Genomic DNA, 144,179 nt, shown 5'->3' with positions numbered 1-144,179 from the left:
GGATCTTGGAATCTTTCTTTTGATTCTAACTCCCATCGCTAATATCTTGCCTGTGGCGTTCATTTCTGGTGTTTATTCATGCAAGAGGTGAGAAAAGAAAGCACTTACCAGATCCTCCAAATCCCAAGAGCTGAAAAGGTTTTTAGACATTTCTTCTGTAATCCATTACTTATTTTACCGTAAATAGACAAATTCTCACAGAGTTTAAATGCCTATCTCTCTCTTTATGAAACAAACCACAAGTACTGCTGACTCTATAATGTTAATAATACATAAAAACTAGATGGACATCTACCATGAGAGAGGAAGATATCACTCTCTGCTTTGGAGGGCATTTTCATTGTCAAAATATGCATAATGAAACTCATAAGGAGCAAAGAAAATGAGGAACATCCCTTTAAAATGGCTAAGCTACTGCTGTCTAGCTATGGACATACTAAACATCTTGAAAATATAACAGAAAGTGGTATTGTGAAAGTGTGGTTTTTTTTTTTCTTATATTTGTCAACACTGTGAGAGACACAAAGAAGACTGAAGACAGGCTTCTGGAGTTCTGGAGGATTTTCACTGTCCCAGAGTGAGTCTCCTAGTGCACAGATGTCTTTTAAACACAGAATGAAATAACAGTGTGGTTAGGAAGGGATAGAGATGTTGAGGAGATGGGTTAGCTTCTCGTTGTAGTTAGAGTGAAGACATAGCCTTTAGTTAGCTATTGAGACACATCTTCCAAATGTAAAGAAGTGCTTTGTCCTTAGAGGAAACTGTTTTCCATGTGGAACAATATCTTGGCTTTTGAGCTACTATGTGGCTCTCAAACTCAAGGTAGCTTCCTCCTGGGAGCTATAATATTGTGAGATAGGTGAAAGATTGTAGATGCAATGAGCCTCTAGCTATTTCAGTGTTAATAGTGGTGCACTGTATGAGAGCAGATGCCTATCCTTTCATCTGTAAAGGAAAACTGGGTGAATACTCTTGTCTTCCACATTATTATCTCATTCACACTACCCAGGTTTCGAATGTATTAGATGTTTCTTTCCATGGATGATCACATAAAGATTTTGACACTCCAATCATACAACCAGAAATACTACTCACCTTTTAAATAGCTAATACTAGGGGAGTTGATCCATAAGTGTATGATTCTTTATCTCAGAAGACAGGATGCTCTCTCCTAGTCATTCTTGTTATATGATTAAGTGGGATGATACTTCATCCTCTGTTCCTTTGAGATGTTCTGTCTCAAACAGACCTTTAAAATCATAAATTAATCCAACAACTTTGAATCTTAGAGTAAAACAGTGAAGAATTTCTTCCGGTTCAGCAACTATGATATTATCTGAAATTCAAATTCATTTTTTTAAAAAGGGGGGAGGGAAGGAAAAGAACAGTGTATGTGCTTTGTGCCTCAAGGCCTGTGCAGACTTTCCATGATCTCTACTGTGTTTTCCTCAAGTTTTTTCTCTGCCTGGATGGAGCTCATTCTTTTGTTTCTGCATTTATTTGTTTCTTTCCTTCCCATACATATACATACACACAAGAACTAACAGCACTGAAAAATGTGAACGCTGCTGAAAAAGATGAAAGGTGAAAACAGAAGCAATGTACACTGGGTGGCTATACAAACCATTACTTCCTAAGGATACTGTAGTCTCACAGTATATAAAACATGAAGTCTGTATATGCAGTACTAACTCTTTGCACCTATAAATACCCATTGAAACCCAGAGCAAATCTTTCAAGCAATAAAACTGTCTAGGAAATGGCAGACATAACTTACATCAGCACCATTCCATTCATTGTCTTCACTAGCAGTGGAATATCCTCCATAGTGAAGAAAAGTCAGTGGATCAGTTTTGCTTCCTCTCCTCCATTCCTGCCTAAAATGTTTGCGTATGGAACAACACTTATTATTTTTGTCTGTGGAGTACTCTGCAACACAGGAGATTATCATAGAACATACATTACTTTCACAGTTTTGGCAACAAGAAGAAACTAGATTTCTGTGTTTTGAGTAAGTTCTCTTCAAAAAAAATCCACAAAACCATGAAAATAATGAACACATTGCTAAAACTTGCAGAATATTTCATTTGACATTTACAAATTGAGATACATTATTGTAATGTAGCTTGGCCATTACTTGGAGTTTGATTTATCTTCGCATATATTAAATATTGACTTTTATTTGCTTAGTATTGACAAAAGAGTCCAATTCAAAATACTTAACCTTTTATACCCATCTAGAACCACTATTTGATTCCATTAAATAATTCTGTGAAGTCTCTCCTTGTCTTCCTGTGCATGTCATTAAGCACACTAATAACCAAATGTACTTCTGGGCTATCACTGAATACCACAAAGTGTCCTACAGATACTCTGCAGTGTTCTAATAGGGTCAGTAAGTTCCCCCATTTCTCCATTGTCAATAGAGATGAATCAGGTTTCTTACTTCAAAGTTCCCTACAGAGAACATTATCGATTATCTCTGGTACCTGGCACGTCATGATATAAAAACTACAGCTTTCATTAGAACAAGAATACGGTTGGTAAACAGCATCAGAAATTTACTTAGAGGGACTTCTGTCTTCAGGGACTCATCCTTTGGTTGAAGACTAAGTGATTTAGAAATAAAGAATCATAGAATGGACAGTATGACTTGTTCCTTATTTGTGATATATGTATATAAGAATATATATAAAGTCTTTTTCCTTACCTCTAAAAAGACTGCCATGTTAAATTGTAGTGCAATTGCCATACAAACTAGATCTTAGATTGTCTGCTGTAACACAGTAATTTATATATTTACATACTGTTTTATAATAAGCAGAGTGCAAGCTCTTGTGGGAGAGGGCAGAATACACGAAGCAACCTCAAGGTACCTTGTGAAGACTGTGAATTTAAACACTGCCTGCAGGCAGGCACTCACTGGCAAAAAAGAATCCAAACAAACTTTTTTTTTTTGGCTCAGCACCTCAGCACCATATGACTTCCACTGTAGTGTAAGAGTGAGTTGGCGTTCATTCAGCACCTTTTTTTTTTTCCTCATTGTTAGATCAGCCACTGCATAAGGAAGTAAATTTGCTTAAAAATCTCATTTGCCACATTTTCCTTCACCTTCCTCCCACAGAAAGCATACTATCCCCTATGTGTCCTATCACTCTAAACCTACCATTGAGTTTGTTCGTCTTTGACCATCCCTGATTCAGGTCCCCACTGAAGGTTTCTCTCACATCTGAAGCAAAAGGAGAGGGTGGACTGGTCTGTATCATCTGCTGCTATGCCCACTTCATTGTCTTGTGACCTGCAATTTGCTACACCTCCTTTAGACCATTTCATTGATAGTAAAGTGGTCAGAAGAGTGTTCGTATGTCCAAAAATCTAAATGGTCCCTAAGAGCAACCTACCACTAACTGAGTTAGTTGAACTGGAAATTATCACATCAGTGTGAGCTTGTAATGGACACATGAAAACATTTGCAAGTTTAAGAAAGGCTTGGTAGAACAGTAATTATACGGTCAATTGAATGTACTGAAGGAAAAATGGCTTGGAAAACTCTTGGTGCATAATGGAAGTGACATTTAGTTTATCATTCATTCTTCTGATGAGTGAGACAGTCAGTGCGACAATCTCTTAAAGGAAGCATCAGTATTTGTCAAGTAGTATACAGCAAGCTCATGCTTACAGAAAAGTTTTATCCTGTTTGTGCAACTAAATGGAAATTTATTAACTCTAAAACGCCTACTTGCTTTGTATCCACTAAAAAAATAGAATCTAGATTTCTTTGCTTATCACTGTATAAGAAGATCAGGAGTTGGATTCAATGATTGTTATGGGACCCTTCCAACTCAAGAAGTTCCATGATTCTATGATTCTGTTTGCTCCTTTTAAACTAAGATATTAAAACACCAAACAGTGCAGAAAAATATCTTGTCTCGGCATGTCCTTGCCCTGCCTAAATGGGAGAAAATACTCAGCAACCCTCTGGAGACCATCTTTGAATTAATTTGAAACTCTAAAAAACCCTCATGTATTCTAAAATAAATCTTCCATCTTGAATGTTCACTGCCCTGAAATCAAACAACTGTTTTCATACATGCTTAATTATATCATTTCATCTTTGCTCTTTCTGTTCCCCCTTTGCAGAATGTTTTTCCCATTAAAATAGGAGCAAACAACTCAACCTGCTTTGCTACTTCAATATAAGTAGTCACAGTTATCTCAGTGTACCAACGTATTTTAGTTCTGCAGTATTTATGCTTGATAATATATACTGAAGTGCCAAGTTTCCCCTGCGTACCCATATTGCCAGTGATCAATACTGTCATCTGCTCTTCCTTCATACCACAACAAAGACTGCCAAGTGCAGGTCCCTCAAGATCAGGAAACTGGTCTCAGCCAGATCAGTACTCCTACACTCAGGGCAGGAGTGACAGCTTCAAATGAAATAGTCTGAAATGTCAGAGCAATTATTAATGTTGCACACTACAAGCAAAAGCTCTTTCTTCTAAACAATATTTGCATAAATGCCATGGTTATGAATATCAGTATTGTCAGATAAATTATTTATCAGCAGAAATCTATTTTACTTACCTGCTTGCAGTCTTGCTGGCTTCTTTGCTGAAAGCAACTATTCAGTAAATAATAAAGCTTTTCAAAATCTTTGTTCAGAAACAAACAGAATATGCAAATATTGCCCATGCATTTATGTGGATTGTATCTCACTCTCCCCATGAGCACTTAAAGATTCTACAGCAGTTGTGGGGAAACATATTAAATATGAACTTTGCTTCAGAAAAAATACTGAAATACGTCTTAATTTATAGAACAGATTCTTTATAAAATACTGTGCTGTACAGGTGACACATAAAATAGTTTTATGGAATGTCTTCTTCAACAAATAAAAACAGCCAGCATCTACAACCTTCCACTATAAGCATCTGCTTTGTACAGGAGCTGATTTGCTCTCTGCTTGGTCTACTGCAGAGCTCAGGTCTGAAATGTGTTCAGTGACCAAGTAGAAACAGCCAGTTGAGACAATCTCTTTTTTTTCCCCCCATTATAGTGGGGGTAGTTAAACCCCTACTTAGACTAACAGAGGCATTGAATTTTCAATATCCCTAACTGAAAATTGGTTTCCACAAGCTGTGTTACTGATTTACTATCACTGAATTCTACAATAATAAATTATTTTAAATAGGATGAAGATAGTCATTTTACAGTGCTATAAATTCTCACTGGGAATTCAATAACAATTATTTGGAGTTATTTTCTTATACGTATATTCTTATATTTTGCAGGACTTTTTTATTTCAAGGATCTAGAACAAGGCAAGAAGAATGCAACATCATCTCTCCAGGTAGGGAGCAAGAGGTAGAAGTAAATGGTCAGGTTTTGTAGTGAAAAATGCTCGGTCAGGTCTATTGGGGATCAGAACTGTGACATGAGCTCTCCAAAATAGGACAAATGAACTGGAAAAAAAGGGAGTAAATAATGAGGTAGCAAAATGCATTGATGAAACAAGCTGATGGTGAGTGACAAACAGATGGAATTTTGCTGTACTGCTATGCTCGTCTGAGAAGTAGAAAAAGAAAATAAAGTTGAGAGAAATGTGGCAACGTGGCAAGACTGATCATTGACATAAGAAGAGGTTAAAGGGATTAGGGTCTTCCAGTTTGCAGATTAAATGATTAAGAGGCAGAATAAAAACCTAGAAAATCCCAAACAGACTGGAATCAGAAAATAACTATTTTTTATTTCTTATAAAATAAAAGCTATGGGTTATCCAAAGATACTATCAGACAGGAGGTTTAAAATGAACATGAGGGAATACTCTTTATCCGATTTATTATCTGAATTACAGAACTCACTGCCACAGGATGGCATGGAGGACAAAAGTATAAATCATTTTAAAATGAAATTAGATTATTTCATTGAAGACAAGTCTAGTGATGGCTACTGAACATAATGAATACAGTCTCGGTCTTAGAAAGTCCCTAAGATGCTGACTGCCATGAGTCAGCTACAGCTTAGAAAAGATCTTTCTACACAGGAGTGTAGCATAGAAAACAATATAACCTTTTAGATTATTTTTTGTGATAATACTCTATGCCACAAAGAAAGCAGGATACTATAAATAGGGGAAATCTCAGTTTTGTCTAGTATGGTTGTTCTATCTTTTTGGTATCAGAGCTAGTGATACCATATATTATGCATTTTACTAAGCAGAATACCTAGACATTACAAATATCAACCAGATTACCTGTAAAATAGTCACTGGCATTGAAAATAGATCTCTTCAAGAATGAAACAATCTAAGTTGAACATTGCCCAGCTCACTTCTGGACTCCAACCAATGTATACTGAAAAGAAAAGGTGTACAAGAATACTTCAATGGAAAAAAAAAAAAAAAAAAAAAAGCTTCAAAAAGGCTTGAACAGTTGTATGTGTGCTACATTTTAAATATGAGAACAGTTAATCCAATGAGATTATTCGTATTCTTCAAGGATTGGCAGCTGGAGGGAACTGAAGCAAAGCAATGAAAAACGCCAAGGAAGCAGGAGCACACGTGTTGCAGTGTGTACATTATTTAAAGCATACATTTATTATTTAAAACATCATAATCTGAAACATTATAGCCTCAGAAACATGACATCTATGCTTGCACATAATGCAAGGATGGAAGTGCACGCAATCACTATTCTCACATATCTAATTTTTTCATCTCTTGGTTAACATTGCTGAAAACTGTTGCAAAGCAGCTGCCCCAGTGGGCACTGAGCAACTCAAAATTCATGAAAACGGGCTGCTAAAGACATAAGTGGTCCCCTGGAGGAATTATGCAGGCAAATATTCTAGCCACTTGAAAATCTACACAAGAGAGAATGCACCCACACAAGTAAGAGCAATAGTTTGAGCTTTATCAGAGTGCTGCTCCAGAAGAAATAAAACTGAGGTGTGGATTCTCCGGTGTCCAATAAGGCATTAATTGTAATCACAGCTTTTCCTGTGGTGAGGACATTCACAATAGCTTTCACAGGCTTAGTCTGATGTCTGAGCAGGGAATAGCTCCCACACGTCCGGCGTGCAACTCTGCTACAAAATGAACCAGATACCAGACAGAAGCTCTCTGGAAACTAAGTTTAATTAGTTTCAGAATTAATTAATTATTTAATTAGTTCAATGGAACAACTTGATTCTGAAATGTTTTTAGATCTGGCAGACACAGTGACACTTCATTATCCTGTTGCAATATACTTCAATCATGTAAGGGGAGAATGTATTTGTTACTTTTATTGAGTGTTGTTCCCAGACAATTAAGAAAATGTTCCAAAAAAGGAGAGGAAGGGAAGGGAAGGGAAGGGAAGGGAAGGGAAGGGAAGGGAAGGGAAGGGAAGGGAAGGGAAGGGAAGGGAAGGGAAGGGAAGGGAAGGGAAGGGAAGGGAAGGGAAGGGAAGGGAAGGGAAGGGAAGGGAAGGGAAGGGAAGGGAAGGGAAGGGAAGGGAAGAGAGTCTCTAGCTTGGATTGACTGAACAGAGAATTTGAATTAATCTTCTAATCACCTTCTGACCAATGTAAATAATGCTTTTTTTTTTTTTTCCTCATGAAGACCACTCTTGTTTTTTCCAAATTTTGAAAAAAGTGTGCTGGAATGAAAGATATTGTTAGGCTGAAAATATTTTTAACGTTCTTTTAATACTTTAACATTCTTTGCTGAAAATATTTTTGAATGTGACAAAGCGCCGTGTATCTCAAGAAATAAAGTAACAGAAAAACTGTATTTATATCATTGTTGTATTATGGATACAAGTTTTGCCACCCATTTTTCTGTATCAATTACTCATATGGTCACAATACTTGGACTTCACAATTCAATCTTTGTTTTTTAAACAATAAAATATTAGTCATTTATTTACAGTTCTCATACACGTGTCACTTTGCACATGTATTTTCAACTTGAAAGGCCTATAGCTATTGTTTCTAAAACTTCCTTCAGATAATAACTTATTGAAAAATTTCATGTAAACTAGTATTTCCATAAATCCAGGTACAGCATATACTGCATGTGATAGAAACAGAGATGTCATTGCCACTTAACAGTACAGCAGCAATTTCCCACTGCCAGCATCATCAACATAAGCCTATGCTTGTTTTATAATGCTGCATGTAGAGGAGCAAGTAGAAGTGCAGAATCTTTTCAAGCTCTAATTTTCCAGTAGTAGAAAGGGAAACACTTGATTTCAGTAATCATTATGTCTGCAATATAAAATAATTTTACTCATGTTATTCTTCATGAATGGCTTTAGACAACAAACCAGAGGGACATTATCCATGATATTAATAAATACGAATTTGAATCAGTTAACATATGACCTCAATGAGGCATGTACACAGCAAGGAGAAAAGCTAGAAAACCAGACAGTTTTTCAGACTAATGTGACTAAGAACTCTGCACTCATCCTTAACAATTACATTCATTTGATCATACTTGAAATAAACACTGTGGAACTGAAGTAACTATTTAACTACAGAATTAGAAGTTCAGGCTTCTTACAGAAAAGAGGGCCTTGTTAGTTTCTAATTTTAACTTTTACAGATATATGTATTCTAATGGAAGCAAAGTAATTACAGCATAATTAACAAATTCCCTGCAGATGCTACATGAAATCATCAGTGTGTTTTTAAGACCTCTCTTAGTGAAAACAAACGAAAAAGGGTTCAAATGTCTTTGCTGGAGAATTTTGAGGTTGGATGTAGCTACCTGACAGTATGGTTCCTGAAGGTCAGATCTTGAAAACTTTCTATCTCCTCTACTACAGCAACTTTTCTACTAGCAGCATAAAATATTTTGGTGAAGACAATTTTATCCTTAAAGAGTGACTGTACAGATTCATCTATTTTTGCACAGCAGATGCTGCAGATGCAACAGACCTTCCAGTGGACAGAACTTGTGATTTTCTCCTCACAAATCACCAGGTCAACAGTAGTCAACTGATTTGGTTCTATGCCTTCTGCAATGTCCACTCACTGGCAGAGATCAACACAGCAAATCATGTGCAGGGTCCTGCTCTTCATGTCTATGGAGCAAAGATATTCCTGTCTTCATCTAGATCTTTACCAAGATCCTAATGGGAATAAAAATGATTATTGACATTGTGATATCTGTCTACAGAAGGAGAGAAAAGGGAACTATTAAATGTAATTATAGGAAAATGCTCACTATACATGTAAAGTAACATTTGCTCACTGAAAAGTATTACCCAGAGTCAAGACTCTTCCCTGCCATGAGAAGGGAAGTGGGGACAGGTGAAGTTACTGTGACCTGGATTATGAACTGAGGTACGGAAAAGACGTAAGGAGGTTGGGCTATACTTTTCCAATCTTTCTGCCATCATTTCCAGTTCTATATCAAAATTCTGACAAGAAAGAAAAATACACTGTAGTTTTATTTTATTGAATTTAGCATTAGCATGCAACTTTTTAAATTTAGGGGTGAAATGTAAGAGTTAAATGAAGACTAAGATAAATATTACTGCGCTCCCAAGTCAAAGATCTCAGAACTTTTCCCTGGATACCTATTATTTTCTCAATGCAGCCAGAGAACCCTAAAGAGGTCAGGTTTGCAAAGAGCCAAACAGCAGTGGCTGAGAATTCTTCTAGTGCTGCAATTTGGAATGGGGAGATTTCTTTCAGATCCAAGTAGTTTCTTCCATGCTCAGGACTCCCATGAAACCAAACAATTCAGAACTGCCTCTTGCCTTAATTATCACAAAATGTTTTGGCTCCACGAAGTTTAAGATCAGATTGTGCAATCTGTAATTGCTGAATCATTATGTTTCTGTTAATCATCCTTAGACTGAAAGCCTTTAGTTTATAACTGATTAAAGTTACTCTTTTACAATGTCGGCCACCTCTGAAAGCATTTGGAGTTGTGTCCGTCATTCCCTTACCAAGGTTTTGTGTGATGAATTGAATTCATTCTCAACAATGTTGTATTATATTTCTCCTCTAAGTGTATTTGACATCAACCTTTTTGAGTAACTAACACTACAAGAATACATAAATATCTGTGTAGAATAAAATGTATTTTATGCCACACAGCTGTCAAATATGTGCTCATCCCCTAAATACAATATCCATACAAATCATGTAGCTGTACAGATTCCCAGCTCTTTATGAATTTTTAAAAAATGGATTAGATATCCAGCAGAAGCTTATAGTGTTTTAAGAGCGCTCTGCATCACATTGGTGCATTGATTTTAAATATAAATCCACATTAATCTGAAGTAATTGACTATCTACATTAATAATAATGTTCAATTTTCATGAGGGAAGAGAATGGCTCTTGTGCCAAGACAAATGAAATTTATTACTAGAGACAACAGAAGTTGGGATGAAAATCATTATTAAAAAGTATGAAAAGGCTTTTGAAAGAATATCTATTGAAGTTGCTCTGGGTAACTCTTCAAGAAAAACTGTGTTTGTTAAAAAAAATACAAGTAAATAAGAACATAAAAGGGCAGTTGGGTTGGCTTCACAGCCTAATTTGTTTCAAACATATTTATCAAGATACTTATTGACTCTTGGTCAATACAACCCTCTGCTGGGCTTTTTTCCTCTATATTTTTATAAAACATGCCACCAGGAGTTACCGGTTTTGACACAGATGTCAAAATCCTGAACTAAGCTCTCAAAAGCTTCCAGCTGTGTAAAAACTAACATTTATTTGTATGCCTAGAGTGGCCTAAGATTATTTTTAATTTCCTTAACTACCCTTTTTTTTCACTGCTACCTTGAGGATTTTACACTCACAAAGAAAACTGTATGATGTTGAATGGAATATATGTGGATAACAAAATGCTGAATCCATCATGCCAGGATTTTATGCTGTTAATTAAATATGCCTCCAATTCATCACTGCATTGTTATATGCTTTCCTGAACACAAACCTAAATTCTTACTACATAGGTTAACTTACTGAAGGTCCTCATTTTTTTCACTCATAAATATGTACTATTCAATGTGTCGCTATTCAACATTTTTCATAGAGTTACTGCTTATGTGTATTTTAGGTTTCAACCTGTGTAAATTTCATCCATAAAATAGCATCTATTTACTATTCTATGAAAAAGTGGTTTAAAGGAAAGCTTTTGGTGGAATTTTGGCATGCTGTTGTATTGTTTTCCAAGCAACAGTCTTGACTGCATTTTCAGAATGATGAATTACAGTGCTCTGAATAAATTTGACAAATTAGAGCTTTAGTTAAATAAAATCCCAAACTCCTTCTCCTTCCTTTCAAGAAAAGAGAATAATGCTACTTTTTTTTTTTTTTTTTTTTTTTTTTTAATTGACTAGTTACATCACTAAGGAAAACAATTATATTTGAGTTTTAATGCTATTTATCAGAATTGATGAGATCTTAAGTCATCCTCTGCTTTAGCATCCACATATCATGAAGTTAGTATAGCACTCTTTTAATGGGATCACAAAAGGAATTCAGGAGAAAAACAGTGCAATTTAACCAACTGCTATCTTCCCATGTGTATGTCCACTTCTACTTTAAAACTGAACCAGTAACTCCAGCTGTACATCACTGAATAACATTTCTGCATGAAACAGTGTTACCTCTTTTGCTGCTTACACTTTTCTGCACAACTTAACTACTTTTATGCTTCACTGCACAGAGATCGAGGTTTCCTGGCTGTCAAAACATACCAATAAGTAGACATGGCTTGGAGTCAGATCTTTTAGGTAAACATCATTGGGAAAACAAGCCTGAGAAAAGCAAATCATTGAAAAAAGTGAAAAAAGTAATGATCATTCAGAATATTGCCTCATAAATCTCTCTACACAACCAGGTCCCTGTAGAGTATGAAATGGAAATGTTGAAAAATATTCTAAAACCTCATTTGAGATGTTAAATACGCAGTCAGGAGCCCTGAAGATGTGAAGAATACTTTTGGACAATGAATTGAGTACAAGCTGAGAAAACCACAACTGGCTGAAACCTCAAACAGAAATAGCTAGAGCAATATAAATCCCCATATAAATAAAATAGTAAATAAGGTTTTTCAGCCTAGGTTTGTTTTCCTTCTTTCCTTTTGTTTCATAACATTGTCAAGCAAGGAGCAATGCTCCAGTGAACACTGCTTTATAAGGGTGTGGTACTTGCTGGGAGTTTGAGATGTGAGAACAAATGTACACCTCCAGAGTGCTTCATCATGCAGAACACAGCAAATTCCCACCTGTTTTGAGCAGAGCTACTGATATGTTTTTCATGCCTTATTCCAGTCAGCAGGATATGGTCAATGTGCTTATTTTTAATAAGGAAATGTCACTCTCGGCTCCTGAGTTGCCTTTCTTGGAGGACAGCCCCTCTGCTACTGATGGTGGAAGGATAACAAGGTAGCAAATTGGTCTTTTCTACATTGCCTTAGCCCAGTCATTATTTGCTTCCTAAGACTGTTTTCATAAATGCTAGAAGTTTATTCATTAAAAACAGTTGCAAACATCATTGGTAATCCTTTCATTTTTGTGAACAGAAAGCATGGTGACTGTTGTGCTGCTCAACTAATGGCTACTCTGAAACCCACCAAAATTAAAGGAAATCTTATTACTGACCTAATGGGTTTTGGATCAAGCCCCAGGGTAATCATTTAGATGTATACACTAATGCACATCAGTAGATACAAAGGAATATAAAGACTCATCATAAAAACTGCTTCTGAAGCTGTTGAATTGCTTTTTCCCAGAACAGTGAATCTGAGAAATAACAAAGATTAAAAATGGTGAGATTTACCTATTAGGATCTGCTACTACATCTATTAAAATTAATGTCCTGTATACAGTAAAGAAAAACTGTAAGTTTGAATGCAAATGGCAGGGCACAGAAAGGAACAGGAATAATTAATATTTGGCAGAAAGGTCTAACACAATTCCCTGATGAATATTTCATTTTGTAGAGAGGGCCTTTGTAGATCACAGTGAGACTGCTGTATGGGGTATGCAGCTTCCACAAACATCTGTGATGTTGACAGTTAAAAAAAAATCCATGTTAAATTGGATTTAAATTGGTTTATGGCATTGGTAACAAAAAGTTTTACTTGTTCTATCTGTAAATATAGTGGGAAGAGCTCAGGTAGGGAGGGCTGACAGTGGTGCTTGACAGCAGGAGCAGAGCCTGGTCCTGGACCACCATCCATGCGCCCTTGCTGGCTGGGTAAGTTACTGCCTAACTGTTGCCTTTAAGTTACGAACTGTCAGGGTTTTGACTTACAGTATTATGGCTAAGATGGAACAGAAACCTCATAGATCAAAACATCTGTTTATCTTCTATAACACTGTGGCAGCATGGCTTTTTCTACTCAGTAAATAATGACACCAGCAAAAAGGCATATTAAGGTGAAAGCTCTTACTGACAGTTTCTGAGTAGTGTTAAATTTGAGTCAAATGGGAAAGCTTCAATTTGCAGAACAGAACGATTTCCTGCAGTAGTATGATTTGTGTATGCTTCTTCATACATGCTTATGGCTATACTCACCTGCTTTCAGCTAAACCCCAGTTTGTGTGTGAAATAAGAGGGACTGCGTGAGTCATAAAAAGATCCTCTAAGTCCTTAAGAGTTGTATGTTTCTGAATATGAGTGGGAAAAAGAAAGAGAACAGAAGTAACACCAGAAGAAAAGCAACAGGAAGAAACAGAACAAGGAAACAAAAACAACAGAAGAATGTGTAAGCAGGGAAGAAGTACTGTGCAGACATTGCAGATGCTCTTTACCTTCTGTAAGAATCATCCTACAAAATCTGTAATATGCTGGTAACCAGACATGGAAACATAAGAGCTGCCTTTGTGCATGCTGGAAAGGGAGGATTCCTAAGCCTACTAAGCCTTACTTCCCTCCCACCCAAGTCAGTAAAATAGCAGAGAAATTGGAAGAAAAAAGTTATTTTGTGAATCACCTCGAAAATAGGGCAGATGTTTCTCCACAATGTAATGTAATCATAAAGAGAGAAAAAAACTAACTATAAAGCATACAAAAGATAAGAAAAAAACGTTGATTGTCATTGTCCAAATGACTACAGGCCATCCCACTGTCAGCTCACCAGAGCTTTCCCGCTGTGTTCTCATCAAGAACAACACTGAATTACAGATTTTCCTGTTTCTTATTAAAATATTCAACATTAAAATCATCACTGTAACATCTCTTTACATACTCAGTGTGGTCACTTAGTGTCCTGGTGTAGCATTTGAGAATGTACTAACGCATACTGCAGATGTAATTTAATCTCTTTAATATTTTTTTTTTTTGAAATGTAATTTGATTTAAGAGGAGATACAAAGAAAACAGTTACATCACAGCATAAGGTCTTCCAAACACTTCTGCCTATACAAGAATGAGGGAGATAAACCAGCAGCTGTGCACCCTTCAGTACTGCTCAGATAGCAGCTGAACAGCCCTGCCCCAGCGGCCAGACACAGCTTTCAGTACAGAGCTGCTAAGGTATGTGCTGATACCAGACATACACTGTTAACCAGAGCAGCTTAACATCAGTATTGCAGAATATCCCCAAAGACAAAAATAATGGTAATGCATCAAACCAAAAAACACTCCTGTGAAAACTGAGGCAAAATGACTTAGAGTTTGATAGAATTCTGAAAAAATGAAGCCTAATTCAAAATGTCTCTCTGATAATCCGAGGAACATCCAAGAGGGGAAGAGCAGAGCTCCACATAGCCACTACCTCAGCTCTCTCAGTCACTTCCAGGATGCCAGTGCCATGTAACTCACCATCCAGGCAGTTTTACTGCCATCAGCTGAACCTCTCACAAGGGAAAGCTGATAGATAATTCTTCCAGAGCTGAAGATACTTTTCTGAAGGTACTTTAGCATCTCTTCATCTATTGCTTCAAACCTGCACAAGAACAACCAAGTATCAGAGATGCAATGTGAGCTATAGACCGAGGGAAAACCAGGTTCTCCATGAGGCCTCTGGCACTTAGTACTGGCACTGACCTGACTGTGATGCTGGTAACACCAGTGGTGAGGAACCGAAGGCCGCAGGCTCATGCTTTCTGATAACATATATCCCAAACCTAAAGCTTAGAGTAATATTGCTTTCCCAAAGCAGAGATGAAAATTCATCAATAGATTCAAGAACCACAACTATCTCTCTAAATACATGGGACCAAAAAGCCCATGCAATATATTTAGTATCTACAAGACAGGGTTATTCTCCCTAGTTTCACACCTACACAATGGAGGAGCAGTTACCTGCTTTCATTCACTTCATATCAGCAAAGAACCTGGATGTCTCATGCGCTGAACTATTCTAATAATATTGGAAAATCCTCATTATTATTATTTTCTTTTTTTTTTACTCATTCAACTTTTACATGCAGCCGGGAGTTAAAACTCTAAAACAGGCAACTGCAGATCCATAAATTAGAGGAATAAATGTACACCAGATGCTACCCACCCACATGCAGCGTGGCAGAACTGCTACCATTTCCAAAAACGCTCCCATTGATGTATCCAGCCTCTCATACACGGAAACACACCTGCGTCCCCTGACTGCACCCACCCTCTGAACACTCCTGTTGCACGGGTCTTTATGCCCTCTCATTTGCTATATGTAAAGAGCAGCACGCTGTAATTTCCCCCCTAGCTGCAAACAACTGCACCGCCGCTCGCCCAGGGGCCGTCCCGGGGCGGGAGGAGGCGGGGCGGCGAGATGTGCCACCCGGACGCTCCCGTGCCGCAGCCTCGCGGCTCTCTCAGGGCTGCGGGCCGGCAGCGGGGCCCCTCGGGGCTGCGCCCGGCGATGTCCCCCCGGTGGCAGCCTGGGCGGCCCGCGGCGCGTCGCTCGCTGCCGGGCGTGTGCCATGTCCTCGCTGGTGAAGGAGGACCTGGCCAAGAGGCTCTTCGGGCCGCGGCGGCTGCGGCTGCAAGAGTTCATCGAGGTGGAAGGCTCGGGCGCGGAGCGCTGCTACCTGTGCGCCGCAGGTACCGGGCTGCCTGCGGTGGGTGCGGGGCGCGGGGTGCGGGGTGCCGGCCGGCTCCGCGCTGCCCGGCGGCGGCTGTGCCTGCCGGCGCTGTCCGGGCTGCTGTTTCCTACTTCTTCCTGAGAGCATGAGCTCTCTGAGCAGCGGGGAGACTCAAGGATCTCCGCACAGCTGTTGGTGAACGTGCGGGACGTGGCAGCGCTCGGAGTGATTGTTGGAAAGAGAAATGCTCTTTGCTAGGAGTTTGTTGTTTTTTGTAAAACAAAGCGTAACGATACATCCGCTTTGCAGGAAGTGTTCGTCATTTTAGAGCTTCTGTGCTATCTCCTGTCATACTTTAAAGTCCTGCATACTGCCCAGTTACTTAAGTAACGATTAACTGGGCTTATGGCTTAAACAAATACATGTTTGAATTAGTAATTAGCAAGAACCGTGATTAAAGCAAGACTGTGTGACAAAATTAATTATTTGGCTCTTTACTGAATTTGATTTCAAGTGCATGTGTTTCTTAGTGACTTTAGAACATGGTTCTAGGGCTGTTTGCGTTATGTTTTTAATTATTATTTTTTGTACTAGTGGAAGCTGATCGGAAAGAGAGAAATTCTCATGCATCTTGTGTTCAGGAAACATTCAGATGTTGTACCAAGGGACATGATTCAGTGGGAAATATTGGTGATAGGTGGGCAGGTGAACTAGATGATCTTGGAGGCCTTTTCCAGCCATGGTGATTCTATGATATAAGCAGTTGGGTTGAAGGGAATGCTTTTTGCAGTCTGTTTCCTCTTGATGATCAAAACACACAGAGCAGATAGAAATCATCTCTGTATTTCAGAATTTTTTTGGCCAATATGGGATGATGGCAAATATATTCTGTGAATCCTTATGTTTGAAAACATCTGGTGAATAATTGTATTTTACAGATTAACGGACATACTGAGCAAGATCTGTTCCCAGCAGATGTGATTTTAGTAGAAGAGATTTTATATTTTAGAACTGCAAAAATAGTTTTAAGATATGGATTCTTGAGTATTATAGAGCTTCTAAATGTACAAGAATACCAACCTGATTCATAGTTTACAAAACAATTTGGTAGAAGTGTGATTAGATTTGTATAGTAGAATTAAACAGTTTGGTGTTAAGAAACTCCCAAAGAGGAGAAAAAACATTCGCTATTTATACAATTTTAACTAAAAATTTCTTCCTAAGGTAGAGAAGAACAAGGCGTTAGAGAAAGCCTCTAATCAGCTTGACTGATTGATTGTCACTGAAGACATAAAGGAAAATGTATGTAGAGTATCCAGTATTAAACTCTCTTAATATTCAGGCATATTCAACTGAGTAGTAAGTAGAGTAGCACTCTAATTCTGAACAATGGGTTGCACTCATCTGCCAGCAGTTACTGTAATCTGCTGTGATTCTGTACTCTCTAAAATCTTATCCCCACAATACATCTTCAGTGTATTCCTCTGTATTTCAAATTAACATAAGAGAAAACAAAAACAACAACAACAACAAAAAACTAGTCAAACTGCATGTAGGCAAATGTTTCAAAGTTTATACCTTTTCAAATCTATATTAAAATAAACTCTTGCCATGGATAACTTCCTATTAACAATCTTATTTTTGTGCCATATGCCCAACCTTATTTCCCTTCCTTTTTTCAAAAAAGCAAATCTAGGTTTTTGTGTGAAGACAAGAGTATCCTTTCATTAAATGCTTTCTTTGTGAGCCCTGGAAGAATGCAAAGCTGAAATGCAGCTACATTTAGGAACTTTCACAAGTCTGCATTGATCTGCCTGAGAACAGTGGCAGACTAACATCAGACTGTTCAGTGGAATGGAGAAAATCCAGAAAGGTCTTCAATCCATGGAATCGTTAAGAAATAATTTGTGCTCTTGAGGGCACTGTCATAACCATTCCTGCCACAAGAAAATCTTTGAGAGTTCAATGAGTGAAATGGTAGATCTGAACTCATGTTATTTATCAAAAATATAGTTGTCTTTAAAATGTCAACTGAATTCAGGACCCAGTGATGTATCTAAAATGCAGGAAAATTAAGATTTTATAGGTGAAAACTGCCCACCCAGGTTTCACCACTGAGCAGAACGTGCTCCTGGCTTCATTATTCTTACTACAGCAGTTTCTTAAACACATCTGCCTCTGTCCTTATTTTGAACAATTTCTGTTCTTACATGAGTGATAGAGAAATGGTAGTCTGTGGGTCTCAGAGGTGCCTAGGACATCTATTTCTGAAAAGACTGTGGGCTTTTGGGTTTAGATTTGTTTTCTTCTAACTCTGAGGGAGACAACATACTGCTTCACAGGGCAGCAAACAAAATGGGAGAAAATCAAAGTGAAAAAAGCACTTTCTATGAGAAGCCTACTAGATGCATAAATGAAAGCATTGTTCACAGAAGGTGAACAATACACCTGTGATCTTTCGATTAAAAATCATTGGGCAACTATGACTGTTAGAACCAAGGGGAAAAAAACAAACAAACTAGTGGTGTGTGCTTCACAGCAGGCTGTTTGAGAAGCCATGCGCTGAGGGAATTACAATTAATTTAAACATTTTCCTCTTTTTAATTTGCAGTGGAAAGAAGCTGGATAATCCTTTGTTTGTCTTTATTTTTTAACCATCTTATAAAAAAAGTCAGAAGCAAAGCATGTTTTAACATAAATAAGATAAATCTAGTTGAGTTTCAGAATGGATTTTCAAAATTCCAGGCAGAATTTAGATAAGAAAGAATCTTGGTCCTTCATCTATAGCATCACATTATGTTGTCAGAGGTGACGGTTAGAGTGATTAGCTGCGTTAATCTCAAAGGTGGCTTGGGGAAGTGCTCTGCCCAGCAGCTGCTATGCTGGATGTGCAGAAGTTGTTTCAGGCTGCAGTGCTTTTCACACTAATTGTTTCATGTTAAAGAAGTCTGATCTTCTACACAGCACTCAGTGTAATCAATTAATAATGGTAGTTATCACAAGGAATGTCTGCACGCTCTTTTTATTCTCATTTCCTGTCTAAGTCAGAAAACAGTTATTTCTACAAAGATAGCACTGAGCAATGTGAGGCTTTAAGAAGTATTTTCAGTGTTACTTCGGTTAAGTGACATAAATACATTTGATAGGGAAGTGAGAGTTTTGTTTAAAAATAAGTCCGTAAGAGAACTTCATCCTCAGAACAGAAAGCAGTCATACTCACAAGAGCCTTGGTAGTGATTTGGCAGTTCTCTGACTTCAGTACCCCCAAGGATTCACCATCAAAGTAATCAGGATACGTGGATTATCCCCACGGTTCCAGTGCTGGAGTTGGGCCTTCACTGCACTGTTGGTGAGTTCAAACCAGAGGCTTTTGCAGTGGTAAGATTGCCTTTTCACAGGATAGGGAAGCTAAACACTCGATCTGTTTAAGACAGATAGGTTTCGTAGGCTGAGAACACTGGCCTATTTCTACTCTTACTGTCATTTAAATTTTTATTTTAAATGAAGTTTAAGTATTTTATTATTAGAACTTTGGGGAAGTATTTGCTTGCATATCATAATATCATAACTATTTTTGTCTTGCAGTGTCTAAAAGTGAAGAAGTAGAAATATGTATGGTAAAACACTTTCGAGATCGAGAAGAGAAATATGAAGTAGTTGAAAAGTGGTTTTTAAAAGATCTGGAGATGATTGATGGAAAAGAAGCAGATACTGTAAGTGTTATGTATTATTAAATACACAGAATATAATTCTATTGTGTTGCAAGTTGGAATACAAGTATTGAAATGCATTTGAAGGACATTATCTGATTATCTTTTTTTTAACAAAACAAAACAAAAAGCCTCCATGGTTTTTTGAGTTTATTGCATGCGAGAGGGTCCAGATTGCATTTATATTTATATTTATATTGCTTGAGGTGTGGGGAGAAAGAGAGATTTTCTTGATTATTTTAATTTTCATCTCTCCTGTTGAGATCTGAGGGACAATCTGGATGTTTTCTCATTTGTTCATTGTAACTGGGAACAAAAATTCACAACACGCAATTCCTGGTGTAAATTCGAATTGAGATCAGTGTATTTGAAAGCATGTTTTTGGAGACTCCTTCCATTTGAATTTAGGATCTTGTTGTTTGTACAACAAAGAGAATTTGTATCAATATGTAAAACATCATCTTTCACGTAATTTAAATTTCATTCACATTACTTGCATCAGTTGAATAACTGAATCAAACAGCTTTGGCTAGCTATGATTGATATTACTGCTAAAAAAGTCATAATCTCTCAGATTCAATTACAGAAGGGTAAATGAGGCTGCAGTACAATATACAATTTTATACAAAACACCAAAAGTAGAATTAAATTCTATTTTACAGAAGCTATAAGAGTGCTTTGAAGATAATGTCTTACTGTAGATAAAGTGTTATAACAGGCATCCATGCATATAAAATGTCGTTTCGGAGAAAATTACTTTTTTACCTTTCACGTTTCAAATGAACATAAAATAGAACTGAGATTATATTGTCCTGATGACATAGAAATCAAGAGCCGACAAAAGGGGCATCAGAGTCTTGATTCAAGGAAAAATGACAGACTCCAGTTGTACTCATTCCATCCTGACAACTGTTCTCTTTTCAAAAACTCTTCCACAGCTCCTGCATGGGCAACCAGCCACAATCTCTGCAGCTGTCTGCAGTCCCTTGTGCGTTGCTCTCAACTCTAAAACTAGAAACCTAAGAGACTGTGGAGGTGAGATCAGATTCAGAGTATCCACGAATCACGCAAACTCTTTGCAGTTTAAGCCAGAGGGGAAAATAGCCAAAGCTAATAATATTTTATGTACTCTCCAAGTTATCTTGCAGCTGGAGATGTTCCTATCCCTTTACCAGATAAGGCAGCCAGAATATTACTTATTGTTTGCCTACATGGACTCATTCACTTTCAACTTTTTTTTTTAAGGTTTCTTTTTCGTTTGTTTTTAAAAAACTCAAATACACTTCAGAAATTATTCAGCCTTCCACAACTAGGATGTTCAAAATCTTATTTTTGATTACAGAAAAGCATAGATGAGCCTCAGACTCCTCATTACACAGTGATTAGCACTGATATAAATATTCATCATATTGCTATTCATATCCATGGAATTTAATACAACTTAGCTGTTGCTAGTATTAATTGTGCCAAGAGCTTGAAAGCACACAAAATTACAGTTTGGGCAGGAAGAGCAATCAATATTCTTCTTCTGACAGGCAAGTCAGAAGGCAAGTGTGTTTTAGGCAACATGACAAATTGGTTCACTTCAAAACAGCATTGTATAATCACAATAAAGTGCAGTGTCTTCCTTAGACAAACTCTGAAAGTTTTACTTAGGCAAAACTCCTAGTGGCAAAGAAAGGCAGCTACTTATAAACAGTTAATTAGTAAAATTTTACAAGACTCTTTAATAGGAATAGCAGAAATACACAAAGTCCATAGCTAATACTTTTTTCCATAAAACTGAGAAAAAGAAACCCTAAAAGTAAGTAAACAGAAAACAAGAAATTGCCATTCTGATGTCTATAATGCATGTAATAATTTTGTTCTCAATTTTTTTTAGGATAATCCGTATTTTGATATGCACTTCCACAAAGTCTACAGTATGGAGGCATACAGTTGTGCATCTAAATATACCTTTGCTCGAACGCTAAGCTATCTGAATGAAACGTATCTTAAAAAGGACTTGAAGATTGTGAACTTTGATAGCACCTACCTAAACGATGATTCGATCTGGTCATCCAACAATAGGGATTGTTTAGTACTTATGAGAATATGCTTCTATGCTTCCAACCTTTTATGTCTCTCCTTGTGTCCTTTGTCCTGAAGATGTATTTTATAACATTAAGGAGACTGGTTGATTTTGCTAACCAGCATTTTATAAATTATCTGATGAAAATAACAATAAATGATACGTGATATCTGCTTTTTAATGTTACCTATAAGTCCACAGAGGAACCTCTTTTTTTTTTAATATCCATCTGACCATTAATTTGTATGTATTAGAAGGGCCTTACTGGCAAATAGAAATACATGAGGCTTTCAAAAAAAAAAAGGACAGTGATTCCTAAGTTCAGTGGTGGTTGTTAATGTAAGATAAGTATACCGTTTGCTATATGTTCATAGAGGTATAAATCATTTTTCATGAATAGCTAGAAATATTGGAAAATATTTTAAGAGCATTAGCAGTTCATTTACATCCTAAAGTAGAAAAATAAAGCAAGAAAAATGAATTTTGCACAAGAATGATGCATGTTTTCATTTTTCAAATGTGTTGAAATACAGAACTCTGTTAAAGAGATCACACCTGCATAAATACATGAATCAAATACTCATCCTGATGAAGTATGGAGTTTTGCATTTGTGTACTGTGGGACCAGTTTTTACCTATGCACTTACAGTGATTTTTCCTCCCGAATATCAAGTGCTCCCTTTGACCTTTCCATTACTTACGATATTGTCATAGAAACATAAAATGGATATTTTCAAGCAGAATTATTTTATTTGTCAGACCTTTGAAAACTTTTTTTTTTTTTTACATCACTAGTGTTTCTTTCTTGCAACTTGTTTATGTACATGAACAGGCCTGGTTAGGGAATAGCACCTATTTATGTCTCTTCTCTGCCTCAGGACTAAAAGTTAACAACATTATCTCGCTCCAATTTATAGGAGGGAGAGGAGGTTCTTTTATTATCTATACACCCAGCGTGAGATTAAGAAACAACGGTTCAAATGTTGGTCTGACCAGTTTATTAAAAATCTTAATTAGGGAAATGTGGAAGGGGAGGACGGACACTATTATGAATTAGGGTAATGGGGAAGGGAAGGAGGGTGACAGAAAAGAAGAAGCAAGGAGTCTTTATAGGAAGCAAGAGGGACATAGTCACCACCATGGATCCAGCGAGGTTCGTAGTTCAGTCTTTGATCTTCAGTAGTGGTGGGTCGTCAGGCAGAGTTGTTCTATTGATGACAGCAACGAAGCACGACGAGGATGGCCCCTTTTCAATGCTTCAAAGTGGTTGAGTCAGCTCTCCTTTGAGTGGCAGCTTCTGGCTCTGGGATCTCAGCAGAAACTCCTTTGTTCCCATCTTCCCGGCCTTGCCAGTAGATAAGAGGGACCAGGGATGCCCATCTGCATCCTGTTTCTCACAGAACACGATGGTATTGTTCCCCAATTTTCCCACACCTAGCTGGAGCTGTTTAGTCACAGGCCAGATCTTCCGCCAGTGAACACTCCTGAGCACTCTCATCCGCTCTTCTACAGAGCAAGCAGCTCTGGAGGAAGGGGCTTTCAAATGTTCCCAAAGCGATATCAATTGTCACACGGTTAGCACCCATCACTTGCCTCCTTAACAAATCATTCAGAGTCTTATCACAAGAAATACCTCAGGAAGCAAGCTTTGAGCCAAAAAACAAAGAAGGATTCACAAACATACTACTGGAAATCCTATATGAACAGTAGTTTTTGGCGTTTAGTTACAATTACTTTGTAGGTGACTGATGGACTTCTCAAAAATCATAGAATTAGAATTATGAGAGTAACTTTCATCAGTGTCTAGCTACGTTAGCATATTCAGTGCACTACATAAATGTGTGTTAGTATTTACATTTGCATTGAATGTGGGGTGGATTCTACTGAATGGTTGGGAAGATCTCACCCATAACAGAAAAATAACAGCTGGACTTGTGACAGTATAATATTACAGTAGAAATGCAGGATGAATTAAAGCTGTATTGACCAAGAGCTGAAGAGGAACAATTTCAGCAAGAGGCACAGTGATATTTCTTGGTGTCACCCAGATGATCTAGCTGGCTACTTCCCCCCCCCCCCCCCCCCCCCCGAGACAACAGAGAAAGCAATGCCATCCCATTCTGTGCCATTCTGGTCACAACTTCCTGCAGGAGAAAATTCACTTTCTCTATTGGCAGCCTAGAGAGTACAGAGAGAGTAGCTCTAGATTAAGCCAGCTAAGTACCAAAGTTGATAAATGTAAATAGCTCCCAGAAAATCACAAGCTGATTAATGTCCTCTCTGAGTAACTGCCATCATGGTTTTTTTGTGGAAGGAGATCATGACTTGGTCTTGGGAGCCTTTCACATGGACTCCCACCTTTGAAAACATTTGTGCAAATGTACTTTGGATTCAAAGTTGAAATAAAATCAAATAAGTGAGGGTATATTTGAAAAACTGTATAAAATGTACAGCTTTCTACTTTTCTTTTAAAATGTTAACCTACTGCTTGTATATAAAAAGGCCATATATTTGATTATCTTAATAAGTTACATATTTATTCCAGACTTGTAAATTACACACATTCTAACGCAAAATTTAATCATTATCTATACCTTGACAGTTGTGAAGGCAGTTTACATGGATTAACACTAATTTTCAGCAATTTTTGAAAACTTACAGCTTACATTTGTCACTATTTAGGTGTTAGAGAGAAGGATTGTATTTGTAATTATTGTTTATGAAATGCAGTTGTTCTTACCAGAATGTCTTTGAGGTAACTCAGTCCAGCATTTGATCCATCATTACAAAAAGTATTTGCCCAACATCCAGGCTGTACAAAGACATTTTACAATAGCATGTATAAAGCAGAACATAGTTATATATTGTGCCACGTTGTCTTGTTTGAATATATTATTGTAAAGTTAACAGTGTTTTCTGTGAAGTCAACAAATTCTTTGCTTACTTGGCACAAGGAATTATTTTATGGATGAAAGAATCATTCATATGGTAATAAAAAAAGTAGAATCTCTAATAATTGATACCTCAGAGCATTCTTTTGAAATACAGCTACAATTGGTGACTTCCGGATCTGTTGGTGCTATATTTGTCTCATTTTGAGTGATCATTTTGATCTACTTCTGGGTGCTGGGAGGAGATCTGCAGCTGAAAAGGAAGCCCCAGGAGTGCTATAGAAATGAGCTGGCACTAGTCACACAATCACGTAATCATAGAGGTTGGAAGGGACCTGTGAAGATCATCCAGTCCAACTAAAGCAGGTTCTCCCCAGTAGGTTGTACAGGGAAGCATTCAGGTGGGTTTTGAATATCTTCAGAGGAGGAGAGTCCACAAGCTCCATGGGTAACACTTTCCTGTACTGTCACCCTCAAAGGAAAGAAGGTTTTCCTTACATTGCTATGGAATTTCCTCATATGATGCAAACATTAACAAAGGAGCTATAACATGATACAAGGGCTCACCCCCTCTCACTTTGGCTGGAGATTTACATATTGAAACAGGCAGCTCAGGCTTTTCAAAGAAACCCACTGCTTCTCTTTAGGGAGATTGTCACTGTTTGGAAGTGAATGTAACAAGCAGAGTGTAAATGAAACTCTCACAATATCCCACTGCATCTGTGATCCAACTTCTCTTTTCTCTTGCTGATTCTAAGGCAATAGAAGCTCAGAGGAGCCTTTTCTTCCACTTCCAAAAGTGTTTTCAATTACATTATACCTGTCCTGTGCTGTCTGGGCGTAATGCTATTTCAGAGGCAAAGATTTCAATCTAATTCCTGCCTATACTTCCTTTTGGTGCTCTTACACTGACTGTTAGGCATTTGACAAGTACTGTAGTTTTATTCTAACAATTTAAAACTGTGTAAAGAAAGACATTTCAATTTTGGAAGGGATGCAAAGTCGTTTACACAAGAGCAAATTCCCTTACCTTGGAGCCAGCTCACTTCAGCATCATGCATGTGGGAACTACTTGAGGCTGTCCCACTAGCAGCAGAAGCTGCTGTTTGAAGATCAGCTCTGCAGAGCTTTCCCATGGCATTTTATGGAGTGGGACCATGATCATCTGTGTTCATTTACGTGCCATATGTCTTCATACACATCTAGAAGTAAATGGTTCCCCATGAGTGCACACCAGAGCATCATCAGCCTTTCACTCCTTGAAAACAAAAACATCTATTCAATAACTAAATAGTTGCCATCCATTGCTTCCAAAAATAAAACTGAAGTGAAAAAGAGCCTTGTGCATTAGCCCTGTGCATCTCTCCAGCTGTTCTCCAGTTTGGTCTTCAGTGTGCTCTGAAGTTCCAGACTACGTACTCTTCACTAATCACGCTCTCTCTTGGGCGGCTGTTTACCATATCAAATGCCACTAACCTGGATGTGATAATGGTTTTCCTAGGAATTATTTGTTAGTAATAGAAGTGCACTCGTCTGCCTCGATAATCTGTAGAATTAGAAGGAATAAACGGTAGTAGCTTCTAAGCAATACAAAAATAAGGGGAGACCTCATTGCTTTTCACAACGACCTGAAAGGAGGTTGTGGTGAGGAGGGGATCGCAGGTGACAGGATGAGAGGTAACGGCCTTAAGTTGCACCGGGGGAGGGTCAGGTTGGATGTCAGCCAACAGTTCTGCTCAGAAAGAGTGGGGATGTATTGGAACGGGCTGCCCAGGGAGGTGGTGGAGTCACTGTCCCCGGAGGTGTTGAACGAGCGTGCAGATGTTGCATTTAGGGACGTGCTTAGCAGGCACTGCGGTGACGGGTCATTGGCTGAACCAGATCTCAGAGGTCTTTCCCGACCTTAATGACTGATTTGCGACCCTACGACTCACACCGCGCTGCCGCCCCGCCCCTGCCCGCGTCCCTCTGGTCTGGCACCGCCCTCCCTTTCTTGCGGGCCCTCCGCGGCCTTTGCGGCCCCCCGCGCCGGTAGGGGGCGCGCGCCTCGGCCGGACAGCCGTGCTGCGTGATCACATGGGCGGAAGTGAAGGCGAGGCCGGGGCTGCTGCGGGCGGCGCAGAGCGGTACCGTCTCGTCGCCTCTACCGTCCCGCTCAGCTACGGCGCTGCGGTGAGAGCGAGGCGCTACCGGCGTCCCTCGTCATTTCCCCTCCCCAGTCGTCCCCGCGCTGCGTGCTTGGGGCGCTCCCCGCGGCCCCGGCCTCTCGTCGGCTCGGGACGGCTGAGCTGTGCCTGCGGCCCGCGGGGAGCGGTGGCGGAGCGGGGAGGGTCGGGACCTGGCGCGATGCCGATGAATGTCACGTATAAGTGGCCTTGTTTGCACCGTCACTAAAGAGAGAAAGATACAGCGGTGTCTGAGGGCGTTTCTTAGAAGCTGGCTTGGTTTCAGTTATCCTAGAGCGTTGTTTTGAGGAAGCAGTTTTGTCTCCTGCTTATTCGGGGTTCCTTTGGGACAGCGGCGCTCGGGTATAAAGAATGTGCTCGTGCTTCATCCCGGCTCCGTGTGAAGGTTCTGGTGGCAGCGGCTCGGGGTTAAGCTTGCAGCAAAGGTTGGGCTGTGTGTCAGAGCACGTCGTGGCTGTCAGTGCTGAAACGGCGGGGTCTGCTACAGCAATCTGTGGTTTAGAACAGGAGGTAAAATCCTAAATCGGGAAGGAAAAGTGATGTTTCTGAAATGCGTAAGGTTGTCAGTACTTTGTGTGTTCATGTTTGGGTTCCTGCTGATGAGTAAGAAAAGCACAACCTGGTGCAGTTTGGAAACAGAAGCTTGGCCTGGCACTTGATGAAGGGGAAGGAATGTAGGAATGCTGTTGGCTAGCAGCTGACAAGAGTGTTGCAGAGGCATAGAGGTGTCACAAACAGCATTGGTTCAAATGCTGTGACTTCTGTATTCTTCGCAGTACTGGTTCCAGCTTAGCATGCTGGCCTCTGTTTTCTCAAAGCCTTTAGTTAGTGATATTTAAAATTGCCAAATTCCCTGAGCTGGGAGATGTGGTGGGACATAAAAGACTGTAGGCAGTAAAGTCAGTGTCCTTTCAGTTGCACTGGAAATCCTTTTTTTGTTTGCTGCGTGTTTGTTAGGGAGTGCAACCCAAGTATCTCCACGAGAAAAACAACCTAAAATGTAACTGCAGCCTTATGATGAAGCAGTACAAGTAGCATGCAGTATGTGTTGTTCATGTTCTTAGCACACTAGAATTTTAGGGTGCAAGCTGTATTGGAACTCTTTTTAACTAAAATCATTGAAACGTGTTTGTGTTGCCCTTCTTATTCCACCTGGAGCAATCTGTAATGTGAGGACCTGTTCTGAATTAGATGAATGGTATTAATTCCTTAGTAATAAGTAAGTTCCAAAAAAGTGTATTTTCCTTCTCCCTCAGATTCTCTAGACTCTTATGGGAATTACAGCGGCCTTTGCTGGAGAATCACCTGTTTATACTGAGGTTTCTTCCATAATTTTATGACTTTCTCAGGATTTTATTCTTGTTTAGTGCATGTTTAGTTAAGTGTCATAAATTAATTTGCTGGAAGAGCAATGTTTCTTCTGAAGAGAAATGTTTCTTCTGATCATGTTGCATGCATACTTCAAGTCACTGCCAAAGAAAATCAGAGCTACTAGTGAATGTTGTGTTTTTAAAGTGGAGACAAAAAAAAAAAAAAAAAGCAGCCAAAAAAAAGCAGTTGATGCGTCCCGCGTATCTGAACAGCTTGTTTTTCCTGCTTCTCCTTCTTCTAACTGTTTTCCTTTTTCTCATTGCTGTTTTTGCAAGAGTGATTCATTTGTGTGTTGGGGCAAGGAATGGAGGTGAACCCTTTGAACAGCCTCTAGTGTCACTTTCTTCCCCTCCCCATCTGTCTGCATTTCTATGTGCCCCACATCAGCCCAGAACCCTGTTCTTAATGAGGAAAAAAACTATGGAGTAACGTTGCTAGGACTGTGAGTGGCAGTGCAGTTTGTCTGGGCAGCGTGATGGTCTGGTTTTGTATGTGATTACATCACTAATGTTAAGCTGTATCTGCTGCTGCACAGAAAGGTGTAAATGGCACTCCTTCATCTCCTTGTATGCTCTCCTGCATTCATTGCCACAGGCTGTGAGAATGAGTAAATGATGGCTATTTGGTACCTGTCACCAGAAGTCATTTTTTTTAGAATTTGGTCAGAGTTAGGGTTTGAGGTAGCCATCTGATTCCTGGAAGAAATCTCTTTCATTTTTTTTTTCCTACATATACTTGCTTGTTTTCTTTTCTCTTTGTGAAATATCCTTTTGCACCCTTGGCAGATTGAGGAACACCATAAATAAAAACCAAAATGTTTTCCATTTCTGAGCTTTGTCCATATACCAAGGGAAAGTTGGCAAACTAGTCAAAGATCATAGGCTTTGTTGTTTTTTTTTTTTTGATTTTTTTTTTTTTTGACCTAGGTCTTCAAATGGAACTTTCTGCCAGGTACAATGATGTACTTTATTCTGCATTGCTGTGACAATTGATAGGCCTGTATGTGAGGATAGAGGGGAATGAGAACTACCTGCTCCATTTAGTAGTATGTTCTGGCAAGAGCACTGAAACAAGTCTTTGTGAAACTTCAAAAACAGAACAAAGAAACCCAAAGTTTCTAGACTTTAACAGATGTTTTGCATTAGGTGTGTTAAATGTCTGAATGCATTATGTCTTCATAAAATCTTTCAGTTGAGAGAAAATGACTGCAATCAAGCATGCTTTACAGAGGGATATTTTCACTCCCAATGATGAACGCTTACTGAGCATTGTGAACGTATGCAAAGCAGGCAAAAAGAAGAGAAACTGCTTTCTGTGTGCCACAGGTATGTAGCAATACTGCACTGTACTGCGTGTCTTTGCCTTTTTATTCAGTTACATTTCTCTTAGTTTTATTTACAACAGATGACAGCATTAATTCTTGCCCTGTATAAGTAGTGCCCCGTTTCTAATGGAGAAAATAAATTGTAGTTTACACTTGTGTTATTGCTTCTATTAAGAAAGAAGGAGAGCTCTATACTTTTACTCCTAGATCTCCATGCAATTTGGACTTAAAGATTAAAAACTATTTATGTGTGACTGGTGAGCTTCTGAAGCAGGCTTTATTTAGTGCTCAGAAGGGACATCTGTTAGACTTCTAGGCTGATCAGTGTAAATAAGATGCAACAAGGAGTGCTGGTAAGAATTCAAGGCAGAGGGCTCTGGAAAACCACAGGAACTGAACTCCCTTACAAGTAATTCTATTTGGAATTTGAAATACAGCAGAAAACGATGTCACTTTCTGCATTTTGAGATTACTCTTGTACTTCATTTAACAGTGACAACAGAACGACCGGTGCAAGTAAATGTGGTGAAAGTGAAAAAATCTGACAAGGGAGATTTCTACAAGCGGCAGACTGCATGGGCACTTCGAGACCTGGCTGTTGTTGATGCCAAAGATGCTGTTAAAGTACGTGTAACGTTTTTTTGGGTTAGTGCTTGGTTCAGAACATTCTTTTGGTTCCAAGGCAGTGCTAGCTTCCCTGAAACTAATTGCTTTAAATCTTAGTTTAATAACATATTCGTTTGGGATTAAGATCATACATTCCTGTGGTTATTATACCTGCATTTTCTTCCAGGCTTCTCAAGAATATAGCGCTGTTAAACTGAGTAAGTCTAGATATGCCCCAACAGCAATACTCTGAACATCTGCTTAGTTCATTATAATGGTCTCTCAGTGATTGTGCAGTGTTTTTGCTAAGAACCAATACACTTTTCTTTTTTCTGCCTCATGCCTTACATAAAATACTATTCCATTCTTAGTTGCCTTTTATGACCATCTTGCTATTGATACTGGGCTACAAGAATGCAGAAACATTTTTAATGAGCAGTATATAGGTTTGCAGGTGAGCTCTTAAACCTTCTGAATCGTGAAGTTGGAAGCTTGTGGAAAGTCTATAGTCTCGATGTGTTAATAAGCTTCTCCCCTCGCCTACTCCCTGAGCCTCCCTGAGTTATGTTTTGTGTTGTCAGTAACTCCAGCTACCCTTTTTGGCAACAGAAGGCAGTTAGTCATTTTGAGGACTGTGTTTCTGGGCAGGCAATGCTGTCAAATGTTTCTTTAAACTCTCACTAATCTCTGTATTGTATTATTGTTACCTCATCTTCCTTGAGAATACTGTATTCGTTACTTGTATTTTGTTGCTTTTTTTTTTTTTTTCATTAAGGCACATCAAGGTGCCAATGTTGGTGTATCAGCTCAAGGTTGGCATATGTGTAGTTTCATTTTATCCTATCAGTAATTAAATGTAGAAACAATCTGTGCAGCTCAGAGAATTGTTCGATTGTTGAGGCTGTAACATATCTTGTCTTTTGCAGGAGAATCCTGAATTTGATTTGCATTTTGACAAAGTATACAAATGGGTTGCAAGCAGCACAGTGGAAAAGAACACTTTCATTTCATGCATCTGGAAACTCAATCAGAGATACCTTAGAAAAAAAATTGACTTCATTAATGTTAGTTCACAACTTTTGGAAGGTAAATTTATACAATTTCTGTGATATCTGCATGTTAAGTGCACATTTTAGTAACTACTAATATGAAGTGGATGTACTGGGAAAAAAAAATTCTAACCCTTACTTTTTTCCTATTCAATTTTATTCCTTTATGGTTTTAAAGTTTTCAAATAAGCAAGAAGACTAGATAACTCATTTTCCAACAGAAAACTGGATACTGTAAATCTGTTAACTGGGTCAAAATAGTTGATTAATGAAATCCTAATATTGATGAGTTTATTGTATTTCTAAGATATCATCTTTCTGAACAGAACAAAATCAACCTGTGAGGCTTGGTAGTTGTGTGTTTTTTTTTTAAAAAAAAAAAAAAAAAAAAAAAAACTTCCATTTCTAATTTGCTGTGAATTATAAAAATACTTTTAAAAGTGGTGCTCAAGTAGCATGCTAAAATTCAGATGACGTTTTTCATCTGGTTTCTAAATACACTCTGTGACTCATATTAAATTCTGCTGGATCCTATCACATCTGAGTGACTGGATGCCAAAAAGACTTTTTGTCATTTGCTTGTGTTGTATTTGGTATTTTTACATTCACTATCTTTTAACAGTTAAGTTTCTGCTAAAATCTAGCAAGTAGATATATTTTGCATCACTTCTATCTGAACTGGCTAAGCTGAAGATTGATATTAAATACTGGACTGATTTGAGTAGGGGAATGTGGATTAGAAGTGTAAAACAGGATAGCATTTCTATATTTTGGTGTTGTCAGAAACTTTTTTATGGCTGACCTCCACCTCTTCAAGTTCTTGTGATATTAAACCATTCAAACTTACTTCCACTTAGAAATACACACTGTTCATGCTTTGCCTAGCTAACATTCTCTGCTTCCTTTCCCTCTGCTTTTCCATACCTTTTAATACTCCAGAACTGCCTAAAGTCACAGAAGGTGCGTAACACCTTTTTTCTTTATTCTGCTGTTTAAGCATTTTTTTCTTGAATAATGTGCTTTTTCACTCTTACTCTCTTTGAAAACAGGGCTTTAAATAACTTATGAAGTTAGTAGAGATAAGAGATGTTTCACATTGCCTACATAGTTTCTGCCTGGACTACATTAACATTGTATACAACATTTTTCAGTCATTAGGTGACTATTTGAATTAAATGCTGCAACAAGAATTTTTTTTCTTCAAAGGCACTGTTATGTAACTTTCCCTTACTTCAGTACTGCTTTCCCTGCTGTGCAATTTACCTTTGGATAAAAATTGTCTTGATGCTGAAGATGTATTTAACTTTAGTATATTTCCTTATGTTCAGTCTGCCAAAATAGTCAAATTTCTACCAGTCTTCTGCTTGCAATTGTAGAATAATACTGTTACGTATGATGTTGACTACCAGCATGGTAAGTGAATGAACAGAGACAGTATGCCCTTTTTTACATACAGTAAAGGAAGCTGGCTATTTGTATTTTACTTATGTTGCGTGATTTGAAAATGACCACTATTGAAAACCAGTTCTGGAAATCTTAATGAGACCCATGGAAGACTTGAAAAAAGTGTGCGTAGGTAGCAGATGCTTGTTACGAAAGTGATTTGATGGATTCATTTATTTAAATACTATTGAATGTACGTCAGTATACTTAAAATGCTTTTGACTTTCTGCTTTTGGTAACGTGTTTTACTTTCCTTCTCTACACAAGAATCAGTTCCAAGCGGAGAGAATCAAAGTGTAGCAGGAGGTGATGAAGAGGCGGTGGATGAATACCAGGAATTAAATGCAAGAGAAGAACAGGATATTGAAATAATGATGGAAGGGTGTGAATGCGCTATCTCTAATGCTGAAGCCTTTGCAGAGAAGTTGTCTAGAGAGCTGCAAGTTCTAGATGGGGTAAACATTTCCTCTGATGTACAGTGTGTCAGCATTGTTTTCTGAAAAAGTAGCTAACATTTTGCTATATGTTTAAACATACATCTTCTCCTAAACAGGACTACAACCTGTAGGTTATTATTCACCTTCCAGACCTTCTGAAATAAATTGCAAGCTTTCACATAAACAGGAGAGAAGATAAAAAGGATATACTCATGTATAGCTTTCATGAAGGTGGAAATGCAGGGAGAATAGACATTCATATTTATGTTCATAGGTTTAGATAGAAGAGTATATCAATATGCTTTTGAGGTGCAAAAATGTCTCAAAATCTTACGATATAATTTTCTGTACAGGCAAATATCCAGTCCATTATGGCCTCAGAGAAACAGGTGAATATCTTGATGAAGTTGCTGGATGAGGCTCTAAAGGAAGTGGACCAAATCGAGATAAAATTAAGCAGTTATGAAGAAATGCTTCAGAGTGTAAAAGAGCAAATGGATCAAATTTCAGAAAGTAATCACCTAATCCATCTCAGCAACACAAACAATGTGAAGCTACTGTCAGAGATAGAGTACTTAGTGGTAAGCAATTTTATAGTGTTTACTGTGCCTGTTCAGATTTGGTATAAATTTCTTCTAAGTTGCTACCCTCTTTGATATCTGTATGATCTTTAAATTAACGTCAGTTTGTTTCTGTTTTATTATTGCACTCACTTCAGTAAGCTTTTGTAATAGAGGAATTGTATTTATTGTTCTTGGTTTAGCAGGATAGCAAGCTATGACCTGATTTTGCTTAAGGAAATCTATTACTTTGTAGAATCACATGGATTTGGCTAAAGGTCATATAAAAGCTCTTCAGGAAGGGGATCTGACATCTTCTCGAGGCATTGAGGCCTGCACTAATGCAGCAGATGCCCTTCTGCAGTGTATGAATGTAGCTCTTCGTCCAGGTAATGTTTCTGTTAAACTACAAGCTAACATTAAATTTATTGTGGTAGTGCTTCTTTTCTGTGTGCTTTTCCAACCAGTCTCAGATGTTGTTTCCAAACACAGAAGGGGTTGTGACCTTTTGTCCTGCTGGTTCCCACATGCGGTATATTACAATATATGTTTGTACTCTGTGAATTCTTTTTGTTTTTAGGACATGATATGCTTCATGCAGTCAAACAGCAACAGCAGCGATTTAGTGACTTGCGTGAGCAGTTTGCACGGAGACTTACCAGCCATTTGAACAGCGTATTTGTTCAGCAGGTATTATTTCTTATTATTTTATATGAAATTTTCAATCCTAAACTTCTCCTGAAAAGGAACACAGTCTAAAATTGCGTGTATTTTGTGATCCTAACCAGCAACTGAACGGATTTCTGAGGTACCTTGGAGAGAGGGATTACTAAATCGCATCAAACTATAGTGACTACAGAAGTCTGTTAAAAAAATATTTCTCTGTAGTGGATTCAGTGTCTGTGTTAAGCAGATGTGTCATATGTAAGGATTTATTTTAACTTTAAGGTTTGACTAATTAAAAAAAAGTGTTAACTTTCATGGGTCGTGGAGGCTGCAAAGATCAGGGTTCTTGATCTCTGAACTTCAAAAGCTAAAAAAGAAGAAAGGAAATGTTTAAACCCCGATTTTTGAGCCTTTACTTAAAATATTTAGAGATCACTGTCATGAGTTTTGTTTCCTAAGGGCTGGATGTCTTTTCTTTTTTCAATCTTTTTTATTGCTTTACTGTTTCTTTTATCTCCAATTAGTTTACTCAGACCCTCCTTCAACTCTATAACAAGTCTTCCAATCTTTCAGTTCCAGTGAGTACATCAGCTTTCATACAAGCTTCTCCAACTAATTTTTTTGAGCTTGACTTACCCAACTAGTGGCTGCATCTTTGTATTTACAATAAGAAATCCTTCCTGATCGCAGAATATCAGACTTGCATCCTCTCTCAGTTCCAGTGTTTTTACCACCAGTGTTTATTTTCTTGATAGAGAAACTCTGATCTCCAAAGTTTGCAGAGACGCATTTTCTTTCAGAAAATTGTAGTATGTATATAACTGTACAGTGGTCTGAAACAATAGTATTTGTAAATAAAAGGTTAGTTTTTCTACATATTAATGCAGTTGAACTTACGGTTTTTGTTCATTAGTCTGCAGGAGATAGAATAGAGTTATGCTGGAAAATTGCATAGAAAATGGCATTTGAGAGTATAAGTCTGTTTTTCTTTTAATGGTAGAAAAGTGTTTCCTACGTTTTCTTCTGCAGAGAAATCAGAGTTCTAAAGCATGTTAAAATTTTTATCTTCAACTCTATTTTTAAGTACATTTCTCCCATGACTTGTATTTTGAAAAACTGAATGCAGGCCATCTGTCCTGGCCGTTAAATGATGATCAAGTAGAAATTATCCAATGCAAAGGCAATCATAAATGAAATCTGAATCTTAGATTTGCAAATGAAAGTGGCTTTTGAACAGAATGTCTTTTCTGATGATCTGCGCCAGGGATTTTATTGTTAAAAATGGCAAGAGATTACTATTATAGTGTAATACTGTATGTATTAGATCAAGTGCTATCAAAGAGATTACCAGTGCTATTAAGAATGAGTAACATTGCAAATTCACAGTTGTAAACAATGTGTGTTTTAAATTCTGGTACTAACGTTGACCTTATTTGTCTTCTGTATAAACTTACCCTCTGTGAAGTTGTTTCTAATCAAGTATTAATCAGCAGTTTAAACAACAACAAAAAAAAATTACTGCAAGATTAGACTGGAATAGTTAAATGTGATAGATGAGCCTCTGCATTAAGCTTTTTGAAGAGGGGGGAAAAAAAATACCTTGTTCAGAGGCATGGATTCAATTGTTGCAGATGTAACAATTTTTTCTATTTTCATCAAAAAAATTTTGTTCTGTTAATCTGATGAACAGACTAGCTATTTCTCAGTCCTGTGGTTTTGAAACATCTAAGCAGAATACTTTAGCATATGAAGAGTTGCATTATTTGTTTAAAATATGTATTTAAAAAAAAAAAGTACTAAAGAAAAAATCTAAATAAAATAAAAGTATCAAATCAAAATGGAAAATGAAGATGTGCGGATATCTAAGCAGCTGCTAATATCTGCTCTGTTTCAGAACAAAGTTGAAGAAGCAGTTCCAGTGACATTTTAGCCTAAGTGCAACAGTTTAGAAGTATAAACTTCTTTTTCGTAGACTCATACAGTATAAATTTGCAGTGTCTACTTAAAGTTTATCCTACTGACTTACAGATTGTATTGGAAGTATATACTTGATCTGATTTAACAAAGGGAATAGAAAGCAATCAGGTAGATAACTTGAAAATTAAAATGCATGCTGTTGCACACCAGAGGATAAGAGTGAGGATTGTGCACTTGTTCTGAATCCAGTTTTCATGCAAGTTTATTGAAGATTTGTCTAAAATACCTGTGTGCCCACAAATGATCACAGTATAAAGTATGACCTCCGTGATCACTCATGGTATATATTCACCAGCTGTGTGGGTAATGCTGGATTGCAAAGTCATATATTGCAGTAATGATACTTCATGAGATTAGCTTTTTGCTGGAGCCGAACTGCAGGATGGTTTTTAGAAAGGACATTAGGTGTGACTCTTCCCACTGTCTGTGAGACTAAATAATGATGTTTTCTGGAACTTTGAGTGCCATTTGTTACTCAGTTTCAATTTGCACAGATAGGAGAACTTAAAATAAGCCTGTGTTTAGGTTGGATACGAAAAAGCATTCTAGCTTTATACAGAAGTGAGATTGTCTACATTGCCTTACTTAGTAAAGGTTAGTCTTTTACAATGAATAACAAGACTTCTTTTTTTTTTTTTTTTTTTTAAATAACTGTATTGTAGTAACTGTAGTAACTGTATTGTAGAAGCCGTTAGGAATTTTTTAACCAAAGTCTCAAACTGATTTGTGGCTGCTGCAATGCAGAAGGGTAAACCAAAATTTCTTAGTTCTGACTATGTGATCCAACTTAATGAAAATCAAAGGCAGTCTTTAAACAGCATAGATTGTATTCTGTCAACTTGTAGCCAAGTTAGAAAAGGCCAGGAATGCTTTTTTTTTTTTTTTTTTTTTGTCAGGGAATAGTCATTCAAGTTATTTTTAAGAATCAGGAATAATTTGACTAACCTTTCTAAAATAACTGTATTGCACCAGAGGAGCTGAAAACAACTTAGGACTGCTGAGACAAAAGTGATGAAATTTTATTGCTGTATTAATTACAAGCTGGGTGAAAAAAATGTATATTGTACAGAAAATGTTGAACTCATTTTTACATTGAGCCCTCTGTTCCATTAACACTGGTGTCACAGAGTTACCTCTATATCTGGTTGAGCTGTGTAGCAGCAGAATGCACAGCTGTGATGTCATCTCGCTTCCTGAATTGCCAGAAATTCTGTGAGTTCAAGAAAGTGAAAGCTTGAACAAGGCAAATCTTAGATTGTTCAAGAAATACCAAGTGATCTTCATCTGAGAGGTATTATGTTTTTCAGGAAATGTACCAGTAAAAACCAGTATGAACTCAGTAACTTGCTGTTAAAAAAATTGATGTATACTGCATGTCCCAAACTGCTCAACTCTGGTAAATGTGTACTGAAAATGTGTGTGTGCTTCAGAGATGATGATAAAATGTATATGAACTGAAGTTTTTAAGATGCAGCTAAATTGGTTTAACTTGAACATATTTTCATAAGAACATAAACCTCAATCACCTCTTGGCTAGGAACTTGAAACGTCTTGCAGCATATGGAAAAAGACTTTTAAGAAGTAACTACAGGATTGTTGTGTTTTTATTTTTGTAATTCTTACAGAAATAATGTAATTATCTTAGTTTTTTCTTTTTTTCAAAAACAGTTGAATTCTTGTAAGTAAATCTCCACTGAGGTGTACCTCAAATTCTTATGCAAAAAAAAAAAAACCCAACCAACTGACTTGCCCTTAATGCAAAGCTGTAAACAGCAAGAGCCTTATGAAGAACAAGCTTGTTAAGATGCATTACCTGCCACACTCCAGTGTTTGTATTATTTTTGGCATCTTTTCAGTCTGAGTCTGACTTTTTTTTTCTATGCAAGATATAAAGCTCCAAAATGAGTGCCTATTTGTTACTATGAAAACTACCGCAGATACAGAGAGCAAGATCTCAGCTACAAAACACTATTTTTCAAAATAGGCACCATCATTTGCTATGTGTTCTCTCCAATGAGAGCCTGCACGCTATGCTTGTGCACCAGTGGAGGTGACCTGCTGTTGCTGTCACTACTACTGAAATGCACCACTCAGTTCACTGTGTTCACACAGTTTCATCTCTATAAATGTTCAGCAAGCATCTAGGAATGTCAGCGGATGCCATTTTTTCCAAATGGAGGAATTCAGTGGCACACCTTTGCTTCATATGTACTTCCATGTCAGATGCTGTTTTGTAAGCCTGCCCCTCTGCTGCCGTCTGCCCCGTGGCAATAACATACAATAAAATACTGGCAGGAAGGTTCAACTTCTGTAGTCATACCACTGATACTGCCTCTGATGTTATGGGCCAACAGAATAAAATAGGAGGCATTACTTTCAGAGCAGCCCTAACATTTTAGTCTTCTGTTTCTCTGAACGGGATGCTGTTTTTTTTTTTTTTTTTTTTGAGTTTTTGAACCTCTGTATTACATCTGTATTGTGCTTCTAGAATTACTGTAATACTTTCTCTTTAAGGGTCACGATCAGAGTTCTACTCTTGCCCAGCACTCTGTAGAATTGACATTACCCAATCACCACCCATTTCATAGAGATTTGCTTCGCTATGCAAAACTCATGGAGTGGCTCAAGAACACAGATTATGGAAAATATGAAGGGTTAACAAAGGTATGTGAAGTGTTCATTAATGCTACAGAATTTACACAGTAGACTGTTTTGAAATTTAAATGAATTATCTGTGACTGTGTGTACTCTTTTAATATTCCTTCATGCTACATTCACTGTTCTCTTGTTTCTCTTTGGAATAAGAAATGTCATGTTTGATATTTGTTGTATCCTGTATTTTTTTTTCCCAAGATGCTATGAAGTATCATTTGACACTAACTTTTGTGTAAAGCAAGTTTATCATTTTACAATCTAGTAAGATAAATAACTAAGATGTTTTCATGTTGATGTGCTTGTTCACCTTTTGACATTTTATCTTAACAGACCTTATTCTCTTCATTTCATTTGACTACCAAAACATCAGAGGTTTCTTGTAAAGTAGATCAAATAGAAACAGCTTTGTGTATGTGTAATTGTTGACTATCTTGCGTAAAAATCGGATGACGTGGAAAATGTGTTTAGATAGATGTTGGTGGAAAGTTGTTCCTTAGCAGAATGAGTGTTCTTTTATTGAAGTACTGTCATTCTTGAAATTTTAATGCTAGAAGATTTAAGTTGGACTAGAATCTTTTAAGTAGTTGTTCTTTTAGCTTCAGTTTAAGGAAGCTGTTAAATAGGTGACTGACATCTTTATGGACTTCTTAAAAAATAAAAATGTTAGGATGTTTTTATGTATTATATATGCTAACAAAATTCTGAAGTAAATAGGAGAAAAACATATTGGGTCATATTTGTCTGTGAATAAGAAATTATAACCTTTGTACCAAACAATCTAAACAACAGAAAACTTTCAAACTCATTACATTGTTATGCCAATTGTTGTCTTAAAATTCAAGCCTTTTTTTTTTTTTTTTTTGGCAGTGTTACAAACATAAATTTGGAATTCTTTGAGTCTTACAGTAAGGACACACAGCTTGCGTATCCTGAAGTTTTTCGGGTCTTTTGTTTTTGTGCTGAAGGTGTAATTAAGGAGGGCAAAGGAAGCTGTTTAGGAGTGGCATCCTACACTGAGAATGTGAACAGTGGAGCCAAATTTCCCCCCCCATTCTACTCTTGAATTAAATTCCACAATTTCCACGTGTAATCCTGCTTGTATATATCACATTATAAATGGTTCCTTGCAGAGGAGCAGTAGTTGTTTCTGGGGCCGTGTCAGTACATCTGTGAGGTCCAAAACAGTCAATAGTTATTCAGTAGAACTTACAATCACACAGTTATGTTTTATTTTAAGATCTATTTAACTGTAATCAAAACAAGCAAGTATATATTCCTGTTAACTAATTTTACATTTTTTCATTTAAGAATTACATGGATTATTTATCACGTCTATATGAAAGGGAAATAAAAGATTTCTTTGAAGTTGCCAAGATCAAGATGACAGGCACAACCAAAGAAGGAAAAAAGTTTGGTAAGCTTCTAGGAGGCATATATCTTTCTTTGATTTTTATTATTTACTTAGAAAATACTCATTGTAACATCTTGGGGCAATTTTATAATGGTCTAAATTGTTCACTTGTTTCAAGATGAAAGTTGGGTAAGAAATATGATTGATATTTTTCTAGCTTCCCCAAGGCCAAAGAATTACAACTGAATTATTGTGAAATGGAGCAAGTTGGAAGGATAAGAAATAATATTTCTCAAATTTTAAATTTACACTCAAGTTTTTAATAAATTATCACTCAGTTTTCTTACTGTAACTATCCTATTTCATTACTGTAACAAATTTGGAAAATCAGCTCTTGGAGTTAAAGAAAGGCTGAGCAGCACGTGTGTTTATATATGTTTCTTCTGCTATTCTGCTTTTATTAAGACTTCAGGTAGATTTTGAAGAAGCTATTTTTAATGTTGATTCTACATGAACAGACTTGTGTGAGATTTGCTATGTAGTCATAGATTCCATACTTAGTAACTTGTAGGTCTTCCTGTTTAAAGGAGTATGTGTTCCTCATAAAGTAAAGCATCTAGTATGAGTATAGAAGTGAAGCTCTAAAACAAAACTGAATAAGTAGCAACAGCAGTATAGAAATATGTATAATTGGCTATATTGTATTTTCAAATGCACAGGTTCAAAATGTTGAAGATATTTATATATGTCACAGTTTGCCTGTTTCTAAGCTCTGAATTCAAAAGTGAAGTGCTGCTTGAACTAATAAGTTATTTCAAGCCTACTTTGGGTTCTGCTGATGTTGGAGAACAGAGGAAAGTAATGAGAGTACGGAAGGGGGATAGTGGTGAGGCTTTGAGTAAGGGGGAGCGGGCAGCTGGAAGGATTAGTCTTGGCGAGCTGTTGGACATGGAGGACAAGCGGTGCCATGATGTGACACTGTCAGAACAGTTAAATTTCTAAAGCCTGTAAAGCTATCTTACTAGTAGAACTGAACACTTCTATCGATATAACCTAGTGTAAATTGACTTCTAAAACATTATATCCTAGCACTTCATTTGTGATCTGTGTTTGTGATGAAATGGTTTTTGTAGCAGTTACATTCCTGATGTCTGTAAATGTTGTGATCTGGCATTTTGGAGAAAGAGGTCCTTCAATTCACCAGTGCAAAAGCTGCATTTGAGAAGCCTTCTGTTATATGTTTGTGCACATTTCAAGCACGTTTGAACTTTGCACAGAATAGTCTAGGAAGAAAGTAGCAAAGGATATTTTAACCAGTTCTCTTGGTTTGATTTCTTTTGTAATGTTACGTTTTCAGTCATACAAAGCTGTCTGCTTGTTTGAGTTTTGCTGGACACTGACTCACATAGAGAACTTGGCCCAAGTATGCAGTCCTGTGAAAACTGGTAGGCACCAATCGCAAAGCCGAAACTAAAAGTGGGGACTCTCCAGGAATTCTAATGCTATGAATGGAAATTATGCTATTGAAATGGCTAGCAGTGGCCATGTACTTGGGACAAGAAGCTAATTTGATAATGTATTAGACCAATAAAACTTCACTCCTCGGAACTGATAGTGCTTTTATTGGTATCACTTGCAAAGATGGAAAAGCAAATTATCTATGTTTGAAAAGCTGTTATATGAATATGATTTCACTTTATTTAAATATCAAGTTGTGTATTTAGTTTGTAACAGTTTATAATGATGTGTAATTTCAAAACATTCCGTGTTGAATATAATGATCGCAATGCTACTGGTTGTGCATTAATTCAAAATATGTCACTTATTAGCAAACTTTTAAGAAGTAGTGTAGGTGTATAATGCTCCAGTTGTACTCAGACACTGAGGATGACCTGTTTCCAAGCTGTGTTGGTGTGTGTTCCTGCTTTTTTTTTTTTTTTTCCTGTGCTTTGGGAATAGCACTACTCTTTGAATCCCTCAAATGCAGTGGGGATGCTGGGAGAATTCTGGCATTCTGTGCTAATGCAAGGTTCTTTGTCTGCATTTTTTTTGGAAAAAAAAAAAAAAATAATAATAATAATAATAATCTGAGTCATGAGCATTCACACTTGCCTTAAATAGTCTTTTTTTGGCTTCTGATGAAGCCAAGACTTTGATACCTAAATACCACAAAATCAAGTGTGGGTAAATGTGCTACTGTTGTTATACATTTACATTATGTGGCTTCTGAAAAGCTAGTATGATGCCTCTGATTGTCCTGGGCCTGATTTTTGCCTATAGGTTCTTCATGTTCTGTCATATGGTCCCATGCATTTGGAAACTGGGGACAATGAAGAAAAGGGACAAATGCATGGCATGTGCATAAGATAAATATATGTAACCTACACTTCTTTATTCAAAAACTGCCCCAAACCCAAGATTTAAAAACTAGATTGGAATTAACTTTGATTTTGACATTGAAATTGTCAATGGTGTTGGCTACTTGAGAACATCTGTTATTTAAGACGTGTTTGTTGCTCATTCTATCACAGTAGGTTCTGTTGGCTGCTCCATTTCGGGGATCCATCCTCATCAAAATCTTCCTAATACTACATACTGCTTTTAGTGTATGTATGCAAATGCCTTTTACTGGTTAGGGATTCTCTACAGGTGTGAGGAAATTTTTGCAATGCCCACTTACTTTCTTCTTGAATTTCACTTGAGGGAAGTGTTTTATTTGGAATAAACTAGGAAAAAAACCAAAAACTTGCTATTTTTAGTATATTACACTGTTTTCGTCCTCTTCAAATTTGAAGTCATCAGTTTTTGATGTGGCATGAATACAGAGATGTATTCTCAATGTAAGCACCCTGATTTGCTAACAGCAGAAGTAGTTAACCAGTTCTACCTCATATACAAATGGTTTTTGCAGTACTGTGTTTTTATTCTTATTTTATTTTTTTAAATTGAAGAGCTGAAAAATTATTTCTGACTCAGTACAAAACCGCCTAAATGCATTTAAATTTATTTGTCTGGTATCAGTATGATGATTGATCTTGAAAACTGAGTCTTTTGCAATATGTACTCTTACATATAAATCCCTAATTCAATGAACTTCTCAATTTGTGAGAACTTAATATTTTTAGCAATATGTATTTAAATACACTGTATAGGAAAAAATTTAATAACTAAAGTGTATTGTTTTCCATGTAGCTTAGATTCTCAATTTCTAGGATAGTACCTCTCCAACTAAATGTGTTTGCCATGTAGTTACTTGCTGCTTATAGTTCTTTGCATGTTTCTTTCCAGTTAGAGCTTAACTTGCATCTTGTGCATGGTTTGTGCAAACTGCATTTTAACTTGTCTTTGTCTTTGATGCTTGCAACCTAATCCATCCCAGCTACACTGCCTCGAAAAGAAAGTGCTGTCAAACAGGAAACTGAGAGTGAGTATGACTAGTTGCATTAGTTGGTATTGTCAGTGCATGTGTGTCAATGTAAAGATGTAGTGCTGCATCATGGGAAGCCTACCAAGTGCTAGAGCATTCTGTTCTGTATGAAATAAGCATTAGCAGAATCCTGGTTTTTGCAAGGCAAAAATTAAGGGCAGCCAGGATTGCCCAAGATAGAAATAGAGAAGTATTGCATGTAAAGATTGTGTGTCTTACTTTCCCCATGCTAGTAGGTGATCTAAAAGAAGTTTATGCCCAAGAGGTTGTCTTAGTTTCAGACTCTTTCAGCTTCTATTGAATATATAAATTTGCACATACCCCTAGAGCAGGAAAGTCATGTCAAGATGCTAATATGGCAATTAAATGAAATGTGCAGGATTGCTTTCAAGCTTCTTTACAGTTGAGGTATGAGAAGTTTACATTTGGGTCAAATATTGATGACTTCTTGTGGTTTTGTGTTTGTTGTTATTTGTTTGTTTTGCATTGTTTTTGTTACTGGCTTTCTTCATCCTGTTTCAGCATTTCAGAAAACTTCAAACATCAACAGAAAAGTGCACCTCACCCAAAGGAAAGCTCTAGAATATCAGGGAGAAATGTCTGAACACTAGTTTTGCTCATAGGGAGTAACATCAGTGTAACAGCAAAGTTCATCTGGGATTGTAGGTCAGACAAAACAGCTATATAGCAAAAAAAAAAAAAAAAAAAAAAAAAAAGTTAAAAGTGGAAAGTGCCTGTAAAACTTTTGATTTTTATTTCTTCCCCTCTTTTGAATAAAATATTATTCTTATGGCAGCTTTGTCCAAAGTATACATTCACAAAGATCATAACTGATCTTTGCTTCCCAGCTTTCAAGCACAATACCCTAGTATTCCTGTATTTGACTTCTGTATCTGTTAGAAAAATCCTGTTATACCTCTTTCATAATTTACAATGTGGGATTAGATATCTGAATTGTAGTAAACTTTAAAACTTGCTGAAGTATTTCACTTACTTTGTAATGAGAAAATAACTGATTTATAGGAAGAGCATTTTCAGCCTAGAATAAAGTGAGTTGTTTGATTTTTTTTAAACATAGAAGATCAGAAGTTGCTAGTAGTCCTACATTTGGCAATGAACCTGTTCTTGAGGATTTTATTCTACCTTTGCATCTCTCTTTCATGGTTTTTTTATTTAACAGGTCTTCATGGAAGCTCTGGAAAATTGACTGGATCCACTTCTAGCCTAAATAAGCTCTCTGTTCAGAGTTCAGGAAATCGTAGGTCGCAGTCATCCTCACTGTTGGACATGGGAAACATGTCTGCTTCTGATCTTGATGTAGCTGATAGAACAAAATTTGATAAGGTAAAGCAAAAATGTTGCATAGGAATTCTGCTTACCTGTGTATTAGAACTGTGTTCCATATCCATCTCAGTTACTTAAAAAAAGAAAGTATATGTTTTTTTAATTGGGTCAGTGTGCATTTTTAGGCAAATAGGAACTCAACTGATTCTTTGACTTTCTCTCAGTACAAGTGTTTAGGAGTTCTGTTCCATTTTGGCAGTTTAGCCAGGACCTGAGCATGGTCCTGAAGTCTTATTTATACTGGTTTCACAGGAAGGTCATTGTCAGTTTTCAGCTTTAACCAACTACGCTTTATTGTTCTTGGAGTATCTTCAGCATCTGTTGTGTCCTCAGCATCTATTTTTTCATTGTTATTATAATTTTTATTTTCCTGACCCTTTTGAAGTCACAAAACTCACTTAGTGGAATTAACACCTCAGCATGAGGGGGAAGGGAAGGAAGAGTACTCATTCTGAAGGAATGATTCTTTTTTTTTTTTTTTTTTTTTTTTAATAATTTTTTTTTTTCTCTCACTCTTCAAATCCTTGCTCTTTTTTCCATCTGGAAGGAAATATTGTGAGCATTTAATGTTTTTAAATATAAATAAGGACAACAGTAGCAGCATTTTTTTCTAGAATTAAAGTGATAGTTTTTTTGTTTTTTTTTAAATAGTCTTGTACAAGTGTTATGACTTTTTCTCACCCTTTGGGAAAATGTGAATGTGGATAATATATACAGAGTTGCAAGCTATTGAGCAAACATAGTGATTTTTTCATTTACCTTTTTTAGCTGAATTTCCAGAAGAGATTTACCATTGGGTTTACTTGTGTGAATTACTGTATATCTTGATCCTTAAATATTTATGGAGAAATACTTATGTTAAGTAAACACTATAGACTGGACATATGTCTAACACCTGAGAATTTAAGTAGCTCAAACTAGTTAAGATTAATTACTTCCAAGATAGTGCTTCATTTTACAATAAACATAATCACAGTGAATATTCTTATTTCAGCGCAGGACCTGCTATTAGTTTCTGTAGTAGTTAGATACCAACTTTTTCTCCACAACAGTTACCTTCTACTTGTTTTCTTCACTGAGAGATTTTTACTTTTTGTCACCTTAGCAAATGGGGACAAAAAATGGTGGCAGAACCTATTGCTTGTTGTTAAAATTCTAAGGTGTTCACTACAGCACAAAAGTCTGTCCTTAGGCTAAGAAACTTTCAGTTGTGGAAAAGTACTGGTTGTTCCCTCTCACCCATTCAAAATAGGAAGGGGAATAACCTTAAGATGCAGGTAGCACTCTTAGAGATAGAAGCTCTGAACTGTTTGCAACTGTTTGCATTTTTATTAGGTGAAAATTGGCCTTTTAACACTTACTGAAGATAAGCAGTAAAAAAAAAAAATTAAATAATATGAAATAATAATTAAACATAGTATTTGTAACAGCTTAAATTAGTCAATGTGTTGATTAAAGTATTTGATTTCTTTAGATTTTTGAGCAAGTATTAAGTGAACTGGAGCCCCTATGTCTGGCTGAACAGGACTTCATAAGTAAATTTTTCAAACTACAGCAACATCAGAATGTCTCAGGAACAACAACGGTATGACTCTTTTTCTTCAGTGGCAGAACTTAAAAATACTGAGCAAGTCTCATAAGAGACCCATTTTAAAAGTTAACTTTAGAATTTATCTGGCTACGAAGTGATTCTGGGTGATGAGTAGTTTCTTCTCTACTAGCAACCTTTGGATTTTGGCTGTCAGTACAAAAGTTATTTAAGAAACTGGCATGTTTCTTTTGCCATGGCCCAATTTCCCTGTAAGTTCACACTAAATATGCTGAATTGTGATATTATGCAGGAAAGCAATGGGGATTAATTGCACACAGTGCTGGGAAACATGACTGGAGATGTTATACCAGAACCACGCCAACCATTGTATTTACTTTGGGGGGAAAATAAAAAAGCTGATAATTTTATTGCTTTCATTAGACATGCTTGTCAGTTCAATACAGAATTTGAGATGAACTTTCAACTTCCTATACATATACTCCTTGTTCTTACAGAATGAAACAGAGGAAATGGATGGAGGAAATTTATCTCGTTCATACATGTCTGGTGTTCCACAGACAGTATCATCTGAGTATGTGCTGATGCTGTTTATTCTTTAAGTCTACATGTGAATTTCTTTGATTATAACATTGTATAACAAATTGTTCCCTTTTAGTGAAAATGAATGGTGAACTCTAAATTTGTAAGTAGTCACTTTAATACAACAGCAAATATATTAAAAAATCTTGTGCACAGCATGAAAGTTTCTGTCTACAACAGAATAAATACATTACTGCAAAGTGAAACTAGACTCCATAATATATAAAATATGCTTAGCAAAATTCTGAATTTAAGTGTGTGGCAGCTTTCACACAGAAGATGTTTTGTTGGAATATTTCATACCTATGACTGTTGATTTTTACAGTGAGACAGCTTTCTGAAAATCATGAGACATGCTGGTTGCAAGTGAGACTGTTACAAGCAATAAATTTATCCTAAAGCGTGTATCAAAGAACACTTCAAATAATCCAGTAAACTGTCTAATATTTTTCTTATGTATTTTTCCTAGGAAGGACATGATTCGACAAATGATGACAAAAATATTTCGTTGTATTGAACCTGAACTGAACAATCTTATAGCACTGGGGGACAAAATAGATAGCTTTAATTCCCTCTATATGTTAGTTAAGATGAGCCATCACGTATGGACTGCACAAAATGTGGACCCAGCTTCCTTTCTCAGCACAACTCTTGGAAATGTTTTGGTGACTGTGAAAAGGAACTTTGATAAATGCATTGTAAGTTCTTTAGTTTTTCTATTTAGGCTAACTGTACTATTATAGGAAGTCCACTCCTTTTCAATTTGATTTCAGGATTTTATAGTTAGGACTTTTTGCTTTAATTTGAAGTGAAAATGAGTGTCTTTGTTGCTATTATATTGGCCAAACTTTTTTTTAATTGAAAAAAATTAACTAGCAGTTGTTTCTCTCTTCCCTCTCCATTCCAGTTTTCTTGAATAATGAGCTATTTTTAAGAAATACATCCTCTTGTTCTCAAAATTTTAATTCTGTGAGCTAGCTGACTCTTGTAGTAGTTTAGAACTTTTACTGAAGTTGCTCAAGTAAAAATAATAGTGCTCTGGCTTTTTTACATTCCAACCCCCCCCCCCCCCCCCCCCCAAAAAAAAAAAAAAAAAACCAACAACCTCACAGACTTAAGGGAAAATCAAAATCTTTATAATACACTGAATAGACAGCTAGTCCATGTGTTCAGGTATTTTTTATCATTAAACAAAACACAGAGTTTTGTTAAACATTAAGATTTCATTCCTACTGCCAAAAGATTTGCCAGCTTCTGCCACCAAGGAAACTTGCTATTGTTAATAAGGCAACCTTAGTACAGATTCTTGTTTGTGTGACTGTTGCTTTTGTTTTTATTATTGTAAGTGTAATTTGAGTCCAGGCCAGTGTGGCAACACTGATCATTTACTGTCAGAGCAATGCTTGAGGTAATTTGAAGTTGTTTTTTTGTTTGTTTGTTTTTTAGCTTATATTGAGAAATAAAATTTCAACAGAAGATTAAAGAGGCTTTCTATGGCAAAATGAATTGTTTGCTGGGTTGATTCTAAAAAGTGAAGTTGTGGAATGGAAGTCTTAAATATCACTTGTTAATTGCTTCTGGTGGATAAGTTGTGGATTAGTTTTTGTAGTTTTTTTTCTTAGTGCTAAATAAGCAAGCAAAGGAATATAAAAGCTGTAAGATCTTACTTACCTTTCTTCACAGTTTTTACTTTTAACAAATCTGTGAAGATTAAAAAGGAAAGAAAAAACAGTAGATGCTATAATTAAAAGATAAAATGATCTCCCTGATTAAATATGTTACTTTTGATATATTCATTTTTTTCTCTTACTAGTTAATATATGGTCTGGAGTTGTATTGTAGAGACTAACTTTTGTGTTTCTTTCCTTTCAATTTAAGAGCAATCAAATGAAACAGATGGATGAAGTAAAAATCTCAAAGAAAAGTAAAGTTGGGATCCTTCCATTTGTTGCTGAATTTGAGGAGTTTGCAGCCCTTGCTGAGTCAATTTTCAAAAATGCAGAACGACGAGGAGATCTGGATAAAGCATACATAAAACTTATTCGAGCTGTTTTTATCAGCGGTAGGTCTTCTCATTTGGTGATATTTACTAAATTCATTCCTCCTATATGGGTATATTTTGCTCCATTTAATTGATAATATTTTGGGTTTTTTAAAGAATCTGTGCTGTAAAGCACATGACCAGCATTGTACTGATTTAAAAACAAAACAAAACAAAAAAAAAAAAACACCACAAAAAAAACCTAACTCTAATTTACAGAAGCAAGTTGAAACATTTTGATAAAATGTAATCTTTAAAAGCAAACCAGCAAACCATAGACATTTCCTTTAACACATATCTGTAAAGTAACTTTTGATTATGACAGGGGAAGTGGTTCAGGACTCGGGAAGTAGAGGGGAAATAACTGCAATACTACTGGCCCAGACTGAAGTGATTTTCTGGCATTTCTTCATCAGCATAGCTTGAATGAGAAGATGAGATAGGGTGGAATCCCTGTCATTTGGATCTCATGCTGTTCAGCTTCTCAGTGCGGTGTTGTATTGTTCAGTCCTTATGTAGCCTTGTGTTCTGGCTAGGAATTTGACCATTTCATCACAGTTGAGGTCCTTTGTGTCCTAGCCTGACACAGTAGAAGGTCTCTCTTATCCCTCCCTGTTTTCCCAACTCTGATCTGGTAAACCAGAACAGTTTTGTTCTCCTGTTTTTATTCATTTATTTTGTTATTAACAAAAAAAAAAAAAAAAAAAAAAAAAAAGAAAAAAGAAAAAAAGAAAAAGCTGAAGGTGAAGTAATAGAAATTCAAACCCCAGAAACATTGTCCTTACCTTTTAAACAACAGGGAGACACCTCCACACTGATTTGTGTACATACCTTGAGACAACTCTGCCTATAGTGGTTTCCAACCTCTGAGACTTACCTCTTTTTTCAGAGGGAAGCTAAGGAAGAGGAAAGTTCTAGCAATAAAGCTTGTTTGAGGAAACTAGCACAGGAGTTCTGAACACATTAGGAGGTTGTGAAGATGTGTCATTTCAAATATAATGGACTACAGTTCATAGTAGAAGTTGGTAGGACGGTGAATTTTAAAAACATTGATTGTAGCCAACTATTCAGTACTTTAGAATTTACTGTTCAAATGATGAAACTAGGTAGACACTAATAGTCAAACCATACACAAAACATACACGTAGAATTACTACTAGGAAGAATTCAGGGAAGTATATTTTAAGAGATTTAAAAGAATTTCAGTTGAACTTAGAAAAAAAATTTCACTAGTACAGCATGAACTTCAACAAGTATTTATGATGGAGAGAGTATAAGGGATAGAAATAAATAATGGAGATAAAACAATATCAAAATGATACGCAAATTTAATGCAAGCAGTATTTTTAATGCAGCATGGTAGTTAATTCACAAGTAATGTTGAAACAAGTCAGAAAAATGTAGTACTTCACATAGAATTAAAAATTACAAAAAGTAAAAAAAAAAACAAAAAACAAAAAACAAACAACAACAACAAAAAAAACCACACTGTCGTTTATATCACTGTGATAAAATTCCATATATTTTTTTTCTCTGTTCATCAGTTATGTTTTTCTGAATTTGGTTGTCCTCTGTGAGTTCTAAATATTTTATTTCCCGTATCTTTCAGTTGAAAAAGTAGCTAATGAAAGCCAGAAAACACCCAGGGATGTGGTAATGATGGAGAATTTCCATCATATTTTTGCAACACTTTCTCGGTTGAAAATTTCTTGTCTTGAAGCTGAGAAAAAAGAAGCCAAACTGAAATACACTGAACATCTTCAATCTTATGTAGTCTACTCACTTGGACAGCCTCTTGAGAAATTAAATGTAAGTATACTTCAGTCTAGCTATATACTACCCTACACAATTTAAAAGTACGTATATAACTTTTTCTTATATGGTTAGTTTGCAATGTCCAGTCTATTTATCATTGCATCTATCATAATCCCTGTCTATTTTAGACTCAAGCATGGCTGCCTAAAGTGCTCTACTTTTCCCCTCACTTTTTTCCTTCCTCAAAACTGTTTATTTAATACACAATTACTTGTGTAGTCGGCACTGTACTTTGCCATGAAAAATCTAGTTTTCATCCACAGCTGTTACCTTGAAGAGCAGTTGGGAGCTTTGGAATGATCTCCCCCACCTCAACTGCAGAGACTATTACTGTCCTTTCTGATTCATATAACTGTAAGAAAAGTTCTAGGAAATTTCCGTATGTCCTAAGTTGAGCTATGCATTCAACTTAATCTTGTTCTGCTCTGTTTTCCATTTTTCAATTGCTTTTTCAATAAGCAGGACTCCAGGCTTTCACAGCTTACAGCCATTTATTGTCAGAATAGTGTAAGATGTATTCTTTTCTTGAAAATTAAGATGCTTATTACCACTTCCAACTTTCTGTAGGTTGACCTGACTCTGAACAACAGCCACCCTTGAGGACAAACATTTGCTCCACTTCCTCTAGCTGCACTTTTTATTTCTGAGCATTATGTTATATACTAGAGAATAGACTTAGGCTGGCTTCTCAGCTGCCCCGGCTGTGTCCCTTTCCAGCTTCTTGCCCAATGCCAGTCTACTGTGGAGGAGGCAAGAGGAAGACAGGATGTGTGTGGAAAGTCTGAATGCAGTGCAAGCACTCTTATCTATAGCAGAATGCTGTGGTGTTATCGACGCTGTTTTAGCCACAGGTCCAAAGCACAGCACCATAAGGCTGCTGTGAAGAAAATTAATTCCATCCTGTCCAGAGCCAGTGCAATGATTCAAATGATGTTACAGTGCTACATGCACATTCATAAGCATATTTCTTTCCTTTTTTTTTTTTACGTTGATCAACATGGTGAGGAATCTTGAGAAAAGAGATCAATAATGAACCAATACTGCTCTTGTATAATTATGATTTAAGAAGAAAATTTCCAATTTAAATGCTTTGTCAGTTTATCTGAAAGATCTGATGCTTTCCTAACCTGTGGTCTCACAAACTGAGGAGTTTGAGGCTGGTTCAGTATTAGTTACGAGGTGGTAACTGAAAGATTGACTGCTTCTGTAGATTATTAATTTCAGTTTTACCTTATTACTTACTTAGTATTGCATTGGTTTGCTGTTCCTTAATGTATATGGATCAGCACAACTTATGTTAAAAAGAACAACTGTTGTGCATTCCCCACATTTTTGTTGAAGATGCAGTTTGACCAGAATTTTTGCAGTTTATTAGTTTGTATTTATGACAATCATTAATAGCATTATTGTTTGTTAGCATTTTTTTGAAGGTGTTGAAGCTCGCGTGGCCCAAGGTATACGAGAAGAAGAAGTAAGTTATCAACTGGCTTTTAATAAACAAGAGCTTCGTAAAGTTATAAAGGAGTATCCTGGCAAAGAAGTCAAGAAAGGACTGGATAATCTTTACAAGAAGGTAGATAAACATCTCTGTGAAGAAGAAAACTTACTTCAGGTAAACTAATTCATGGCTTAAAATCTCTTGTATGTTTGCAGAAAGGTCTTTATCTTTTTTTTTTTTTGTATGTATATCCTGGGAGATAGCTTCAGCAAAATTCTGAAAATCCCTGAATTTTGAACTGTTTTGTGGCGGTTTGTTTGTTTTTAATAATCCTTTTCTGATTTTTTATTTATCGTAACAGATTGGTTTCAGGTATGGTAGATTTCTGAAAGAAAATCCCTTTATAGTTCCTTATCTGTCCATTAGTGAGTGATCTCTATTCTGCAAAATAAGATGGAAATAGAAGGAACTAGACTGAAATGAACCATTAACTTAGCATGAAATTTGGCTCGTACACTGCAGTAGAATATAGTTCAGCTAGACTTTTTCTGATAGTGTATTATTTAGATCTTGTATTATATTATGTAAACTTTCTTCCTGTTGTAATGACAAGTTAAATGTGCCTTAACAGCTTTTAAGAGTGTGAATACGAATGCAGGTCTGGTTTGGGTTGCTTTCTTTGAAGCAGCCTCTTCAAGACTGACCTCATTTTTTTTTTTTTCTGCTTTGTAATACACTTGGTAGGAGTGATGTAAATATTAATGATCTTTAAGAAACTTGATAGGTAAGAAACTTTGAGAATTTTTAATGCAGTAGCTCATTTTACTGAACTTTGTTTTTGACAAGCTTTAGTTTTCATGTGACCTTAACTGGGAATAAATTAATGAGCTAATGTGTCCTGTAGTTCACATTTAGTATGCTGTACCAGTTGTCATTTCCTAAAATTTGCTTTTGTTGGCAGGTTGTGTGGCATTCAATGCAAGATGAGTTCATACGACAGTACAAACACTTTGAAGGGCTGATAGCTCGCTGCTATCCTGGATCGGGAATTACTATGGAATTCACTATACAGGATATTTTAGACTACTGCTCCAGTATTGCACAGTCTCATTAAGGTTCTATAAAGGGACAGAGAAGCTAGCAAAGTCTGTGCCTGTATGATAAGGGAATCAAACACTATAGATGCTGTTTGTTTTTAAAAGGTGTATTTCAGTATGTGTGTATAGCTAACTGTTGAGTATGTATACGCTTCAAATGTTTTTCGGGGCAAAGTGAAATCTTTGGTCATGTGTTGCTCTTCTATGCATTGTGTTTGAAAGCATTAATTCCGTGAAACACTTTGTATACATTTTTCCCCTCCCCTAATGTTCAGATACTTTTATTTATAACCCCTCTTTTGCTAAAAGCAGCAAGCACTACGTGTGTAGTACACAAAAGGGTACTACCGTCTCTACTAGTACTTTGCATCTTGGAGATTACACAAGCATTAAAGACTGCCACATCTCTTCCCATCCTCGTTCCAGAAAGTATGGGTGTGGAACATAAGCAGTGGGAATATGAATTCATGTTCTGAGATGTGATGTGAGGGTGGCCGTCATTCTCAATTAAAATCTGTTCATCGCATTCTTTATGTCTCTGAGGCGTGTTATTTCAGGCAGGCGGCAATGCAGAGCTGCTCCTGGGGTGATGTCTCTGGATACTGACGGAGCGCCGCTCTATTTCTCAAGTGCTTTCTTCCTTCCTTTTAGCAGGCGTGATGTAGCATCACTATAAGCCCCGCTAAGCCTTGTTAAGCAGCAGGGAGGGCGGGGTTATGCGCAGCAGAAGTTCAGCAGAAGGGCAGCGCATGACGAAGCCTGTAGGCGCAGCCAGACCCCTCAAGGCGGAGCCGCCTCCGCTCCCACCTCCCGCCCCGCTCCCAAGCGCGAGGGATGCCGGTCGTGCGACAAGAGGCGGGGCGAGGCGGCAGGCGCGGGCAGCTGTTGGCTGGGCCGGCGGCGCGTGCCGCGTTGCTGTGGTGACGGGGCGGAAGTGGTTGCTTCGCCGCGCGCCATTTTCAAACCGGCGGCGGGGCCGGGCCGGGCCGGGGCTCCTGCCTCAGAACCGGCCGCTGCCGATGCGCTCTGACCGCGGGGAGCGCGGATTAGCCCGGTTGCCGCTGGGCTCTCGTTCCCTCTGGGCTCTGCCGATGCCTAGGTGACACGTCTCGGCGTCTCCTCCGTGGTTTGCCCTGGAAGAATTTACCTTCAGCAGCGTGTCGGTAAGGCTGAGCCGGAGGGAGGCCGGCGAGGAGAGGAGTAAGGGCGGGGCAGGTGGGCGCAGAGCGGGCCGGCGGCCGCGCGGTGTTCGTGTGCCGCTGTGCGCTTGCACGGCCTGGTGCCTCGTCGCGCGGCGGCCTGATCCTGCAGCTCGCGCTTTTTGTGTTTGTAAACGTGGTCGCTATCAGAGGCGCCGGATGCTGATTGGGTTGAGCTCAGGCTGTATTGAAGCTGCACTGCCGTTCTTACATGCGTTTTGTATCTCTAGAAAACCCTGTTTTCCTGATGGAGAGGTTATTGAAGGCTTTGTGACGTGATAAACTCAAGGCCTGTTGCTAGAGCTTAGGATGTGAGATTGGTGCTGTGGTTATCTGTAAGGGCTGGCTCTGCAACTACTGCAGACTACTGTAATGTCTTTCCAATTCCATTCTCCTGTGCGAAAGATTGTACAAAGATTATTGTCCTTAAAGAATCCAGCGTCTGGTAAGCATTCTGAAGCAACAACCCACAGCTCTTCTGGTTGTTTTAACTCCTTTACATCTTTTGGACCTACAGCGCAAATTACCTAACTCATTTCTTGGACTAATTTTGTTATCAGATGTGTAGGTAATGTCAGATAATACTTTCTCCGGTTTAATTAAGGTGGTAATAATGAATTGATAGGAATTTCTCAATCTTGAGGAAGGAGAAAGGCGTGACAGTGATTCATCCTGAAAGTTCTTGTCATCTCTTAATCCTAGACTACATTTAGGAATCGCATCTCACTTAAATGTTGGTTTCAATGATTTAACAAGATCCTGTATCCAATTCTTGGTCATACTGGAGCACAAACAAGCATGGTTGCTGTAGAAAAGCTTTACTCCCTTACTTGTTGTAAAGCAGTTTTGTTCTTGCCATCACTGTGAAACTCTCTCAAGGAACTACTAGAAAAATCCTTTTTCTTTCCGAAACATATGCTCTTAAATCAAGCCTGATGAACAAATCCAATTAATTTTTTTAACTCATTTAGTTCTTAAGGAGAAGATGGGCTTAAGAGTTATCACCTTACTTCTTTAGTAAGATGGATCTGTGAGACAAGATCTTGGTACAGTAACACAATCACTGCTGTTCCTAATTCAAGAATGCGTAACATTACTGTAGAGATATAAGTACTGCCTTGTAAATTCTAAAAACAAGATTTAGATATGAAAGATAAAAAGTATACAGGTTTTTTTTTTTTTTTTTTTGGAACAGTCTGGATTATGAAGGGCGCTACCCTGATGGCTGATTCAAGAAATCAGAATCTACTTCTTTGTCATCTTTATGGAGAGATCTTTTCACAATGCAGGTCTAGAAAGAAAACTCATGTGTTTATACTCTTAAAACTCATGGAATGACTTATGTTGGAAGGGACCTGAAGGTTCACACCCCCTTATATGCAGGGTTGCTACCTACTAGATCACACTCCCCATCCAACCTGGCCTTGAATGCTTTCTGATGTTAGGAAATGCTCAGAGATAAACAGTTAATTGGCAAGGCAAATATTTAAAAAAAGTACATGTAAATATGCTGAAAACTTTTTGGTTGCCTTATGATTCTGTTTTAGTTTACCTAAATTTTCAGAATATGCTTATGTATTATACAGTAAATTACTTTTCCATTACTAGGTTCTGTGTTATTCGTGCTGTAAGGGACAAGTGCCGTAACAGACAATATTTTGCAGGTGTCCTTTCTTCCCTCAGTTTTACAAAGGCTGCACTTACAATGACAACAGCAGCGGAGCGGAAGTTTGTTAACCTCAGGAAACGTCTGGATCAGCTGGGCTACCGGCAGCCCTTGGGAGTGGAGAGTTTACCTTTGGTGGAAAAGCTTTTTAGGTATTCCAAAAGAGATTCTTTATTGATTAAAAAAAAATAAAAAAAAACAATGTTGTATTTGTGTAGTAGTTATTGTTTGATTTTTATTTTTATTTTTTTTATGTGAGAGAAAAGAGCCTAAAGATTATTTTCAAACAATCTTATTTCAAGGCTAACATTTGGTTTCAGCATATGATGAAGTCAAGTGGTTTTGCTTAAGCTGTAAGAACATCTTAAGATTTATTTTAAATTGGTTATATTGTTAAGATAGTCTCTAAGGATCAGCAATCAAGGGAAAATTCAGTTTTCTAACATTACCAATTAGCCAAAGCAGTTGCTGCTGATAATTAGAAGACGTGCTTATAGCTGGTTGTATAATAATCCCCATTGTCTCTACTGTACGTGAGCATAAAACGTTCACAACTCCCTTGTTTGTTATTCCATTTGGAGAAGTTCAAGTTTGCTGTCTTTGCTGTTGCGCAGGATAATAATAGAAGAACAAACTTTCTAATCACCTTCTTAACGTTTCTGATGTTTCATGGCTTTGATGCAATAGGAACATAATAATTTCCATAGTAATCTAGTTATATCTGACTAAACATGCAAAAAAAATTTGGTTCTAGTAATAGTTAACGTCTAATGCAGATAGAAGCGAGTTTATTGAATTATCAGTTGTGAATTTCTCCATATCTTTATTTTGCATATTTGTCCCATCCTTTCCTATATACTTTTTTTTAAGCAAATGATTTCTGTCTTTGCATTTTTCTTACATTAATGTTCTCTTTGTTTTTCTTGCAACTTATGTGTTCTACATTTAACATGGTCTAGTTTTGTTTCTAAGGTTTTAATAAATATTTGAAGCAACGGTTTAAAGGCTGATAACGTTGTGATCTTGTCTGTTGGTCCCTGATTCTAGTGACCTTGTTCATACAACAGAGAGCCTGCGCAGTGCAAAGTTATCTGCTGGAAAAATTGAAAAAGAATGCAGCAATTATGATGCTATTATAGAACCGTATAAAACTGAGAATGCAAAACTTACCAGGGAAAATAATGAGCTGCATTTGGAAATATTAAAACTGAAGGAGCAATCTGATCATCATATTAAAGGTAATATAAAAGTTGTGAGACTTCTTCAAAATTCTTTTGCGTCAAAAGTGTGGACAAATCTGCAGAATCATTTATCTGTACTTCTACTTGTAAGTGGTCGTTAATTTTGGTGCCTTTAATTAAAGCTCATGTGAGGATATTCCTTTTGTAATTAAAAGAAATGTATTAGTGCTTATGTGTACATATGTAAACTTACCAGTGGGTATTCGGAAAGTTTACGTTGTGGAAAAAGAATATAAGCATCATTTGCATACCTACTTTAGTGAATAAAAAAAATAAAATTGCTCTGTCTCTCCCTTGAAGACTTGAAAGCCAGCTTAAGGAGTGTTGAAAATGAAGCAGTTGACTTGAGATTCCTGAATAACCAGTATGTGCATAAAATTAAACTGCTGGAAAAAGAGAGCAAAGCCAAGACTGAAAAAATTCAGCAGCTTCAAGAGAAGAATCTGCAAGCAGTTGTGCAAACTCCTGGTGAGTGACAATAATCCCAGGTAATATTTCTCTTGGCTTTTTTCTTTCTTTTTTTGTCTCTTCAGAATACACATATATTTTTTCCATATAGGAAGAGAAATTACTGAAGTAAAATAACACTGTCTAATAGAATGACATTAACTTTAGAAACTTTGGGCTCTGAATTCAGTCTTCCTCTCTGTATGCAAGAAATTTCATCAGTTGTGCTGTGGACTAATTTGTATACAAACTTGAATTCATTAGAGTTAAAGCCTTTATTAAGTTAAAGCATGGCTGAAAGGCGCTGTTGCTCAACGGTTTTTATTTCCATTTTTTAATGCTACTCCTAACCCACTCCTTTTTTTTTTAATATATACTTGAGTGTTTTGATAGCTAACTGATGCTATGTAAGTGAGTAATTCAGATTTTTACTAACCAAGATCAAAAAGTAGCAAGATGCAAAATATGTCTGCAGACAAATAGTCCAACCCTCTGAAAGCTTACACCTTTAAAAGATTTTTTTTCTCTTACAAACTTAAGATGCTGAGGATATTACTGTTGGGTTAATTACTTCTCCCATTTTTTCAATTTTTCTTCATTTTGCTTCAAATTAAGGGTGATAACGGGAAGTATTCTGTAAAATTAATTCTTTCCTTCAAAGTCATTTGATTTTACCCATCTTTTTGGCATCTGAGGAAAATAATGTAGTGGGGTGAAAATAAAAATCATACTTTTTCATACCTTTCTATATTCTATGTTCTTTGCTTCAAAGATGCTGTTACACTTTTGTCTCTCTTCCCTCATACTTAACTACTTGTCCACCACTCTTACAAGATTTTTCCATACTATAGCATCAAAAACTTCACATACATATTTGTTTGATGGAGAGTAATTTTTCCCTCTGTAAAATGTTTTGCTTTCTTTAAATATAATGCTACTATGCAACCAAATAACCTACTTTGCTCTGTGTTTATGATACAAATGATAGTAGGATAAAAGGAAAAGGAATACTTGTAAACGTCACAGAAGTTTAAGCTAGTCATGAAATGGCTCTTAAATTTGAAAGCAAAATGTTTTTTGTGATCTTTTACGTTAGCTTTTTTAATTGTTTTCATTAACTGCTAGGGGAACAGGGCCAAATGACCGCTGCTTCTGTGTCCTTTCTTTTGCTAGTAAATCTGCTCCTGTCCTTTGCTCCTTAATTCTCCTGTTTTCTGTTTTGTTTTCTCTCTTTGTTGCTGAATGCACATTTATTTTCTTCAAAGAGGCAAAGGCTTTATTTGTGCCATTATTATTAAGGACTCTTAATGCATATAGATAGTGTTTATGCTGGAAGGAAGGTAAATCAGTTACAGCTTCAGCAGGTTCAACCTCTAGACTGTTTTGAGACTTAAGCACTGGAGCAAATGACTTGTACTAGATTTCGTGTATTTCCTTATTTTAAAACTGAACTTCAGCAAAACCAATGCTATCTGCAGGAATGATGTCTGGGTTGTACAGATTATTAACTTACTTCACTCGGATTAAAATGATGCTTTGTGTCAGTTCGGAAGCAGTGGGATAAATATAGAATCGCACTTTGTATAAAAGGTGAAGACCCTCTTGCTTTAACATCACATAATAGCTGTTTGACTTTGGGCTTTTTCAGGTGGCAGAAAAAGAAACATCCCATTCAGGCGTCAACGCATGCAGATAGACCAGCCTGTCCCACCATCAGCTGTTAGTGCCTACCCAGTGCCTCAGCCAGAGGACCCGTACATTGCAGACCTTCTTCAGGTGGCTGATAATCGGTAATCTAAAGAATTTTCAATGTTAGGCATTAAATATCTGCTGCTGTGACTTCAGCACCTCCTTCTGCCTTTCAAATTTGCCCGAGGAAAAAGGTTTCATGATGTTTTGAGAACTTTATAGTTCTTAAATAGGATTTTACTTGGTGATTGACCTTGCTGCTTCTGTTGAAATTGCAATGATACTTAATATGCTACTTATATCCTTAAAGGATTTATGTTAAGATTTCTATACAGGATTTACTCTTGCGCTGAATGTTAAGTAAGGGATTCTGAAAAAAAAACAGACATAATTTTGTGCAGGGGGAAACTGATCTTTTGTGTTTATAGTGGAAGGCTGGCATATTCTCACTTACGTAATACTATTTTTGGCTTGGAAACCTACATTACAAAAGGTTCAATAAATTTTTTCTTATTCTGAATATGCCTGCAAGTGGATTTACTTGTTAAGGTTTTGTTAGTGAGGAAGCTGCAGGGGTGGCCTTTGTGAGAGGAGATCAAGGGCTGTCCTGTGCCAGACACAGCTGCCCTCTGCTGGCTCCAAAATGAGCCCACCAATAGCCAAAGCTGAGCCCATCAGCCAAACTAATGGTGCTTCAGTGAAAGTAATAGTTTTTAAAGAACAATATCCTGTTTTTTGCTGGGATGGAATGAATTTTCATCCTAGTCACTAGTATGGTGCTGTCTTCTGGATTTAGGATGAGAACAGTGTCGGTAACACCATTGGTGCTTACACAGAGCCAAGGACGTATCAGCTTCCTGTGCTGCCCTGCCACTGAGGAGCTGGGAGGGGACAGCACTAAGACAGCTGATCCAGACTGGCCAAAGGGATATCCCATGCCCTTTGGTGATATGCTGAACAATAAAGCTAGAGGAGTTGGCTGTGGGGGGGCAACTTCTTGAGGACAGGAGGTAGAATAGTGGGGAATGAAGGGGTGAGGTTGAGCCTAGGAAATGGAGGTAGGTGGAAGATGGTCTTGAGTTGTCTTTGTTTCTTATCATCCTACTCAATTGTTAACAAATTAATTTTCCTGAAGTCTTTATCCCACTGTCTTTTTCAGGAGAAGGAGTGAGAGAATAAGTGAGGGTCTGACAGCCAGGCAAGATTGACCTGCCACAGTATCTCAAACAATAGCTTCTATATTAATATTTTGTATCAGCAACAGTTTTCTTTTTGGTGAAATATTTCCATTCGAGAGCAAAGAGAAAATAACAGTATTGAATTATTGTGCATGGAGGGATCATTCATGAATCTAGATAAACAGGATATTGCTATGTTTCAGAATACAAGAACTTCAGTCAGAAGTGACACAGTTACAGGAAAAACTAGAGATATCAGAAAACGGAATGAAGAATTACAGCAAGCAGGTATGTTTACATTTGTTTCACTATTTTATTTTCTTTTTTTGTTTTAATTATTTGTAATAGCCTTGATTATAATTTTATTTTTATTTTAACCTTGTAGGTGTTATAAAATATAATTATTCTAATTCTTTCTTTCCTCTATGCTGCTTTGAATTTGTAGCTTTGAAGACAGCAGCAATATTAAAATGCTACCCCACCTCCTTTGCTTATAGATTTGTCTACATAAAAGTTACACTAAATAAACTGTAGTTGATGATTATAAGCTCAATTTTTTGTACATTTAGGGTTTTTTAGTGTAGAAATATCCACCGGTTAAAATTAATTTGATCTATGGGTACATTAGGATAATTTTTTTATTGTTTGGACTGGTTATATTTCATTTTATTTTACAGAGGTTAATTCATGGACAGCAGATCTTACAGCTCTTTAATTAGATTGGATGAAAAAGGCAATACAATCTGTATAAATGAGGGAATTGCATCAGGTGTTTCTATCTTGATGGATCTTTCAATATCTGAGGAGTAGTGGGACCCAACCCCAACATCATTTTTTCAGTCACATCTTGGTGAATTAAGTTCTTTGGTTGCTCTCTAAGAAAATAATCTGCTAGAACTTGTTCCATTTTGTTGGTGGTGGTTCTTTTTTCTCCCATAAATTTTATTTGTTTAGTTTCATTTCAGAGAAATCTCTTTGTTCAGAAAAATGCGTAATTCAAGAAAATTGAATACTAAATTTAAAAATTTAATTGTTAGAGACATCTCTTCTTACCGAGCGTTGCATAGGGGCATATCAGAACAAAGGTACTGTTAAATGCTATAGAAGATGATGAAGGTTTTTTTTCTTCAAAGGTTGAGCTTAGAGACAAAGAAATAGAACGCCTAATGCTAGCATTGGATGGTGGTCGTTCTCATGAAGTTGTATCTCTGGAATCAAGAAGTAAAAGTAATGAGAAACTTATTGCTCAATTAAATTTGCAGGTAATGAATGAATTGCTGTTGATTAGTCAAAATGAGAAATACTAGCAATTAAAAAAAAACAATCCACAAACAACTTTTAGATCTTCTTTCAAAAAGAAATTTCAGTATTAGATAAAAATCAACAAATTTAACTTGGCTTTTTAGGTGGTAGAGTTTCTTGTCTAAATAAATTTTTTAACAGCCTGTTTTTTGTGAAGAATGTAATGTATGCACATCTGTGTATACTATTCAGGAAATTTCTGTATACAGTGTTTTGACTGAGTTTGAAATTAATTTTATTTAAAAAATGTATATGTGTACATTCTATTTATGTCTTTGGAACGAACTCTGGTATATATACTTACCAAGAGGTCTGCAGGTAATCGCATCAGATAGTGGGAAATTCTCTTAATTCCAATGGTCCTCACCTTTATTGCAACACAGACTTGCAAGAAAAGAATAAGCTTAGGAATAAGGATGCTGAGTTTACTGTGCATGTTTGCATGCATGCATTATTGGTCTCAGATTTCTGAATCTAATATAAGGCAGACTGGAGTATAGATGAGGTATAGTCTATCTCTGAATTTATACTACCTATTTACCATTTGGTTACTGATGGTGTGTCATATACAGGGTCACAGAGAGCCAGGCTGCAGAGCTCATTAGCTTAGGTTCAGTGATGCAAAAATATGGTATGAGCTATGACTTGGAAGCAGTACTGCTGTTTTCAGTGATCCGGAATTAGTAAGTTGTGCTGAAGATAAATTGATTATACAAAGTGAGCCCAGGCTTCTATACTATGTTTTCAGAGCTGCATAAGGAAGATCAAGGCTATTTATTCAGGCTTAGTGCCAATCTACCACTTTTAATCTCTGACAGTAAATGGATCGATTCTATATAGTAGCATTTACAACCATGAAAAGACCCAGACTGTGTTCTGTGCCTAGAACTGAACTTTCTGGAGTACTGAGGAAAGTTATGTGGAGATGGAAGTGCCTATCAGCACCTCTGATAGGTTGAGATGTTTTTTTTCTTCCTACTCTGCCTCTTTTAACTACACTTGCATAGAATAGCATAATGGTAAAAACAGTGTGTCTAGAACAGGATTTCTGGAATGTTTTGTTTGAGATGCTGATGTGTTGAAAGCAAGATAGATCTTGGGAATGTGATCTGTAAAGCTTCCTTTTCTGTGAATGAGTTAACAGTGAATCCAAGCCTAGTAAATATACTGGATAGATAGATGGAAGGAACTGTCTTCAAACCTTGTGAAATCTGGGGAAACACTGAGTGCACTGAGTTTACTGGACTGGTGCCCAAGGCAGGTTTCTGTACAGATATCTGCTTTTCAGTACTTTGTTTTCAGGATAAACCTTGGATTTTTGAGCCTATGCAAAGATCAGGATAGTAATGAATTCTTTCACCATGTACATTTCTAAAAATAATATTTTTCCATGTTGATATTGTTTTCTAAGAACAGGAAGTCTAGACATTATTAACAGGATATAACTTTTAATATAGAGATATAGAGATAGCAGACACTCCTCCTTGTCTTCTAAAATATACTACTTAATTAAATAATATATATTAAAGTTGTAATGAAAAATATCTTTTAGGTTGAATATCTTCAGCAGTCAAACAAAGAACTTGAAAATCGCATTCAAGACCTCTTGGACACAAAAAAAAATGTGACTAGTGAGGTAGTGCACTTAAGCAATAAAAATGAAGAACTCTGTCAAGAACTGAATGAAATAGACCATTTGGCACAGCAGTTGGAGAGACATAAGGAAATTGTGCTTGAAACTGCAGATAAAGAAATAGGAGAAGCAAAGGTAATCACCTGTGTTTTATGGGTAGGATCTTCTAACCTCTTAGGTGAAATTTCTCTAATTTGCCTCAATTTTGGCTTTTTTAGCTGCAACAGGATACCTAAAGGAACACTGAAAATATTTTTTCTGGTTTACTTAGTCATATACGGAATTTCTCACTAAAAGATTAATTACAGCAGTTATGTCTTACTGCTGTGTTAGGTGAGATGAATTCAGTTAAGAAGCAGTCTGTCTTCCTTCTTCTGTTAGCTCAGTATAAAACAAAATTCAGAGCTATTTATACTGTTGATACGTAATAGATGTTTGCAACAGTGAGGAGTGTATGGATAGTTTTTTTATGAGGAGTCATGGAGTGATTCATTTAGTTGTTCTGTTCAAAATGAGTGTTTATGGTTCAAGTGTTATGCACATTCAATTAATAGGAGCTTTAATGAATGTCTGAATCTAAAATTTTGCCTTTACAAGGAGCTAATTATACTTTGTTTCTTAAAAAAATCCAATTAATTTTTATAACAAAGGAATTGGTGTTTTGAATACATAACTCTAAAAATAAAGTTTGTTTTGGTTGACAGAAGGAAATTGAAAGAAAGGACAGTGAAATACAGGATCTTGAAGACACAATAACGAGGCTTAAATCAGTAAGTAAAAATTCTTCCAGTTTAAGTCTTCTTTTGTAATACTTTTATCATACTGTCGTTCACATTTCTTTCATAAAAATCAGCATTGCTTAATTATTTTTTAAATGAAACTTCTGCAGTGTCTCAAAATTCTATCAAACTAGTGTAATACATGTAAGAGCTGAGGAAGCTACATCATGTGAAAATAAGTGGAGAGAAATTTCTGTAGGCAGCATGCTTTACTATCCTTACTATAAATTTTGTTGTTATTCTTGCTATTGGAAATTTAATTGCCATGACACGACCGTTTTTACTAAAATTTAATAATGATATCCAAGGAGGCTTTAATATAGGATCTACTTTGTCTCTTAATATATGAATAATTACACACTACTAATCAGAAACAAAGCTTAACAGCGCAGGTGAAAGATGTCAGTATGACCTATTCCTGAAACATCTATTTTCTGTGTGTAATAAATTGTGTACTGGTTGCATGCAGTGTCTTGTTTTTAGTGTTTCTAGTGAACTTGAAAACATGAAAATATTTTCAGAGCACCAAATTATAAATGCCAGCTGCATTAAATAGCTGCAGGATTAAGTTGATTGAGATACAGCATTGTGATCCAGTTTTAACACCAATAATATTACTGAGTTCCATTTAAAAATATTTATTGATTTAGTTACTACTTTTTCTTATGTTTACATCTCGCTGTACTTCTGGTTTGGTTTCTTGGAGTAGCAGCTGAATTAAGCAAGTGTGAGTCTTGCTTGTTTCACTGCTGATTGCAAACAGTGTCAGGAGCAGTGCTTAAATCAAATCAGTAAGAATTGTTGCCTAAAGGCAACAATATTCAGTTAAAACAAATGTTACATAAAACATCAGGATTACTCTTCTTCCCATGCACTTCTAAATTTTTGTAATATTTTTACTTCAGGAGCTGTGCTCATGTCGTCGACAGAATGAGAGATTGAGTGAAGAACTCTTTGGAAAAGCAGATGATAAAGCGAATCTCGAACTACTGCTAAACCAGCTTGAACAAGAGAAACAGAGGCTGACAGAAAAAACAGAGAACTTTGAAATAAAAGGTAAATGATAAAATGTAGATTCCTTTAATTTTTGAAGTAGAATGTCTTATATATTTAAGACATAATTAATAACACTGCGGGACTAAAAGCACTAATAGATAAATGAAAAAAGTAGTCTGTATATCTTCTATCATTAAGTGAAATATTTTATCTCAAAAGCAAGCATGTTTGAAAATTCAGCTTTTACAGTTGAAGTGTAGTCCCATGGGACATCCTAATAGTAATAAGGCAGTTTCTTACAAAGTAATTTCTATTATCCCATACTGTTTTTATTCAGTCTTTCTGAGCAAGTGACTTCAGACTGTTTCTTAAGACCTTTGTCCAGACCTTAAAAACCTCCAAGGACAGAGATTCCTTAGTCTTGTTAGGCAACTACTTCCAAAATTTATTTATGCTCAGTGTAGAAATGTTTTCTTTCTTTGCTTGTAAAAACAGCTTGATGCTTTCCCTTGTTTACCCACATCTGTGAAGAAACTGGTTCCATCTTGTCTGTAAACTCTTCCTCTTGGTATTGTCTGCAGCTCTTAAGGCCCTCTTGCGCTGTTTTATAGGCTGAACAAACCCTGTTCCCTCAGCTATTCCTCACAGGGCAAGTGTTTTGCTACAAGACTAGTTTGGAGGCCCTTCCTGCACTCACCCAAGTTTATAAAGATCCTTCCTGTACCGTAAGGAACAAAACTGGGTACAATATTGTAAATGTGACCTAGTAAGCCCTAAGTAAAAGGAAATAATCACATCCCTCGGTCTCCATCTTCACTGATGCAGCCCACACTACTGCTAGGCCTCAACTGGATCCAATGCACACTGCTGATTCCTGTGTAGGCAATGGGTGAACCTGGATCCCTGCATTGTTTTCAGCAGATCCTGTGCCCAGGCAGTTGCTGGATGTTAGTCCATTCCTAATGCAAATGTCTCTGATGAAATTAAGCTTTCTTTGCAGTTCTTTTTTATTTCTCTTTCTGCAGAACGGGAACTTGTCCTAGAAATAGAAAGAATGAGATTAGAATACGGTATAGCTCTAGGAGACAAATCTCCATCTCGTCTAGATGCATTTGTCAAAACTTTAGAAGATGACAGAGATTATTATAAAAGAGAATTAGAGTATCTTCAAAAAATGATAAAACGAAGACCTAGCCCAAGTCGTAGGACTCCAGAGAAGGTAATGTTCCTATTGTCAATACAGGCTGGAAAAATTATGGAGTTACTGTAGATGATTTAAGGAGCTATCAAATATATTTTCAATAGCAATAAATGTTTTTTACTTTTTTACATTGTATTCTTAGCATAAAAATTAACTGATAACAGTTAACTTCAGTGAGCTTGCTTTTTGTTTCTCTATTCACATTTTACAGTAGTGTTGATTTATATATTGATCAATTTGTGTAAAATAAATAGAACTAGATGTTAAAGAAACAAAGTTTGAAGTATTATTGTTAGCCGGTTTGCTTTTTCTGGTTAACAGTTTGTTCTCATGGTTAAATTATACTAGTAATGCCACGTTTCTTGGAATTAAAATATATTATGTATGTTTTTCATATATTCCTAATCATGTGAGTTCGTTCGTTCTTGTAACACATGTCCGATTATCTAATTAGTATATTTTAACCTCAATTTTATTAATCACTTTGCAGAGTGAAGATCTGAGATTGATCACCAGAGAAAGAGATGAGCTACAGTCCATGTTAGACAGATTTGAAAAGCATATGATAGAAATTCAATCCAGCGTCAAGCTACTGACTGCAGAAAGAGACAGATTGAATATTCTTTATGAGCAGGTAAGAAGATCTTTATAATTGGCATTGAAATATCCAACTCAAACTTTCTTTACTATTGCTTGTTCAAAAAGAAGGAGCTCCACATTATAATAGAAATTGAGTATAGACCTACTAGAAAATATGAAGAACAATAAAATATTTACTTACATATACTTTTTTTTTTACTTGCTAAAAAATTATGTGTTCTGACATTCATGTATTAACTTCAGAGTCATTCTAACATTCTACTGGCATTTGGAAATGAGAATGATCAGGAGAAAATAAAAAGAAAGCATAAGAAAGTTGGGTAGAGATACAGGCTAGGTAGAAGTTGTAACTAAATGATGAGAAAATGAAGTTAGTCTATGCTTGGAACAGCAGAAGGATTCCAAGTATGTTGGCATTATGAATTGTTGTGCTTCTGTGTGATTTTTAATGTGTTTTAGTTATCTAGGGAAATAGACTATAATAACACTTGTATTGTGGTAACGGCACTGGAACTTTCTGTTTGTCAGTGTATACATTGTATTAATTGCAATCCACAAATGCTTACAAGTAAAAACTTTTTAAAGTCTCAGAGTGAATTAAACAGGCTGAGAAGAGAAGCAAAGCATCATTTAGTTTCTCAAAGTCATGTGGGAGAAGATGGAGATGTTGCACTGGCAGACTTTAGAAGACTGATGACAGAAAAGGAAAGTCTAAGAGAAAAGTTAAAGGTGAGACTTTTTTAGCTGCATTGCTTTACAGTGAGAAAAGGTTTTTAAATGCTACCGTATTTGTGTATGACTGTCAGTCAGTTCCACTTTTGAATAACTTCTATTCCTATCTGATTTCAAATTCACTTAGCAGAACTGGATGAATTGTCTGAGTTATCCTGGTAATCTCAGCTCCTAGGTAGGGTGGCAGTAGAGGAATGGGCTTGAAGCGTCAGAAAGCAAGTACACACTTTGTGTGTAGAGTGCAGATGTCACAGAATATTTCTGTATGCACTTCTTTGTGATAGAAAAACCATCTTCAAAACTCTACGTGCTACATTCTTGTGACCTTTCTATTGCCCTGTATCTCTATAATGTTTCTGCAACAGCTCACAAATATTAATTAAATTAGAGCCAAATGTGAATTTGCATTGTAATTAACCAAACTTTAAATTTATTATTGTAAAAATCTTGTGTGTATATATAACTGCAGTGGTGTATTTTCAGCTATTAAATTATGCATAGTGAAAATCTGTATCTTATTTATTACATGTAAACCAATGCTTTTACCTTAGATTCAGCAAGAAGCGGCTAACCTTGAAAAATCAAAGATGCAGCATGATATTTCAGAACTGGAAAATAATATTCAACAAGTAAGTCCATTTTTAACAAACAAGTTTTTATTCTACAATAGGATAGATTTTTTTTTCCCAGCAATTTGTTTTTTTTCATCTCCTTTCAACTTCGATTTACTTAAGAGCCAAGTAGTGGTAGCTTTCTTCAACGATGTCTTTTTATTTTTTTAATTGCAGTTTGAGTTGGAAAGGTGCGAACTAAAGAGTACAATCTCTATCCTGAAAGAAAGAATAAAGTCTTTGGAAAATGAATTAAAATTGAAGTCCAATAAACTTATGCAGACATCTGATGATTCTTCTCAATTTAAGGCTGAACTTTGCTCACTTCAGTAAGTCTAATACAAAAAACTTATCATCTTTCAGTGACAGTAACATGATTTTACTCTACAAACATAGCAGAGATAAGATCTTAGGAAGGACCTTGAGATAGCTGAAAAAAAACCACTATACATTATTTATCTTAAGGAAATGTAAATATGAATAAGGAAAAAATATTGGTATAGCTTTTTATACCAAACTTCTGGATGTATTTAATGACCAGAAATATTGATGCTTTTTATCGCAAACTGTGAATGAAAAATTTCTCCTTTTAGAACGGTTTCCTCCAACAACCGTGTTTTCTGTTTATGAATGTAGCAGAACAAAAAGTTCTCAAAGGACTTAAGAATGCAGTTTGCTAAAATGAAGACCGGTGTGTTTACAAACTGTAGGAGTAGGACCAAATTGTTCTGGTTTTACACAGGTGTAAATAATACTGACGATTTTATGTTAAGCATCACTGATACTTGACAGTTGAGTAGTTCATGGAGAGCCTTTCTGTAATGGCGTCTTGTTTGAGCTGTTTTTCTTGTCTCTCTTTTATATGCTAGTACTATCCAAAGCATACTTCATCTTTGCATGTTGGCATCTTATGACCCTTAGGTCCAGTCAGAAGGGATTTTATTTGCTCAAAATTGCAGGATTAAGTATATGTATGTGTTTTGTGGAGGCCTGCTTAAACTTGAAGGATCACTGCTGGTCTTTCAAATTGTTTCGGAGCTTCCATCAGGTATTTCATTCAGAGACAAGAAAAGGCCTTACAAAATGTGGAAATAGAAATCGGAATAAATCTGGGCAGACATTTGAAAATCTTGCATTTGACTTAGGTAAAAATGAGAGCCTTGGATGTAAGGTTATGCTGTTAGATTAGATGTTTTGGATGTTTTACAAGTGAAACCAGTGTCTGTCTCCACACTACAACATACCCTCCCAACCCCCTTGAAAAAAAACCCAAAAACATATATAAAGCAAAGCAGTACTATTCTGTACTTACAGCTGTAAAGAGCTGAAGTTCAGAAGCAATCCTCAGAGTTTATATAATACTCCAAATTACTCAAAAGCTATTTGTAGGTAAAACCATTAGTGTATTTGTTTGTAAAATTGTGACATAATTCGTAGAGCTGGAATATCTTGTGAGACTCCTTACAATTTTAGCAGAAAGCATCATTACCTTTAAAAAGCAGGAGATAAGGAAAAGGGCTGTAGTCATTTTAGCGCTTGGATCCACTTTGTTATTGCCCTGTGTAGAGCATCTTTTTGTCCTCTGAAGTTTAATCCTAAATAGAGTAAAAGTAACTTTTACCTGCAGCTACTTTGTATTCTGGAAAAATGAAAAGCTTTTCTTCTAAGAAAAGTCAGAGGATGTGAATGTTTCAGTTTAATGTGGTAGTTTCACAGGGGTTCCATGGCTCCATTTTGGAATGGTGTTAAGGTGGATTTGCTGCAGGGGTCCAAAGCAAGGAGGTGGTTTTGGTCTCAGCAATCTTAGCTGTCATACAGTCCCATCATGAGGTTATGCTGGAACTGTTACAGAATTTCAAGCAGTTCAGGAGATGCAAGTTGAAGAACCCAAACTAAGAGTTCCCAAATGTCTTTCAATGGTGTACTGATTTTCCAGCCTCTTAAATGAACAACTCCAGAGAACTGTGGAAGACTTACAGCACCGGTTGTCTCTCAAAAAGGATGAACTTCAGTCAGCTCAAGAAGAAATTGTAAAGCTAGAGGAGAAAATAGGTGATCAATAGTTATTTTTACCTTTGTTTCCTATTCTAAAGACAAGAATACTTACTGTGATATTTATAGATAGGTTAAACCAGAAGAGCACTTCACAGGATGAGGCAGTCAATGTGCTTAGAAGTACTATTACTGTTTTGGACAAAGAAAAGGATAATCTTCAAGAAACTGTAGATGAAAAAACAGAAAGAATTGCGTGCTTAGATGACAACTTAGCTAATAAGGTATGTGCTGTGAAAGTACTACTCTATGCTCTTATCTTGGGATTTTCAAAGCTGTTAAGTTTCAGGGAGGCATTTTGCTTTGAAAGCAAAGCCTGGGTAAATCTCTAGGCACCACATGAGCTCCGTGTTTAGACCTAGGCAATATGAAGTCATTTGCCAACTTAATAAAGTTTTAATTATTACTGTTAACGTGTTCCCTGAACACTTCAAGAAAGTAAAAATATTTTTCCCTCTTTGTAGTTCGAGGTATATATTGAGATCCCATCTATTTTTGGTGACATGACAAGCCTTTCTCAATACAGAAAAAAACCCTGAAAATCTGAATGTGCAAAGATGCAATTACTTATTGACAAGTGTTAAAATAAAGGTTTAAATATAAAGATTTTTAACTTGAGCTATCCTAGAACGTTGCAGTAATACCTAGGACAATTTTTGCTTTTATTTTCATAGGAAAAGACAATTACTCACTTACGGCTAACACTCTCTGAGCTGGAGTCGTCAACAGAGTAAGTAAAAGCTTTCTTCAGAGAGTTTCTTCGGTGTCTTGGCTTTCTCCAATAAGTGTCTTCAGTGACCTTACAGTGAAAGTAGATGATAATTTTAATTACTTCAGTGCAAATAATTGAATTCTGTTTAGGACAAGTAAATGAGCATATGCAATAGAGTAAAATGTATAGAACTGTTAAAGAGACTCCTGCAATTAAATGGCAGGGTGCTGGGTTACTGTTAAGACAGCAATTACAAATTAGCAATTGTTTGTCTATTCTTACTTTACCAAATTGGTAACATTTCTTTGTTCTCAATTAAGAACTGGCTTTTTAGTATTCCAAGTACTCCATTAGGTATTATTAGATTATTAGATTTACCCAGTTAAAACTCAGGAGCTGATCTCTAATTTTGATAAGTTAATTCTTCAAGCTTAAGCTACAAGTATAGTCTTTAATAAAATATATTTATTTAGTTTTTAGCTGTTTCATCTGATCTTTCCACCTTGTCTATTTTTAAGCATCATTTTTATTATTTGTATATCTTAATGTCACACCCTTAAGTTACTTTCATGCTTAGCTTATGCTTGTTTGTCAGTCTTGGAGAGTGAGAATTGTACCATTTGAAAAGAGAAGAAGGAAACAACAACAAAAAACTTTCTGTGTGTATAAAATCCATGTTTGATAATTTTCAGCAGTATGCAGTATAGTGTGAGAAGGGGCATCTTAAATAAGATTTTCAAAAATCTCTCCCTCAATAGCCAGCTGAAGGACCTCTTGAGCAGCAGAGACCGTGAGATATCTAGCTTGCGTCGCCAACTTGATGCATCCCACACAGAGATTGCAGAAACAGGAAGAGTAAAGGAAATAGCTCTGAAAGAAAATAGACGGCTACAAGATGATCTGGCTACAATGACCAGAGAAAACCAGGTATGAAGATAGAACATACTGCTGAAATATTGAATTATTTATTGTTTGCTTATCTGCAAACTGCTGCATCTTGAGTTTGATTTATTATAATTAATTGTTGGCATTTCTTGAATGCTGGTGTAGTAACAGTTACTGGGCAGAAAATACAAAAGCAATTAAGCCAGGAATTTGTAAATGCATAGTCAGTACAATAAGAGATACATAAACAAACGTTCCTTTTAGTCAATCTTCCCCAGGTTAAAAAAGAAACCTAAATAAAATAAATTGAGGACATAATTGCTTTTCTTATAATGAAATTTTCTTACTTGGTTATATCGCATCATAGTTGCCAGTTATTGCTTAAAAAAAAAAAAAAAAAAAGTAGTTATTAAAAGATTACATATAGAGAGGAAAAAAGAATATTGTTAGTTCATCAGAATACATTCTAGTGCATAGTGATTATTTAGTTTTATCCATCACCTTCATGAAGCATTGGATGTATTTGGTGAATTATGCCACATTTTGAAATCAGGGTGTTTTGAATATAGATATTAATGTTTATTTTCTAAGGAACTTGATAATGGTGGCTGTAAAGAAGCACTGGCTGATGCTTAATGTTCAATTCTGGCAAGGTCAGTTTCCTTTTTTTTTGCATTGCTCTACAGGAAGTCTGCTCTACTGATTAATTGGGAAAGATTAATTCTGGTGAGAAAATGGAATAGTTTAAAGGTTACAAGTTAGATTAAAGAAAATTTATTTTATGATATGACAGTCTGAATAGTCTGAATTTGTTTCCTGATTTCAGGAATGGATAAGGATGCACAGTTGATAAGAAATAGTAGAGGTTCCCTTTCCATTGTGTCAAAATAGTGTGGGGTTTTTAGATGGTGAATTCAAAGGTGCCTGGAGAAAACATTCTTATTGGATTGTCTTTGCTTTGGTGAGGTAGGTGTCTTAGTGAGGTAGTATCTTAGAATTTGGCTGTATATTGCAGCTTTTTTGGGAATGTATTTCTTATGTGAGTGTGCGTGTTAGATTTGTTTTTATAATTTATTTTGGCGGAGATCCCATTCACGTACTTTATTTGACTTTGCAGAACCTTATCTTTTATTTTTGTTATGTACTTTTATATTATTTAATTTTTCCATAATAATTTAATCTTTCTTCTAGTAGTTCAGAGTTGTAACTGCTTGCTAGCAACTAGCCAGTCAGTAGCTTTGGGCTAAAAAGTAGATGGGAAGTGGTTTACGATTGCTCGGAGGGCTCAGAGTGTTAGTTTGTGTGTATTTGTGGTCAATCTTCTAGCAGAGAGGCATACAATCCCTTTCAGTTGCTGATGACTGAACACTTTCTTTGTAAGGTGCATTCTACTAGTGCATAAATTAAATTTCTATCAGTTATAAAAATCAAAGTTGAAATAAAATCTTTAATGCCTTGAGGGATTACCTGTTGTCTTAGAGTATCATAATTTGTTTTGGTGAAAGATGAACTACTTCAAGTTGATGGTTTAGGTTAAATAAAAACTCTAAAATAGAAGTGGTTGAGAGGTTCCGTGTTTGATTGTCATCACTGCAGGATCTGCATCTTGAGATGTCCCCTAGGGTTCAGGAGTTAAAGCAACCACTGTTGTGTTAGGCTCATTCTTCCAAAGAACACAAACAGCATATGTAGTGTATGTCCACATGCACGCTTCCTAGTCATCATTGCTCCATTTGTTCTTATTTGGAATTCTCTGAGTCTGGGATTTGCAGCTGGGAAAGGCTGAAATGTGCGCTCTTTTGTTAATCCCTCATTTAAAGTGCTGAGGAATAATGAGTTTTGTGCACTAATTGATTACTGCTCACTGAAAGTCTCCCAGTTCCAAATGCATGAGGTGGATGTCACCATGCAAGAGAATGTGCATACGAGCAATTTCTAAAAAAAACTACCCAGTGTTTTTAGGGTAAGTAAAGTTGTTTCATCAGGTTAAACATTAGAAAAGGTAGTTAGTATGCGAATTTGCTTTACAGAGCTTGCCTGAAGTTTTGTTGCAACTCCTCACTGCCCATTCAGTTTGCATAACAATACAGCCATTGCTGCTCATCATAAGATTCAAATACTTTGTACAATTTTGGTGCTGAGATACAAATGCTTATTTGAAATCACTGTAAATGCCTTGTCTGTTAAATCATGTTTTTCCATTCAATCAACTCTACTGAGTCTGGAGCTAAAATGTGTATTACAGAAAGGTATTCCACGTGATGTAGTACTCTGATCGTTTCTGTAAATCCTGTGTTACAGTATACAGATATGTGGGCATATTATTGAAATTAGAAATGCCTCCACAGGCATCTAATAAGATGAAGTGTTAAATATCAAACTTCAGTGACTAAATCTTTCCCAGGTAGCTGTGGAAGAAACATATTTGATAGTCAAGATAAAATGTAGGTGTCTTTTTAGCTCTCATACATGAGGACACAGAGCTGAACCTCAGAGAGGGCCAGAGTTAGCAGTTCCAAGATCTCAAGTAAACTCCCTGAAGCATTTTTGATGTTTAAATACAGTCTTAATAATACTTTTAGTTAATTTACTTTGCAATTTGACTTTAAAGTAATGTTCTTTTGTTACAAAGTTGGTTTTTGTAGTGATTCAGCACACAAAACCTTCCTGTATCAGGAATGATTTCTTCTGTGGCTAAAAAAATTTCCAGCTCCCAAACATGTGTATACCAGGTTTTCCAAACAGCTATAGCTATGCTGCCAGAAAAGCTGTAGATTTTATGAATTGATATGATATTCGTTGTTCCACATTGTTCTGTGTTTATTCTTTCCTGGAAAGCGTTCTTTTATAGCTAAGGCAATAGGGATATTTTTGAACCCTACTGATGCCAAAGGATTTTGACTAAACTACTTAAAAGTTTAAGAATAACATCTAGGGCACGTGTAATTACTTTGCTTGTCTGATACAGTAATATAAAGAGATAAATTTCCTGTAATGCACTATTTTGCCTTTATGTAATCATTTTAGGCTGTTAGTTCTGAGCTTCAAGATGCAATACGTGAAAAGGAAGAAATGAAAACAAGAGTGCATAATTATATAACTGAAGTTTCCAGATTTGAGAGTCTGATAGCTTCAAAGGTAAATCTTTTTCTGTAGGCACCCATTGCTGTTTCTGGTAACGTCATTAGGTTTAGAATATAACACGGTTTTGTTAGGATATTGCAAACAAATTAAGAAATGGGAATTTTATGTCCTGTTCTCTCCTTACCTACTACCCCTCCTTTTTCTTCTTCTTTTTCTTTTTTTTTTTCCCCCTGCTTTATCTGCAATACTTTTTTAGTAGTGAATTCATATAGAACTTTGATTGAATTCTGGTGCACAGAATTTCGCTGATGTTTCAGTTCTCCATGACACTGGTGAATGACAAACAAATATTTGAATGTTGTTTTACTTCTTGAGTTTTGTGAGTTTTAGTAAGTCAACAAGTAAAATATCTGTTACTCTATTATGATTATAGACAACAAGCAAGCATGAATTATAGTTTTTAATATTTGAAAAAAAAAAAAAATAAAAGAGAAATTGTAGGTGTAGTTCTTCTGTAAGACATTGTAAAAATAGCATATTGGAATGTTTTCTCCATGGTCAATAAGATTTCAGTCTTTTTGCTGTCCTGACAAAACAGTGCTCTTGCTAAATGTATTTTATTCTCATACTTCGATTCAAAAGTGTGAAGTGTGTGTACTAAATCTTATAAGTACTTAAAATAAGTGGACTACTTTTCTTGATTCTATATGAATCAATACTGAATAAGTAGTCAAGACAACATGAACTAGCAAATTTATGTGAAATTGGCTGTAAAAGAATGAGTTTTGATCTGACTTCAATTTGCATGGGCTAGATGAATGTCTGTAAATTCGAATACAATTTATAAGTATAAACTGAAGCACAGAGAAGAACTAATGGTCAGTAGCTTTGAACCTTCAATTTAAAACTCTTGTAGCTTAGTTGATAAGAGTGTTTATAACTATATGTCATTATGTCCAAAGCTACAAATGCGGTGAATTGGAGTACAATCATTCAAGTCAGGTACCAAGAAACTGTAGAATTTAATTTGCCAGTTATGAAAGGTTAATTTCAGGGATTTGTCACAACATGTGAATGTTGTCTGCAGAGACAAGAATTTACTTTTCTGCATAGTGTTCAGTTGCTTGATTGTGAGTTTCTGCATCCGAATGCCCCTATTTTTGCCTGTACCTTCCAAGTTGTGCCAGAAATACAGAAGAATTTCACAAACAATAGTTTTCCTCACTAGATAAATCTGATTCCTACTAGCAGTATGCTCATCCTGCTGTGCACTGAATGAACAGGAGAAAAAAAGGAATGGGGCTAAATAAAGAAGAAAGGTTAAGCATTGTCTTATAACGTACATTTGCAGGTGGGCAAAATTAAAATTTTTGGGCAGCAGTTATTCTGTCATTGCATATCTTACAAGCACTAAAGTTTGCAATTTTGTAATTTCATTATAGGCTGCTTATGCCAGGTGGGTCTTTCAAGTGTTGCTGTAATATACACATTAACAAGAGTATGATAGGAAAAATGGCCAAAAATGGTCTTCTGATGGAATTTCATGAAAAAAATACTGTGATGAGTACATCTCTGTAATGTGACCCTCGACAACACAAAGAAGTTCAAAAGAACCTTTAACATGGAAGCCTTAAAACTTACTAGTAGCAGCTAGATGTCAATACTTCTGTTTAATAAAACTCAGTGCCATCAGCATTTGTTTGTGATTTGGTCTTGTAAAAGGAATGATGCCCTTTACTAATTGCCAAGATAAGAGGAGTAAGATGATGGAGAATGTTTCTACTTTCTGATGAAAAATATATGGGGAGTATTTCATAGGTGTGAAAAAAGGCCAAGCTCTCTGAAGGTATGTTGATGATTGCAGAGTGTTTTACTGCTTCGCCTAGGAAAAAGAGAACCAAGAATTGTTAGAGAAGTTCCGAATGCTTCATACACAAGCTGAGGACTGGGAAATCAAGGCTCATCAAGCTGAAGGGGAAAGTAGCTCAATACGGCTTGAACTCCTTTCTGTAGATACGGATCGGAGACATCTTCGAGAGAGAGTAGAACTTCTGGAAAAAGAGATTCAAGAGGTAATAACCTACACAGTGCAATTCTGTCAAGAAAGTGAGGTGTCAACATACTTCTTTCTATTCTTGAACATAAATTAATTCCTATGTATAACTGCTTCAGTTATGGATGGTGATTTTTGAAACAGCAGCTAATTCTGGTTAGATAGACTTTTTCCTTCTCTAACCTCCCTTCCCTAGCTTCCCAAAATTAGAATCTCAGCATGTATTTTAAGATCTCTTCTGTAGGGTGGTCATTGTTATAGTCTCTGTGATAAACTTTTACTTAGTTGCTTCAAAATATTTCCATCTGTCTTTGTGAGCATTGTGTGAGCTTAGATCTTGATTTTATCTGAAGCTTTGGATGAAGTATTTCAAGCATTGGTGGCTAGGTTAAATGCACAAATCTGATAATATTTAATAAGTAGTAGTCCAAATTCCAGAATCAGGTTTACGAAGTGCAGTAACCTAATGCAATGGTTTTAAAATAATGAGGTTTATATTCCAGAAACAGTAAATGGAGGTCAAGGAAGTTTTGGAACATATAAATAGTTCTGGACTGACCATATTTTATTTCGTGCTTTTAATTACCAAAGCAGATAAGAGACAAAATAATGTGACATGACTAAATAAATTAATTGTACTTTGAAGTTTGAAACTTCTAATTCTGTTCTGAATTCCAGCTTCCTTCTACTCCTGTCTGTACATGTATATGTGCGTGTATAATTCTTTGAGATGGTGATTTAAAAATGCAGAGACTATTTATCAGTTGTTCTTAGCTGTGATTTAGAAAGAGAAAAGAAAAATAATCTAAAATTAATTTTTTAGGGAAAGTTAATTTTTGAAGGCTAAAGGAAATATTAAAATAAAAATCTGTTAACCGGGAGATGACTACTAATGTTCCTGAAAAGGTATCCATATTTGGTTTTGTTTAGCATATGATTGCACATCAAGCTTATGAATCTCAGATCTCCTCCATTACAAAAAATATGTCTAAATTGGAAGAGGACATTAAACGTGAACATCAGGATAAGTCCTCTGTGTTGGCTGACCTGACTTCTGTGAGAGAACTTTGTGTTAAACTTGAAGCTAGCAAAGACCTTTTATCTCGACAGCTTGCGTCTAAAAGCATGGATTATGAAAGGGTAAGCAGCGAAAGCAAATTTAATTTTTAGAATAAATCATATTTTGCTTTTCATGTTTTTTGTTTTTAATGGTTTTTGAAGAAAAAGAATACATTGCCTCAGAGAGTAAAATTTGTCAATTTACATCATTTGTTTTTCTGGTTATTGCACCAATCAGTGTTTTTGCTTAGTGATTTTATTAAGCTTTCTCCTAGTGGATTATTCAAGACCTTGAGAACTGTGGTTTTCATCCCCACAGAATTTCTTTATATTGGTAAAATTAATAACAAAACCAAACAATTCTACAATTTCAGCAAAAATTAGGAAACTAATTGAGCCATCCTAGTCAAATAAAATCAAGTATAGTATGTACTGTTTTTATACCTGTGCAAATGCGTGCACTATCCAAGTGCCTACACACTCAATAATCCAGTTCCCAGTAAAACTTTTTGACAGATATTTGAATATTTCTTAATTAAGTATAGTTTTAAATATTTCTCTGCCTCAGTGTGTTTTTTGAGCTCAGTTTCCTTTTCACTTTTATGAAACTTCCAATCATGTTGTTTTTTACAGCTCTTCAGGAAAGAGAGCTGTTTGTGTTTGTAAAACAGTGTATTAATTATGAATAAAATTTGTGCCCTAGGTTCTAAGTGAATTAGAAGATGTTAAATCAGAAGCAGAGTTGCTGAAAAAGCAGTTATCCAGTGAGAGACTTACAATTCAGAATCTTGAAACATTGCTGGCTACCAGTAGAGATAAAGAATTTCAGAACCATTTAACGTCTCATGAAAAAGACTCAGAAATTCAGTTACTGAAAGACAAGCTAACACTTGCTGAGGGGAAACTGTAAGTTTTAAGTTATATGTGTTATGTGGGCTACAAATAGACTTTTTTTCCTTTATTCTGGCACTTACAGTCAAATTCTTGATGTTCAGTGTGGCTGAGTAGATTTTTGCATAGACCTTTTGGCCAATTGTGGCATTGTTTAGTGAAAAATTTCTCTTTCATATCACTTAAATTAATAAATCTGGTGGAATTCAGTTTAGCACTAGCAGTGAATTCAAATGAGAATTCTAAAACAAACCTTCTCTAATCGGAAGGTACACCTTGCTAAGTTTGTTTTCACAGTCTTGAGAATAAGCAGAAATTTCTCTCGCCACTCACAGTGTTTATTCCAAAATGTTTGCTGTACTTTCTCTGCTAGTCATCATTCTTTCTCACATCAGACTCTTTTTTTCATGTCAAAATGAGGTAAGTTACACATTTCCTTAAATTCATTTGTCTGATATAACTCTCCCATCTTTTCAGTGCAATCACTAAAATCCTTTCCTCCGAGATCAAGGGAAGTGGTCCTTCCCCTCTTCACAGCACTGGTGAGGCCCCACCTGGGGCTTTGTGTCCAGTTCTGGGCTCCCCAGTAGAAGAGTGATATGGACTTAATGGATTGAGTCCAATGAAGGGCCACGAAGATGTTTAAGGGACTGGAGCATCTCCTATGAGGAAAAGGCTGGGAGAGCTCAGGCTGCTTATCTTGGAGACCAGAAGGCTCTGGAGAGGATCTATCAATGTATGTAAATAACTGAACAGGAGGGAAGACAGAGCCAGTGTCTGTTCTGTGGTGCCCAGTGACAGGGACGATGGGCAATGAGCACCAGTGGGAACACGAGATTCCTTCTAAGCGAGCACTTTTTGACTCTGCCATTGCACAGAGAGCTTGGGGAGTCTCCCTCTTTGGAGACAGTCAAAAGCCAAAAGAACTGAAACCAATACCTGCAGTGAATGTGGACAGCACTTTCATTATAACTCTTTATGTAAAATTTCAGTAAACTAAGTTTTGAAGTTTTCATTTTAGGTCTCATAACATCATAACATGGTAACACCATTTATTCTTGTGGGGATCATTAGCCAGTGATTGTAGTGGTAACTTTGCACTGAATAGCAAGATGCTGAAATAGCGGCTGAGTGTAGATGAAGATGAAGCCTGAAGTCAAACTAAATTTCAGAAAAGAATAAAAGAACATTGCAGTAGGTTGAGAAGGGAAACATGCAGAAAGTAAAAGGACAGATAATGCTTCCCTATTACAAGAAGTAGAATATAACATACCTGAACTGTTAAAAGCTATGTGTGATGACACAAATGTCAAGAAAATCACTTTGGATTGATGTGTGTAAAGGCTTACTACTGACAATTGATGCCATACATCAAATAATGATGATCTCAGTAAAGGTATAGACGGTGATGGTATCGATCACTTCTGTGCATCTCATTGCTTCATGTTTTAGATTTGCTGAATTTTGTTTACTTGAGAAAAAAAGAATTTTAATCACGTACAAAGATATAAACTAATGGAATGTCCTGACTGTGAAATAAAACATGGAAATTACAAAACAAGAAAAGAATGAGGTTTTCATTTAACATAAATTTAGCTTCTTGCATGCCAAAAATACAAAACTTTGTTTCAATCACTTCATAGTATTTCTTTCAAAAGATTTCTTCTGAATGCATTTTAAGGTTCCTTTCTTCTTTATTGCAAATGTCAATACTGTGTTTATATTGGAGGTTCCTCATCTTGCCAGGCTTGTGTTCAGGTGTAAGAACTAGTTGCATATGCTTCCATTTTCTACTATTCAGTTTTTGTAGTACTTGGAGTCTAAAGGACAGAAGCTTTAAATGCTCACAACTGTGATTGAAGTATTGAAGGGTTGTGAGTGACTTCTTTTTTTTTTCTGTTCTGTAATGCAATTTGGAGTGTTTTGCAGTCGACCGTTGAATTGTCCAGATCAGTGATTTGCTGAGAAACATTTTTAATTATGTCACTTAAGATTTTCAGGGCTGTTTTTCTTTTTGATTCTTGAGGTTGAAACAATTGACCCCAAAATTAGGAGTGCACTTGGCAAACTTGCAGATTTTGCTGGTTTGAGCTTGTATTAATACCAGTTAATAACATTTAGATGTTATTCAGTTATGTTCCCTTCTAGACTGATACTTTTTACTGCAGTTATATCAGTTATGTTTGTACTTTTTATGAGTGGCTACTATTTTTTTCTTCTTTTTCACTGTACGCATAAAAACAATTCAATATTGCAACAGAAGACAATCAGTAGAATAGTAATGTAATTAATTTGTCTGCTTTTATAGAACATTGCTGCTTATCTTTGCCTGAAAAAGAATATAGTGTGTTGTAGTAAAGATGTAATGAGAGACTTAGTAGCTTCTCACATCTTTCTCACCTTAGATTCTTCTACACGCATGCCACGGAATTGCTTGGCTCTCCTTCTAATCTGTCTCTGTGATTTGGTCTGTATGAAACAGCATGTTGAGTTTCTGGTTTTCTTTTGTTGACTTGCTCTAATTCCTCTGAGCTCCTATCTATTGGCGTTCAAAGAAAACGTTGTTGCTTCTGATGGTTTTTTTTAGAAGCAGTCATAATAGAGAGGTTTCCACACTTCGAAGTAAAGTTGCGCAGCTGCAGACTGACTATGATGTTTTAAAAAGACAGCTAACGACTGAAAGATTTGAACGGTAAGAGGTTGTTTTCTTCATATTGAGGTGGTTCTCTTTCTCATTTTTAAAACTGTTGCTTTTTTTTTTAAACATGAAAACATAATTGATATGGAAAATTGTGTTCCTGTTGTTATGCAAAATCTGATTTTCTCATGACCTGATGTAAAACTAATAACTGGAAAACTGTTTAATTAAAAAAAAAAGTGATTTCTGATTTCCTTCCTACATTTTGTGAATTTACTATTGCACTAAAAACAATCCATTATCATAAATGTGAGAGGAGAACTGAAAGACACTACAAGAAAACAAGACTCTTTGCAAACTATTGTGATAATCGCCAAAGTAAAATATAAAACATTTTTTTTTGTTCTGACACCCTGCAGTAGTGAAGTATTTTGTAACTGAAATTGCTGTCTGTTGGTAGAGAGCGTGCAATTCAGGAAATGCGTCGACATGGTCTCTCTACGTCGTCATTACGTGCTTCACCTCCTCTCAGTTCTACATTAAGATCTCCCTCACGTTCTCCAGATCGTGCAGTTGTAGGGACAGCTGATCAAGGAGCAACTGAAAAGTAAGTGATTTGATTTAGTCACTTTGTTTCCATCTAAGTTAAATGGTTTCTAGATAATACCTTTTTAATTATATGAAGTTCTTCAACACTTTAGGTGGTGCTTAATTCTTCTTTTGTTGTCTTCTACTATGAAATTTTGATTGGAAACAGTAGATGCAAAGTGCTCTCCAAAGACCATATAATGGATTCCCATTCCTGTTTTTGTTAATGGTCTTGTGCCAGCTGACAGCTCCCAAATATATATTGCCTGCTTACTACTGTTATTAATTATGTCCAGGTATATATGGTCAATTTATTACTGTTAATTTTTATCTGCAAATGACAAATGGTTCATATTATGAGAAATAAAATTCAAGAGACACTATGTAGGAAAAAGTCCAACAAGAATGAATTTGATCTCAACATGTTAGATAAAATAGTATCTAAAAGTGCATAAAAATTATTACTGTATTTTGCATTGTTAGTGCTTAAAAGCTATAAATATCTAAGAACGTGATCATCAGAGTCCAAAAAAAAAGAGGTCTTAATCAGTTTGTTCATTTTCACTGTCATTTTTATTCTTCTAGAGAGTATTGTTTTAGATGATGTCTGTTACATGCTACAGGCATCGCCGACTTCACGTCCTGTCTTTCCCATACTGTGTAACACATTGCAGTGAAGAATGGAAAGACAGGGAGAGAGAGCAGTGATTATTTTGGTAAATAGCGTATCAGGCAATAAGCTTATGAATGTAACTGTCTGTCTGCTAGCTCTGGGAAGCAGAATTCCAAACTGACAAGAGTTTAAGCTATTTATGTTGGTAAATACATATGTCCTGTTCTTAGGCTTGCTTTTGTTAATAAAATGTAAGTTTCCTGAGAACTGAGGTCAGTGTGGCCTGATCCACATTGCCAGCAATTTTTCTTCCACAAGTTTTTGACAGTGAAACTAAGAAACAAAAATAAAATATTAATGAGGACAACACAGGAGTTGTCGTCTTTTTTTTTTTCTTTTGCTTCACTGGTGAGTCATTAAGCAAACCTTGTTGCATATTAAATCAACATTTTGCCTAGTAGTCTGTGGATCATTTCTGTATTGTTCTTAAGATAATGATAAGTAATATATTTCTTAGAATGAACGTAATTAGTAGAGTATTGTCCTTATTCTTTCTTGCTTTATAGTTGAATGCAATGTAGGCTGGTTGATATACTTGAAGAATACCATGTATAATACCAAGAATACCATTTTATCCTTCTACTTTTCCTACTTAGTTTTTATGTCATTATCAGATCCTATCAGCAAATATTCCAATTTCACAAAGTATGTGTTTTGAAAGAAAGTATTTTTTAATTCATATGCAAACTAAATTACTGTCTTACCTTATAAATGTATTGTGGATAAGTACATGAGAATAATCTCTGCACATCTATCATCATCTTTCAGTCTATCTACTTATTCCTTCCAGGGAACTTAACACAGTAAAGCATACACTGTAATTGCATTGTTCTGTAACTGTATTTCTGTGATCTGATTTAATCCTCTCAAGAATTTGTCTTCCTCCTCAGCTCACATTTACTTTGTTAAGCACTTGAGCAATAAGTCAGTGAAGTGAATAGAGAGTTTTAGGTAGTACGCTAATGGTTGATATTTAGGAATAACAGAAGAGATCACAAAGTTGCTAATTATTACTACTGCTTTATCTTAATTTTCATTAATTTTCATTAGAATGTAGTAGCATTATTTTGAAATGTCTTTTCTCTCCCCTAGAAACGTGAGCTTCAAGGAGTAACGAGTACTTGAGCAATCAAACATAACATTTCTGTGTTATAAGGACTTATTATTGAAAATTATGAAGGATGACTTTGTATTCTACCTCTGTTTTCTTCAAATCAGTGATTACTTTTGTGAAATCTCTGAATACATGTGAAGCAACCAACTCTGCAAAATTCTGCCCTCCCAACTGTCTGGGAATTTTTTTGTGGGTTGTTTTGATGGGGTTGGTATCAAGTCTGGCTCGGTTTTGTGACTTCTGCATACTTAATATAATTATATGAAAGAAACAAGTATATGATATGATTATCTCCTGTTTTCTATTATTATTTTATTTCTAGATGCTTCTGTTACGTGGTTACAGAACTTTGTCTATTTTGTTGTGAGCTAACAGGAGAATAACATACATGTTTGCCTTAAAAGTGCTGAGCCAGTGTATGTTTCATACTGATGATGATAACCTATGTGTTTGGGTTTTTAACAAGTGTTTTTTCAATACTTCAGATATTGTGAAGAATGTCTATATATTTTATGAATGTATTTTGCTTACTGAATGTTTTTCTTAATAAAGAATATCAATTGTTCTTTATTGTTTTTGTCATGTAACTATTCATCTCCTTTTGCCTAGTGTTTATGTACAATTTAAATATTATCCCAATATTAAATAAAAACTGAAAACTGGTATTTTAAAAGGTGTATTGAAGTAAATATTATAAAACTAATTAAAAAGTATAGTCAGATTTCCAAATCATATTGGGAGAATAAAAAATGTTTTTTTAAAGAGCATAAATTAGGAATCCTTCACACAGCTCAAGTTGTTAGAAAGGTGACACAGATCTTTATATTATGACTCATTAGATAAAAGTGTAGAGAGAGCTAATCTTTAAAATATTTAGTGTATTTGTAGCAGAAGAGCTACAAATTTAGACTATGAGGTGTACTATCAGAATCTTATGGTATTCTCTTAATGTCTGTCTATGCAGGATATTGTATATCAGATCACTCTGCTCCAGAATGTATGGCAGTTGAGGTTGATGTGGTGTGTATTCACAGGTGTCACATGGAGGACTGGAAGTGGGGGAGTTGACTGTTGCACATCTTTCCATTGACCAACAGGTGGGGCAATGACTGCTTAATGTTTTGAATAATAATTTAAAAAAACATGATTACCAGCTAATATTGAAAGCATCCCTAAAGAGTAAGTAAACAACCTATTAAATAACAAGAAAAACTTTTTTTTTTTTGCTTTTAGAATTTGTCTATTTTGCATTATGATTGTTACAGTTCTAAATTATACAGAATATTGAGTTAACTGGAAATACTGTCTGATAGTTGTAGATAAATGCTAATTGCAAGCTAAATCAATATATTTTGATTTTACATATTGTATTTTGTCAGTTGTGTTATTTAGTGTGTGTTGTGTATGTATTATATTTTGCTAATTAAAAACAACTTGGAAAACATTCAGGAGTATCTGAAAAATGCTTGTATCAGATTAGGCTTCTGAGCCACTGGAAGGAATTGTTTATTTTAAAATGTATGCATCCATACTTCTTATTTTTGACGTCTCTCATTTGGCAGTTACAGAAATAGGGGAGGTTGTTATCTGTTGTGGTTTATCACCATTTGTAAATAAGTCAACAGTTTTTTGATGCTAATTCACTTTCTGCTCTCGGTTCTTTCAGTAGTGGCTTCTAAACACCTTATTTTGTGTATAAAGCCTTCAGAATGGAATCTAACTTAAAAAGACAAATGTTCCATCTTATTGATAAGTGTTTATTCCCACATGAAATTTATACTTTGTCTTTATTGCTAAAGCCATAACACAGTAATAACCCTTCTTACATGACTGTCAACTGTAAAAATTAGTGGATCGTGGAGCACAACAGGTATAATAAAGCTAGTGTCATTGCAGTGACTGAAGCAGCTTTCTGAAACAAAAATAATGCTGATATTCAGACATCACTTCTGCTGCTATTATTTTGAATACATTTTTGTAAGCAACTACAATAAAAGAAAAGTAAGAATTAAACAACTTTGCATTAAAATAAAATATTTTATATTTGAAAATACAAAACAAGCCAAAATTTGTGGAAGATTTAAATCAGTGGACTGTCATACATGAAAGAAATCAAATGTAAGTCAGGGATATGATCATCTCTGCTGGGCTTTGTTCAAAGAATCTTCTGTGCTGTTCTCAACTGCTGAAAGACCAAAAAATGGTGGAATCCTTATGACCTGTTTTAATCATCATCTGGGGTTAGTAGAAAGCAGAGTAGGGCAGACATTAAATCTTACTTAATCTGTTTTCTGTTTTCTGCAGTTGGGAATGGAGGAAAAGTATTAGAAGAATAATGAAGGTGAGGCTGTAAATATTGGGGCTGCTTTTTCTACAAAACAAGGCAAGTGTATTGTCAAAAGTGGAGAGAATAAAAGGATGGTTTTTATGAACTTATTAAAATTTGAAGTGCTTGATTAAACTTTCTGTGGTTTTTTTTTTTTTTTTTTTTTTTTTTGAATGCTGCTTAATTTTTTGTGTCCTACTGTACTGTAGCTGAAATGCTAAGTCATGACCTGAAACAGTGATTGAGCACCTGGTGGGAAGGCAGGGCCAACCTAGGGGAGCTCAGGTGCAAGCAATGCATCTGAGTGACCAGAAGGAGTGGAGCCATGATCCACCCCTTCCCAGACCTCATTTAAGGGTTGGCAGTGGAGGTAAGGGTATCTCACTGGAGATCCCTGACTACTGAGGCCTTCCAAAGGTAAGCAGATTTTTTCCTTTGTTTCTGTGTCCACAGTTGCTGCAGCTGAAGACTTCGCCACCTTGCTATTGTTGCTGTACTTTCTATCACGTTGCGGTGTTACAAGTGTTGTCCCTAAATGTTAATTTAGATGAACAGTGTTAAAGAGCAATTATAGAGTTCATTTGAAAATGCATTTATTTTATTTTTTGTAACCCCAAATCTGAAAATAGTGATATTTCTATGTGGTGCTAATTAAAGAGGGCTAAGTTTAGGGTTTCTGTCTTTTCATGTAGAACAAAATGCATGCAAAAATGGTGCACGTGTGGGAAAGCTGACCTATTTAAATGCCATTTCTTAAACGAATCTGTATGACCCCAGCTGGAGTGCTGGGATCAGGCCTGGGGCACTAAGGTGCAACAGAGTTTTGACTCACCTTAGGTCACTACCTCCTGCAGTGAGAGGCTCTGCAAGACTCTCAGTACCTCAGGAGGGGTTGGTGTAACCAGCAAAGAACCACCAATATGATGAAGTAGTTGGAATATTTCTCACGTAAGGAGATGCTGACTGAGCTGGGGGTGTTCAGCCGGGAAGAAAATGCATTGGAGGAAATGTGTCTATAAATGCCAAATGGGTGGTGAGGCAGTATTAGTGATAAGGAAAGGGTGGAAGTCAGTGGGCACAAATGAAAATATAGGAAGCTTGATTTAAATCTAACAGTGCAGTTGTTGTTTCCTCTTCTGTGAGAGCGGTCAAATGGTGTAGCAGGCTGCTGGGTGAGGTTGTGGAGTTTCCCTGTCCATGGAGATATTCAAAACCTGCCAGGCTGCAGTCCTGGACAACTTGCTGTAGCTGGACCTCCTTTGTCTAGTTCAACCCTCTCCTCAGTTGCTCCTGTGGGCTCACAGCTGCAGCCGAATTTGGTGATGATATTTTCCTGACAGCAGTGTGATTAGTTTACTTTGTCCATCTGTTGCTTGGAGGAGGGCTGGTGCATCAGAGGGCTGTGCTACCATCCGTTAGGACCGGGAAGGCTAGAAAGACAGGTGGAGAACCTTATGAGGTTTAACGAGCAAGTGTGAAGTCCTATGCCTGGGGAGGAATAATTGCATGCATCAATATGGGTTAGGGGAGGAGCTCTGCAGGGAAGGACCTGGGTTTCCTGATGAATAAGAAGTTGGCCATGTGTATCTGTGTGGCCAAGAAGGCCAATGTATCTTGAGATGGATTAAAAAGAGTATGGCCAGAAGGTCAAGAGAGGTGATCATCCACCTCAACTCTGCCCTGGAGGAGACACATCTGGAGCCCTGTGTCCAGTTCTTGGCTCCCTAGTGCAAAGATGAGCAGGGGCTTGAAGCATCTCCAAGCTGAGGCTGTTCAGCCTGGAGGAGACTGAGAGGGGATCTTATTAATGCTTACAAATATCTAAAGGGTGGATGTAAAGTGGATGGTGCCAGGCTCTTTCTAGCCTGTGCCCACTGACTTTTGCCCTTTCCCTGGACGTGATCTAGCGGTGTGCCTAGCGACAGGACAAGGGGCAGTGGAAACAAACTGGAACAAAGTTCCATGTGAATGTGAGAAAGAAAGCCTTTTTTACTTTGAGGGTGACAGGGTAGAGGGGCATGTTACGTAGAGAGATTGCAGTCTCCTCCGAAGATATTCAAACCTGCCTGGAAGCTTTCCTGTGCAACCTGCTGTAGGGAACCTGCTTTAGCAGTTGGCTGCACTTGGATGATCTCCAGAGGTCCCTTCCAGCCTCTATTATCCTGTGCTTGTGATATATAGTGAAATTATGCTTTATTTTCTATGTTATTTTTGACTTTTAAAATTTATGAGTATAAAAATAATTTCTATTGCTTTTTTTCCCTCAATATTAGAATAATCTACAGTCAAGCAGAGGTAGATGATGAGTTTTGGTATTGATCATGTTGTATTTCCCTCTCCTGTGCATGGGACTAGGCGAGCATAGTCTGAGTGTAGCTGCTCCACCACAGGCTTGCCAGTGATGCCTCCAGGAATTAGACTATTTGTTTATATCAACAACAGCAGCATGATAGGAAAAGGGGACAGTTGGGGAATCAATGTGGATGCCAGTGGCTCTTTATACTTAGTTTTAATACAATTGTGTATTTTTTTAATACAAACAGAAATGAGTGAAAGTGTGGTTACTGCCACTTGTAAACAAAGTTCTGAAGGAAGTTTTGCACTGAGCTTTTTCTTATGTTGACATCTGATTGTTTTATCTGACATGTGGGTTACTGGACTAAAGCTGCATGTGCAGTAAGTCTACCTGTACTCATTTTCTTTGCATAAATATAACTCGAAGAATAGTAGACTCCTCCTATCACAGGTGCTCCTTGCTTTTCTGTGGTGTATTTGTGCCATCTAGTGGACGTCTGTCTTTTTTCACGATCATAGCACACCGCAGGTACGGTTATTCCACGGAAAGTCGATACATCTACTAAATTCGCAGTGAAACAATTATTTAGAATGCCATGTGATTCTGCAAACATTGCTTTGCCAGAGAGGTTTACAGCTGCTATCGCTTTGCAGAAGGAGAGCACGTCCTTAAGAAAAAATACAGAAATCTCAATTCAGCTTAAATCTTCTCTTCCATGAAAGCACAAACACTGACTTTATAAAAAAAAAAATCTCATATAACTGAGGAAATTGATAGATCTGAAGGCTGAATTTACCTCTGTTCTAGTGACTACCACTGAAGTTCTGGACTCTACTGTCTAAAATGTTTAAGTTCTGCAAGGGCAGCAAAGCAGAACAGTAAAAAACCTGAATCCCTCAAAAGAGCGCTGCGAAACTCAGCTTTAATAATTGAGGTGGTTTGTGGCCACGTGTTTTCGATACAAATATATACATGTAATTGCTAATGTAAAGATAGCATTCAATATACTTTTCTGTCCTCCAAATAATGTATCTGGTACAGAGGCTTCATGCAGTGTATGCTATGACTGCAGTTATGAAGGAAATGAAAAGGGAATGGACAACTCTCTTGAGGTGTAGAACTCCAGATTATTGCAGATGAAAAAGTGAGTTAGCATTTATTCCAGTGTTGTATGGTTTATTTTTTAATCCATTTCCCAATCCCCTCCCCCGTAATACTTCTGACTCTATAATTTGCTGATCTGCAGATCATTAAAGAGTCTAAAACTATATTCTCCCTTTAAATCATCCCAGTATTGGACACAGAAGAATGTGCACGATGGCTCTTTGGTCCAACCCAGCATGGGTGTTACTTCTCTGTAAGATCCTGTTCTCTTCAACAAGAGCAGAAGGGGCACTTTTACCTGGGCCAGAAAGTTAAGGAACAGACTGGTTCCAAAGCAGTACGTCCATCCCCTGTCTCCGTACGTGACCATACAAACCCTATGTCTGAAAGCAGGGTCCAAACATAGCCTGAACTCCAGCCTGGGGCCATGCCCACCACCCTCTGGTAGGTGTAGATCCTTTCCCTGACGCAGCTCCATGCTGTTCCCTCAGGCCAGCAGAAATCATTCCCTTGTGGAACTAGGGGCTGTCACGAGGCCTCCCCCCAGCCTCCACAGCAGCAGGTTTTGCCGCGTGCTCCTCGGGAAGCTTGGGATGCCAGCAGTAGTAAAACCTTGCTGACTTGCAGCCTTGATGGCTGGCTGATCTGTGGGAGTGGGACCCCGACAGAGGTGACAGAAGTACTGAGTGTAAGGATGCAGAAGAGAGGGAAAGCTGTTTTCCTGCAGTGCTGTTTTGGGGCTGACAGCTGCATTTTTTCGTGGTTGTTTTTTTTTTTTTTTTTTTTTGTAGTTCCCTCACACTTCGTGGTGAATGAAATTAGACAATGGTTTGCATGTCACACCAAGCAAGCTCTGCGCTCAGACTTGGGTCTCACTACGGGACGTGAACAAATCAGCATCCAGAGCCCGGGCACAGCTCAGGCGGCACCACGGTGCCGGTACCAGCGGGCTCCGGTCTCACCCGTTCTCCCTTTCCGCCGCCCGAGGCGCCGAACAGCCCTTCTCCCCGCCCGCGGCCGCGCTGCCCTGGGGCGGCTCCCGGGGCTGGGCGGTACGGTGCAGCCTGGCGGCGCTCCTCCCGCTGCCGCCCCTCGCAGGGCGGGCCGGGCCGGGCAGGTATCGGAGCTGCCTCCGGGCCTTGACGCCGGCTCGCGCCCTGCGGCCGGGCTGCCCGCTGCTGTGGGCGGGCGCGTGAGCGCGTGCGGCGTTGCATCGCGCTGGGAGGCGGCACGTGGCGCCGCGCCCCGTGAGGCGGAGGGACGGCGGCGGCGGCGGTGTCTGCGGTGGGGGCACGGCGGGGCGAGCCGGCAAGTGGGTAAGTGGCCGCCTGCCGCCGTGACCGCCTTTGTGCGACGGACGGAGGCGAGCGGCGGTTTCGGGAGGCGCTGCCGGCAGTTTCGTGGCTCTCGCATCCCTCCCGGCCGCCCTTTGTTAGCGTTTCCCGGCGCGTCCGCGTGCTTTGGGCTCCGCTGAAAAGCAGAACCCGCGAGGAGGATGGCTCGGTCTCACCCGGCGCCTGTCAGAGCGGCACCGCTTTGTCTGAGCGCCGCGAGCCGTTTGTCACAGCGCTGCCATCGCGTTCCGGTGGGCGACCGAACCCGGCGCTCGTCGGGTGTGAGCGGCGTGCGGGCTGCGGGCTGCCCCCGCCCCACCCCGGGAGCCCCTTCCCCAGGTGAGCCGGGTGGGGCTGTTCTGCATGGGAAACCGTCCTCTTCCCTTTGGGAAACGTGTGTTTTAGAGAGCAATGCGAGCTGCGCGTCTTTCCTTCTATACGTCATTAACATACATCGCTTTCTTGGCGACCGGGGTGTTAACATCACTAAATGACATATCCGCATATCTCCGGTTGCGGTCCGGTCGTAGTTCTGCCGTTGCTGTGTCGTTTCAGGGTAACCCGCCCCGCTAGAAGCGTACGGTACCGGCTGTGGGCAGCGACCTGGAAACCACAGCCGTGCGCCTGAAAAATTAATGCTCCGACAATGGTGGCAGGGAAAGCGATCCGCTGCTCCGGGGGGGTGGGGGGAGCACGGACAGCCGCGGCACTGCCGGGCGGTGCTGAAAGCCGCTGCACACCCCAGCGTTGTGTGCCGGCCCCAAATAGCGTGCAGCCGTTGTGCAGGGAGAGAGAGCTCTTTCCCTAGAAACAGAGCCCTTCATGCTGCCCAATGGCAGCCGTGTGTGGCAGGTGCTCTGTTTTGGCAGATTGAAGACAATACATTGGGGTCAGAACCGATTTTTTAATTTGATGTGGAGTAGCGCGGGCTGAAGAGATTCTCATTGCCAAAATAATTCTAAGCACACCATGCATTGATGGTTGGGAGTATGAATCAGTATGGGAGCGTGAATCAGTAGGCACCTTATGGTGAGACGCTGTAACAAAGCCACCAGTATATTGTAACACAGCAGTAATTGCTGGTTCTGCTTGTAATGTGCTCTGTGCCGTTTGAATCCAAGTCAGGAACTCATCTATTCATAAAACCAGCTCTTCCCTGGCTGGTATTGGTCTGTAGGTCTGGAGGTTGTGTTTGGGTTAGGATATTTCATTCCAATAATGATCCTGAATGGAACGCTCTGTGTTTATTGAAACTTTACATGAAATTGATTGGTGTATTTATTTATGTCCCAGTTTTATTATAATTACGAGAATTATTCAGAAATTTTTATTAATAAATATGGTACATAGCAAAGAGATTGCTCCCAGTTGCCATTGGGTCTTTCTTTTCCAATAGGAAAACGTTTCTCAGGGCATCCCCCTCCTCAAATCAAGGGGTCTTTTCAAATACCCGATTGGACAATCCTGCATTTTAAGATTCACACTGGTGAGCAACAACAATTTTTTTTTATTGCATATGTGTGCTATATAACATCATTTTTAAGAGCATAGTGATGACAGACCCACTTGGTCCAAACCAGGAAAGTCCTGCAACGTTCTGTGGTAAAGCATCACCTTTGCTCTTTTTTTATTTGTTTCTTACAGGTGATTTTGGTTTGTCATCTTGTGTGGGTTATGCAGGTGGTAGTGGGGATGAGCTGATAATCCATTTGGTGAAATCAACATCTTTTTTAGCATCTGCATCCTACAAACTGAAATAGAACAGGTTTAATTTCAAAAGTGACAGTTACTGTGACAGTAACGTGCCATTTTAATTGCAGATGGTAAAAAGCTGCATTTCTGGTTTCTGATAACAGCAATGAGAATGCTGAAGTTCTGAGGTTTTCTCCTGCTCTGCCACACAGTCATTCTGAATGTTGCTTTGCCAGTTATCTCAGTCACTGAAAATTGATATATCCTTGTGAGCAACAGTGCTCAGCCTTATTTCAGTATGGTTCTGACTGTAGATGTCAGGAAAGGTCTTTTAAAACATGAAATTGCTGACATAATAAGCGTTGGGTGAAATGTGATGATCAGTTCATGAACATGAATATATTTTGTTGTTGTTTTACATGGAATTTTTATGTAGACAGCATCTGCTTAAATGTCTGCAGCATGACTTTTTTTTTTTCTCATAAGCCAGGACAAGGATTTTTTTCAGATTCTGATTGATTTATATTTGAAAATAGCTGACACTGATTGTTAGGAGGAATTTTTTTTTCCTCACACAAAATCAGCGCACAGCCTTTGTTCTGTAAAGGCTCAAATAGGAGAAATACAGCAAATACAGACAAGCCTACCAGTGGCATTTAGAAAAGTACAGTCAATTTCTTTGGCATCAGCAGCCTCGGGGCAGCGCGGTTGTGTGGAGCTGCCTTTAGTGTGGTGTAGACACGGAGCTGCTCTGAACACAGATGCTTTCATTGATGTACATGTTTGAGCAGGATTTAATAAAGTGGTCTGAAATGCATGTTAAAATAGAATTCATTGGTTTCACATAATGTGATAGAATGCCACATAACGTTGTGGCATGAACTGTAATCACATTAGTGCTACCACTGGGCAGGCCAAATTCTCCTCTTTATCTGTTCAGATAAGAAGTGTGTTTGTTTCCGTGGTGATCCTGTGAGTTCTGTCTTTAAGAAACAATGATTGCTGTGTCGACCTTGTGCTTATTGTTTCAGACCACTTCCTGGAGGCACTCCTCATGCTTCTCTGCCTTGCATGTTACACAATTTCTTTGTTTAAGAACAAAAATACGTTTTGTCAGAAGCATATGACAATTGCACTTAGTTTACTTTCAGCATTTACATTTATGATTTCATACAAAGGAATAAAATTTGGCTTGTTACATATAAATTTTAATTAATACTGTTCAAGAGCCAGTGTGTTACATGGGCTGAATTGCAGTGATTTGTTTAATTAAGTTTGGGGGGAAGAAAAATGTAAGGATCTTGCTGTGTATTATCCTGGGTACATGGCTTATGCTGCAGTTGTACCACACATGTGAAATGAATATAATTCAAATGCGAAATGATAAACGTGTGATCTACATTCATGCACTTTTAAAGACATTTTAAATTCTCGTTTGTGTGGATGCCACTTGCCAAGTTACAGAAATACCAGTTTCGTACTTTGAAGAAGCCCATTTTAGAACGTAATCTCAGCTGATTGCAGCTCATGGGACCAGGTGTTGTAGCTCAGCTATTGTAATTATCACCTCTCTACTGACCACTTTCAGCTGTAGTAACTAACTCAGCTGTGGTAACTAACTCTTAGAGAATGAAATCATTAAAGTCAAGCTCTTCGCATCTCCAAAATTGCCAACTCTATCGTTTTAGTTACAACAACTACCTAGCTTAATTTTCTGTAACTGTATTGCCTTCAGAAAACCTATTTATTCAGATCATTTTCATGTAAATGCTTTCGTGGTGCTTTAGTGCTTAGATGGACAAAATGCAGTATATGCGTTATTGACCTGCTTGCACGTGTTTTTTCATTGCTCAGCTTTTTCTGAAAGCCAGCAGTCAGAGCTGGGCAGCTCGATGAACCTGGCGATGGGTGGTGAGGCTGCTGTGGCAAATGAACTGAGCTGTATAGACTTTCATGTGGCTCTTCAAAGCAAGCTGATTTTGTTCAAAGTAACATGCAGTCTTTCCCTATGATCTTTCATAAATTCACGTGTGAAACTGTTTAGCAAAGGAAAATGAAGTTGCAGAGTGAACTGTGGAGCAGTTTGACATAATGTAGAAGAGAAAGAAAAACAGTGATTGAAACCCTTGTAAATCTGTGAGTGTATTTTGGTGCGCAGGTGATATAGTTTGGTTGTGGCACCATCTGCCAACAAAAATGAACGATCTCCCCTCTAATAAGCTGTGAAACTTTGTCAGGTCTTAACTATGTGAGCTGTAGGTAGCGACCTCTTCTCAAAGGTCTGCATTTTTACCATCTTCAGAAATCCTGCACAAATTTTTGGTGTTATGACCTCAGAATATTGTAGTTTTCACACATTCACCCGTGAAAACTTTAGCAAATAAAGTGAGAAATTCCGTGTTTCTCATTAACACCCACTACAGCATTTGTAGTGGTGACTTTGGTGGTGCTTACTGCATGTGCAGCTGCATGTAGTTGGAGGGGGACTGCAAATATTCTAGATACGGAATTAAAGTTAAGTGATTTGACAGGACAGAGATGCTGTGGTTGTAATCAGCAGGGATTAGGTGGTAGTTCTTCAGAAGATCTGTGGTTTGTGATGAGTTGTGGAACCAAATAAACAAAGTCATGCTACTGCGGTAAAGGCAAGCCTGGAATTGTGATGTGCAAATAGGAGACCTGCATGAAGGATGTGAGAAGTGATGCTTCCAGCCTTGCGATAATTCTCTTCACGTGTATCATTGTATCCAATTGGAGTGAACATTTCAAGAAAGATCAGACACATTGGAGAGAATCAGGAGGAGAAGAATTAAAACAATAGGAGACTTAGAAAATGTGGGCTTTGAAAGTTGAAAGAAGTTGGGGTTGTTTCAGCAAAGAAGAGTGGCAGGGTGAGCGCAACATGATAACCTTCAAATGTCACAGAGCTGCTGTGAAGCAGTGTTTCCCACACCTGTGCTGGCTCAGAGATATGTAACAGGTTCAGCATTAGTGAAATTGAGCAAAGGATTGGTCACTGGATTGGGGTTTTGAGGATTTTAGAATCATTAACTGTTGGAATGTTAGTTAGGGACAGTGTGAATGTATTTGATTCTTTCAGGAGCAGAGTAGTGGGATAGATTACACTTGGAGGTCACCTCTAGGCCTGTGAAACCCCAACACTTTGCTTCCTGGTGTTGACCACAATGTGACTTGTCCCCTCACAAATGCTGTTATTGGACAGATTGGCTGTATGTGTTGTTCTCCAAAGAGAGCTGGTGTGTGAGCAGAGATGACCAAACTTATAATCTCTCTTTTAGGGCCAAATCTCACATTCACTCCTTTTTGCCCAGGCACCAGCTGAGGTGCCTTTCAGGAAAGAAGAAAGTGTGAAAGACTGAATGCTTTGGGAGGAACCTAACCTGAGATCTGGGTAGCAAAGGGAAAGTGACAGGAATTGGAGAGCATTGGTATAAATTTCACAAGGCAAAGAACTGTGTGATGAGTAGGATAGTACATGAACACAAGACATAAAGAAAGGGAAAGGGGAGATTAGGCTTTGGGGCAGATGGCAAGAACTTGGCATGGAATAAAAGAAAGTGCAAGAACTCAAGTTTCCTCGTAATGGTTTTGACTCTTTGTATGTGTTTAACTTTACTGATATTACTGATTTTTGTTTTACCAATCTAACCCAAGCTCTAATGGGTGCACAGGGTGGATCTACCCAGAAACAAGATAGGAGGCAGGGACAATAAACTGGAATGCAACAGGTTCTGTCAGAATATGAGGGAAAACAACTTCACTGTGCAGGTGATGGAGCACTGGCACAGGCTGCCCAGAGGCTGTGGAGTCTTCTCCTTGGAGATCTTCAGAAACTGCCTGGATGTGGGTCTGGGCACCTGTTCTGGATGTTCCTGCTGGAGTGAGGATGGGACCAGATGGACTCAGTGGGCTCTTCCAGCCTCAGCTATCCCGTGTGTCTGTGTGCATGTTCTCAATGGGAACTGGAGCAGTGTGCTGACAGAAGCTGTGGTCTCTGGCATCTGCAAAGGAGGAAGACATCTGAAGAAATTGAGTTAGAAGGTGGCTTAATTAAAGCATTTTCATTCACTTGAATGATAAGCTTAGCTAAAGGCACTGGAAACTAATTAAGGCTTGCTATTGCAATTCTGACTTTTCCAAACATTTGTAAAGGTTGTTGTTGTTTTTTTTTTTTTTTTTTTTTTCTTCTTTTTCTTTTTAAACTTTGGCAAGTAACAGGGATAGTGATGTACATGAAGACCAGACTCTAATTGTCACCTAGCTTAATGTGAAGCATTAGTTATTAATTTCCCAGCCCTGCAAATGACGTGAAACGGAGCAGCCTCTTATGAAAAGAAGATCAAAAAAAGCCTTAGTTTCCTATTTTTCCTTCTAGTTGCAAATAAGGCAAATTTTCATACCTTTCTTCAGAAGAAATCATGTCATCAGCTTTCACAAAGCTGTTAGAGCATCAGAAGTTGCTAAGAAAGAAAAAAGCGTGGCTGATTTTTTTTCCTTTTCTTTCAAAAATCTGTTCCAAGCCTGTAGATACTCAGCAGTAGCCTGTGTTGGCCTATCTGGGGACTGTGATGAGGTACAGTGCTCTGAAGCTTTGGCACTCACTGCTGCTTGTGTTTGGAGGAGTGAATGGCACCCTCATCTTGTACAGGGGGGTTTGGTATTATTTCTAACCACCCTGTTCCATCTCTCCCTGCTGCCAGTGCAAGGGTGGATTGTACTAAGCAACTCTGCTGTATTTTTCTCTGGCAATTAGTCTTTCAAGTGCCCATACAGCCTGCTGAACACTATCACAAGTTACTAGGTTCTGTATCCTGATACCAGCACCTGATATTTAATAAACTTCGTGCTTCAGGTGATTGTGTTTCCTGAGATGGGATGGAGGACCTACTGGCTGCCCGGTTTAGGTTACAGACTGCTGGGGATGCAGGAGGAGCAGTGCTGGTGTACCGGCAGTGGTCAAAGGGTGATAGTGGGATGAGGTTTGTGGAGATGGTGTAGTAGCTTCTGTCATATCTACCAGTACAGCTGAAAAACACAAAGTAGGTAACCTTTGGAGAACTTCAGTGCTGTGACGTGCTTTCCATTGGTTAAAGGCCTTCCTCTACAGCCCTTCCAACCAGAGGCTACAGACCAGAGAAATTATTTAAATATGTTTTTTTCACCACCTAGATGTTTTTTGTGGAGCTATTTTATATTGTCAAAAGGAGCAAAGGAGATGGTGAAGGCTCATTAGTAATTCCAAAGGGAAGTTGAATGTTTGGTTTCTCAGACTGAACGGTGACTGTGGCTGGGTCCTGTTCTGCACAGTGTTATCTGCAGATTACTTATTTTCAAGCTGTAGTTTATCTGTTTTGAGAAATTGCCTTCAATTTGGCATAGATTGAAAATGAGGACAGGCCATTTCAACTCTAGGTGGTTCTGAGATTTTCTTTGAGGGTATTTGGAGGACTAGTTGTCCATTTTTGAGAGAGCAGGGTGGCTCTTTAGACTTACAGCAATGACTGCTCAGTGAAGGACAATTCTCCTGAGGAGGAACAGATCTTTCTGCGGCTCACTCTACAAAGCTTTGATGCTTGGATGTCATGCTGAATGGAAAGGCTCATCTAACCATGTGTTGCGAGACAGAATGTGCAAGTACTGTCCTAGATTTGTGAATTGGCAGATGACCCAGAGATGTCTCTATGGAGGACTAGAGGTCCTACTTGGCTTACAGTTGGCATTTTGCTCGTGCTAGAGCAGACGGGAATCTATACTGAAGTGAACGACTGCATATATAGGTAAACCTAGTAATGCATACACAGACTGTGTACTGTTGCATTTGGCTTTGTACTGTTTTAAACCTTAAATACCTTTATGCCAAGTTGATCGCAATTCCATGGTCACGTTTGAACTTTGGTTATGGGAATCCCTATGCAGCATTTCAGTGGAAACGCCTCTTTATCTGACCCACATCCAGGCAGTAGTTGTGCTGCCTTGGTCAAAAGGAGAGCTTGTTGTGTTGCTTTAGGATCACTGTGGAGTACCTTCTGCACAATATGCTTGGGTTGCACCATTCAAAAGGGATGCCAGGAGGTTCTGTTTCCTAACAAGTATGTATGTTCAATTTCTGGCAGACAGTGGCACTGCATCGTGTGTGTATGTGAAAAACATGGGATGACAGCTCTTCTTTTTGCCAATAAATGCTGCTGTGATGGTGGTGTTACTAGGAAGGTGTTGCCCATGCGGTCTGTCTTCCATTTCTTTCACTTCCATGCCAGACACCATTTTGTCAGAGTGCCCCTCTGCTGCCATCTGTTGCAGGGCAACAAAATGTAATGGAATACTGGTGGGAATGGTCAACCTCTACTGCCATACCACCACCACCTGCCTCCGACATCATGGGCCAGCATAATAAAATAGGAGGTGTTACTTTCTGAGCAGCTCTTGTACTGCAGTATGTCTGTTAACTGTGGTATACCATCACAAACAGAAGGACAAATGTAGAAGGACAAACGTGCTTTGGGGCTAGAGCTGAGAAAGTCTCTAGTAGTGTCTTTTTTCAAATTGCTAGCTGGTGACCTTCATGCGTGCCACTCTTTATGTGTTTGCTTTTGGTCTTCGTGCTCCATAGATGGAGCTTGTGTTGAATTCTGCATCTGCAGGGACAGCAGCACTGGCTTTGCTTTTCTCAGCAATTAATTGCAATTACCCACAGTCTCTTATCACTTAAGTTTCAGCTCTTTCTTGTGATTTCAACCTGTCAGTCTGTAAAGAGCCTACTTTAAGTTCTGTTTTATTCCCTTTCCTGACTCTGAGTGTAACTTTCTAAGCCCAGAGCATTTCCAACCTAGGGCTGTTCAGCCTGGAGAAGAAGAGACTGAGAGGGGATCTTACCAATGCTTATAAGAATATGAAGGATGGGTGTAAAGTAGATGGGGCCAGGCTCTTTTAAGTGGTGTCCAGTTATATGACAAGGGGCAATGGGCACAAACTGGAGCACAGAAAGTTCCACATGAACGTGAATGTTGCCCACTTGGAAGGTGACAAAGTACAGGAACAGGCTGTGAGAAGGGTAAGCAGGTAACTAATGTGGCAGGTAACAAACTGAAGACATTTATTTAATTAATAGAAGATGTATTCAGTATATTTTATCTAATAACCTCTTGGTATGTGTAGGTTGGATGGTTTTGTCTCTGTAAAAACATATGGACTGAAAGACCAATGGCTGATTTCAGGCCTTTCATTGGGTGACAAAATGAGTACGCTGTTTGCTGGCACTTTATAATTGCCTGGAACTTGTACATGAAGTAAGTGAGCTCTTCGTTTATCTTCATTCACAGGGTAACACGCTCAAAGGTTACCCTCCAAAAACACATGGGCAATGCTTGCCTTTTAAATTTCTGTAAAATACCACAGGAAAGTCTCTGCAATGTAGGGCACAGATACAGGTGGCTACAAACAAACATCTGCAGCTAGCTAGTACCAGGCCCTTACTTAAAGGGCAAAAAAATCTGGTGTACATATAATGAGCGAGTTATGCTCTTGTCCTTGCGGGCACTCCTGGTCCAGCTGCACACAGTTGTGAACCCAGATCCCTGATATGCTTCCTGAGAACAAGCACAGCTGAGCTTGAGAGAATGTCGCTGCTGGGGCAGCTCCACTGGTCATTGGGTTTTATCTTTGCTGTAAAATGCTTTGTTAAGTTCATGAAGGATTAAAAGGAGAAGCAGTGCTTTGCCACGCATATATTTGGTTTCTTGTCAGCAACCTATGCTCACCTCCCCTTGCCCTCATGCTTCTGGCCTTCTTCCAAATTGATGCTATTTTTGCAACTCGTGTCTAATTTTTTTCCCTTTCTGATAATGGAATGCCTAAGATTTTGCTGAGGTCCAGTAAGCATGGCATGATTCTTTCTATTTTCATACATCATTATCTTATTTGGCATAGAATTTTCTTGAAAAAATAATTAATATTCATATTCTTACTTTAGCAACTGCAAAAACTGCATCGTGTTTTTCATTTTTTTTCCTGGGACTCCAGTGTCATGGTGTTCAGCCGCATTTAGTATATATATTTTTTTAATTTACCAACAAACAGAAGAAATGCGCCTCATGTGCCTTGCAGAAGATTCTTTTTTCTTTCTTTTTTTTTCTTTTTAATACTTAAGGAACTTTCATCACCATTCCCCAATTCTTCCATAGGATCCTGCCCGATAGCACATTATACTGCCAGTGAGTCCATCTGCTCAGTGCCTAGGGACGGGGACTGATGTAAAACCCAATCATTCCTCAGTAGAGGGAACTTTGGTACTGACTTTGGGACCAGGGCTCTGGAGGCTCCGCACTGGAGCACGTTGTAGTGCGGCTGCCCCTTCCCAGGCTGCACGGCATGCCTGGGGCCATCACAAGCACTTGTCTGTTCACTGTGGATATTTCGTCTTTCCTTTTAGTTTTTCTGTAAACCATATCTGAAGGGGGAATGCAGAGCTGGTTCACAGTGGGAGATGTTTGTGCTGCATAGATTATCTGTTGTTCTTCATGTAAGAACACGGTAAAAGATAGTGTAATCAAGTATAATGAATGCCTAAGGCAGTTTGAGCTCTAATTGGTTACCTATCTGGTACCTGGATTTCTGCTCCGCTATTACTTAATGCATTAATAATGCTTATTATTAATTATATTATATTCTATTACATATATAATAATAAAGTTACATTTTATTATTATATTATAATTATTGTTAATTATATATACTGGTACTACAACTGCTTATTATTTTAGCAAGAAATGGTTTGCAGGCTAATGCATGCTACAGTAGTTTGACATTTGTAACTCCAGCATATTACATCAAATAACACTGTAGTCGAGAAGAGTATTTTCCTTTAGAAGTTTCTTTTTCTATAAATTCTGATGCCTGCCAGGGGGCAACTAACTTCATATCTCTGTTTTAATATTTCATGTGCTGTGACAGCTCTCCTGTTCATAAAGCCAATTACAGCCAATCCTTGGCACACTGTTTTTATACATGAAAGGTATTCTCTGGTCAACACGGGCTATTTAAGACACAGGCTGGGCTTCAGCAGCCTCATATAGTAGTCAGGATAACATATCACAGACTTGATCACCAAAGGCACTGCTTTTTTTTTTCAGCGCTGTTTTATGTGAGTAGTTTCCTCATCGGCCATGCTATCAATATCTTGTAAAATAAGTAAACATATATAGGATTTTATGTGTTTAGGTGTCTGTTTCTCAAATCTGTTTCCCACTTATGACAATGTTTTTTTTCTGCCAAGGTTCATAAATTTTATTCAAAAGTCAATTTAAATTCTAGATATTCAGATTTCTGCCCCCCCGTTTTTTTTTTTTTTTTTCCTAAAAGAAACAGATGGTTTGTTTGCTTTTTGCTTCTCTTCCTACATCTATGTCTGTTTTTAACTATGAACAGTTTGACATAGCACTAGTGTCATGCCAGTCACTGTCATCATGCAAAATAAGAAACAGTATATGAATGTTACCCCAGGAAATCTAAACTAGAGTGTCATGGCTTGCAGTGGCAACGGGATAATTTAACCTTTGAGGTTTTCTGCGTTTTCAGTGTGAACTTCAGCTGCTCTCCAAGTTAGCAGGGCAGGTGAAAAAGCCACAGTCCAAAAAACTGTGTCACTGCTTTGGAGCATTCCTCAGGTCCTGTGCTTGCTTTACTGATGCAAGCACTGTGCTAAAGGAAAACTCAGTTTCTAGCTCTGTGCTGGCTGGCTACCCCTGAGTATGGGTGACTGCGAACAGCCCTTTGCTTTGAGGAGTATAAACTTGTGTGTCCTTTTTGCAACTAACCTGCTCTGGGTTGTGGGCAGGTGAGCATTTCCTAAGCATGGGGGATCTTTTCTGTGTTTGCTAATGGCTGAAGCATTGCAAAGAGTAATGCTCCCCTGAAGTCTATCTCCTTTAGAAAAAGGCTTTTAGGAAGGTTCGTGACAGCTGGATCTGAGAAGATATTTTAAACTTGACTTAATGGAGAGGCGTCATGAATATTTTTCATTTCTGTTTTAGCTCAGCCTATTTAAGTTGTTCGGTAAATGATCTAGGTCAAATCAAAATTAAAGTCTATGCGCTATTTATTGCATTTTTCCCTTTCATGCCAACAAAGCTTATCTAGAAAAGTAGTGCAAAGTGATTTAATGCCCAGTGCGGGATGTAAAATGATTCAGGGCATTAAGTTGGCAGAGGAGGAATACCGGGTTGGCTTTGACCACAGGCTGCCTAAAGGCAGAACCATGGGTCAGATGCCTTTGTGGTAGTATTGGCTTTCACACCTGCTGTAACTTCTGGCTGAGGAATTAAACACTGTGCTCCTCTGCTTGATTGTCTGAGCAATATATGCGGCATCGCTTCATCTGCTAATTTGACAGTATGGTTATTATGTTTGGTGCTTTTGTGCTTCTGGACTGAACAAAGGGGTATGTTTGTGGTACATGACTGGAGTTCACTGGGAATACATTTCTCTTGAGCACACAAATAAAAACGGGTAAGATTCTAAAGATGTTCTCACATCTTTCATGGTATATGTGCATACGCCAGTCCGTGCTTGTGCTTAATATATGTGGCACACGTACTATGCTTGTGTTCCAAGGCAGCAGGGCCAGTGAGGCTGCAGTTCTGTTATGCCTGGCCAGCAAACAGCAAGTTCTTCTACTTTACATGGAAGATAAGGAGGTTTGACGGCAATAATTCTGCTTTTGCAGATGAAGAGAGATCAGATCCTTGCTAGCACCTGCAGGAATTTATGGCTTAGTTATGACAGCTCCAAAGAGATGTTAAATTTGCTGTCTAAAATAAATCAGAGGTCACAGTGATATGCCTGGGAGTGAGGTCTGTTTTAGTTGTGTGGATTTTGGGCTAACTTTGCACAAAGAGAAAGCAGAAGAAGAACCAGGGCTCCACAGGATCTCTACTCTCACCATTCTGAAGGATTCATGAGTTGGGCAAACAGATCAGGATTAAGGCAAAAACCCTGGAGCACCACTTTTGGGCTTTCAGTTCAGAAGAGCATCAGGATTTGCAAAAACAAATCCCTAGCTGACTTATTCATTAATTTGATTGTGGAAGCTGGCATCTCCTCTTTGTATCTTCATAACAGAGATACATTTTCTTGCCTGTACAAGATTCTCTCATATTTTAAGGATCAGCAAGCCTTGCCTTGGACTCTTAATGCAAGTAACAGCAATTAAAAACAAATAAATAAATAAATAAATTCCTCAAGAATTTCCAGCTGCTGAAAGATTAATGCAAACATTGTGCTTTAGCTTGATCTCCAAGAGCCTTGCTCTGCTCTGAGATGGGCTATAATGCTCCCCATAGCTTCAGCAGAGCAGCACTGCTGTCAGGTTAGGGGGATGTTTTTCACAGGTGCTGGGCACCCAGTGGTGCAGGACCAGGGAAACTCTGATTTGTGTTTTCTAATACATGAGGCAACCCTTTCTTTATTCATTCAACCTTGCCTTACTCATTTATGTCATGAATAAGGCAAAAGTATAAGAATAAAATAGTGCCAGACAGCAAATGAGCAGAGTTGCGTAATACTGGCTGAATGTGGCAGATGAAGAGCTTTCAAAACAGGGAGAATCAGTAGACCATGTACCTTGCATCGTAAACTGCTGTTGATTTTATTAATTTTACACGGCATTTCTTATATTTCAGCGGTTTGCTGTGTGCTACAGATTAGATGTGATGAATTCCAAAGTTGGCAGTGAATCTGTGACCCAGCTGTCCAAGGTAGATTTGCCATCAGGCAGCTCCAGTTTGCTGTGCCTGCTTTCCATCATATCAAGTTGGTTATTTGTAAATGGAGTTGACAATATATAATGTCAGAAAACATTTTCTTTGCTGAAGGCAGCTATTGTGCTACACCTGATGACAGAGTAAGTTGCTCTGGGTCACAAGATTCTGCACCACACGACAAGCTGGGATCCAGCTTAGGGTATTCAGTTACCCCCAAGGAAACAGTCACTGTGTCATTTATCCAGGCTGCTCTCAGGAGTGGGGTAGCAGTGCAAGCATCAAACATGTCTGATGTGCAAGCACTCATTCTGCTCCTGGTGGACAGGTTTTTGCCTAAAAGCTCTTCAAAGGGTGTTTAGCCTGTTTTTTAGCCAGTGTCTTCAATTCTCTATCCAGATAAGTGAGAGGCAATTTTTATCCATTGTTTTTTAACTATTACATTCGCATATAGACAAATAGGCTGAAATGGCTGCTCTTCCAAAGAACTTTTAAAGAAGAAAGCATGCTGGCTGTTTTGCTGTGGATCTGATATGTTACAGTCCAGCTGGAAATGCACTCCTCTGTCATGAAAAGGAAATGTCCTCAATGTAGAGTTAATATCTAGGTATTTATCACAGTCTATGTAGCTGAAGTCATTTGTCATGAACTAGGTGTTTCAAGAATAAATGTAACTGGGCTTTACATAGGCTTGGCTGCAGTATGGCTCTTCTGAGTGCTTGCAGTCATGTTTTAAGAGTGGGGTGAGGATGTGAGTAAGTGAAGTTAGCTTTGGCTGAGGAGGGGATGCTGGAGCAGGCAAGGCTTGGTGTTAACTCTCCTAAACCACTCAAACTCCTATAAACCAATGCGTGCATGACAATGGAAACCAAGCCTAGATAGTTTGCTTCATGGCCACCTACGCAGTTTTTCAACTGATGGAATACAGTATTGCAGGACATTTTCCCTGTTGATGTTACAGAGAAGTTCCCTTCTCCTTCCAGGGAGATGAACATCCCTCTGCCCTCTCAGTAGGGAATTGGCTAGGCTGCAACATGATGCTGACCCGTGTCCCCAGGGAAGGGACTGGGGAACCTGACTCACAGCAGTGCAGTGCCAGGGCTGGATGGTGTCAGGAGCATTCGGTGGCTGTGTGCACTGCCAGGAGCAGAGCATAGCGGCTGACGCCTGGGAGGGGTTTGGAGAGTCCCACCATCAAGTCTTCTGTAGCATATTTATACGAAGAAAAAAAAAGTAAGCTGGGTCCCTTGGGCTGTGTGTCACATGGAGATGCGTAATGAAAATCTGGTAGTTGAAATAAAACCTTTCTTGCCTTTTTTCTTGAGTATACTCACAGCTAGATAACACAGGCGTGAGAGTGAGGAATGCCTTCAGCAGCCACAGTGCAGCTGATGGAGCTTTGTAAGACTGTGCTCCTGCTTTGCACAGAGTGCATGAGAACCCCTCAAATGAGAAGGTCCTTGGAAATTATTTGTTTTCTTTGTAGTTTGGGCAGATTTTATGCTTTTATAATTACTGTCTAGTCTAGCTGGACGTAGTGGTTGGCGACCCTACACATAGCAGGGAGGTTGAAACTAGATGATCATTGTGGTCCTTTTCAACCCAGGCCAGTCTGTGATTCTATGACATTGAGGCTAAAAAAAACTGTGGTGAGTTTTCAGAGGTCTATTTAGAACAGTGATACAAGTGATGTTCCTATTGCTGACCATGGGGGACAGCAGTTGCAGTTGCAGATGCTTTCAGGGAAAAAAATTAGATCATGAAGCGATGTACAGATCAAATTTCTCAGAATTTTATCTTCTAAACCTTGGCATTTTTGGAATTCTTAAATGAGTCTGTAAATACATTTCCCCAATTGTGAATTGTGTGGTGTGTGTTTGTTTTAAGCACCAGATTTATAAACAAGAAGCGTTCAGAGCAGTGAAGCAGACAATACAACACAAAGCAATTGTAGAACAAGTAAAGCTGGGTAAAGGGGGAAAAAAAAAATCTGGGGGAAGGGAGGACGGGCTCATTTTTGCTGCAAATATATACCATATTGCATAATAGAGCTCTCTTCAGATGAAGCACTATTCACATTATGAATAGCCTTTTCAAGCGAACGTGGCTCATTGGCATGAGCACTGAGCGCTGCTATGGCTGTCAGCATCTGTTCTTTTATTCCTGAAACAATTTTTACATCAACCATCAGAGGCCAAAAGGATTTTTAACCGTGGTGTAGCACTACACTGTAATTTTCTTAATGCAGTCTGGCAATGAAAGATTTTCATTAAGACAGTAAAGCAAGTGCGGTTGTTTGTATGAATCTAGCTTGACAAAGCTCTTCCTCCACACCACTGTTAGCACAGAAAGCATTCATTTTGTGGAACGGCAGACAGTTTTTATGTAAATAGTGGGCAGTTCCTTCAGATGTTTGAATCTTAATGAAACTACTTTCTCAGCCTAAAAACTGATAATTTGAATGACTGCCTTACTGTGATCACCATTTAAAATACAGCATTCTATTAACTCTGTTTTAAAGGAAAAGCCTTCTTTTGTATGTAATTTTCAACAAGCGCACCCATCCTTTGTGCTTTGTTCTGGCGTCTGTGTGAGGTTCCACATGGAAGAGTCACTGTTGTGCTTGGGAAGCAGCTCTGCACACGCTGCTCAGCCCTGAGGATGTATGGTTCTGCTTCATGGCTCTGCTGTGACTGATGGCTCCCAGCAAGGAGAGGGTGCAGCCCTCCCAGACATTGGCATCCCTCCCTAAGGATGGGAGGCTGTGTGCTCAAAGCATTCAGAGCAATTGTATGGGCATTTGTGCTCTGGTCTTCCATGTCAGCTGTGGGTTATGGACGTGATGGTATGGTGAGAATGAAGGATGCAGGAATCATCACCCACAGCAAGAAAAGTCACTTCATAGCATTTTATTAACCATGCCCCTTTCCATCGGCAGAGCATTTAGCAGTGTCAAGTAGCAGTGGAAGAAAGCAATGCCAGTATTTCACCAATTTTATTCTTGTTTTTACTACTATTTGTATTGACTTACTTGTTTTAGCAGACCAAGTGGGCTTTAAATCTTCCGCAGCAGTTGCCTTCTGCACTTTCCTTTAGTCCCAGCCTACTCAATGCTGACTGTGTTAAAGTGATTTCTAATGGTGCTTTAGCCGGAAGAAAAATGGATTGCTCAGCATCCTGCCTGTAGCCCTGTTCTATTGCATCTGCTTTCTATTTTGAAGAATGCTAATCCTTTATTACAAGGATTAATAATCCTCTTAAAAACAGAACAACAACAGCAAAAAAAAAAAAAAAAAAGCCAACAGCAGCAACAACAAAACGGTGTTATGTAAGTGATAAATGGTGAACCCTTAGTATGCTACCTTGGGTGGAAATGTTTCATCATGAATACTTCGTCCACATATTCACCAGTAAGAGGGACTCAAATCACCTTGCTGAACATTGCAGCATGTTCCCTCCTTGTTGATAAGAAGTGATTTATTTCTACTGGCATTAATGTGTCTGCAGGGGGTAAATTTTCAATTTTTGGTAAGTTCAGTATCTGTCTAGTTTAAAAACTGAAATGCTAATGCTCCTGAAAAAACTTTTTTTTCCTTATGCTTGAGGCATGGTAGGGTGTACTAGCTCCACGTAACACTGTGCAGGCTTCTTAAATGCGTGGTAAAACAACAATCCTTACAGAAATACCTTGTTTCTTCATTGTATTAATTATGGTATCAGAGTGATGCTCCTCCAACACAATAAACTACTGAAAATTTGTAAAAGCTTTCAATCTCTTTAAGGTATGCAAATATGCAACAGAATTATGGAGTTTGCATCTTGCTTTGTACTGATCGTGTGTCCTAACCCATCCTAGCATTTGGTCAGTTGTAATCCAGCTTCATGTGCACACAAACAATCCCAAGTAGGAAAACCTTTGTTTAAATAAGTGCTGTGTGGGTATTTTGATCTTTTGGATTAGAAAAAGCGGATTATTTTTGATTCTGTAGGGATATATGTCTTTTGAGGATTTATGAATTTTTTTATCATCTTGTCCAAAGTCATTTCTGGCTTTGTCTCCAAATGTGAAACGTAATTATTAGAGTGATCCTCAGTGGTCCTCACCATGATAATAACTATATACAGGACATCATGCTAGCTGGTGGCATCACACTGTTAGTTTCAATTACCTGCAACAGTAGTCATGATTTATGTTTGCACTGTGTAGGACACAGAGCAAGCCTGGAGGCTCACAGGTTTAGAGATTCAGTGATGCTGGTCTATGTGCAGGGGAATCCATCTGTTTGTAATTTGAAATGTTTAAAGTTGCAGCGTTGTTCCCTGTTCTGAAAGTGGAGGCTTACAGTAGTAATGATTACAGGAAGGTCGGTTAATTGTCCAGAAGTTCCTTTTTCCCAAACACAATTATATTCCAAAGTCCTGGTTTGAAGATTATGAACATTTGCTCATGAACGTTTAACACCTCATTGCTTTTCCCCAAATATATCTTAAATGAAAGAGTGATGACTCAAGAGGGAGATGCAGTTTCTGCTGGGCTAGCTAAGCTGGTGGTTTTCATAATCTAATTATAGTTAACTTGTTAGGAGATTAATAGGAGGCCTTAGCAAGGCTCACCTGCCGAGCTTGCTTGGTGGCAGGCTTTGGTTTTCTTGTTCTCTTTGGTTTCCAAGTTCTCAACTTTTCTGGAAATTGGAGCATAGTGTGCCATTCTCCCCACTTTCTTTTGCCTTCTCACCCTAGAGCTGTAGGAAACCCCAGCAACCCCTGATTCTGATTTCAGATAGGATCCCATCCAGTCTCCTCTCATGGTGCTGGAAGACCTGGATAACACAGCAACTGTAACCCACTAGATCCAAACGCCACCCCCTTGCCATTAGCTACAGGCTAGCCTTTATATTTCGATATAATACTTAATTCATTGTAGCTTGAGAAGCAGTCACTCCCAGAAGTCATCTTCCCATTGAAAATGGCATGAGGTCTTTATATATTCTGACATGACCCAGCTGTCCCTGGGGAAGGGTTTTTGTCACTGGGAGAGGTGGCAATATCCCACACCTTGGGATCATCGTGTCAGGCTTAATGGGACTGCCTATTAACGGTGGCTATCTGTCATGTTTAATACATGAAGGCCTTCTTTTTTTTCTGGCAGCTGTTAAGCTTCAGAAATGCGGGTTGAAGTGATCGACCCATCCAATGTTTGCCCTTGTGTCTGAATGAAGGGAGCTGACAAGCTCTCATCATGATTGACTGAGAAGTGCAGCTGGGCGCTGCCAATGTCCAGCCCACGGTCCTCCAAATTGAAGCAGAATTTCCACCTAAGTGTGTCTCTTCTACATTTACATGCCATCTAAACCCACCATGACACAATGCTTGTGTGATCTGTGCAATATCAATCAAAAAGAGCAAGCAGAAAAGCAGTTTTTTCCCTGCCACTGAACTTTTGCATTAAGAGCCTTACTTCACCCTGAGTTAACATGTTTTGTATGCTCCTCTGGAGCTAAATGGCATGTTACTGGAGGTGTAGAAATGGATGCCAGATTCCACTTTACAGTTCAGATGTGCTGCAACTGCTGAAAACTGAGTTGTTTGTTCTCACTTATCCTGGATAGTTGTTTTTTTTCCTAGATTCCTGTGTAGCTCATGAAGGCTGATATAACCATTAGTCAGATAAGTGTCAGTGCTTCTGTTCTCCCTGCACCCTTCTGTACCCTTCCTTGGCAGTCAGAGCTGTAGAGCTAGCATTAGTTTGGGCTGCTGTGCTTTTCCTGAACACAGGACTTTCTTCTCCATTGCTTCTTAATGGACACAACTTCAACTTTTTCTAGTCCCTGTGTCAACTTCCAGCACTCATAGGTATGCTGGAAAATGGGCACAATGCCTTGCAAGAGCAGCAAGTTACCATGTTTCACAATTTATTTGTTGCACTAGGGTTTTTTTTTTTTTTTTTTTGTTTTTGTTTTTGTTGTGTTTTTTTTTTTGTTTTTTTTGTTCATTTGTTTTTACACAGGTTTCCCCAAGCTTTGGAGAAAAGGATGCCATGGACACTCCATAGAACTGTTGTCTGTGTGAAAAGTTCTGTACTTAACAAATATTTTCATTGTAACTTCCCTGCTTAATTATTCAGTGAGAACACAAGACTTGCATTTCTTTTTCCCAATGCAAAGGAAATTGAAATGAAACATATATTTAAACAAAACTAGGAATGTGTTTTTCAGGGAATAAAATAAGTATGTTCAACCACAAGTTAATGAGCCACTTATTTCACTCACAGCAATACAAGTAAAATTAGTGTTAGACAAATAGGAGAATTAAAATAAAACCTATCAACATTAATATTTAAAGAAAGGAAATAATCTTAGCCACGTGTCTGTCAGTTGGATTAATGGCAGGGATTTGATATTTCTGTGATCACAACTCAGCTGTTCAAAGCATTCAGCTAGCCTCTAACATGTGCCTATTCTGTGGAAATTTCTGCATTAGCCCAGTCAACCAGTTATTAATCTTGTTATTGGGTTCTAACTAATTAACTGTCAGTTTTTTGACAATTCTGCAAAATGTCTTTTTTGATGCTTTGTGCATATGTAACTTATCAATACCAACAGTCTGTATATAATCTTGCTTACTACTTGTAAAGAAGTGAATGTGTTTCTTACTAAAGTCTTCTGCATTAGAGAAGATCAGTGCAAAATCACCTCCTCAAAATCTACAGCTCCTACGGTGTATAAAAGTTTGCATTACTGGAGAATTGTATCATTTGATTTTCTCATCCACCTAAGAAAAAGACTTTACAATCACATAATTGCCAGAGCTATAGAAAAAGAGAAAAATACAGGGTTATCCTCCATAGCACATCTGTTTCTTTGAGATGAGCAATGTGAGTGGAAATGTGTGGCATTTTATATAATTGTAATCATCACATTTCTGTGTGTATTCAGGTAGATAACTGGGACAAAAAGCAACTCAATACTTTCTTGCATACTGCATTGTGCTCAGGGCCTGTGCTACACTGTGCACTGTATCAGAATACATCATACTCTCTAAAGAGTATATATATTTGATCTAACTGCTATTTAATGGTTGATAGAATTATTTATTTAATCCAAGCGTAAGAGTTTTATGCCTGTTCTGGAAGGAGCCATTTGAAGTAAACAGGCATTAGTAATGATTGAATTAACCTTGTCTAAATCTTCATTGCAAGAAAGATAGCTCTGTAGCCAAAAGCTCATAAAAAATGTTAACTTCTGCAAAATATGGTTCCCTGAGTTCCTAGTCCACCGCTTCCTAGGCCGCCCATTTCTCATGCTTTTAAGATGTTTTAAAATTCTGCTATCTTGAGTGAGAATGGTATGTAGCCTGCATTATTTTCCTCTGCAACTGCAAAGGCATCAGTATGCACGCCCACGATTTGTTTTTAGATACCCATCTGCTGAGCAAATATGAAAAATGCAACACTGACTGTTGTTGCAGAACCGCTGTGTGATGTGGGGCCTCAGTTGTGGTCTCTGTGGGTCTTCCCTAGATACATGCTGGGAAGGTCATTGCTGGGGCTGGATGGTCACAGAGCTGAGGAAATACTGGGCTAGGATTAGTCTTGTCTTAAGGGGAGCTACTGACTGCTTTGAGATAATATAGGATAGTAAATGCTTGGTCTCTCATAGCAACTTCTGCTGAACATTTTTGGTTGTAATTAAATTGCTTTAACTGAGCTGAGCGACAACTTTGGGAATGAAGTGACTAAATTTAACATTCCAATTGTTTATCTAAACTTAGGAAGCTTAATATTCTTTAATTTAACTTTTTGATCAGGGGACTTGCAGAACTGAAAGCCTGGATTTGAGAGTCTGAATTCTTGGTTATTTTTTTATTTATTTTTCTTTACAAGATTTCTTCTTGTGGAAGGTTGCATTGAAGAGCTGCCATCCCTTTGAGCATCAGAGCAGATAATGTCTTGTTCCATTTGCTGTGTTGTCATCCTACAACCTTAGGGTCTTGCTCTGCAAAATTCCAGAATTCATCAGTTTTTCACAGCGTTCCTAAGCTTGAGTCTTCAGTAAAAGGATGTGTGTGTGTGTGTGTGTGTGTGTGTGTGTGTGTGTGTGTGTGTGTGTTTTGAGGAATGCACTTGCTAAATCAAGAGTGATCGAGAAAGATTTAACTGAGCACAGAACTGGTGTGTGTGAAGCATATGAGTGGTTGGAGGCAGTGGGTCTCCAGCTTCACAATGCCACATGAAATAATTGGTGATATTTTTGAACTAGCAACAATGACTGTGGTTTTGTCTTTTGGGCATAAACAGCTGTGGAGATTTGTAGGTTTTTGGTAAGATAAAGTTAAAATGGGATGAAATGGTTCCTGTCTGCTGAGAATGCATCCATGAAAGTGATAGGTCTTGCACTGGATACACCTGGGAGGTGAAAATCAGAGACTGGAGTTGGATGCATTTTAAGCTTATATCTCTGTTATTTACAATTGAAGAGAATTGGAAAGGTTTTGGTCCTGAATTTTCAGCAGGGCTGAATCAATTTTATGACAGCTTGAAACATGCAAATGTTACCAACTTAAGTAGCTATATTAGATTGTTTTGACTGAAATTTGTAATGAGTATGAGAATACACCTGGCTCTTAGCCAATAATTCTGAAATATTTCCTGCATTAAAGATAGAAGACTTATGTATTTTTATGCTGCAGATTCCCTCTCCAATTATATCTGCTTAACATAATTTAATAGATAACAAGTTAGTATTTGCATATGATACAGTTAAGATTGTAGGAAGCGTTTATTTTATGTTTTTCTCCTCCAGTAAAGGCTTTTCTAAACTTTTAGGATATCCCTAGGAACCCCACCAGTTCCTCAGCATGTTTTTAAAACTTTCACCAAGTACTAGAAATACATGATGACTCCTTGTAACAAGTTCTTTTTTGCTTGGGAGGCTCACAGAAGGACAGTGATATGGTAGGAAAGACAGCATCCCATAGGGTTTCTAAGGTTTTTTTTTTTTTTTTTTTCTTCCCCTGGAGAAAGGGCAATTTTCCAAAAGCCTGAGGGAATCTGGTTAGAGCTAACCCAACTGGAACAGAGCAGCCCAGGAGCTGCTGCTGCCTCTTGGAGCTCCTCTTGGAGCTACAGCAGCAGGTGATGGAGGAGCCTATCCTCAGGAAATCAACAGTGCCTTGCTAGGTGTTTGGGCCACTGCCAGCAGAGCTCAAAGCCAGTGGGAGCCTTAGTGATGGGACACAGCTGCTTGCCTGAGTTGATGGATGGTGGGAAGCCAGCCCTGGGATCAGCAGGATGTGCAATATTTAAATGGTATGGTAACTCAGGTTGCATTTCATTGGGAATATTTAGCATTGAAATGCTAAATAAATAAATAATAACTATCCAGAATGGAAATTCTGTGTGTCCTTCTATCATTAAAGTTACCTTTGCATACAGATACTACTGCTGCTGGATATAGGTCTGGCTTGCAGGGCATCAAACTCCCTGACAGACATTTATTGTAAGGAAGCAGAAATGTGGTTCTGGTTTTCAGGTGCCCTCCAGTCTTAGACGCCAGGGTGTAATGGATGTGGAAAAGCTGTAGCCAGCTGTGAGAACCTGTTAGGGTTACAAGATCTGTATCTATGGCGTGTGTGAGTGAACATGCTCTCTTCTTTAAATATCTTCCCTAGGAAGTCAACAGATGCATATGAAGGCTTTTGTTACTTTTTGTCTCAAAGAAATATTAGGATTTGGTAACTTATAGACTTAGAGTGATAATGCTGTAGTGAGTTGTTAAGGTTGTTTGGGTCCTCCTCATCAGTAAAATGATGTTCACCCATTTTCTCCTCCATAAACAGAATTATAATGCTATTTTGATATCAAATCTTGTTTCAAAGTCAATCAACCCCCACAGTTTAGAATACTGTGTCACTACTTCTAGCTTGCACTGTGGCATTTTAAAAGAAGTAGAAGCATTTCTGTCTTTCTGCTTCTTTTAGCTGTGATTAATACTTATATATTCATGCTTATTCTTGTTTATTATCTAATGTTCCTGAATCATGGAATCGCTCAGGTTGGAAAAGACCTTAAAGATCATTGAGTCTGACCAAGACCTAACCATTCTACCATAACTAACAACCCTTTGCTATATCTTGTCCCTGAGCAACACATCCAAATGGTTTTTAAATGCATTCAGGGATGGTGACTCAACCACCTCCTTAGGGAGCCTATTCCAGTGCCTAATATAATCTTGTATAATCATTTCAGCTTTCTTTAAATTACTGTATGAAGGGCCATACACTGATATAAATGCTGAATTATTAAAAACAATCTCCCAACTAGAAACTTGAATAATACAAATGATTCTGTTACATTGGTCACTCTTTTAAAGAGTTACAAATTAATGGACCTTGTTAACGTAGTTCTTCAAATAGTCTGCTGACTGCGTGGAAAAAAAAACCAAATGAGACTCTATGTGGCACAACTGTACTGATCGGCTCAACTTTTGTTTTGGGCTCTAAATGACTCTGAAGTACTTTGCTTCATCTTGGTACAGAACTACTTGGAACCCAGCTGGCTTCAATTGTGTTTTACCGTTTTAGCATTTTAAGTTGTGAATAAAATTAAGAATAAAAGAAAGAGTTTCAAGTTGGCAGTACTTCAAAACCACTTAAGTCTCTTCCTTAAGGGTCTCAATTTTTTGGGGTGAAAGGATGATGGGCTGTTAACTTCCAGTAAACTGTAAATGATTTTGCTAATTATTCTTACATGCCTAATGCCTGCATCCCAGATCATTTCCTTTAAAGTACTAGTGATCTTTGGAAACAAAAAGCTGTAGTAATTGGTGGAAGCAACTCTGGAAATTGAGATTTAAATGAATACTATGAAATACATAGAGTGCTGAGTCAGTCTATATAAAAGTAAGTGTATAATAAGTTCATCTTGAAACTTCATCATCAAACTTAAATAGATTCTTCTATTTGTAGGCTAAATAAATTTTGGTTTTCCTCTTCTTCTGTCATTTCAGGGTTGAGTTATTGGTTTATATTTATTGAGTTATTGAGTATCTTGGTTTTAATGCAGCTGGACCATAAGTAAAGGTCTATCCTGTTTCAGAAATGTTTGGGGAATAAATGCCTGAGTAGCTCCTCCTTCTCTCTCCTCTTCAAATTGCTTATACGTGGTTGAAATAGAAGTCTTTTTATTTATATATAACAAAATATTTCCTTTTTAATTTCAAAGAGTGGAAGAGGTGTTCTTTTTATTTTCCTCTGACAGGGAATATCTAGATATCAAAGAGAACAGAGCATTTGAGCCTTTTTAAATTATTCAGAACTGCCATATATTTTACATGAGAAGATATTCTTGTGTAGCTTGATTAAGCATAGGAAACTGGTCTAATATAGTATGCATTAGTTTGCAGAATGTCGGATCTTAAAAAGGCTTGTGGAATGTATATGATACTATATGTATATATACATTCACATTTAAATAAATAGGAAGTTTATTTAGATGAAGGGATTATTACTGTAGAGGGAGCAAAATACTGGACACTTTTTACTTCCATGATTGCAAATGAATTTTCTAATACTATAAGCAACATGTAAGCTATGTGAAGACAACTACTTGCAGGGAAATGTGATGCTGAAATACAAAACCAGCAGGAAAATTATCAAGCAGCAATTTTAATTAGACATGCTCATGGAAATATCTCTATTTAACCGAGTTTCAATTTTGTCTCTCAAGGAAAACATTTTGAGCTGGACTTTAGCTGTCCTGTTGAGGGAAAATTCATTTGTTTTTGAGCTTTGGCAAAGGAAGTAAAAAAAAAAATAAAATCAGTAAATGTTTACACCTAGTGCATAAAATTCCTAAATGGAAATATTTAATACATGACTACTGAAAATTAATGTAATTAACATCCATATGTGTTTGATGACATATGTGTATTCCAGCTCCTCATACTTAATAGGCAGTGGGAGGCAGATTCAACAAGAGATTCTCCATTGATGCCCGTGGATCTTTGTCATTATGTTAAAAGCATTTTTGGATTTTTTTACTTAAAACTGGAATTGCAAATCTTTATTTGAAAGAAAATTACTGCAAAGAAAAGTCATATTACTCATAAAATTTAGCATATATATTTCTTTTCTTTGAGGAAATTATTGATGGGTAGTTGTTTGATGTACATTTGATAGTTATTTTCTCTAAAAAGAAAAAAAAAGAAATCACTGAATTGTTTTTTTTTGTTTTTTTTTAGAAAGTGGCATTGTCAGAAAGGGATGCATATAACATTTTTTTCACACTGTACTTCTGCAATAGGTATGTGGTGTTGTGGCCACAAGTTCTAACCTCTCTCCTTCCCTGAAAGCACAGTTGAAGTGTGATCATCTGATAGGTCTACTGAAATCTGACTGCTGTTACCATTCTGCATGGTGATGCTCTCATGTCTCTATTCAGAATAAAACCGGAGAAAATATATGGCCACCCACTGCTGTGAGAGAGGGTTTCATTATGAATAATTTGAGAATCACCAGGTTAAACTTGGTGTCTTTGGATTTCACCAATGGCAGAAATCTAATCTGCAGGTAGAGTGGAAAATGGAATTGATTTGCATCTAAAACTATCCAGAATAGCCTTATTTCAAAGCAATCATGCTGGTATAAATACACTTCTAAATTTGTGTGTGCATGCACACATACATTTAAGTGGCTCCTACCTAATTTCTAGTATAAATAGCAAAACAAATTAAGTAGTCTATATGTTTGGCCATAAACCATGAAGGACTGCAGAGAGCACAGGTTTCTGTCTGTATCTGTTTACTGTGGTATAAAAAAGACAATTTTGTGCCAGCTTGGCTGTGCCTGACTGCCACCCGGATTGGCTCTCAGGACATGGTGTCACTGCATGAGAAGCCTGCACTGGCATCTCCTTCGTGACTTCTGAGCATTTTCTGCATAAATAAAATCAGTTTAAATGACCTGAAAAAACTGTAAGGATTATTAATTAGCAAAGTGCTTATTGTGAAAACTTTGCTGGTTTACTCTAGCATATATAATTTGATTTTGTAGACTGTGGTCCTTTGGTGATATGTGGGTGTCTGTGTGTACGTTCAAAAATAAATATATAACCAGTAGTACAGTATACCAGTTGTCCAATTTAGCAAGTTTTCACAGAAGTTCATGCATTGCTGACATTTAATGAGATACTATATTACACCAGGAGAGGACTTTTCTTTCTATTTTGGCCATACTTTGGACTTGACTAAACCTTTCACCATACATATGGTAGAATAATTCTCCATCCTGGGGTATGCAGAAGACATAGCACAGTAAAGAAATGTACTGTTCGTTTTCTTTCTGTCCAGCTGGAATATTCAATTGAAAATCTTCAATAGTTCATAATGCTAATTTTATTGTTTTTGTAGAAAGAAAAAAAATATATATCTCTTGCTCAACCAACGTAGCTATAGCCAATGCAAAACCTGCACATGGACCAGCAATGTGAAATGTTCTCGCTGGGGTATGTTGGATGAAATCCTGCCTTCGTTTAAACTGGTGGGAGTTTTGCCACCTTCTTCGGTTGGACCAGGATTTTTCTCAGCATGTGCCATTTAAAGAATACTGAAAAATTTGGAGCAGTTTTGGTGGACCAGATGGTTGTGTTTAAACCTCTGATGGTACAAAAGTAATTTGTTTAACTTGTTGGCACAAGGCCCGTGTCTTTTCAAACTGGAAATAATTTATAGAGTTAAAGCTTTAATATTATAATAAAATGGGGAAAGTGGACTAATACAGCAACATAATGATGTTAAATTGGAAATTATCTACTTCAAAAAGCAGTGGTAATTCACAGTGACAGTCAGGTTTTCATCCCTACTGCTGTGCTATTTGCCACTGACAGACAAATCAAGTTGGAAGATCATTTTGTGGGGCAACCAATTTAGCATTTCCTAAGTATGTTGGGGTTTGTTTGTGTGTTTGTTTATTTTTAATAAAAACATGGATTGCAAAGTGATGTCAATTGCTTGACTGTAACGGGTTCAGAAAGTAATGTTCTGTACTGAAACAATACCTAAGGGTGTAAGGTCAGTACTGTGTAATGCTTAGGACAAACTTAAACATTCATGACGTACAACAACTTTTAATGAATTTCTCCTTTCTGCATTTATTTTAATTTTACTATCCTAGATAAGCTAGTTTCTAATGCATTAAAATGCACGAGGACTGCTGATTTCTAGGTTTTTAAGATTTTTAAGTAATCATCCTGTAAAAATAAGGCACGTATCCAGGATTTGTTTCAGATCCTTTACCAAGTGGCAGAAATTGAACCTTAAGCAGTGACTGTGAAGGCTCTCATTGAATCTCTTTGTCCCCACAGGCTCTGTGGTTAATTAAAAAAATACATATGTGCACATATATATATGTATGTATACATAATAGTGGAGCACAGAGTGACTTACAGAGTTAGTCTGCAGAAGCCTGGGAGAGCAGAGCCCCATCCTGCCAGCACAGGGATGTGCTGCTGTGAGCACTGGGATGTGAGACATCAGAGTTTCTCTCGAGAAGTACTTCAGCAAAATGTGTAAAAGGAAGTTTGGGTAGCTTCTTTCCAGTCTCCATGAAGAACTACAGCAGCAGTCATTCCATCTCAGATTATCTACAGTTGATGTTGTTTTATTGCAGTTAACATAAAAATGTGTTTTGTTTGTGTGAGGACCAACTAGCTTAAAATCAGTGTAAAATGCTCGTGATACTCTGCTCTGTATACAAAAATCGCATAGAAGCCAAGCCAGTAGTGATGTACCTCACTTAATTGGGGCATGCTTAATAAGAAAATCTGTTTAATTGGGCTGTCTTCCAGAGAAGCTGCTCAGGCTGAGCCTGAGCGGGAACAACTGCTGCTTTAATGGAACATTATGAACAAAAAAAAAAAATTTAAATAGGGGTGCGATTGGCTCTAGGGACTGTGTAACAATAATTAACTGGGTGATTAATTAGATATGAAGCTTAGGACTCTCATTCTTAAATAAAGATACTGATAAATACAGGCTCCGCCCTCTCGAGGCTCTGCCCTGAAAACTCCTGGGCTCGTGTAAGTCTTGACGTCTTCATTTCCCTGCAGCGTTCCTGGCCAGCACTCTTTTGCTCACAAGGCTATACTGTAATGTCTCCAGGCAAGTCACTTTTCATTGTACCTCTGTCTATGGGGCTTTGATCATGCTTATTGTGTCCTAGCCTGCCTCAGAGCTTTTACACAGCTCTGTTCTGGCAGATGTCCTGCAATTTACTTCAGTGGTAATGAGAACAAGCAGATGACGGAACAAGTAACCTTTTTAACTTGCAATGGGTTTCTGTTCAAATCCAGCACTTATCTGTGTTTATCTGTCCACAGAGGTGCATTTTATAAATGCATGTATCTCAGTGGCAGGTTCCTTTCCTGCTTCTCAAGGAAGTTATTCCAGAATGTGCTGCATTTCCTGTGCTGAACACTGGGTCTCCTTACTATATTATAATTGTCCCCAAAACACTGATCTCTCTGAACTGCAAAATGAATCTGTGTATCTTACTTGAGAACGTAATTTTGTTGGCCTCAACCCCGTATTAAGACATGGGATTTTGCGTGCCTTGAGATACTGCCTTCTTTTTCTTAATGTCCTACTTCGTTTTCATCCAGTGTGCTGTGGACTTCCAGGAATCAGAGAAGGGGATCTCTATACGTAAGCTGGCACATGAGGTTTTCTTTAGGCAGGCAAACAAAGGGAGATCTGTGCTGAAGCAGATGGGAAATGCAGCACAGAGGTTCAGTAGCGGGGAAGCTGAGCAGCAAACAGTGATGGGTGTGTAGGCATTGCCCAGGGTTTTGTGTAGCTCTGCTATGCTGGAAGGTGCTGTCTGGATTCATTACGGCCTTTGAGATGAGATCGAAGACTAAATGGCTGCTCTCCTTTCCCAAGAAGGGAAGAATTTTCTTGATTCATAGGAAGAATTTTGAGAAAGTAGTGATTCCTCACATAGATCTTTCAGTGTCCTTTAGATACCTGCAGTGGTGGCCTGGAGCAATCTGTAGTTGGTTGCTACTGACCCTATAGAAAGGAAAGAGCATATTACTGAATCTGTTCATAGGTGCACTCCCTTAAAATTCACGTAGCAAACCAATTTTACCACTCTTCCAAAAAAAAAAAAAAAAAAACCCAAAACAAAACAACAAATTAAGAGGATATTGCATGGTGTTTTATCCTTGTAATAACAATTGATGTTATTTGCTTATGTCTTAACTGACGTTTGCATTATTTTCAAGCCTTGTTTTCTAACCATCGGGTATGTTTAAGAAGCATGAGGTCTGTCAGGTCCAGGCTGAGGTACCATTCCAAGAGGCTGGATTTCAATAAGCACATCAAATGCTTGAGGAGTTTGTCCTGCCCCAAGCGTGGATTCCCCAGTGACAGTGCTTAAGGGAAGCCTGCATTGCTGTGAGTCTGAAAGCCTCCGTTTTATTCTGCTCCTGAGCAGTTTCAAATTACGTGGAGACAGAAGGTCCCAGAAAAAGAAAAGAGGACATATTGTTCTTGACTGAAGTGCAGGGACTTTGATGACACTAAAAGGTGAATATGAAAGTTGAGATCTATGAAACTGGGAAACAAACTGGTTTGTGCTTATCAACAGACTTCTTTTATAAAGAAAACTTTTAGGTAAAGATTGTTGTCTCCAGTGTTGAAGTCAATTACATAACAGTAATATTTAGTTTCTTTTGCATGATCTGGAATCTCTGTGAATAGCTGTTGGGTTTTTACTTTTTAGTAAAGCATCACTGTCAGAGAGTTATATTTTTCCTTCTTGAAATGAATGTGGGTGCATGTGAATATGCAATGCAATTGATTACCCACGCTGGATGACATTTCTTTTCTTTGCAGTACTGAAATAGAAGTTAATTATCAATCTAAAATAGCTTGATGTTCTAGCCTTCAAGCAAATGGAGAACAATATAGATTTTGTGTGTGATGACTGTATTCTGTGAAATTCTCATGTATGCGCTTCCTCTCTTTCATGTTATTGCAGCAAGTAACAGAATATTATTGGGAGTAATATGGCTTGATGCATAGCTCCAGGAGATGGAAATAGTCCAGTTTTCCTGAACAGGTTCTGGAGGAGGAGCAAAGAATTTCCTAGCTTATTTGGTAACAGAAGAACAGAAAAACTGGCTGAATAAGTTACGTCTGTGGCTCAGTGTTTCAGAGCGAGATTAACCCTAATCATTCTATATTGCAGTGAGCGTGCATGCTCAGAACATGAATTGTTTTAGTATTATGCAGGCAATGGTGAAAGTCTGCAGCCAGAGTGGTCAACTATAGAAGGGCTTTCCTTGCTGCGTAGGGAGGTGTTTGGCTGTCATGTACAGAGGAGTTTTGGCCTTGTGTGCTGCTATGGGACTGGCATCACGATCCACATTTTTTCAATCTTGGAGTGCTTGCCAGCTGAAGCACTCATCCAGTAAAGTTGGGACTGTGGTGATTCTGTTAGGAGGCTGTTCAAATTCCAGCCTTTGCTAGAAGATGTTTATACTTGTTTTATTGTTTTTTTTTTTGTTTTTTTTTTTTTCCCCTTCAGTTTTCAATAAATGACTTACGTGCTACTATGTATTAATAATTTAGGTTTCAATATGTGTGGCATTTTGCCTTCCTTAGCTTTTGAATTTTTGTCCTCATCTGTGATGGGCAATTGTGCTGTGTATTGTTTTCATAAACTTATCATACTGAATCTTTGAAAATGGTCACAGATATTTTGCTTTGTGTTACTGAGTGTTTCTGGCTTTTTTTGTGTATGTGCATTTTTCTTGTTCCTCCCCAACTCAAATTGCTACACTTTTACAGGCTGGAGGATGTGGTAAGGGAAAGTTCTGGCTTTGCTTTCCCAATAACCATTGGATCCTACTGACCACTGGATAACTAATGATTCTCATTCAAAATGTGCCCATTATCTTAACTTCTTATGGCATTTACATCTCTGATGTGTTTCTAGAGAAAACTCCTTCCTATTTGCTTTACTTTGATTACTTTACAAGTATCTGGAATTTCTGTGCTGTTGTCCCACTGCTGTTGTGCAGAACAGGCACACACACAGTGATTTTGGCTGGCATTGGTTTATCCTGCTCCAGAACTGAAAGCAGCAGCTCTGTACCTCAGCTGACAAGCCTTGCTGGAAGCATATGGTTGTTGCTAATGCAACTGTGCTGCTTTTAGGATGTGAGTTGGTGTCTGTGTGGTGGAGACACAGTAGTAGCATAAGGATGTATTTGCAATGAAAATGACTAGGCCACTAATACAGAGAAGATGTTTGCTTCCTTTCTTGCTACATTGTCTTTTAAATGCCAAGATACACTGTGCTTATTAATCTTTCCCTGCAGTTTAAAGAGTAGAAGTATGGCCAAACTTTCATAGCTGAATCTGGACTCCCAATAACTGAAATGGTTCACTGAGCAATGCCTAAAGCTGTGAGCACACAGCAGCTAAAGCTGCCCCAAACTCCATAGAGCACATCTAATGCATTCTTGCTCCTCATGACAACATACATAAGCAGAACATCTTTAACTGCCACAAGATCACTCTGTTCTCTTCGAAAGCAGAGGCTTGTGTTGCTTGTGTACTGCCACCCACTCAGTTAGGAATCTGTTCCTCTGTTGTTTTCTCCTTCTTTCTCTTTTAAAATATAGCGTCTGCCACTTCTGAGAATGCCCAGCCAAGTGCTGTTTCAACACAGCTTAACATTTGAAACTGTCTCAGCTAGGGGTGTCTGCTTAACAGACAGATGAAGCTTGGTCCAAGGTCTAGATTTATTCCCAATTTCTGGATCATAGTCTTTGATTTCTGTTACGAGCAAAACCCAGACCCTCAGGCCTCCCACAGCTTGGAGCATTCAGCCTCAGTAATAGATGCAGCTGACAGCTGAAAATTTCCTGGAGATCATTCATTTGGACAGTAAAAATGCTTAGGATGCTCTTACTTCACACTGTTCAGAATTCCAAGAATCAAAGAAAGTGCATTATTCTTCTAAAGAGTTGTTCATTGCATGAGACGTGGGTTCAGCTTCATTTGCTCACAGGCTTGACGCAGATCAGAGGGAATGTGCAGAATCTATTTAAAATGTGCTCCAGAGAGCAAAGGAGAACAAAATCAAATGCATGAAAAACAAATACAGATGCATAACAATCTTTCTGCTTGAGACGTTACTTAGATTCTTTACTGGATTTTAATGTGGATTTCAGTGTTCTTCTATTGCTATTTGGCCAAATGCGATATTGTGAGACCTCAGGCTCTCGATAAGTCTTGGGAAAGTCAGGAAAGGATGGCTTCAGTATCTCAACGTGCTAGATTGATTTATGTGGAAAAACACAGATCTGCCGTGGCAGATTTGTATGCTATTATAATAAGAAATACTGATAAAATATTTTTCTAAGGGATTTTAGAAAGTAGCACAGTCACTACATAATATTTTAAGCTGTTGTTATTGAATGCTAGATAAAATGTCCTCATGTACAGCGGGTTGTGGTGAGGCATGGAATCAGCATAATTCCCAGGGCATTTTACTTTCACATTGTGAAGGGGAAAATAGGTGATGTTATCAAACAGCAAGTGTTTCACTGAAAAGCTGGAAGTGCTCACACAGACTTAGAAAAGGTCTGTAAGTCACCAGCTTGTGAGCAAAGAAACTCAGTATTGCTAAACATGCTTCATATTCCTTGTCACCCTTTATTTACCATCAACAACTTTCTTTGGCCACAGGTATCATTAGAAGGCTGTTGCTCAGGGACCGCTACTCAGAAACATTACTGTATCTTGAAAAAATGTTAATACATTTTTGAATACATACATATGAAAAAATATATGGGAGTGCAGACATTTGCTAGATGTTAATATAGAAACAGTATTATGTATTAAATTGTAATAGCACTGAAAATCTGTTGTTGTTGTAACTATTGGCGGAAGATGGTATGCTAGTTTTAAGATTTAATGAGTCAATCACGTTATGGTTTACCAAAAAGTAGCAATTCAGAGTATCACTTTGAGATGTGGAGACCTGGGTGTAATGCTTCTTTTGATGTCTTCTAGGCGAGTCATTAAAAACATGTTCAGTGTTCTGAAAAGGCTTTACCATTTTGAAATGCTATTTTCCTGATCTTCACATGGCCTATTTCTGGCTGCTAGCCACTGAGACAGTTAAGAATCCTCTTTGAGCATAGCAGATCTGTTGCATTCATTTTGCTGTTATCAAACTATATGTAGGTGATTGGAAACTAGTGGGGAATATGTTTTTGCCCTGCCATTCCCCGCCCCCCCAAGTTAACAGCAGTACTACAGCAAGACAAAGCTTGAGCTGTATAGTATTGCAGTCTGGAGAAATGGATTTGTTTATTTATTTATTTATTTATTTTCTTGGAAATGTCAGATTTCATACTGCAAATGTAACCTAAAATGCAGAATCTAGATGAAGAATATTTTCTCTCTTATGTACTGTGATAGAACCATTAACGATAGCTGTTCTACTTTAATTTGTGTGATGCTCTGGTAGAATTGTGGTTTGCTGACTCATACAAAAGATTTACTTTCACCTTAAAGAAAGCGCTAAATCTTTGATGGTTATTAAAAAATCAGAAGAATATGGTTTATTGCTGAAATGCCTAGGCATTCTTGTACAAAATAATTATTAACCTACATATCGTACTGAGGGCATCTAAGGTGACTCACTACATTCTAGCACTCTTTTAATATTTAATGCTAAAGGGTTAAAGGTTTGTCATTCTAGTTCTGTCTGGGTAACAGACAGTTCGGACAGGGGAGGTTCTATGGAATATTAAGAAGAGAAATAGCAGGCTACACTCATCAGAGGTTCAACAACTTCAATACACTGTAGCTTCCCAAGTTTTCTTACCTTACAGAAGCTTTTGAAAAGTACTGAAGTTCTCATATTTTTATCACCATGCTTCATTTTTTGCACTACTGAGACTACTTCCCACCTCCACCATGACGCACATCCTTGTCCTCTCTGGTGCTTGACATTGTGCTGTTACCATTCAGTGTCCCACACAAGCTGTGTCACTCCAGAGTAATGAACCTGTCATCATCCATCAGAGCAGCCCAGAGGCATGTGTAAGATTAGTTTCCATGCTCGCAAGCAACTTTTCCGTTGATCTTCTCACCTTTGAAATAGCCTTATGCAGCAGTTGCTAATGTCACACCTTGGAATTTAAGGACAATTCTTGACCATGACCCTCTTAGGAAGAATGTGCAAGTGCCCTGGGAAGGTGCAAAGTGTTATTGTTTGAGTAGGCTACACCAAGATTGCAAGGCATTTTGTTCTGTTTTCCGCAGTGTTACACTGAAGGTGATTAAGTTAATGCCCTGTTCTTGTCTGAGCTAGGCAAGATCACATTAGTAATGAAAATAGGAGAATGATTTATTTCAGTTGCAGAAAGAACCAACTTTCTGTAAATCTTGGTTCTGATAAGAAACCTAGAAATCGTATCCCAGCCACTTACCTGCTATCTTTTTCACACTGGTAATTTCAATTACAGCACACAGTCATCTGATGGATTATTGACATGCCATTTAAAGTTATGTTTCCTCAGAGGTTAAATCCAAACCTTTCTGAGAGCAGCACAGCCCACAATGCATCATGATGAGGACAGACTAGAAACACTTGTGAGAGCAGATGGCTCAGTGGGCCGTATTTGATTTGTAGGCATGTGGCTCATGTGAGCATTAAGTATTTATTTCACTCAGGAGCTGTTCTTGTTTAAATACTCTTACATAGGTATCATTTTAAAGTGCTGCAGTTCCTATTATGTTTCCAGTAATAACCACGAATCTGATTGTGCAAAACGCTTAAACTCATTAGTACAATTGGGGATTTCTGCTCAGAGAGATGTTTTCAGGCATGGCTATTATGATAGTTAAAATTAATTCAGATAAAGTGACAGCAGTGCCTTGCTAGTAGCCCAGATTCGGAACACTGATATCCCCTCCTGCCAAGGTGAGCTTGTAACTGTTAGATCTGAAGTCACTGAAACTCTAGGGAGATGCTTTGTATGAAAAATTTAATTACTCTTAGAGCTGGAAATAAGTCAAACTTAAAGCACTTAGGAAAACTGTAGAATAGTAAATATTTTAGCAACAGTATATGTTTTGGAAAAGATTCAGCTCCCAAAGCAGAAAAAGGTTCATTTAATGTCAGTAGATACAGACAGTTTCACCTCCAATGTAAAGGGAACTTTACCATGACCTTCCCTCCCCATCAATCTCCAAGCATTAGTTAAAATGGAATACAGATCTAGGTTTGAGTTTTTCCAAAAAAGTGTAGAAAATAAAATCCTATTCTAACTTTGTCTCTCCATTTCAAAATTCAGAGAGATTATGGCAGAACTTTGACATAGTTTGGTTATGTTAACTAAGAATCAGTTGCAAGTCCTAAACCCATTTCTTGTCCTCCTGGAAGTCTGGAATATTCTGTTTTTCCCTAATGGGTATGCAGTTAATTTAGCACAAACTGTCACAACAGAAAGTTTCACACAGCTTTGCTGCTCACAAGGGTTGACATTTTCCACCCAACCTGATCAGTCTGAGCGTTATTTTGAAATGTTTCAGAAGCAATTCAGTTTTGAATTTTGGTGAATTAAATGGGGGAAAGCGGAGGAATAAGCTTTTCCATTTATTATTATTAAGTCATGCATGTGCTAAACCACTGGAACTGAGAGATCTTAGCAGAGCTTACTCCTCGAACTTCCCTATTCTGTGGTCTTCAAATGTGTTTCTGACGTGTCCTCATCAAACATCAAACCTCCTTCATCTACAGATGACATGTTCCCTAAACTGTATCCATGGAACTGCTCATCTTTTTGTCTTATTCCTCTGCTAAGAAACGACAGCGTAAGTTTCCAATTAAATGAGAGTTGTTCAGTTTGCCTTGTAAGCACTGTGGTATCCAGTTTGAAGGGAAGGCAGAAGAAGGTGTTGAAAAATTGAATGTTCTCATCTCTGTGCTCCTTCCTGCCCTGCAGCTCGTTGATGTGCTGTGCTGGAGGTTTTCTACCTGTTTGGTCAAACAGCTAGTGGGAGACACTGAGTCTGCCCGAGCAGGAGTGAGCACCTGTAGAGAGAGAAGAGAATGGACTCATTAAAGAGAAGAAAAGAGTAGATAATTTACCAAATTTATGTAATTTATATTTATATATTTATATAAATTTATGTAATAAGTTACCAAAATTAGATAATAACTGAACTACTTCATGACAACCAGGGTTAGGTACTGCAAGTATTTGTTCTCATATAACTTGCCTTGTTCAGAGTTATTTCATTGCACTCTGAAAAGCATCTGTAATTTGTAATTAATAAGATAAAACAATAACAAAGTCTAATATAAGTAGCCTTAGCAAAGGTCTTTTCCTTTTAGCTTACTGATGTTTGAGACTTGTTCAAGTCTCAGAGATTGGCAGTTCCAAATCTTGCTTTGCTTATAGGATCCAAATTGCTAAACCTAGCTGTGTCAGGATTAAAATTCTGTATGAAGCTGAAGTAATTTGGCAAGAAGGGATCTATCACAGCCTGTTATTGTTGAGTAGAGGTGGTAACACCTCCCTTGCAGTTTCACATGTTCTCTTTGTTTTAGTTGTGAACTTTCCAAAATGAGATGGCTAATTTTGACAAGGGGAAAAGCTTTTCTGGCACAGGAAATTTAAACTGAAATATTCTGGCTGCAGATAAATTATTTGGAAAGATTATAGTTATTTTTGGAGAAACACTTGATTCCCTTCTTAATGCATTTGATCGCTGTAATCCCATAGCAGTTTCCAGGGGTGAGGAAGCTTTCTAATGCACTTCTTCAAAGTCCTGTTTTTTAATATTCACGTGCCAAGATAAGATTCCACACAACCAGGAGGTTGCAAATTTTAAATTAAAGGCATCTAAGGGAAAATTTTAACTTTTTATTCAGTTAAAATATACAGCTGTGTATCTGGCATTTGTGAAGATTTTGAATGTTTTCTCTTTATGTCAATAGCAGAAAGTGCATGAGAGATGTTTTTGGTAGAGTTTTTAACCAACATAAGACTAAAACCGAGCACTTACATACTAATATAACTAGCTACGTTTATAGTATATATGTAGCTAGGTATAAATTGTTGGCATATCATTACTTTACAATATGGAGTCATCACTCCTTGCAAGATAGTCATTAAGGTTAAAGAAGACTTTTGAAATGAATTGCATGTATAAGATGAGAAGACCCAGATGTCTTGTGTGCAGGAAGGATTCTGCTGCTGCTACCTGTATTATGTTCATTTTGTGAAATGACTTTCAACCATCAAGATTCAGATTCTTTTTTTTTTTTTTTTTTTTTTCATTTTTCATATTCGTTAATTACAATATTGATGTAATTGAACAGGAAACCCCTAATAATATGAGTAACAATTATACTGAGCAGGAATGGTAAAAAGTGAAGATGAATATTGTTATCCTACATAAAATGATAGATTACTACTAGACCTACATAGAAGGAAGTGTGATTACTTCAGTTTTCTCCACAAATGTAAAATGTGTCTGTCCTGCCTGTGATTAGCTCATGGCAAATGCATTGGTTCAATTTAAACCAAATTACTGAAGTGTAATTGCAATTTTACACGTTATAACACAATTTGATGCGATGCAATTTGGCTCCAAAGAAAATTTAGGCAGTAGATTTGGCCAGAGGGTTACAATTCTATTATCTTCCAGTACGTTACAAGTTGTAACATTTGTCAATAATAATAAAGCATATAGGGTTTCTTATATAAACTAATGTATTTTTTTCATACTATGTAAAACAATGCTATCTATTTTAATATATAATAAGGTGTGGACAAATTTTAAGGCTTTTCAGTTGTTAAGTAGAAAACAGCCAAGCTGACAGTTGGGGAAAGCTGTATTTTTCATTTATCAGCATAGCCTCTTCTTTATATGTGCTGCTGTTAAAAATAATCAGATGAAGAATCCCATGGAAACTTAGCAGTGTTCAGATGGTTTTTTCTTTCAAATAAATGAACTTTCTTCCCCCTCAAGCTGTCTTTTGATAATGTTTTGAGTGCCTTCCACTGTTTGTTCTTTTTAGCATAGGGAATCATTTCTTCTAGTATCAAGGGGAGATGGACTTGTCAAAGAGATGAAGGTGCATTTGTCATAGATGTGCATACTTAGACTGGTTGTTTAAGCTCACTGAACCTTAAACATAGACAGAACAAGCTAGAAACATTTGCAGTATGCTTCCACGTGAATTTTTTTTTGGAATTTTATTCTGAGATTCTGGCAGCAATGCTCTGGGACAAACATTTCTGGTAGTATTTTTGGTATTTCTGGGGAATTGAAATAGAGATTACAGAAATCTTGTGAATGCTTCTTAGATGTTTTATTTAAAAATAGATGTTGAAAAGAACATTCCCAATTTTAGCCAAATGATTCACCTGCTTGAAGTGGGGTATCAGAACCAGTACTCTGTTTGCTCACCTGCCTATGCTTTTATAGCTGAGCCTCATGTTTCCTGGTGCTGATATGCATGCAGCTTCTATAGCTAGCATGTAGCTCTCCTTAGTTTTGCCTTCTTCGTATTTCCTTTTTTTAAGTAAAAAAAACAAACAAACAATTTTTCTAATTTTTTATTTTCTATGGAATTTTCTAAAACGTAACTGCTTCCATCAACTAAATGTCTTAATTCCCGGTGGGAGCAATCGGTCATTCCAGCACCACTGAAAAGTGTTTCTATTTAATATTGGGCAATATGCTGAAATACTGAAGTGAAATAATGCTGGAAGTTACTGCAACAATTTTTATTTTTCGATCTGTGGGAGTGCTGATATCACAGATACCAAGCTGAGGAACTGTTTCTAATAACGATTCCTATTTTATTATGTTGGCCCCAAAGGTTAGATGTGGATGTTGGTGATATGGCAGAGAGGTTGACCCTTCCTGCCTGTATCCCATTCCATGTTGTTGCCATGTGACAGGTGGCAGCAGAGGGGCAATCTTACACAATGGCATCTGACATGGAAGAATGCATGGAGCAAAGGTGTAAAAATGGCACCCGCTGGCGTTCATCGATGCTTGTGTTCGTGGAGACCAAGCCATGGATGTGAGGTGGTGGGTGGTGCATTTCAGCAAAAAAGCTGTCACAGCAGTTATGAAACAGCAGGCCACCTCTGCTGATGCAATTTTTTTGCATGTAGCATGCAGGCTCTTGTTCATTGCTGGCGAAAGTGCATAGCTGATGGTAATGACTGTGTTGGAAAAGTCTTTTGTAGCTGAGAATTTGCTCTATCAAACAGTGTTTTTGTGCTTTTTATAACTGTTGTGGTTTCCATGAAAATGAATAGGAGGCGTTACTTTCAGAGCAACCTACACACGTTTTCCCAGAGGTGCCTAGCACTGTGTGGGGCTCAGCTGCACTTGATGGTGGTACCCTGAGAACCAGCCGTGTCCAGCACCAGGTGGCCCTGGCCTCTCCTCACAGGCAGCTCTGGATTAACACCTGGGTCCCATTGGGAGAACCTGTTCCTCCAGGGAAGATGTTTGCTTTTTTCCTTTCTGCTTCTTTTTTTTTTTGTGTGTTTGTGTGTGTGTGTGTGTATCTGGAAATGACACTTAGAGCACAAATGCCCACAGAAATACCACAGCAGTCTTTGTTCCCATCTCCCTGTTGTGTATTACTTTCATCTTCCCCATGGGGCATGCTGCGGGAACCTGCTTTATTTCACATTTCTGGCTGTTTTCTTGCTCTAGGCATCTTCTTGCTGACAGAAAGTGGGTGCATTTAAGTGTTTCTGTGACTGACAGTTGACATCTTTATTTTCTGCTACCTTGCTGCTGAAGATGCCCTTTTAAGGTTGTTGCAGAAGATAATAATAAAAAAATAACACTGCTCTGTAGGATTGTCAGTAGTTGTTATTTGGCAGCAGGGCCAAGCGTGCTAGATGCATCTCCAGCTTACAGAATGACTCAGTGCTTGTCCAGGAGAACACAGGAGAACAGGAGAAATCATGTGAGTGGTGCAATTATATACTGGAAATGAAATAAAAATAGCACTGGAGGAATTTATCATCTGTCCTTCTTTTGATGTGGAGATAGAGAACACAAAGGTTTCCAAGTGAGTGAAAATATCTACTGGCATGATATGTGTAAGTGAAAACTTACACAGTATTGCAAAATACTAAAACAAAGACAGGTATGTACTGCTATACTGCTATTGCTGTGTATATGTCATTCTTCCTCTCTCCATATATTTTCTGTTTATTGTGGTGGTGGTGATGGATGGCACAACCAGGCCTACCTGAATAGGGATATCTGAACTGCTTAAAAAGTCACTTGCTTTAGGCAATATGCAGTGTTCACCACAACTTTCATACAGAGGAATGTTTCTAAAAGTTTATCATTAAAGAAAAAAAAATCCAATAAGAATTCATGAAATTTTATAATAAAGAGTTTATTAATGAATTTGCATCAAACAATAGTTCATTTTACAATTATTTTTTTTTTAAAGGCTTCAGCATCTAATATGTATTCCTTTTGGCAAGGAACAGCTTCTGCAAAACGTGCATTTTCTGATTTGAAAAATAAACACAGTAAAGATATTCCTCTGCTGCTTCAATTTATTGGAAGACAGAGCTGTTAAAATGAACTGAAAGCATGATGCTGAAAAACAAGCATACATTAATCTTTCCCGAGAGAGGGAGTTGCAGCCAATCACAGTTATCAAAGGATGACTTTTTGAATAACTACATAAAATTCAGTGTGTTTCCTGGAGGTGAAAAACAGCTCAGCAGGAAGGCCTTACAGTTCAAACAAAACAAAGCAGTAAAGGTTTTAAAATTATATTTTGTTTTTCCTTGGCAAATCTGTACATGCTAAATTGGCATTTTTTCAAATATGTTCTGAGATGTCTCCCTGCTTAGATGGAGGGGATAAAAGACGGAATTTCTAAAAGACCTGTTATTTCTTTTTAAGTCCCCTCAGATATAGATATCATTTAGTTTTAGCTTGTATAAAGGATATTTTGCTCTATTAGTGATCCATTTAATTCTCCTGGCTAGTGCTGAGATTAATTTGTATTTATTTTCAGCTTAGATCAAGTTGGGATAGACAAGTAAAATTCTTTAAATTTTGAAGCTTTTGTTAAAGTATTATAAAAACCTGAAGACTGACTGTGTGTGTGCCTGAGTGGGTGCATAGGTATCTGCTTATGAGCATGTACCTGTTTTACCTTTGAAGTTACTTAACAGCGCTGCTAGGAGGCTTAGGAACTTGGCTGCTGCTAAGAGATAGTTCTGCCTGTCAGATGGACACATATTAGTGTGCTTGTTGGAAAAGTTATAGATTTTGTTCCTAAAAATGTTGTGAAATTGAAAGAAAAATTAGACTGTAGTGCATTGTGTGAGTTGTTTCAAAAAGGGGGTAAACTAAAGAGTCATGATACATGCCAGTAAGAATACAATTACTGCTCTCAAGTCCTTGTCAGTGACTTTTTTTACTTTGATGCTTTTGCTTTTACTATGTGGGGTTTGCTCCAAAAGTAATGCCTCCTATTTTTGTTATCTTGGCCCATAAAGTCAGAAGTGGATGTTGCTAATAAGGTGGTAGAGGTTGAACCTTCCCACCAGTATACCATTACATTTTGTTGCTGTGTGACAGATAACAGCAGAGAAACAGTCTGACAAAATGACATCTGATATAGAAATGCATGAAGCAAAGCTATATCATTAAATTCTTCTACGTGGAAAAAAAAAAAGGCATCCATTGACATTCATCAACAATTGCTGAACATTTACGGAGAGCAGACAGTGCATGCGAGCACAGTGAGGCAGTGGGTGGTGCATTTCAGCAGTGGTGACAGTAGGTCATCTCTGCTAGTGCAGATTTTTACAAGTATGGCACGCAGATTCTTGTTCATCGCTAATGAAAATGTGTAGCTCATGGTGTTGACTATGTTGAAAAGCAGTGTTTTATACTTAAGAATTTGATTTATCAAATAGTGTTATTGTTCTCTTTGTATCTATTGTATTTTCCATGGAAATACATACAAGGTGTTATTTTCAGAGGTTTGTCCAGGATAATTTGAAGAAATTGAGGAAATTATTGTATCTTTCAATTTTCTACCTTCTGTCTTATATAAAGCGAGAAGATTTTGAAGGTTAAACGCTTCAGGGATAGAACTATTGATTATCACTAAGTGGTATTAATCTTGTCTGGATAACAACTGTTTTGCATACAGATTTCTTGCGGGGAGAGAGAGTGCTAAGTCTCTGCAACCCTATTTCTTAATTTTGAGATAACGGTTTTACAAGAGGGAAAAAGTACAAACCCTTCTGCACCATTTGCTACCATCTAAGCAATGATGTATCAGATGGGAGAGGGTAATGTGAATCTAGGTGACAAGCAAGCAAAAGCATCCATTAGGATGAAGGTAATGGGCGGCCTGTAATCCACAGCTGCAATTTGAGGGTCAAATTATCTTATCAGAACAGATTGAAAAACTGTGGCCATCTGAGGCCAGCTGGAACAATATTATGTTTAATTTGCATGTATAGCTAGTTAGAAAACAAATTCTTAAACGCAAAGCAAAAGAGGCAGCTTAGTCTGGTTGTTAGCTAAAATGATTTCCAAGAGCTGGTATGACATTCAGCTGTGAGTTTCCTTGCTGTGTAGAGCTGTTAGGAGGAGGGGACTGCCAGTGTAGTGCTCCTCTGTCATTTCTCTCTACAGACAGAAGAAAACTCAGCTTAGCATGGCATTCACAGAGCCTCTGACCCCACAGAATTGTCCAGAGAAACACTGGCTTATTACAGTCACTTTACCAGAGGTGTTTCTTCTGCTTTGCAGATTTAGAAACACTATATTTATTTGTTGCATTTGTTTCCCTCTATTGTAGAGCTTGTGCATTGAACAACCTCACTAGTCTTGCAGAGTCACCATCCTGTTCTCACTATCCTGTCCTCATTTAAACTCCACTTAAAGAACTGCTGTCTTCATGATGCCATTAAGTAACTTGTAATTGTCAGGAAAATTTAGAGTAACTGAATTTTTCTATCAATGACTGAAAAAACTCTGTCAAGCACAACCTTGAATTCACAGGGCCTGCCATTTGGGTACTTTCAATCTATGTTCACACCTGATTAAAGTAGTTCTCATGGCGTGGCAGGGCTGAAGGAGTTGGATAGTTGCTTGAGAAGTGTTTGATGGAACATTTGGTCCCCTTCTTCCAAAGGATCGTAGTGGAAGCCACAAGTTGCAGTCTGCATTAACAGCTTTGCATCATTTAGCATCTTGCATATAATCACTACTTTCGTGTTGTTGACTGTAGCAAAATGTATTTTCACTCCGGTCAAGTGTTCCATTTCTGGCAAGCCTTTGAAATGTAGAGATGAGGCAGGGATCTCCTCTTAATTATTAAATCATTCACTGGTTTGTCCTCAGAAGTCTTTGCTTTTTGCCACTGATGTGGTGGTTGAGATAAAAACACAAAGCTTGTCAAAAGGAATCTGCTTCAGCATCATAAGGATGGATGCTCTTGTGTTTGCTGCCTGCTGGTGCATGGCACTGCCAGCTAGAAGACTTTCTACTTCTGGAGTGTTGTATTTGTGTCTCTCTAGTTACCCAAGGGTGAGGTCACTCAGTTCATTAATGATTTATATTTATATAGTGCATTCTTCAGAGGGCTTCCAAGGCTGCTGGCAAATTTATTTCTGCACCAGAAACTAACTGAAACAGATTGTTAGTGATTTCTCTATTGATTCAGGAGGTCATTGCAAGAAACTCCTCTCTTCCCACTCTGTGCTTGGGTATATGTTGGAGTTAGGCATAATTAATCCATGAGGTTTATGCTCCCTGTGCACTTTGCACATGTGAGGTTCCTTAGGAAAGAGTTTCAGTCTTTCCTGTGCCCATTTTTTTCTTCCACTTTTAAGTTCTGTTGACTGTTTTGCAAATAAGTAGCAAGTATTTTATGCATGTGGAGCAGGATCCTACTCCACAGGCAATTTTATAGCTTCATCTAAATCAGCCTGTAGCGCAGAATTCAATTTAGATTAAATAAAGTTGATGGAATCTGGTCACATAGTATTGGAAGTAACAATTTTTCTAATTGTTTGGAATATTGTGTGTATATACTCGGGAACTATTTTTTAAGCCATCAGTGTTTTTATTTGCATTTTAAGTGGGTAGAAAAGAACAGAAGAAATATTACCTTCAAAATCCATGGGACAAAAAAATATCCTGCAGCAACTGATGACCTGCCTTATCATTTTAAAGTAGTACAAGAGAAGCTATAATGTATTTTCTTTTGGACATTAGAATTCTAATTTGCACAGTGTACAGAATGACAGAAATCAGTCTTTGCAATGAAATGAAAAAGCAGTAATGTTTTACTTTTCGCTTCCAGAGTGTGTTAAAAACATTTTTAGTTGAAGATGTTTGTGGTGCTTGGGAAAGAACATGTTATGCTGTTTTAAAAGGAAAAAAAACACCTGTGTATATAAGCTGTGCAGAATAGAGGCTTCAGCCGCTCAGGGATAGGTAGAATTCTCCTTAATTTCTTTAATTTATTTCTTAAATTCTGCCAGTGTAAGTATAGCTGAGCACTTCAATGAAGTGCACTTTGATTCACACTTAAGTAACCTCCCCCAGTTGAGGTTAGCCAAGCGTGAAAAGCTCTGCTGGAGGGTTCTCTCTAACGTTTGTAACACACTACATCACAGGTAAAACCATGGTTTTATTTTGATTTAGCTGTTGTTAAACATCAGTTAAGGTAAAACTGCAGCATGCTCTGCTTATACTACGTCATTGCTACACATTAATGCTTTGCAAAAAGGTACCCATTCGTTAATGTACTTGTTCTTCACTGCAATGCCATCAAGCTCCACTACACCCAGCTACGTTTTCTCTTCTTCATCCCTCATCAGCAGTCAGGTTGCACAGACCAAACAGTTTCATTTACCCATCTGCATGTCCCCGTGTCTTTAGATGCTGTGCTGCTCCTTTCTTGTGCAAATGGAATTAACCTTCACTGCCCCTCACTGTGCTGCAGTGAATTGAGTGACATAGAGGTGAGCAGGGCACACAGCTGCCAAGTGTGCACGAGCAGGGGTTGTTAGCTCTGCAAAATCTGTTTTTCATATTAAGGCCCGACAAGGTTTTCTGAGAAGGCTGTTCTGCTCCTGTTTGGGAGATCAAACTGCCTTCTTTCTCTGCCTGTTGCAAGCATTTGAGTTTTACATATGTGACCTTTACTGGGGAGGTAACTTGTTAATGGTATCAGTCTGACCCAATATTATGTCAGTGGCAGTAGTTCTGTAGGTCCAACAAGGTTAATTCAGTTTTGTCGTATTTACTTATGTCATTTATTGGTTTATTATAAAACAGGGCTATCCTTGAGAAAAAACAGGACATTTTTCCTGATTTTATTTCCTAAGCATGTATGCTACCTTCTGGATTTGTTCTCTTCCATTTTCACAAAATCATAGCGTGGCTAAGGTTGACAGAGACCTTTGGGTCCATCTGGTCACCTCTCTGTTCAAGCAGGGATGCTCAGAGCAGGTGCCCAGGCCCATGTCCAGGTGTCTTTTGGAGATCTCCAAGGAGGAGACTCCATGTGGGTGGCTTGTGCTAATGCTTGGTCACTCTCACAGTCAAAAATCGTTTCCTGATATTTGTAGGGAGCCTCCTTTGTTTGAGTTTGTACCCGCTGCCTCTTGTTCTCTCACTGGGCACCACAGAAAAGAGCCTGGCTCCATCTTAATATTCTTTTTTTCTAGATTATTATGTGCCCTTGTAGGTATTATTGTGGCTTGTGGAATATGACTGAAAATCAGCTCAGATCTTCTTTGTGTTTTGTTTTGTTTGTTTTTTTCCTTCTTAGTTTTCTCATGTGGCTTTGCACCTCAGAAGAGGGTTTCTTGCAAGGCAAAGCAAGGAGATCTGGGATCCCCCCATCTGACCAATACCGGTATTGAAAACTGACAGTTGACCATTTTTGCTGCTTATATTTTTTCCTAATCTCCTAGCAGTTACATGAACTAAATTATATTTTATGAGGTCTTATCATTTCAGGACATGATACATACCGATGATAACAGATGTGCTACGTTGCCTAAGCAACTTATCCCAGGATTCATGTGCTCTTCTTTGGGAGATGATTTATTAACTGTGACTTTTACATTTTCTGCTATTCGTAGTGCTTTTAAATACTAGTTCTGAACCTTTAGGTTCTTGCTTGGCTTTCAAGAAAGTGCATAAAAATGTAGTTTTGGCTGAGAAGGGAGAGCACAAGTTGTCCAGCCTGTTTGGTTGTTATTTCCTGCGTGTATAGCAAGGGAATGATTTGCCATCTATGTTTGGATGGAAAGGAGAGGTACACCCGTTAGTATGATGGTAGCTCCTTTTGAAGTAGAATTCGCTTTGATGATTTTCAAAAGCACTTTGTTAAAAAGCCAGGTATCTTGCAGAAAACTAGGAAAGGGCAGGTCAGATCATATCTGTTGGCTATTATTTTCTCCAAATGCACTGTGGTATTTGGAGTAAAGGAGATTGCTTGCACTCAAATAGTTTAAACCCCAGGCTCATGAAAGAAAACAAAGTTAGATGAACTGAAACTGGTATTTCATCCCTTATGGGGAAAATGTCTGCTGCTAGATAAGCACAGTATTTCTGCACCTCTATCTGTGTATTTGCACATGCATACATGAATGTCTGGGGCTTGTGTTCTTTCAGGAGTTGGCCCAAGAGAAACTGGAGTCTAACTCAAGTTTTTTTTATCAAGTGATAAAAATGGAAATAGAATCTCAAGAGGCTGTTTATTCTTTTAGCTAATTAGCATTTAGCTATTAGAGATGCATTGTCAGAGACAGGAATACAAAGCAATGAAATAGTGTGATGTACAACACACCAAGGAAATGTGTGACGTTCTTCAGTTTTGTTTTTAGTTTACAAACTAAATTTAGGTATCAAAATTTATTACAAGTTATTAGTAAAACTTGTATCTTATTATTAACTTGTTTCCTAAATCTGATTATGCCAGAAGTGCTTTTCTGAACTCTGCTGCTTTTCATAGCTAACACTCATGGAGAGATTTTATGGAGTAAGTAGTCTGAAAAAATAGATTGATTTTTCTATGTTTTTATAGGTGTGTAAAATAATTAATTCGTGTGATAGTTATTTTATTAAAATTGATTTGAGAACCACAATTTTTAAATGGGCTAACGCTGTTTCTAGTGTAGAATGATCTTCCAGGTTCTACAGAAAACTTTCACTTCTTAGAGGGATCATCTTCCTTGCAATAAGAAACACAGACTCACAGTTTTCACTATTTAAACTGAAAGATATCTGTGTTCTACTGCTTTTTTTTTTTTTTTTTTTTTTAAAGGAGTTGTTAATATTGGCATTCTCTGTTTGATTATATATATTTATTTATTTATTCTTCTTTAAATTAGAAGCTTCTTTTGCATTGGAAAGAAAGCAGTGTGAGTAAGGATAGTTATATTTACCTAGTGATACTATTATTTTCCTCTTGGAATAAATAGCTTTACTCAGCTACGCTGAGAAGTAGAAATATGCTCTTAGTAAAACAGAATTTGTTGATATGAATGGGTATTTGTAGACAGGGGTGGAAGGTAGAGGAGAGCCCTTTGCTGATATAAATATTTGATGGCTTGACATGCTGACATGCCTACTAGTATTGTACTGCATGGCAAAATAACAGCTCTCTGGACTATGAACAACTATTGTCTGAGAAGCTGTAAATAAAGCAGTCAATCAATTTACCACTTGCAAATCTAGTACTATGGTAGCTATTTTCAGGGAACTGCTTTTATAATGGCCTTGTTCTGTTCTGTAGTTTTGCACTATTATTATTTCTTGAGGCAAAATGTAGATTGTAAAATGCAGAATATAATGCTCTCTGACCTCCAACAACAGCTTGAGAAACTAAAGCAACTTTTTCTTTCCTGATTTCCATTCTGGTTAGAGTTTTCATGGATGCTAGCTCCTGACCTCATTGCTTTTGGGTGCTACTTATTACTGTGGGATGCAGTGATTTTATTTCTTAATGTTATGCAGAGTGTGTGTCTACTTAACTTTCTACGCTAGAAATGTATATTTCTAACATCGCACAGAATTTTACTACTGCTTTAGAAAGATGTGAGTAGAATTGTTTCCTGAAATAATCTTGCAAGGACCAGGTCTTCCCTTCCGGACTGCTGCTGGAATTTCCTTTTCATCAAAATGTTTCCATATATACCTGTATCCACTTCTTCCCCTGGGAGGATAAAAGAATGCTATTAAACATAAGGAAGACTTTTTTTTTTTTTTTTTTTTTTAATCTGCTGGAATGCTTCATGAGCTTGCTAGTGAACAGTAATTTTTTTCTTTTCCTTTAACCTTGAGCACTAGAAGTCTATATTATCCCTAGGAGTTCAGAAAGCCACAGCCTCTTGCTTACTGTGCAGGTACATTGGCCTCCTGGGGCCTGCTGTGCTACAGCCATCAGAATAAATAAGTCAGTTGCAGGAAGGTCAGGGAAATATGAAATTAGCAGCCAGCTTCAGTGAAAGCCTATCTACTCCAGCAGCTACGTTATGTCTGCAGGATAGGGGTGCTGGAGAGTCTGCTCTGGAAATGGGTTTTGGTTGCATCCAGGATTTACAGATTAAAAAGTAGCAGAGGTCTTTGAACTGACAATTAATTACTGGTGGGAAGGAGGTATTTTCTGATGAAAAATGAGTAGATTTCTGCCTGTTTTGCTAGAACAATGTTGGCCTGATATGCTCTTGCAGGTCACAAACTTTCCATGCTCAAACTGTTGCATGTTCTCTTCTCATTACTGCATTTTGTGTCTGTAAATAAGAGAGCAGTTCTGATTCACTGTGTGGAACTTAGATCTGAAGCTGATGTGCATATATGAGATTTTTAACATCTGAAGTTCCTGGTTATTCACAACTATCAGCAGATTGAGACTTTCAGTTTGTCACAGCATATGAGTAGTACTATTTTATTTTAATTTGGACTGATGAGTTCAGGATGTTTTCATGATGTTTTTTCATGTTCCATTCACACCTTGACTACATCTTGAATGTTACGAGTAGTGTAGAGTCAGTCAACAGAGCACTAATGTGTCATTTCTCAGCTTGAGCTGACCTTGCCTCCACCTCCACTTACATTTTCTATAGGATCAGCCCTGATTTCCAGTATGCACGTCCTGGCATCCTGAGAGCATCCACTTGCACACTCAGCCTTTTGAACTTCAGTAGCAGCTGAATACTGAAGCTAAGAATCCCACAGTCTGATGCTCACAGGCTGTTGGCAAGCTCTTCTGTTTGAGTTGCTGCAGCCCTGTCTCATGAATTGGAGCATCGTTCTTGTGGCTAAAAAGGCCAATGGTATTCTGGGGTGCATTAAAAAGAGTGTGGCCAGCAGGTCGAGGGAGGCAATTCTCCCTGTCTACTCTGCCCTGCTGAGGCCACGTTTAGACTACTGTGTTTTGTTTTGAGCTCCCCAGTTCAAAAAAGGGATATCCTAGGTGTCTAGTGGAGGGCCACAAAGATGATAATGGGCCTGGAGCGTCTCCTGTATGAGGAAAGACTGAGTAGCCTGGGTCTGTTCAGCTTAGGGAAAAGAAAATTGAGAGAGGATCTGATAAATGTTTATAAATATCTAAAGGGAGGTGGGAGGCAAATGGGTGAGGCTGCTCTTGGTGGTGTGTAGCAATACAACAAAGAGTAATGGCCTAAAACTTGAACGTAGGAAGTTCCATACTAACATGTGACAGAACTGCTTTATGGTAAGGGTGATGGAGAACTGGAGTAGGCGGCCCAGAGAGGTTGTGGGATCTCTTTCTGTGGAGATATTCAAGACCCATGCAGATGCCAACTTGAGTGACCTATTGTAGGGCATCTGGTTTAGCAGGGGAGCTGAACTTGAGGATCTCTTGAGATCACTTCCAACCCCTGCAATTCTATGATTCTATGATTTTCTTATCACGTTGTTCCTATTCTTGTTTGTAGCTGCCTGAGGATACAAGTGACTGTGTGAATGAATATAAGAAATACTATTTAATGCAGTATAAGAATAGGATAGATGCTATAAAATGTCTATCTGATACTCAGTTTTTTTTTAGTTGTATGCATATGGAAGCTAACAATCATAGAATGGCTTTGGTTGTAAGGGACCTCAAGGATCATCAAGTTCCAACCCCCTTGCCACAGGCAGGATTGCCATTTGCTAGATCCAGTACAATATCAGATTGCCGAGGGCCCCATCCAACCTGGCCTTAAACACCTCCAGGGACTGGGCATCCAAAACCTCTCCGGGCAGCCTGTTCCAGCACCACACTAAGTAAAAAAAGAATTCCCTGTGACATCTAATCTAAACCTTCTTTAGTTTAAAACCGTTCCCCCTTATCTTATCCGTGTAAAAAGTTGATTTCCCTCATGTTCATAAACTCCCTTTAAATATTGGAAGGCTGCAATTAGGTCTCCCCATAGCCTTCTCTTTTCCAGGCTGAACAAGCCTGGTTCCTTCAGCCTGTCTTCACAGGGGAGATGCTGCAGCCCTTGGATCATCTTCATGGTCCTCATCTGGACCCTCTCCAAAAGATCCACAACTTTCCTGTTCTGGGGGCCCCAGACTTGAACACAATATTCCAGCTGGGGATTCATGAGAGCAGAACAGAGGGGGACAATCACCTCCCTCTCCCTGCTGGGCAGCCTTCTTTTGATGTAACTCAGGATGCTACTGACCTTCCTAGTTGCAGGCACACACTGCTAGCTCATGCTAAGTTTTTCTTTGACCAGGAGCCCTAGGTCCTCTTCAGTGGAGCTACTCTCAAGGAGTTCTTCTCCCAGTTTGCATACATAACTGGGATTACCTTGATCCAAGTACAAAACCTTGTACTTTGCTTTGTTGAATCTCATTAGTTTCAGAAGGGCTCGCTTTTTGAGTTTATCAAGATGCCTCTGGATGGCATTCCTTCCTTCTGCTTTGTCAACCACACCACTCAGCTTGGTGTCATCAACCAACTTGAGGGTGCATTCAGTGCATTCAATCCCATCATCTATGTCATTGATAATGATGTTGAAGAGTACTGGTCCCAAGATGGACCCCTGAAGAACATCACTCATAATTAGCCTCTACCTGAACATAGAGCCATTGACAACGACACTCTGACTGTGACCTTTCAACAAATTCTTTATTGACCGAATAGTCCACTCTTCAAATCCATCTCTCTTCCAATTTAGAAATAAGGATATGGTGGGGGACCACATCAAAGGCCTTGTAGAAGTCCAGGTGCATGACATCAGTTGCCTTCTGTTTGTCTACCAGTGGTGTCATTCTGTCATAGAAGGCCACCAGATTGTTTAGGCACAACCTTCCCTTGGTGAAGCCATGTTGGCTGTCTCAGATCGCCACTTGTCCCTCATGTACCTTAACATGTCTTCCAAAAAGATCTGTTCCATGATCTTCCCAGGCACAGAGGTGATGCCCACCAGCCTGTAGTTCCCTGGGTCCTCCTTCCTCCCCTTTTTGTAGATGGGAGTGATGTTTTCCTTTTTCCAGTCCCTGGGAACTTCATCTGACAGCAAGTGCCTTAATAGAAGTCAAAATACTTATAAGAAAACTTCAGCAGCATGGTTTTATTTAAAATTACAAAGTTTCAAACTTTTTCAATGCAAAACTAAAAGCCTAGTGAAAACAAAATAAAACTTTGTTAATAGTTCAGCTTTGTGCAATTTTACAATTTCTGTTAATCTGTTTAAAGTTTTCTTCTTTCACAGAATAGATTACTATATTGAATAGATTACTAAATTTTGATTATTTTGAGGTAAGAAATTTTTTTGTTAAAAAAGTATTCCATACTTTTTGCTGGAAGAGTATTTAAAACTCATCCTGTAGTTGGAATAAAATTGAAATTACAGTAAATTCTCATTTTAATTTTTGGAAGTTGTTAGTTCCTCAAACGGAATAACTGGAATCTAATACCACTTTTTTATTTCAGCCAAAACTACAGTTAAAACCATTGCCATATTT

At 37.8% G+C, this 144,179-nt stretch overlaps 3 protein-coding genes across 4 annotated transcripts; all 3 read left to right on the top strand.

The window, feature by feature from the left end:
* Window positions 1-15,856: 15,856 nt before the first annotated feature.
* On the top strand, window positions 15,857-21,834 carry EXOC1L (exocyst complex component 1 like; the record flags this gene model as incomplete). Its single annotated transcript, XM_079534686.1, has 3 exons — window positions 15,857-15,997; window positions 19,564-19,691; window positions 21,571-21,834. The coding sequence occupies exons 1-3, from the start codon at window positions 15,877-15,879 to the stop codon at window positions 21,832-21,834; spliced, it is 513 nt and encodes a 170-aa protein (XP_079390812.1). The 5' UTR covers window positions 15,857-15,876.
* Window positions 21,835-29,408: 7,574 nt separating this feature from the next.
* Window positions 29,409-53,585, top strand: EXOC1 (exocyst complex component 1; the record flags this gene model as incomplete). 2 transcript variants are annotated; one of them, XM_079534555.1, is made up of 18 exons in its annotated part: window positions 29,409-29,532; window positions 30,025-30,155; window positions 31,064-31,223; window positions 32,897-33,084; window positions 33,420-33,647; window positions 33,883-34,015; window positions 34,207-34,316; window positions 38,784-38,933; window positions 40,233-40,338; window positions 43,655-43,699; window positions 44,883-45,046; window positions 46,521-46,631; window positions 47,096-47,169; window positions 47,647-47,875; window positions 49,056-49,239; window positions 50,828-51,027; window positions 52,451-52,645; window positions 53,433-53,585. In XM_079534555.1, 18 exons carry the CDS (start codon window positions 29,409-29,411, stop codon window positions 53,583-53,585), a joined length of 2,685 nt encoding a protein of 894 aa, XP_079390681.1. The 2 variants fall into 2 exon arrangements, with proteins under 2 accessions (XP_079390681.1, XP_079390682.1); XM_079534556.1 differs by lacking the exon at window positions 43,655-43,699.
* Window positions 53,586-56,472: 2,887 nt separating this feature from the next.
* CEP135 (centrosomal protein 135) lies at window positions 56,473-85,659 on the top strand (the record flags this gene model as incomplete). Its single annotated transcript, XM_079534719.1, has 25 exons — window positions 56,473-56,585; window positions 57,481-57,671; window positions 57,975-58,142; window positions 59,770-59,911; window positions 61,192-61,276; window positions 62,122-62,250; window positions 63,843-64,058; window positions 64,628-64,693; window positions 65,608-65,758; window positions 66,724-66,917; window positions 67,390-67,533; window positions 68,085-68,228; window positions 68,783-68,860; window positions 69,020-69,171; window positions 70,779-70,894; window positions 70,964-71,118; window positions 71,569-71,624; window positions 72,365-72,533; window positions 75,519-75,629; window positions 77,462-77,647; window positions 78,559-78,768; window positions 79,391-79,593; window positions 82,166-82,270; window positions 82,677-82,823; window positions 85,626-85,659. 25 exons carry the CDS (start codon window positions 56,473-56,475, stop codon window positions 85,657-85,659), a joined length of 3,465 nt encoding a protein of 1,154 aa, XP_079390845.1.
* Between the last annotated feature and the right edge of the window lie 58,520 nt (window positions 85,660-144,179).

The sequence above is a fragment of the Tetrao urogallus genome (genome assembly GCF_951394365.1).
Source record: "Tetrao urogallus genome assembly, chromosome: 4".
Classification (NCBI taxonomy): Eukaryota; Metazoa; Chordata; class Aves; order Galliformes; family Phasianidae; genus Tetrao; species Tetrao urogallus.
Note: the sequence above shows the minus strand (reverse complement) of the source record. Positions and strands in the feature narration are given on the sequence as shown.